A 144,179-nucleotide genomic window follows, 5' to 3' on the forward strand; every position below is an offset into this window, starting at 1 on the left:
AGGGGGCAGCCACAGCTTCTCTGGGCAACCTGGTCCAGTGCCTCACCACCCTCACACTCAAGAATTTCTTCCTAACATCTAATCTAAATCTACTCTCCTTCAGCTTAAGGTCATTACCCTTTGTCCTATCACTCTGTGCCCTTGTAAACAGTCCCTCTGCAGCTTTCCTGTAGGCCCCTTCAGGTACTAGAAGGCTGCTAGAAGGTCTCCCCAGAGCCTTCTCTTCTCCAGGCTGAACAACCCCAACTCTCTTAGCCTGTCTTCACAGGAGAGGTGCCCTAGCCCTCTGATCAGCTTTGTGGCCCTTCATGGGTACAGACACAGGAAAGATCTGTCAGTGATAATCTGATGTAGTAGATGCAATCACAGCTGTACTGATACGCTATTCATACCTTACTGTCCTGTGAATACTTTTCTTATGATATAGTAGCTTCATTCTGTGGGATGCAGGCAGACGACCCATTCAAAAATCATCTGAATTTCAGCCAAGGCAGTGAAATTGAATTACTCATGAATGCCTGTCACTAGACTTGCTTTTTTCTCACTTTTTTGGAAGAAAAGTGGCAAAAGTCTCTTTGCCTTCTTTGTTGTTCTAACTTTGGGCAGCTGAATATCTTCCAGAGTAAATAAATAATGATCAATGCAAAGTGAATTAATGCAAGTCACAGACTAGTTAATAGTGAGGAATATATCAGGTACATATTGATGTCTATTGTTAGGTCCCTCTGTGCTTGTATAGGAATTTCCAGACTGTCCTGATATGGAAACAATAAATTGTTAGAAAAATTAGTCTGAAAAGGAGGCTAGGAAGCTTTTTAATAAAAGAAAAATATTTAACTGCATATATTGCATGCAAGTCACAGGAATCAGATGTAGCAATTCACTTTCAGTGCATCTCTCCTGAAATGCACTGGACATATAATTCTATATTTCAACTTAAAGATGAATGATAAAGGAATTTATCATCAACAATATGGATTTGCTATAACCCTTATTTCCGTTACCCACAAAAGGGTATTTAATATTTTTTACTATAATTCATGGGTTTTATTAGTGTATTTGCTAGGTGTGCTGTAGCTCAGAGTGGTAAGCTGCTGAATATGGGTTTGGTCATGGACTGCAGTTTAACAAAAACCGCTTCAGAATATGTATATTGGTAAGTTTAAGCATAAGGTGTCCCTATTCACCATGGCCTCTGCTGAATCAGGGTCTGCAGTTCCTACAACTTTAGTATCTTTGGCACACTGCAAGATTGTTACTATTCCTCAGCAGTTACATATCACTGTGCAATAAAATAGGGAATTTATTTCATCTTTTTCATAATTACAACTTCATAGAGTGTCTTATGGCTCCTTCCTTTTAAAACACGTTGGCATTTTACGTGGCAGATTCATGCCTGTCTCAGAGTTATGCCGTGACAATTTACCTGCAATTATTTCTTTTTTATTTGTTCATGATTACAATTGTTATTCTAGTCTAGTTTACTCATTGCTTTAATTTCATGCTCATCATTTAGGTATTGTTGAAAGCTAATAGCATGATCATTGCTCTGTTGTAAATAGGACAAGACATATTAGATGTCTTAAGGAGTTTATAATTGAAAACAGATTGACGACCATAGATAATGCATTGCATTCCAAAGTAATCCTTCCTGGTTTTGTTTCCTCTGCTGGCTTCCAAATGTTTGACAAACTGATTTCAGTTTAGAGCAGTGACTCTGTGATTCGTAACTACTCACCATATAACTTCTGTAACTTTTGTTGCCGCCTTCTGTTTATTGGTTGTTGATTAGAATATTTTTACCTGGAATTTACGTTGCTACTTTCACAGGGATGAAAGAGATGTGATACCTGGGCCACGTAATTTCCATTCCCTCCTTGGATATCCAGGGATGTGACTTCACATCATAACCCCTCTGATTTAAGATGTGGTGATGGAAGGGCAGCCCTGTCCCCATCAGCTTCTCTGTGTTGAATATGGTGGTCCGCAGTCTCGTTGGCAGGAGAGCACCTCACAAATCTCAGAGAGAAGTTCCTTTTCCTTTTTCTGCACACCCATCTGATTCAACTCATAGCTGCAAAATCTGTATTTGATGCAATGAAAATAGTGGGAGGGTACAGCCAAGAGAGCAGACCAGCACCTGCAGTTAGACAAGGTTAGGAATAATAAGCTATACCACTAAGTCCCACTGATATTATTAACATTATTTGTAGGTTTAAAGGCAATTGCTCTGAGTTTGTCCTAAATCCTTGAATAGGAGACTAAGAAATGGAAAAAGAGTTAATAACAGGTGACTAATGTAATTTGTTATTTACTTGTAACGATGGCTTCCAGAATGCAAAGCTGCAAGTAGACAAAAAAAAGGAAAGGTTGTGTAAAGTGTGTGTCCTTTCTTTTTTGAGACCTCATTGTATGAAATATATTTTATATAGAATTTCACCCCCAACAGGGAACAGAATACTTTCTTCATTTTGTAAAAAGCAAACCTTTCCTTTGCAATTCTTGACAGTTTTGTATCAGCAAGTGTTTTTGTTGCTGTTATAATCTTGACTTGTATCTAGATTTCATTTATCTCATAAACTTGCCCCTCTGCAGCTAAGTACGTATGCCCTCAGGTCATCTAAGTATTCTCGAGGGATGAACAGTGCAACCTTGCAAGCAGATCAAAGTCAGCGTTTCCATTCATGATCATATTTCTTCTTTGCTTTTTTTGGTTTGTTTGTTGCCTAATCTAATGACAAACAGCTCAGATGAAGAATGCAATTGACTTAAGAGAGTTTGGAGGAGCCCTGCATGAAGTGATGTGGGTCTCCTAAAAATATATCATGTTCCTTCCAACTGCAAATCTTTCTAAAAGAGGCATGTTGGAAAGAGCAGCCTCTGAGAATTCCTGTGAATACAGGAAAAAGGAAAAAGCTGGCACATGTAGAGAACTAGTAAGTGTAGCAGAGATTTAGGAATGTCACTTGCCATATGTGCATGCTGAGTAAAGAAACGCAGTGAAGTGTTTCCGCCTTGTTAGCTATGGGGGTTTTCAGGACACATACCTTTACCGGCTTCTCTTCTGATGCATTTGTTTTCAACCATGTAGATTTTTTAGAAAATGATTTATGAAGCCCATTGCCCCCACTCATTACTCGTCTCCTTCCTTAGCAGAAACAAACGCAGGTAGCTATGGAGCAAACAATGATTATTTCACTGGAATGGCATTAGAATTTCCACTCTGGCTGCAGATGGCTTCAGGTGTTGTGGCCAAGCAAAATAGCCTAAGTTTTTGCGGCAAGAGAATGGATCAAAAGGCCTCACTTTTTTTAAGTTCACATCTACTATTTAGAAAATCTACAGCCGCTTCTATGTAACATTTTTCAGTTTGTGAAAAGCATGCTGTCCTCAGACTAGCAGAAGGGAAAAAAACCATAGCAAATCTATCTTGTACATTCAATGCAATTCTCTGAGGCCAGAAAGATATAAAGATTAGGCATGCGTTATGAATCCCAGGCAGGAATCTGTCTTCATCCTGTGCCCAAAATTCTTTGAAGAGCTAAAAATGTGGCTTCTTGGTAATGTTAGGCTCTCGTTTGCCCTAAGAATATTTCTGAATGAGCCTGATCCTTCTTGTACTGTTCAACTAGGCAAGGCTCCCGGCCTGCCCTGGTCACCCCCTTCCCTTCCAGTTCTTCCCATTCATTTTTCTGACATGCTTTCTGTGTTTTCTCCTTCCCCCCTGCCACTATTGTTCTATTTTTGCGTGTGTGTGTGTGTGTGTGGTGCCTATGTAGGTTTCTTCCTCTGTAAGCCTAATTAAATCTAACTAGAATGCCTGGGTAGCCTTCTACAGAGCTTTGCAACATCCCATTTGGTTTAACTCAAATGTTAAGTAAACGTGCACATGTCTTTCTGAAAGCATGTCAAATGAGAGCCAGCCTAGGCTATATAAAGCCAGTGTGGTTCTAGCATGTTCAGCTTAATAGTGGATAACGAGAAATAAAATGGAACACCATAGCTGCTCTCTATTCAACTTCTCCTTTGTCTGGAATTGTAAATCCAAGCAAATATTTTGCAATTTTGGTATTTTTGTTGGGTTTTTTAATGTGTAGGGACTCACGTAGGTTCCTGAAGGGAGGAGGGTATGATGAGGTGAGAGAAAAAGCCCTTCAGAGTTTGAGGTGACTGTTAAGGGACTGCAAGCGTTGGAGCAAGGTGAGAGCTCAGTGAATGCTACAGGACATGGAGCAAGCTCCGGGAGAGCTGCACCCCCTCAGGGCATCATTTTACTCCCCAAAAGGGGAAAGGCTCATGCTTATCAAGTGAACAGTTCACCATCCATTTGGGGCCTGGATAAAGCCCTGCTGGACTTAGGAACTTATCAGTATCTCTAGTAGTTACATTAATCTTTGAACTAAGCTTATATTTTTCATGTTAAGGTATAGTGAATAGTTTAAACTGGTATGATGATGTGGCTCGTATGCTTTACAGAGACAAGGTGCAAAGTTTGCAGTATGTATTATGATAATGTTAATCCAAATGATCTAGCTGACAGGAGCAAGGTGTGGAATGTATAGAGATTTATGTTCAGATTGCTACAATGCCCACCCCTAGAAAGAAGAAAAGTTCTTAAGTGTTTGCATTCCTTTTTTTTTTCTCCTGAAATTAATGGTCAGAAGTTTGTGTTAATAGGTGATAAATTGAATGAAATAAAAATTTGCTGAGTTGAGACTTTAGCCTGTGACCTTGCTGAAGGACCAGGAATACTTGAGTGAAATGGAAGAACAATGAAAGGGTCACAAGAAAAGATTTGGGTAGGAAGCCCTGGTTATCCAGGGGTACTGGGTCCAAACTAAAGAACAGGCGAGAGAGCAAGGAAGTTGAGACAAGGATGTTTACTGGGCTCGTGACTTCGCCTGGACCATGTTTCTTGTATTCCTCGGCTAGAGTCAAGAAAAGCAATAGTCTTGTGAAATTCACGTGATACTTCTGTGTATGTGCCTGTGTGACCGCATGCACATGTTTACACCTATAACACATCCAAAAAGTTAATTTTAAGCCAAACAAATTGCATCTCAATCACGCGTTTGGGGTTGGAGTGTGTTTAAGTCACTACAGAGCAGGGACCTGGGAGGTGATGTCAGTGCAGTAGCTCCCTCATTGGTCACCATTGTAATGGTGTGATAACTAAAAAAAAAATAATGTCTCTTGTCTGGCTCGGAACTCTTTTAACTTCCAATCAATGCATCTTGTCGTACTATTTGCTTCTAGTTTAATTATCCCTCTAGTATCACAAGTCTTTTCTGTATAGAGCTTGTTAAGAGATCGTTATCAGGCCTCCTCGAGTGTTTATCTTGCATGAAGGGATGAAGGCAGGCTTTGCAGTCCTCAAGTCATCCATCTTATCCTTATGCCTACTTTTTTGAAATATGGATGCCAGCAGATAATCTGCTGCCGTATGATTGGGAAAGGGAAAAGTCAAGAAACAATGATCTTTGAATCTTTTCATTTTTGCCATTGAGTTTGTCGTTTCCTTTCAAAAAGGAGTCTGGGTATTTGGATAATACCAGACTTAGGCTAGAAATATCCACTGTTCTTAGATTTACTTGTGTCTCTGTGTGATACAATGCAGATATGTTTTCTAATAACATTTTTTTAAAGTGGGTAGGTTCTTCCTCTGAGAGCAAGGAGCTGCCTGTCTATTTAATGTCTTAAAAGATCCCAGTCCTTCACAGATGTTTAGTTGAACTTTTTTTGAGGACAGGCTAATAAAATCAGCTGCTTTTGGCATTAAACTTCAGTGCTTTGACTCAGTCTCAGCCCCCCACCAGGAAACGTAGCCTCTGTTATTCACTAACTACCTAGGCAGCATAAGCATTACTCCAAACATCACACAAGCTTAAGTTAAATGCCTGAAGAAGCTGGTGTGATTATTTCCCCCCCCCCCCCCCCCCCCATTTCTGGGTACATCTGCATGGCATGGTGCAGTGCTGTATAAAGATATTCTTATTTATGTGCAGAGTCTTACTGAAGTCAGTGGGTCTGTATTTACAGACTGTTTGAAGCATCAGGTCCTCAGCTTTGGTTGTTAAAACATATAGATAATTCACTGTAGCCTAGGCTGAAGCAAGATTGGTATTTTTGATATGTGCATAATGATGCAGCTAGATGTCATTTTTCTGAATTCCACATTTACACATTTCTCTGTCAGGATGACCTGCAAGAGAAATGTACTGAAGTGACTGCAGAGCATGAAAATATTACAGAAATATGTCAAATAATACATTTCTATCATAAAGCTTTAACACAGTGGTGTGTATTTAGGGGAAAAAGTATTGTGACTTAAGGCCTATCCCATTTACATTAAACTGCTGGAGGAAAAAAAAGAAAGGAGTTAAGAATGCAGAATTAAAATTGGCTTTTCTGGAGCTCTTCTGAGCTATCAGCAATCTGATACCTGGAGCACAGAATTGCTATCTTCCTTGTTAAAGGAGAGGAGCTTCATCCAAAATATCTCTCATGAATGTCACAGAAGTTGCATTTACTATTCTGGTATATTGTCATGAATGTGTCTTAAATGCAAAAAATTACATTTGATCTCTCCACTTTCTCTGCAAATTCACTGTAGTAGGAGTAGGATCAGGCTTTTGTTAGCTATTTTGTTCTGCACTCTTGTCTATCCGTCTGCACCTCCCTCTTGTGCTCTCTTTAATCTTTCTGAGCAATTTCCTCTCTTCCTGCAGGGGTGATTGAAATGGTCCTTTGAAGCAACCAGCTTTGACATTTGGAAAAAAAAAAATAAAAAATGAAAGAATGCTCTAATTAAGCAAAACATCAGTTAAAGCTCAAGCAAAAATCTCAGATTCTGATCAGGTCTTTCATGTATGCTTGAAAACTGCACTGCGTTAGCAGAGGGGCTCATTAGAGGTTGCTTATAGAAAGTCCAGATTACTGAGCAGAGACACTTGTGAATGATATCCAAGATTGTATGCAGGAAAATTAAATATTCACCACCCTTCACGTAACACACGCTGTGACCTACTGCCCAAGTGGTTCAGGAAAAGAGAAAACTTTTCTTTACGCTGGGGCTATAAACCAGTGTTCCAGAAGTGAAAAGGGGTTCAAAAGGCTGTGTGTGTTCACTGCTGGTTTCGCTGAGAGCCGAGCCCTCTGGGTCCGGGCACTTGCACATGTGTGTACTTAATCGTACATGTGTGATGTATCAAATATATGGCAAGATCTTTTAAGAAAAAAAAAATCTTTTCGAGACCATGGTCTTCTGTTCTCTCATGGTGTTGTCCTCATCTTAAGTGTTCAGCAGGTTGAGGAATTTCTGAATCCCCTTCTGTCCCCATGCCTTATGGCCACCTGATATCAAAAGCTGAATTTGGGTGTTGTGACAGCTGAGGCTGGCACTTCTGCACACAAAATGCCCACAGCCCATTGTTTCAGCTGTACTGCCACTGTTAAGATAGCAATTATTTATGCTGTGAAAATGACAGGCATGATACAATGAAGAGATGTTTGGAGTTTAACCTCAGAGAGGCTCTCTGCGAGGCAGGGCTGGGGAGGATGTCGCAGGCCACCGGGTTCAGCCCTGCGGTGCCTCAGCCAGCCGGTTCGCAGAATCTACTTCATAACAGTAGTGAGATACAGCTTAAAAATGAATAATTGTGGTGTGCCCACACACTGCCTTTCGAAAAGCTGTTTAAGTGGAGTGACATAAATCGTTCGCATTGTTTTACTCACTTTCCTTTTCTTTTTTGCTGAGTGAGGAATAATTTTCTGCAGTGAGGTTGTGCACTGCTAAGGGTTTTTTTCATGAAGCTTTCTCAATTCATTTAGCATTGTTGGGTGAAAATGCTAGAGGAGCAAGATGGGCGGAACTCACAAAAGCCCCCGGTTACAGCCTCCCTGAGTTTCAGGTGTGCCCAATTCCTGGCATGGATAGCTTTCATTTAGTCACAGGGGGTTTTGCTCTGGACCTGCGGACAGTTACACTTATCCTTAAAAGTATACAACAACGCCTTCCGTTGGAAAGCTGCACAAGGCAGAATGGATCAAACAGGCAGAGGCAGGAGGAGGGACGCAGCACTTTGGCAGGACTGGGAGTTGGTTGCCTGTGTTAATAATGTGCTCGTGTAGGAGAAATGAATTTTGAGAACCGACTGCATGTGCATGTGGTACCGTGGTGTGAAGACTTTTCCCTGCAAGAATCCACAGCCTTTATCTCACAGTGGCCATTTGTCACCAAACACTGTCCTAGGGGACTGGGCACCTTTAGTTTGGCTGCTTCAGGTGATTCTCTCCAGATTTTACTGGCCTTGCCTGGCTTACAGCATGGGTATAGCGTTCTCTCCCCACAGACTGCAGAAGGGGCCTACTCGGTTAGTGTGGAAGGGCACCCAAGCGTTAGGGGGGCAGTCCATGCATGCTAACAGGTTCTCATGTCTTGTCGCTCTTTCAAGGCCACCTTGCAGAAGTGTCACTGCTGGGGCTGAGCAAGAACCTCTTTCCTCGGGCAACAAGAACTGTTTATGAACAGGGTATGCTGATGGACAGGGGTGCTTTTCTGGAGACAGCAGATTGGAGAATTCCTGACCACTCTTGTCAGTCTCAGTTTCAACATGAGACAACATAGCACATGTGTATGTGGAACAGCTTCTACTCACTTTGCATTTGTCATGGTGGTGCTCCAGAGATCTTCATAGTGCAGTTAAGAGTTCGGAAAGATGTGGCTGCTTGGGTGGGAATTATTTCCTCATGCACGAGTACAGCATAGGTTAGAAGAAGAAAGTGCTTTTTGGGAAAAATGGGCTCTGAAGTTCTAAAATCTTGAACTGTTGGCAGAATAAGGAAGAGCCTGTTCTTCACTCCTTCAGTCATCAGGCTTTTGTTGACAATTATTTTGGCATGCATAACTCACTCTATGATTGACCATACATTTATGCAACCTCCTGAAAAAAATGAGGATTGCGCTGGTGTTTGATTCTGCAGCCTTCTCTGCCCAATGTGACAGAAAATAAAATCTAATAGAGTAAGTCTTGTGTTCCTTTACTTTTAAATACATATATTTTAGTTTTGTATCACTCTCCTAGAACACTTACTGGCAGCAGATACGGCAATACCATTTTAAAGTTGACTCCTTTGATAGCTTCAATCAGATCTGACAAGGAGTCTGTTCGCGACAGATATTTGTTGGGGCTTCTTGGCTAAAGCATCTTCCCAATCTTTTGACAAATTCAGTGTCTCAACACTGTGAATCTTACACCCACCACCCCCAAAATACTGTCAGAGCAAGTGGCTTTCTTTAGAAATGTCCTCTTTCCAAGTTTTGCATGCTGAAAGTTCCTCTTCAGATTTACAAAAGTCTAGCTTGTGGGAGGATCTGATGACGTCTTCTCTTTTTATCTTTATCTGCAGCATATCAGTTGTTCCTGCCCTGCAGACTTGATGGCTGATCCCTCACCACACACAACCCTCTAGCCTACCTGTGTGTACTAACGAGGCTGGAAAGTGAGTTTCTCTGCCGGTCCTGTGAACAAGACCTTGCGCCAGGGTGCCTGTGCCACTACCACAAGCAAAGGCTGGGAAGTCAAGTCGCGTCACAGTTCAGAAAGTAACAAATATTAATTGCCATCTGCTGACTAACAGTGATGGCTGCCTCTGACAGACAGCTCTCACTTTGCAGATTATCTCCCTGTAAGAACTAAAGTACCTGGGTGAAGAGGTCTCTGGAAGGAGAAGGGATGCTCCTTCCCTTAGGGAGCAATTGAATCTGCCCAGGGAAGAGAGACATCTGGATTACGGGGTGGATCAGAGGAAGCAGCAGCAAGGCTTCAGCAAGGCAGCGATTTGCAGCACAGCGAGGAAGCGAGAGACTGCTGAGAGAAGCAGCGAGCATGCTTTCAGCTCTGTGCTGATGTAACAGAAAACTTTTTAAAGAGCTGAGGGGACTCTGCAGATAGTTGCAACCCACTAAAAAACTCCAAAATACAGCTTAAGAGCAATGGCCTGCCTTTCTAGGATACAATGGACAGGGGGAGATTTGTTTATAAGCCTTCTCAACTAGTCTTTTTTCTAACCTACTGTCTTACCTAGTCACTTGGCTTCTTCTGATCTAAAAAGTCAACAAATCAGGTTTTTGGTCTAAGATTGTTTTTTTTCTAAATTTGAACACCTGGGTTGTCTTTGGGGAGCTGCATGTGAAAGAAAAGGTTTTGACAGACTCATATCAAAGCTTGGGCTAGTCTGGGATCCCAATGCACAATCTGGCGGTTTTCATAAGATGAGTTAGCAATCTGACCTCATTTGAATTGAATCATTATAGTAGTAAATGACACTTTGTTCTCATGTTACCAGACTTAACAGAAAATCCTGAGACTGAATCATCAGATCACCATGACGATAAGGTACTTTTCCATCCTCTGGTGCCTGGTCGCTGCAGATATGCTCCGAGGTGTGTGGTTGGGCTGGGTGGAGGGACTTCATCTTTGCAGAGCAGCGGGCAGTTCAGTTATCTTCATCATTAGGCTATTGTACATCTCTGACACTGAGAAACAGCTTCCCCTAAATACGTTTTCAAGTTTTACAATGTTTTGGAGTAGGCTATGCTTTCCTCTGTCCTGGGGACGAGAGGGCACTGGCAGGGGGCTGCACTGGTGGTCAGATGAAGTGTGTGATGGAAACAATAACACATCCTTGTGTGGCTCTTTTCCTGCCCGTCTCTGTTCAGCTGGCACCCCTTGGGGCAGGAACTGTCTTGCACTATGGTTGTATGATGCACATTGTTGGTCTTGCTCTAGGTTGAGGCTGCTGGAAGATGCTCTGAAGAGGAGCATTTATTTTATTTGACCCTGGCAGATCAGGCGTACTGCTGTTGTGCTGCCGCAGGGAGGCCAGGCAGATGCATTAGCCCTGTTTCCTCTCACAGGTTCTTACCAGTAAATCAAATCCCATGAGGCAGGAGTGTGTGTTGAACCTCTCCAAAGGCTGGTTCGGTAGCTCTGTTCTCATTTTCCTTCTCCACAGCTCCACATGGACTGAACCTGCCCTGAGCCCAGGCCAGAGGCACATCCTCCACTGCTTCTTCAGGAGCCAGCAGAGCTGCAAGACTTGGTTCTGGTGCTCCAGACCCTCCATCCCCCTCTCTGGGTTTAGACTTATCACTGGCCTTAAGCTTTGGCAAAGGCAGAGGAAAACTTCTTGGGGAGGAGGAGGAAGCAGCTCTTTTTTGCCGAGTATTCACAAACATGCTGGTGTATATTAAGTCCATACTGTCCATGTGAGAAAGAAGCACAGTAAAAGGAAAATAGGTATGTCCCACAGAAAAAAACCCAAAACATCAGTGTGCAGCTGAACTTGAAAAAGTTACACAATATCACTCTGACAGACTGTGGTGGGTTTGTAGCTGTTCTCACCAGTCTTTTACATCATGGAATCTTCCCCTACATATTGTTCATTAAACAAAGGTATTTATTAAAGCAGAAACTGTAGCACATGGCATAGATAACATCTCTAGTGCGGGGGGGGAAAAAGCTCTAACCGCGCTTTGGAACACACTTTCTTTTGTGTGGATGGCAGGTAATGTTCCTTCAGTGGCAGGGATGATATATTCCTGAGGAGTAAACAGAGGTTTTCCACTGTCAGAGCAGTTAGGAGCCAGCAAACACCCTAGTGCTGCTTTCTCCCTCCTCATTCATCCATGACTGTTGCTCTTGGTATGCTTTTCTACTTTGTTTTTCTGCATCTTCCATGCAGTGGGCTTCCAGCTGCTGCTGAGAGGCAGCCTTTTAAATCAGTGCCTCTCACTCTTTTTTTTTGGTGGGTTCCTGAGTGTTTCTGATTTTAAGGGGTCCACCCAAAGGTACAAACAAAAAAAAGCCATCCTGCTGGCAAGTGGGCTTGCATTTGGCACGTAGGAGGCTGTAGAGTCACTTGGAAGGCTTTACAGTTGCACAGCTAAAAAGAGATTGAAACCCCCAGTTTAGATAAAAGCAGAAAGGATTATTATACTTGTACCCATATATGTTTTGGCTGCCTGATAACGGCCGTGTCAGAGCAAAGGCATTCTCCAAAGGATTTGAATTACATAAGCAGTGTTTACCATTCTGGTGGCACGCAAGCCTTTCTTCCAGCTATTTGCATAGGTTGTTCATCTTTCCATATTGGTAATTTTTTTTTCTTTTAAATTGCCTTGAACTGTCTCTCTTCAAGGTATCAACAAGAAAAGCTGCTTAATTATTGTACCTTGCTCCACGATCAAGGATATTTCTCTTCCACATAGCTGGTCTTTGGAAATATAACAATGTTTTGATCAGGGAGCTGAGTTGCTCGTGATAGAAAAGCTGTTCTTTAAGCAGGAATGCTACATACCTATGTATGTACCTATCTACATGGATATGCCACTTGACCTTTTGAAAACATAAAACTTGCAGACTTTGGATCTTGACTGAGTAGTAAACTACCTACTGACATTGTTTTGTACACCTCCCAAAGCCTTCAGCCATTCCCAAGAAGAGATAATGCTCACAAATAGTTGGCATTTTCTCAGCCGACCTCTATTTCTCCTCTCCCCCAAAGCGAGCTGTATAAAGGTGTCTGTAATGATGTCCCGCTACCTTATGTAGCCAGTAGAGGCCAGCAGTTTAAACTCAAGATCTTAACTCCTAACCCACAAATACATAAGATTTGGGTTAATTTGTATTTGCTGTTGGAGAAACATCAGCTATGGGTGCTGCTGCAAACAAGTGTTAGCCAAAGTATAAATGAAATGGAGTGGATCTAAACAGTCCTGGGCAGCCAGTCATTATGCAAGCAATGTATCTAGATACGTCAAGAGAGATCTAATATTTTTTTTATTTGGCAGCAGCAGTGGCTGTGCACGGACAAATAGGATATGTTGTTGGAATCTGACAGAAAATTCAGATCTTTTTATGGTAGTGGTAACATTTTTGAAAGAACAGTTGCAACAGTGGGTATAAGGGAACAAATATGTATGAATTATAATTTTATTGCTTTTAATAGAATCATAGAATGGTTTGGGTTGGAAGGGACCTCAAAGATCATCTAGTTCCAACCCCCCTGCCATGGGCAGGGACACCCTCCACTAGACCAGGTTGCCCATCTAGCATCAGATTTGTAATGTTGTTTATTAAGTCATTTTGGTATATGGATTTTAAAGAAGATATTATTACTCCCTACAGCATTGCCAGTGTGCTGCTATTAATATTGAAAATCTGTTACATAGGACTACTGTGAGTTTGATCTTCAGGGTAGTTTAAAAACAGTACTTAAAAAAGAAAACAGACTCTTTTAAGAGCCTCAGCAGTGTAATAAGCAAATTGTTTAAAAAACATATCAGAAAATACAAAGTGAAAATATTAAAATGAAAATATTTTTGTAAGAACTTGAAATCATTGTAAATATATGTGGGTTCGTTAGCCAAATATTTTTCCTTAAAGTCTCTGTCTCATTTTACACTTGCTTCTGAGTGTCTCATTGTTCTGGGAAATTTAACCACGACAGTTATGTACCATCTCTTCTTTGCTAAGTGCCGAGGGTCTTTGTCGAACTTTTAATGATATTATATAGTGTGAGAATCACTTTTGCAATTGGGGAAAGGCAGCCAGCAGTGGTACAGAGTGTGGCAACCACTTACTAGCAAGGGAGATGCGCTGCATGGCATCACAGCCATGGAAGGAATAGTTGAATCAGATCCAGTGGTGAAATAAACAGTGATCCAAATTTATTTGCCACCTAAAATCTTAGAAAGGATGGTCAGAGAACTCCTATAACCTTGTTCCCTAGACCAAAGTGAGTTATTGATTCAGAAGGGCAAGAGCATGACATCAAGAAATCACCTGCATCATTCCCTGCAGTATCTACAGCAGAGCGGTGCAGAAACAGTTTTTACTTCCTGCACCAGTTTTCAAGATTCAAAATATTAGCGCTTTTTTTTTTTCTTTCTGGTTAGAGCTGCCTGCTTTGAGGAAGTCATCAGGTACTCCACGTGGGTGGGAGAGTCCCCATACCTGCTGACCGGTGAGAGGCAGGGGCAGTCTAGACCTACGTGGAGAGCGAGGGAGGCTTGAGACATGGAGGGACAGAGGGGACAGCAGTGTCTGCAGCCCTGTTACACAGTAAGAGGGAGTCAGCATCTCCACAGCCCTTGCCAACAGGGCTGCAAATAGGGTGAGAGGGCAGCAACAGCTTTTTTTTTGGATAGATTCCTTTTGCTGGGAGATGTCATGTGCTAGGGGTGGAGGCACTCCCACGATCACGTCATGGCTCTCTGGTTCCCCGATGTCCAACAGGAAGGTCCCTGGGCAAGAGCCTGTTTCTTTGCCCAGTTTACACCACATTGAAGAGTTCCAAAGAGACGACAGAGACACATCCTCCCTAGAGCAGCCACAGCCACAGTTGTAGTTTTGTTCCCACAGGAGCTGTGGGAGACCCGCAGGCAAATTCAGTGCTTGAATCAAAGCAGGAACCTGGGTCCCTGGCATTCTGGACAAGTGTTTTCAGTCCTCAGGTGCATCATGTCTTCTCAGGGCAGCCTCACTGATTCGGATCAAAAGTTTGAATTTGATACTCTCTTCCTAATGAAAGCTTCACTTGAAAATTACCCCATCCTGGTTAGTTTGAGATGAAATGAAAACAGGAGGAAGAGTCTGTCTGTCTCTCCTGGGTGGTTGATAACTCTCTCATCTCTGAGATGGTGGGTTCAGGACTGTGGGCTCCTGCCAGACTTCACCTGAGTGTGTTTAAGCAATACTAAGTGCAAAAAGAGCAGAGATCCCAGCTGGCATCTCTGCAGAGTACTGCAGTATTGCTACCAGTAATTGCGCTCGGGGCTAACGTTGCACTGAATTGCATCATCAAAGATGCTGGTTTTTGAAATGTCAACTGTGAAGTTCCTTTTCTTTCTCTGCTGTCAAGTTGAAACCTTTGGTTTATTTCATATATCCTCGAGTGTTGGCCAAAACAACTCCAAACTAAAAAATGCTTCTGTTTGTGTATGCCGAATGCTTGGTGCCAGCCATCTTCATGTAAAGAGTCACTGCTGTACTTACATTTAACTTACCAGAACACTTGGGGATACCTTGAGGTTGGAAAGTTCCTGGATCACCAAAAAGTGATATGAGATGGGATACAGGATGCCACATATCAGTGGTATATCTCTGATTGCTACACACCTTCAGCAACTCATACCTGCTTTTACATCTATTTCAGTGTTTTACTTACTGCAGCTATTTTGTAAAATAGCTATCAGTGTCTCAACTGGATGCTTTGAGAGAGCTAATTAATGTTAGTGAAGCATTTGGTGTTCTTGGATAAAAGACTACAGAAAAATTATTATTCCTTATGTTGTAAATCAGATTCTACTTCATTCCTAAATACTTGCTTTATCTAAGGCTGATAGCAAAAACCAACAAGCTCATAAAAAAAAAAAAGTAAGATACAGTTGCCTGGGGGTAAACTGAGATCTTTCCTTTTCAGATGAAAAAGACATCTACAGCAAACAATTTCACTAGCCAAGAAGCAATAAAGAAAAGGTTTCCCATGCTAAGTTAAATAAGTGGTAATTACTTTGCAGCTAGAGAAGGGGTGTGGGAAGAAGGCTGAGCCAAGCATCCTACTTCTGAGCCACTTAAGCTATGAAGGAAGCCAAAGTTCTATGGTGCCATTAAGAATCAGAAGTTAGAGGTCTTTATCGCAGCTGTCTCATAGCTGAGAAAGTTATTTAATCATCTGCTTGTGCCTTGGTTGCCTAGGTAGGTTTCCTTTTCCACTGTCTGCAACTGTACCTTTTTACCACAAGCCCTATTTAAAATTTTGTGATCATGGTTCATCTTCGCTTCCCCAGAGCTTCCCATCCTCAGCTCCTCTGGCAGCAATCCCTTGTGTAATTTGAGGAGATGCAACAGCAGTGACATGTAAAACAAGTGCACACACAAAACCCGTAACTGGGTGCAATAAAGTAAATCCAGCCTTATATTAATTTTAACCAGCTGGTGAAAACTGAGCTTTCTTTGTGCTCTTCATTGTTTAGAAAAATGACTGGTTGGCGAGGTATTCTTGCAGATGGAGGGAAATTTCTGCTTTCAGTAACATCTGTGGAATGAAGTTGCTTGGAGTGGGCATGCTATGTCTTAACTGAGGACACTCTCTGGCAGACATACTCTTTGACAGCGTGAGCTGGTAGTTTTCCATAGCCTTTACTCAGTATCAGGACATCAACCTTTTTCCATTAACTCATCCTTTCTGCAGCTCTGTGGTTTCCTGTGCTTGTTCTAGTGCAAATTTCCTTCCATCCACAACTTTGTTCTGCAGCTTTTACTTCAGGAGGCAAGAGCTTTGCCCTTGTTGTGATAATTGTGAACTGCTGAGGGCACAAAAAAAAAAAGTGCTAACAGCCAACACCCTACATTTCTAAAAGCCGTACATATTCTTTCTGCTGCCGTAGCTGAGACATCTAAAAACCGTGCCGCATCAGCGTACTAGGCACCGGGAAATGCTGGCTTAAAATTAACTTTACCAATCTCCTGTTTCTTTGGCAGCCTGAAAATATGAGCGCAAGAGTCTCCAACAACATGTGGATGACTGTTTCTTGCAGAGTTGTCTCGGAGTTTGTCAGCTCGGCTCAGCATAGCTTTTGCAGATGCTTTCAGTACTCATTTCAGCCTTTGCTGCTGCTGCTGCTGCTCCAGCTGCCCTGGTAATTAATGTTGCTGGTGGTGGCCTTGCTCCTTGCAAATATTCCAGGTGATTTTTGCCATCTAATCAAGTCTCTTTGGTGACATCATCCGTGGGAATGAGAGGAGCTCATAAACGTGGTGATCTAACTTAAGCATTGCTGCTGTCTCTATCCACACCTCAGGCTATTTGTGTGTGATGCTGCTGCTCCCTTTGGTCACCTAGTGCAGGAAAGTGAAGCGAGACGGAAGTTAGGTGAGGTCCTGTCAGTAGGATAGCGCCCCAAGACCTGGCCTCTCCTGTGAGGCATAATTACCTTGCCGCTTAGCACAGCACCTCTGCTAGGAAGGCTCCCTCAGGTGGAGAAACCTCCTTCTCCAGCCATACAAACTTCTGCTTCCTTGGACAGCCGACCAAGAGTGTACTTGCATGCGCAAGGCAGCAGTTTGGGCTTTTGCGGTATGAGGGTGCCCTGCCAGCTCTCGCACGCGGCCTGCTAGTAAAGCCATCTTTGTGAGGAGGTGAAGAGCAGTGAGGGGAACCTCCTGCATCACCACCCCAGCTGGATGGCTCCATGCACCTCCTTTTTTGCTGGAAGCACGTTTTTGGATGGGAATCTAAAACTGGCTCTGGGAAGGGAGGAACTGAATGGGGCAGGGCGCCTGTTGATTTGGCTTCTGCTGCCTTCCTGGGCGTGCTTTGGTTGATCGTTTCCAGTTTTGTGCAGGTACTGAAGGCGGCTTGCTTCTTCTCTGGCTGTGTCCTTTAAGAGAGGGAAAAAAATATCAATTGGTTCCTATGTCCAGATAATTTTACACCAGGCTGTTTTGCTGCCCTGGGCACTTGGGCTGACTACAGTTACAATACTCCTACTCTGCTTTTCGATGCACTCATATCGGTATTGAACTGACGGGGAGCAATAAAATCAGTTGATGCTTTCTCTGAACTGTTGCTGTCTCCATGGTAGAGCTGTTACCAGCGTACCTATCCTGTACTAAACTCTGCCCATCATTTCTTGTACTTACACTAGTAAAAAGTGTAAGTATACAGATTAAACCTTAGCAGGAAGATGTTGCTAGTGATGTGTTTTGGTTTTTTGGGTTTGTTTTTTTCTGAGTCAACTGGATGTATTTGGCTGTTAGCAAAGGATTTGAGTGTATTCTGACTGATACTATTCTATTTGGCACTGAGATTAATTGGAGACCTTTGGTATTTTTTTCCTGTTGTGAAAACTAAGCATAACTAAGTATTTCTCACACCAAGATACGATATCGGGGTGGTATTTCACCTACCCCGACTAATCACAAATTAATACTGCAAAATGGGGCTCTGATCCCATAAGACGTTCCTAACAGAAGGGGTTTTGTGGCCATGCTAGTTTTGATGGAAGTCAGCTGGGCTGTGGAGGGGTGCAGAGAGGTTCCTCATTTCGCTGTAGCTGTAATCCTGGTAGTCGTCATTAAAATCAATTCTAAGTATCAATTGTCTCATTTTTATGGTTGCTGTGGAGTATGTGGTTTTTAAAGCAAAGCTTTAGGAAAACTTCCAGAGAGAATGTAACATGAATGATTTTTCTTTGTTAAATAAACAAATGAATGTATTTGAGGCTTCTGATGACATTCAGATACCTGCTCCTACCGAAAAAAGCATCATTTAATAGTGATTCTGTAACACTTACGGATCAAAGACCCAGCTCAGGTTCCTTTGCATGTTAATTAATTGTGTTTTAATAAATCAGTTTAGATTTTCTAAAATGGATACAACTTAAAAGAAAACAGACAGTGATGAAAACGCCTCTTCCAAGGGCTTTAAGTTGTCCTTGAGACCTACTGTTTGAAAAAATGCCAGATCTGGAGAAGAAACTGCTCCCTGATCCTCAGATTAACTCTTCTTTGCATTTGAGGACAAGGGCAATCAGAGACATTCCTTTCATTCCTCCACCGCAGGTTTAGAAGGGCAAAGTCATCTTCCCCAGATTTCTGGGTCAGTTAAGCTGATGAGAAATCATGGCTTGCTTCTATGGAGGAGTATAGTTTTATAGGTTACATGACTCTCAGACTGCTTAGTCATGAACTTGATTGTTTCCCCATTTAATCGCGAAAGCCACCGTGAATTCTGCAGGTATAAATACCCAATGATACCTCATGCACTGCTGCTGCTGTTTTTGCAGTCAGAAAATAGGCAACGGTGTACTTTAAAAGCAATTAATAAAGTGTAACGATTTGCCCTGAACACTGCAAAGGAGGACTCCTTGGTATGATCCTTACTTCTCCTCTGTTGGATTCCTTCATCTGGCATTACCATTCAAAGTAATTAATTACAGTCTGAGCACAAACTGGATCAAATCAATATAGCAAGTCAGTGATGTCCAGCTTCCATTGAAATGGGAAGAAAGTGAAGCATGAGCAGCCCCTTCTGAGATCAGAAGACCACGTATTTTGAAGCCTACGGTACTGTCGTGGCATTTACACCCAAACACAGCCAACATCTGAGTCTGCTTCTTGGCACTGCCATTCCCTCAGGCGGGACAGCTGAAGCAGATAGGAAACCAAAGCAATGCACCTGCCAGATACTCCAAATGAGCTACAATTTGATGTGGCTGAAACTCGTGGTGGAATTGATTTGTATAAAACTTACTTTGGTTTAAATCCCTGCAGGGTATACTTTAAATCCCATAACTCAGATCAAAACTACCAACTACAGACCAGGCGAAACCACAAGTTTTGATTAATACACAGCCATAAAGCAAACTTCAGCCAGCCAGCGTTACGCTGTCCCTGCACAGGATTTCATGCTCCAGTGAAACCCCGGCCCAGGACCTCTGCGCACGCGAGTCCTTGTGCTGATGGACGCCTGGCACCAGGCTTGATGCTTCCCGGTGGGCTTCTGGCTCCTCCGGCACCGAAGCGCCTGCAGCAGCATCGGCTCTCCACCAGAAATGACACCTTTGCTCGACACCTGTGGTCAAGCTCATTTGTCCTCCTGCCTCCATCAAACTCCTGCCTCAATCTCCACCCTTCTCGTAGGAATTAAATGTTTGATTTGCTGCCTGTGTACTATTCCCTTTCCTTCCCCCTCAGCAGCCGCAATCCAGCGGCTCGCTGGAGCAGAGAGGGGGCTCAGCAGCCAGGCTTCGCCCCGGCGGTTGTTCCCCAAAACAACTCGGGAGGCTGCAGGAACGAGCGCGGCGCTGAGCTGCCCCAAACCGGCCGCCGCTCAGCTATCACCCGCTAAGCCCCGCTCCCCGGCGGCGGGGACCGGAGGGACCCTGCCCAGCAGCGGGCGGGGAGGGAAGGGGCTGCCGATAAATGCACTGGACCCCCGCCGGGGTGCGGCTTGGCGAGAGTCTGGGGGGGGCCGAGCCCGCCCCGGCGCCCAGGGACACCCCCGCCCCCCGCGGAAAGAGCCCGGTCCAGCCACCCACCCCCGGGCGGTGCCGGGGACAGGGACGGAGGGGCGGAGCCGCACGGGGAGGAAGGCTCGGGGCTGGGGTGGGGCTTGGTGCATGTGGGGATTTTGAGGGTTTGCTTTCGCCTCGGCTCCCTCCCGGCGGCGAGGCGAGCGCCGCCCTCCCCCCGGCTCCCTCCGCCGCGCTCCGCCCCCGCCCTGCCGGCGCGGCTCCCGCGGCCGCGCATTGTGCATCGCGCCGCTGCCCCGGGCGGCAGCACCGGCCCCTCTCTGCTGCGGAGCCGCCGGACCCACCTCCGCCCTCCCGGGCTGGGCCTACGGCTCCTCTCCCCGGTGGTGCCGGCCGGGGTCGGGCACGGTGAGTGGGAGGCGGCGGGGCCGGCACCTGCGGGCGGCGGGGACGCGCACCCTTGGCGGCGCGGTTTGGGGGGGACCGGGCGCTGCCGGGTCTGTGCCCAGCCCCGGACAATTGGGGAGGGGAAAGCGGGTCTGTCCGGGTCTTTCCCAGCGGACACGGCGCCTGCGGGGGGACGGGGGGCGCGTCGTGTCCCCTGGCAGCTGGGGGCTTGGGGAGCGGCTCCGGGCACCCCGGTTGGCCCCCAGGAGCCGTGCGGCCGCGGGCAGGCGGGGTCTCTGGTGAGACAGGTCAGCCTGCAGCGGAACGGTCTCCGTGGTCTGAGGGGGACTCCCGGCTTTGTTTATTCCTGTGAAGTGCGATAAAATAGAGCCCTGCTAGCCCTTTAGATGATTTTTGCTAATTCCAGACCTGGGGCTCGCAGTTTTTGCACACTACGTGAATGTTAAATTAGTGTTTGTGGAGACACTCATTTTTTTTATTATTTTTTTCTTACAGTCTGAAATAGCTCAGGTAACCGGAGTTGCCTCTAAATGTGATTCCTGTGGGTTGACTGCTGTAAGCGTTATTCACGCAAGTAAGATCTATATGCATGAGTAAGATTATTTAATTTTTTTTTTTTTAGAATGATTTTGCATGTTTCCACCCTGAAGTGTATAATCTCTGATAGCTTTTGCAGAAGATGGGCTTATGTGTTTCAATTTGTGTGTGTGCGCACGCAGTTGCTGTTAATTTTGGCAGCTCCTAAGTGATCCTTGGTAAAGGTCCGGTGTCTTCATTTTCTTCAGGAATACATTAAGTTGGATGTATGCCAGTGGTTTGGTACTGTAGAAGCAACAAGAGAGACAGCCTTAGAAAAAGGATCGAGGAAATGATTTAGCTTTTCTAATGTTCGTTGTTTCCAGCCAGTGTACTTTCAAGCATTTCATTTTAAATTACAGGAAACAATCAGTTTTTTGCATTTACCAGCATATTGATGAGTAATGGAAAGATTGGTCTTAAACTAAATTTTGATGCTTCATTTAAAAGAAATGCTTTTTGTTTCTTCTGTCTCACACACGTATTCACCTTTAGGAAAGAGAGGAATAGCAGGTGATAACTATGTAGCTTTCTTACAATTTAAATAAAACAAATAGTTCATTATAGGCTGGCTATAGGAATAGTGGACACACCTGGCATCTAGCATGCAGTTGGATGTGGAGCTGTGGTGCTGCCTAGCAAAACTCTTCTTTGTTCCTAACTTTTCCTGTAGCCAAAGAATAGTTTATCTCAAACTTAGTTCTGGGAGTCAGATGAATACTGCATGTAACTCTAGTTTCTCTACGGTAGTCTATTAATATGTGACTTACTGCGAAACATGTATTGACAGGGATTTTGTATTTATAATATACACCATTGACTGAATGACTTAATGCTCCATCTTTCTTTTTCTCATTAATAATCTAATTAGGGGAAGACTCTGGAAGGAATATGGAATTAAGACACATTCCCAGTGGATATGCAGTAAAAAAGACACTGCGAGGCAGATGGCATAAGAGCAATTTCCAAAAGTAGTCATCACCCAAGCTAGAGCCAGATTTTGAACACTCCTAGGCTTGCATTTAGGCTCCAGAGTAAACTTCTAGATTCTCAGTTTGTTCTCGTTAGTTCTCAAACTTCTGTATCCAAAGTTCTTTGGGGAAAATGTATCAGTGTAAGCCCCAAGTCTTTCAGCACTTAAAAAAATCTGATCTTTGGGTAACAGTCATACCTCCCTCCATTTCCATTCTAGAGGTGTTTCCATTTAATTTTTATGGCAGATAGAATTATAGTTGTAAAATGTAGCCACAATAAAGCAAGCCAGTAAAATTAGTTCAATTTTTTTTCTTATGTAGAAGCTAGCAGGATTAATGAGCAGCTCCATAAATACACATGATAAAATGCAAGATTGGTACTAGAACTGTACGTGGTACTTAATCTTTGAACAAAAATAATAGGTAATGGCTAAAAATAGTATTTCCCGTCTCAACAATAGAGTTAAATATTGTAATGGATATTAACTGCAACAAGGTAGATTGGAGCTGGAGGCTCTGACCATTCGTACCAGCTGACTTTCTGGCCTACTTCTTTGTTTTCCTTTGAAGTATCACTCTTGCATGTGTGTGTGATAATAAACCACAAATGCAAACTAAAAAGCAGTTCTTTAAAGAGAAAGTTTGAGCTTTTTTTATTTTTTTTTTGCTGCACTGTAACTTCTGGAACGTATTCTGATCCCGCGTAGCTCAGTGCAAACTGCTGAGCTTCATTCAGGTTGCGTCTAGATTTACACAAGTGGTTGGTCCCACGCATGGGCGAGAGCATCCTTGCGCCAGAAAGAAAGCGCTTAGGTCTGGTTCTGATCGTTTAACAGTGTTTGAAGTGGTTCAACATCACCGCTAGAAAAATGTCTTCGTATTAAGGTCAGTGAAAAATTTGCCTCTGCAAAAGCACCGGCTGCAGCCTCTCAAGGAACTGTTGAATTATGAGAGCTGGTAATTATCTGCCTACATCTGTGGCCCGGGACTCACTGACACTGAGCACAAAGAAGAGAGGAAAATGACGAATTCTCGTCCAGAAGCATGTCCTCTCGGTGGCATTTGCATTTCACCTGCTTGCTTAGGATAAGGCTGGTGAGTTTGGTGTGTGGAGAAAACAGCGATTAATTAGCTACTGCATATCTAGCCCTTGGAAAATGAGAAATACTGTGTGGAGATGATTCAAATTAAGTACTGTTATTCCCTGCTATTAAAGAAATTACTTACTTGCTCTATGTCTCGAGTTGGAGTCGTAGGCGATTTTAAAGCATCGTTTAAACTGTGGGTTAGGTCTGTTGATGCAGAAAGGCCAGGGAAAGTCTTTCAATAGGAAAAATAATAGGTAAAGATTTTCTCGTTTAAGCCTTTTTCTTAGTAGCTGCAAAATCTGTGTATGGCAGGGAGGAAAAGGGAGTCGAATGGAGCCGACCTAGGAGCTGTGGTGTGAGGTAAAATTCCGATATTGTTCTCTCATACCACCCCGCAAATACATTTGCATTTAAAATTTCCAGGCAAGCCAAACTGTAGGACCGGTGCAGAATGCTAAACAAAACCTGACAGTTAACTTGGAAAATGCCACGTGACAATGCTGGGCATTCCCTCGCTCGGACAATTGAGTTGAAGATTGTTTCTTGTAACGATTATGGATCCGAAACAAAGACAAGTACAGGAAAAAAAATGGGACATCAGTTTTATTCCGAGCTATTTTCACTTGAATGATGTTTACTTTCTGTCACATTAGCCTGTGACTGCTGGAAGATTCAGAGGATCTGTAAACCCCAAATCCCTTCCTGGGCATCAGTTAGCAACAATATACGCCTTTGTGTCGCTCAGGCTGAAATTCATTCTGCTTGGGATGCTGAAGAGCGTTCAGGGTGCAGTTGTGATCTGAAAGGTACTGGGTATCACCGGGGAGGTACCCTTTATGCCGTTTCTGCGAGCAGACAAAGCAGCAGCTCTTTTGGGGAACTTGGTGATGCATCTCCTGTACAAGAATAAAATGTATTTATGCTCAGCGGTGGTGTGATGTAGAAGCCAGGAGGATGACAACCAAGGAAGGAACATGAAAGGCGTCAGAAGAGCTCAGTGCGTTTTATCTTTTCATGTGTAAAACCTGGGTGTCTACAGTTACTGGCAATGAACTCTCCCTCTGCAGACAGACTGACAGTGCAGAACAATCTGAGGAGACTTGAGGGATGGAAACGGGAAAATAAAATGAATGATAGGTTAACGTGTGTATTGGGTGTGAAAGAGCACACGCAAAGTCACGGGGCTGGAACCAATCAAGGGCCTGTGGTCAGGCATGGCTGCCGCAGTGAAGCGGTGATACAAGGCAGCTCAGTTTTCCGTGATATCCCGGTTATGAATGGAAGAATAGCAGGCTTTACGTGTGCAGTGTGGATGCATCTGGCTCCCTGGCTTAAAAATAGGACACCTGCCCTTTGAAAGTTTGAGAGGAAAGGGAAGGAGCTGATTAGCAGAGCAAAAGGACTGATTTCGGAGGAATGATTAAAAATGCTTAATATAGATTATCTAAGAAGCAAAGATACCAACAGTTTTAGGTGTGAGTACTCAAGAGATAATCACTTAGCCTTTGCAAGAGGGTGCAACTAAATGTGTTGCAAAAGAGAAGGTAACTTGAACATCGAGAAGAGCTTCTTGATGGAATGAAGCTAAATAATCTTCCATGTCAAATGCTGGTAGTGTTGTTGGTTGGGGTTTTGTAAAGCTCAGAGAGCCCTGGAAAACGTTCTGCAGGGCTGGCAGCTCACAGGGTCGCATCTCCCCTGGCTGAACTGTGCCTGGGGATTAGGGTGGAGGTTTTAGAAACAAGGCTCTTCAGTTAGCAGGCCAACTCCTCTGCTGGGAGTTGACTTCTGAACTCCCCTGTGTGGTCTGCTGGAAGGGACGGAGTCATTCTTTGCTAGCTTGGATTAGATGCTGATAGGGAGGGAGATGGACTGGGTGAATTAATAGATCTTATTCCATCTTTAGCTCATAGGAGCCTGTGATCCAGGAAATATATGAATCCTTATCTTGCTGGCAGCTGAAATGCATGCCGTTATTGTGTAGAACAAGTGCTATAGTGTCTCATACACCTTTCTGGTCATGCAGTGAGGGAGGATGGGAGGAGAGATGTGATGAAAGACACTTTCCTGTGGTGAGCACGGCAGGCCAGGCTAGGTACATTGCTCGGTTTACATTGACTCTGCTATTTTGTGTCCTTGGACCCATGTTGAATCCTCCTCTTGAGGAAAAGCTAGAAAGCAACAGGCTTGAGGTGTTTCCCTGCTTTAAGTTGCAGCTGTTACTGGGCTGGGGCCGGGGGGGGAGGAAGATATTTTTGGACAGTAGTTACATCTTCCTTTGCTGAATCCTATCATAGATACATTTTGTACTTGCCAAAATGTGAAGAGCAACTTGAAAGGGGTGTGCAGCTCTGCTGAAGTTGTAGGTGATGCACAAGCGCGGATTAGAAGGGCCGAGGTACTTGATTCAAAACACACGGCAGTCAGGGGAGAGACTGCTGCTTTGGGTCAGCTCCAGCAGTTCTTCCGTCCAAGATCTTACATTTGCTTATGTTTGGATTTAATCAATTTCTTTCGGCTCAAGGTATTTTTTAGAATGTGGTTCCAAGAATATAAAGAGGTTGCAATTTTGAACTTAATTAGTTTTATGGTGTTGCTGTACTAACGATATTGCCCTGTTCCTCTCTGCAGATATGAGATGGGTCAGCTCATTAAGTGTCTGATTTAAAAGACCACTGAATAGTATGTTGTATGATAGTACGATAATGCACCTCTCCTGGGTGATTTGATGTTTTAACGTATAATCTTTCCTCCATTGGATTTCTTGCTGTATCCACAATAAACCAGAGTTTATATAAATTAGACATGTTCTTCCTGCAGAACAGGTGGAGTTATAAGTGCTCCAAGATGGTATGTTGTTGCTAGCTAGGGAGGAATATTTTTGTTCTAATTCATAGTAACTGCTTTAAAAATTTGAGAGTTTGGCTGTCTTCTGCATGAATGGTTTATTGGAGAGCAGGCAGGGAAAACATTGTCAAACATTTACAGCACTGGCTGAAGGACAACTCTCCTTTAATTAAGTGTAACTTGAGTCCCAAAATGTCTTCATCTGGTGACTTGGTACCAGGTTTTTACTTCCTGCGTTGTCCATTTGAGGCTGAAAGTCAGAAGACGAAACTATGACATTTAGTAGTCTTGATTGCAAAGGAAACTGGAAAGCTGAGAGAGGTTAAGCAGTCTTCCAGAAAGTGCATTAACCCAGCTTGGATGTGCTCATCCACCCCTCCATAAGCCAGTACTGCTGGTTTTCTTTTCATCACTATATTAATTTTTCTTTCTGTGAAATACTCTTTCAGGGCTCTCTCCAGGAAGAATGGAGGGCCACTTCTCTTCCTTTGATTAACTATTTATATCTCGATCTAGAGAAATACCTGCAAACTGGTTGAATTGGTGATTTTCATTGATTCCACTGAATAAATTAATTTCACATCCAATTGTCCCTGTAAGAGTAACACCTACTGCTGTCTGCATTAGTTTATAGGTGTGACTTGGATGTATAGTATCAGTTACGTCTTCACGTATGGGCACTAATGATTACATACAGAGAGTCTTGATTCAGTGCTGTCTGCTCCACTGGTGGTTACTATGACTTTCTAGTCATGGTTTTGCTTCTTTGTTTTGCCATGTTTTGTGGTGGGTTTTTTTTGTTTTGGTGGGTTTTGTGGGGCTTGCTTTTTTTTAAATTTTTAAAATTTTTTGCTCTGGAGGACTAGGCGAGGACCACTGTCAGCAGGTTGTTAGACTAAACTGATGATTGGGTTGGCATAACAAAATGTCTACTCCTAAATAAAGCATTGTTTCTGGTATAAATTATCTTGTAGTGTATCCTATCAGTGAGGTCTGAATCAGTCCAATTCAAAGTGCCAGGAAAAAGACATTCCTGTGGTAATTCTGGCATCCCTGAAGATAAAGTATTGGAAATTTTGAGAGAGAGCTTGTTCTCATAAAATATCCAAGCCAGTTTTATAACTGAGAAGCAGCTTGGAAAGTTCAGATAAGAAGTCAGATGTTGTCCAAAACTTGAGATTCGTTTGCATGGATCAAATTTGACATTACAACATGCTTACCAAATTAATTCTGTAGTGTATAATTCCAGCATGAGTTGATTCTCCATTTTATTCTGCATGACTTTTATTCATTTATCATTATTAAACAATTTCCTGGGAATACTTGGGCTTAAGTATGTGTTTGTATGACTACCAGAATTGTCTGTGATTATACAGACAGGACAGAAAACACTAATGGACATTAGAAGAGAAATTTTTCCCATCTACAGCACTGTATATACCTTGTTACAGTCATCAAGGGTTTCTCAAAGTTTGCTAGAAGATTTAATTTGAAGAATGGTCCCACCCAGGAACAAGATGCAAGATTTATCCTTAGCATACTCATGTACAGTAAATTCCTCTTTCTTTTGCTGTTTTGAAGGTCAAGTTTTTAGCAATGATAATACACTACTGGCATCCATCCCTTTTTACTCTTTTGCTGGGAAAAGAGTAACCAAAAAGAATATTTATTAGCTGATTTAAATAAACTTCATTTCCCTTTCATGCGGTTTTTACCAATGTTTAATGAGAGGTGCAACTGAATTGCAGAGCTATTATCTCCCCCTGAATACATCGAGGTCTTTCTTGAATTCCCATGAGGGTTTCTTGATCACTCACGCTGTAATCCTGGCCCTCATAATTATTTTGTAGCATACAGAAAGTCCTGTAGATGCTAATTCTGGTGGCCTTAATCACGCTTATTTAACAAATAGTTCCAGTCCCCCATTTATCTGCCTTAGTATCTATTGTTTGTTGGCGATTTCATGGTGGGTTTTTTCCTGCCTTTAAACCCTTGGGTTGAGGAACTAAGACCACCCTGTGCTAGGCAGAATGCAAGCACAAAACAAAGTGCAGTCCTTGCCCTGTGCATTAACACTTTCTTTTTATGACTAAATGAGGGAGATTCCTCTTCACTGATCTGTACTCAGATCTCTCCAGACTCTCAGTTGCCACTTTAGCAGCATTTAGATATCCTAGAAGTAAATCTCCAGCTTAGGGAAAACAATTCAAAACTGAGCACCACTCTGGCAAAAACAAACCTTGTACTTCTTGGAACCTATAAAGAATTTAAGTTTATAAAACCTACCTTTCATCCATGTGCTTAGCCAAAAACGTGATGCTTTTCCCTCTCTGCCTTGCTTTTCCTCTCATTCAAGCAAATGGGCTGATGAATGCTTAGGCAAAATGTGCCCCTTCTATTGTCTGTCTTGTTTGCTTGCCTTCTTTCAACGGCTTCTCTATTCAGTGTTAAACAACAGGAGAAGAAAACCACTACTAAAAATGAAGGTATTCTGTTACCACATTATCCTGTGAAGAAGGATGTTCTGCCTCTCCCACAAACTCCAGCTAGAGGGGTTCCTTGCAGGTCCTAAAATCTGTGATGGCAAGAAGAAGCTTAAAAGCACATTGAAATTACAAATCATTGCATTGCTGAGTGCAAACTACTGTATGTGGAGCACTCTGTACTCTTTGAAGACTACAGCCTGGAGTGTGATTTTTTTTTTTTTTTTTTTTTTTTTTTTTTTTGTGGGCAGCAGAACTTCAGAGGCAGAGCCTGGGGATGTCAGAGGGCAGTTAACGGAACTAGGCTCTTTTCCAAGCATTCCTTTGTTTTCCTTTGGTTTTCCATACAGTACAGCTTATACGTACACAGACATACATAGATACACATACAGACGCACGATGTTTAACAGACTGAGTGTGAAGGCTGACCTGCTGTTCTTAACACAGAAGCCACTGCTCTGCACATTTTGCAATGTGTCGTCCCTAGTGCCCTGTGTAACCTTGTAGAGGCGTTACGTGGAATGTGACTCCTGGAAAGGTTCGCCGGGTGGCTAGATGTGGTGGAAAAGCGTATGGGGTTTGCCGTTCTTCTGATCCAGGAGAAGGTATGTCCAGATGGACTCCGGATGGCTTCTGTGCAGTGATCCATCACCAGCAGGTGTTTAGAAGGATGGATGCGGCTTTACACTGCTAGGATATGCCCTTTAAGGCTCCTTGCTTCATGCTCTTGTAGGGAACGTGATGAATGCAGCTGACACATCTGTTGGGATTCCTGCTCTTTCAACCTGAGCTTTCCAAAGCCTGGTGAGATAGATCTGGCAGAGTCCTGCAGAGCTCTGAATGGCTTTTTATCCACAAGTCCTACTGAGCAATATTTACATAACATGGGGCAGGATCCCCTGTGGTTTGATCTTTGGGTATGACCCAACTCTTTACCACTGTAATGATCCCATATAAAGTCTAGAGGCGTGTTGTGGTTTGGGATGGCCACAGTGATTAGGAGAACTCCTCCTGGAAGGGCATGGGGAGCTTAGGCAACCGTTGCTACTGGTTTGGCTGGCCCCAGCACTTCTGTGCATACATTCAGAGAACCCAGATATAAGCAAATAAAAGCCATTTGCTTAGATTCCACACACACACACTGCCTTTTTTTTTTTTTTTTTTTTTAAACTCCTGCATCTGCTGCGTTGTAGTCTCCTGCCTGCCCCTACAAATGAGACAGTAATTGAACAGATTTATTAAACTGCTGGGTTAAAGAACAGGAAATAACAGTGGACTTAGTGGCATTTGAAGACAGTTCTGACCTCGGAGGAACACAGCATGGTGTGCTGGAATAAAGCTGAAAGACAGTGGTGCCCTTGGTCAGGGTGTCCAAAGTCATGGGGAATTGAAGAAAGATTCACTTTGCTTATGTTTCAAAAACACCCTGTTGTTTTGCTGACTCCACAGCAAAGCCCCTATCTTGAAAACAAAGTACAAAACCTTCAGCATGCTAGTAATGCAGGTCCCTCTTAGACCAGCACTCAGTTTAGTTCTTAATTTATTACATTTTTGCTTACTGAGAGGAAGTCAAATGGATTGTGGCGCTTTGGGTGGTGGCAGGAGGTGTCTGGGAACGGATAATCCGATGCTGTTGTAAACAAATCTCGGTGCTCATGGCTTTCTTTGTAGCTGCTGAACGGGGTGTGATGGGCCAGGGCTTATGCTGTCATGATATGGAGTTGCGCAAATTCTGGGAGAGCACTCGAGTATAAAAATCTAAGTGCAGGGTTTATATGAACAAGCGCAGAGAAGTCAAGTAGTGCCCATGCATTTGAAGTAGCTAATTGTAGTAGGTATTGATTCATTTTGCATAGAGGTTTTAGGTATGACTCTGGTCCATAAGCAGCACCACGTGCTTTTCTCCTTGGGGCTTTTCCATGTAAACAGGACTATGTCATGCTGTAGCTGATGCCTGCAGCACTGACAGCCAAGTCTTGTGTACTGTCCTATTTCCCATCCCTCCTTCTTCCCCACCCTGTCTGATTACTTTTCAGTTTCCTCTATTTAAGAACTGTAAATTACTACAGTAAACCTGTTACTCTCTGGGGTTATGTTTATCTCTTGCTGATTTTACTGAATGGAGCTGTGCAACAATCTAAAAGATAAGACATGTGAATTAGGATACTAGGTGTTATTGAGGGCTTTCAGTTTCTATTAAGTGGAGGAGCAGATATTGCAAACTTGAAGAAATAGAAGGGAAAGATTTACCATAGCCTCTATGCATGGAGTAACTTCAGGGGAGGATGCAGATTTGCCAGCCCTGCTGTACCTCAGTAAACACAAGTGAAATGCAGTGCAGGTCCCTGGTACTAAGTGGAAGATGGACGTGTGGCACAGCACTTCTTGATGCAGCTACGACCTTGTGCCTTATCCCAGCAAGGTTGTGCGGTGGGGGACAGTGGCAGCAGGGAATGAGGACAGAAGTGAAATGACCTTCCAGTTTTCTCTCCTCCCTCCCAGGAAAACCTGGGCCACATGAAGTCACCCTGAAGCTAAAGCAGTTTAAAAACTCACCGAGTCAAGCCACCACCCATGCCGGAGAGTAGTAATCTGGTCTTCATTTCAGTTAATTCTGGTTCAGCCACCAAAACCCCTTTGTATTTGGCCCTTGGGGCAATATTCCAGGTGTTTATTTTAAAGAGCCAGTCTAGCTGACTCCTTCTTGGGGGAAGAGCCTTCCTTTTACCGGGGATACCAAGCCTGGAGAGTCCTTTGGTTCCACAGAGGACATTTATATTCAAATAGAAACAAGCAGAGCTTTTTCCTGAATTGAAAATCCCCATCTTCGGTGCGTTCGCAGGCTGGCTGCTGCAGTGTTCTATTTGCTCTGCTCTCTGCTGTCGTGTTTCATTGTATGTTTTCTGTTAACACAAAGGCATCTGTGTTAATCTCTCATTTTCCAGGCGATTCAGCATTCTCTTCGAGCCTCTGGCCACCTCCTTTTTCTTAGCTTTTTCCCAAGGTGGAAGTCAAATTTGGTAAAAATATGTATAAGGGGGGATTGACCCAAGTTTTCAAGACATTAAAATTACTGCAAAAGGAAACCAAATGGGCTTGTGCCTTTCTTCATTGTTGTTTGTTTTTTTTTTTTTTTTTTTTTTTTTAAATAATAGTCAGATCCAGTGCAGCCTGTAAGTCTCCGGGACCATTGTAAATCTGGCAAGGCAAAACAGGCTCTTGCTTTTCTTTCTTTAGCAAGACCCGTTGCCTTCTGGCCAAATCCCACAACCTTAGCAAGGCAACAGAGTATTTCAGCTCTTGAAGGCCTGCCTGCAGACTGCTCCATCATGGAAGAAATGTACTTGGGGAGCTGTGGCAAAGGGAGCGTTCCCTTGTCTTTGATTTTGGTTTTCACTTTTTAGGGTTATTTTTGTTCATGTATTTTTTTTTTTTCACTTCCTTGAGCATCACTATCAGATCAGAAACTAACTTTTTAGAGTATTTTTCTTCTCCTGCCTTTTAATTAACAGATGAGAGCTACTAAACATCATCCCTCAAATATTTCGGCAAAACCAAGACATTCCTGGTGTAAATAAGGTAAACGGAAGGAAAAAACCTAGGATTTTATAGCAGTCATATAATATTGATAATAGGCTTTCAACTCCTTCTGAGGCTTCAGAACTAATTTTGGGAAAGGAAAATAATTTTTTTAAGTACCTTTAAATAGAGCACTGAGGAGTAAAAAAAAGCTGTGTTGACTCTGAGTGGGGAATGGAGCAGCAATGACCCAGACCATCTTTCCTTGGGGACCGCTCCGGTGAGGTCTTCGGTATTCAGAGTCATATACCAACTCTGTGTGAAACAAATGGAGTCCGACAGTCTTTTGTGGCGTCTTGTAAAAGCCTTTTTCCCCCTCATCATTTGAAAATGAGTGAGAAATCGGGAGGAATTTTTTGAGTCGTCTGGCTTGCTGCTATGAGATTATGTGGAAACGCTTTTGCTACTCTTTAGTTACCCATGAATGATTGTGCCTAGAACATATCCTGAGAGAACATATGCTTCTGGTTTTGCTTATGCTTAATTATGTTTTTTGTGCTGTCTTCCCACAGCATCTACTTCAGTCAGATTTTGGTCTGTAAGCCTATGACTGAGGCTTGTTTGGTTTGAGAATAATGCAAAAACCCCCAACAAATAATAATTCAAAATCCTTAAATAAAACTATTTTTATGCTATTTTGTAGATGGATCCTGCTTGATAAAGCTTGGAGGAAAAATTGTCTGACTTCTAGCTAATTTTTAGTGAGGTGTGATTGCTCTTGAAGCTCAGAGAGAGTATTCCCTGAATAAGAAGTCTTAGAAACGGTGCTTAGGCTTGTGCAGTCTCCCAAGCAGCTTTTGAGTTTGGTTCTTGGGGGTTTCCCCCTCTTGGTTCTCTTTGTGTCTGAACCCTTGGCAGCTTTCCAGCATTGTTCTCCGACCTGCTGTGAAGAAGTGGAGGAGCGGTGCTCTCTCACTGCTAATTCAGCAGAGATCGAGCGATAGCATTTGGTAAAGGTTAAAGATGCCGGCTGAGGATAGGTTCAGAGTCACCCACCCGGCCACGTGCCTCAGCTTGCGGTTCCTCCCCGTTGTACGTGCCTGTTTCTTGCTCGGTGAAGGTAAGAGCTAGCAAAGCTGGCCATTGCTCTTCAGGATCTCTCTTCTGATTTGCCTTTTTTTTTTTTTTTTCCACATATTTTTTTCTCTTTTGTTTCATAAATGGAATAACTGATGCTCCTGTGTAAATACTGTGGCCCTGGCAAAAAGCCTCTCCACTCTTTCTTCCTTATAAGTGCTATGCACATGCTTGTATCTCTGTATAATGCAGAACAGTGGCAAACAAGACTTAAGGTAAATTCACCATCAAAGCAATGACCAGCCAGTATTGTCCACCAGCTCAGATTTGACAAGCTCCACACCATGCCTTGATACCTGCATTCTTTCTTCTCTTTGGTTATCACCTAACTTTCGCTATTAGAATGCAGAGTTTTCATAAGATTTCTCGAAGTTTGTTTTCACATGTGGCAAGATTTTCTGTTTTGGTTGTGCTGTTGGATCTGAAATCTAAATCATGTTGCCCTTTGAGTACTTGTGATACTGGATCTCCAGTGTCTCCCTTGTTTTCCTGTGTAAGCTTAAATTCTCCAACTATATCATCTTTTGTTGAAGCAGTTTTGGTCAAGTTTTAAGTGACGACTCCTGCTTACATGGGGTTGTTACCTACTTACAAAAGGGTCGTGGAAATAGCATCAAAAAAGTTTGTAGGTTTGCGTTCTCCTTGCACCAGCAGAAGACTGCATTGTGGGTTTTGCTGAATGACTCGGTAAGGCACAGCAAAGATGCTGCACTGCCACCTACTTTGCAAACTGCTGTTTCCAGTTAAAATGTGGAGAGGTCCCCTTCTCCCCAGTTGCTTGATACTGCCCCTGCCCCTCTGCCAGCAGTTAGTCTTACATGTGCCTGCTTAGCAGAATAGACTGTGTGAGCACTCCCTAACCCGCTTTAGGCAAAATCAGGAGGCTCAGGTTAAACTTCAAATGGGAGATGTTGAAATGAGCATGGCTGTCTTAGTGCTGGTGTGGCTGCTCCTCCTTCTGCCCCAGGAGGGGTGGCCGGACCTGGGGACTGCTTTAACCCTGCTCTTTGCATCCGTAAAGGGATCTGTTTGCACAGTGTGACAGTATCTAAGCCGAAGCTTAGACTGGTTTAAATAAATCCATTTAAGACTAGTGCAGCAGTTGTGACTTTGCAGAACTGGAGCATTCCTCTGAGCCTGGTTAACATGCTAGTTTGCAAAATGTTCATCTTTAAATTGCCCAGTATTGTTTTTCTAGCAGCTGTTTTCCTCTCCTCTACCTGGTGGGAGGCTAGCATTTGGGGCTTTCGTTTATGAGTGGGTTTTTTGTCCATGTGTTTTGATAAATGCTCCCAAAGCTTACAGAGTGCCGTGCAGGTAGCAGGCTGCATGTGATCTCTCAGCTGGCGATAGCTCATCCGTTCACTTCTAAAAAATCTCAACAGTCATGGAAATTTTGGTAGGAACGAAGACATGACAAAGAAAGTTTCTCAGGACAACCTGGCAAATTAAAATGGGGAAGAGAAAGACACCACCACCCAGACTGAAAAGGATCTTATTTTAAAAGGCTTAAAGTTGTGTAGAACTTAACCCAAGGTGGGAACCAGTTAGGTAGTCCAGGATAACTCATTGCTTATACCAAGTGGAGGAGGAAGGCAAAGAAGTTTTAGGTTTTTCTTTTAATTGATGAATCAGGGTTCCTTTTTTTCTTCTTCTTTTTGTAGTAAGGATGTTTCTTTTCAGTTCAGATGGTACCAGTTTAGCCCTCAAGATGGTCTTGAGGCTTTCATGTTTGTACACTTACAGCAGTGGCAGGTTGGGACAAAGCAGTGCCATGATGATTGGCTATGTGACATTGTATTCTGGCTGTAGAATGACCGAAGGGAGACTCTTAGTGACATTGCTGCAGCTGCAGTTATTTGATCGTGATTGTACTTAAGCAACTTATTAGCAGAACCATTGTATTAGACTTTACATAATTACATGGTAACAGGCACTTAAAACACATATATATACACATGTATATATGTATACACATTCTAAGTTAATAACAAATAAAAGAATTGCTTGGAGTGAGAAGATACCTAAAGCCAGCACCAGTGAGGAGGCTACAGCCTCCTTCAGTCCTCTGATAAATCTCCAGTGCCAACTGGCAAGGTCTTAAGTCTTAATGGACAAGTACGTATTAGATTTTTTCTCTGATTAAGCCACCAGCCCTCCTGCAGGAATGCTTCCAAACCACGCTCTCCTCAGCTGATCGGCTGGGCTTTCTTCCTTAATTTCCTTGCAGCTGGTGAGCCAAACCAGCTTCGCACCTGCCTGCCATTCATCCGCAGGCTTTGCCCCATGCCAGACCAGCTGTGCAGCAGCAGTTGCCATCTGTCTGGGGTGAGGACAGATTGCTAGTACAGAGACTCAGGAAATAATTAAAAGGCGAATTTAATCTTGCTCTTCAAGCACGTTTAGGTCCAAGTAGCTCTTCCTCCCCCTGCTGAAAGAATTGGGGTGAGGGGAGAGGAAAGAAAATTGTAGGAGGGAAATACAGGGAGGAAAGAATTGAGATGCGTCCTCGCCATCTGTCCACTGCGACTTGCGCAGCTGCTCTGCCATTGACAGGTTGCCGTCTCTCCACCCAGCGCAGACAGCCAAATGGCGTGCATCATGAGCACAAACCACTGAAGATTAATACTAGTAAATAGCCTGGTCAGAATAGACTGTACCTGGAGACAGAGCCTCTAGCTGCTCAAAAACCTTCAGTATCCTCCTTCCTTCTTCTCTTGTTTCTCCCTTCTCTCCACCCAAGATTTTCCCAGAATTTGGGAGCCAAATACAATTTCAGTACGCATGCTTTTTCTGGATCAAATCTCATACCTCTGAACGCAGCATGATCAATTTTGGTACATTAAAGGTTTATTTAGAAGCAAAGGGCAATAGCTAGTTAGAGCTACAGTGGGACTAACTACTTCTGTGCTTAAAATTAGTGAAGGATGTGCTTAAATACTTCATTAGCTCTGGGTCTTCATCTGCTACCTGGGGCTGCACAGTTTCTAGCAGTCCCAGCTCCAGGGGCATGCCGAAGATGCCTTCCTTTCATTTGTGAGGAATATGTATTTTGCATCTATTGCTGTGGAAACATGGCAAACAGGCGAACATGGACTTGAAAGTAACAAACACTAGAAATTAAACAAAAATACCAAGGGTGTAGTGTGCTTTTGTGCATGGCTTTAGATACCTTTCTTGAAATCTTAGTTGGGCACTCAGGAGGTGTCTGAGGGGTTCCCCCAGCGCAAGGTATGTGTGGAAGTCCATCTCCCCTCTTTGGGAGGGGGTCTCATAACAACTTGGGTCCTGTTCCAGTATCTGTTGACATCAATAGAAAAATAGAAAGTACTCAATATATAAAATTCCAAGTAGAACACTATTTTTGATTTTCCTCTCCTGGTATTACTAATGATCATTGAGATTTTCCAGAGATTAGTTGCTGGCAAGTGTCCCTTCCTGAGCCTGAAGGACTGTTCAGGCAGTTGTTAATCCCTAAGAATAGCTCTGCACTTCAGTCATTACTGAAAAATTGGGTCTTGTTTAGAGACTCAATGTGTCTCTCCTAACTGTTCAGAGAGGTGATGATGGGGTGACATTAAAGCCTCCCTAATGTTGGCGCTGTAGGACTTCAAATTATTGATGGCAGAAGCACAAAATGATAGCTGAGTTGAATCCAGGTGCTTTTTGTGATAGTCCTGCAATTGCTGCTACTTCTGTTTACCTCTTCTTTTTTGAGGTCTGTTTATTTCCCACAAAACCCTTCCCTACGTACTGCCTCCAGTACATGGAGCCCTGACATTGCTGCACAGTTTATCTAGCCTCTGGCTGGTTTCAGTGATCGAGGATTGATGGAGCTGTGAAATTGCCAATTTCTGTCTAAGTCCAAGACCAACATTCACATCTCCCCAAACTTTGGCAACTGAGAGATTAGAGACCCTGTCTGTCTTCTCCCAACAGTATTTAATCCTCTGCTATCCAGTCATATCATCCTTACTAGAGATGAGTCAAAAACTTGATTTATATCTTTTTCTCCTTTTATTCTCAAGGGGTTCAGGCAGCTGTACCTGCTTTGAGAATAGCAGCAGATGCAGGCTGTGGAACTGTATTCTTGTGTTACTGGGTTTCCTCGGGAAGCTTTTGACTAAGCAGCTGCCATCTCGTGTAGTCAGAAGCTGAGTCTGAGAGTGTAGTAGAAATGTGAGATGAAATATAAGAAGTCGCTGCCTCCAGCTATTTGCTACCTTTCTTCGAAATCTGCAAGGCTGGTAGAGCAGAAAGCATCTCGGTATTGCATCTGGCAGCTTCACCAGGACCTCACCTTCCTTGGCAGTGGAGCTGGCACCACTGGATTTTGCACAGAGTATATCACATCTCTGCCAACTTTGTATCGGTAGAGCAGGGGAAGAGGCAGAAGCAGTGGTAGTGTCGTCATTTCTTAAATTTCTCTTTACCGACTTGGAAAACTTCTATAATGAGTTTAGGATGAACTGCCTATTTATTCTTTTCTTTCTTTCTTTTTTTTTTTCTTTCCCCTTCCCTCACATTATTAAATGCAACTGGCAATTACTTCTGCTTTCAGGATGCATGACTGTAGAGTACTACCCATACAAGGACAGGGCTCTCTTTTTTTGTCTTCTTCCACCCTGCAGTCATGTAGTGATCCTGGAAATGGAGAATTACAATGTTTCACATTCCTTTACCCCAATCCATGCCACCCAACCAAAGCTTTCTTTTGCAGTCAGGGACTTATGAGCATCTGCTGTAAAACTCTGCTACAGGTCCTGCACACGTCTCTAATCTGGTGCCAATGCTGGCATCGTTAGGCTTGGTTATCGCTGCTGTGGCCATCAGCAACACCAGCTCTGCTCTAAATATAGAGAAATGTGAGTTTGAGTGGAGATCTCAGTGTTGATGTTGAGCCTTAGAGCACGTCCAGCAAAGTCTACAGATTGGTGAAAAGAGACAAAGTTGTCAAGGGGGTTTGTGGGTTGTGACCTTGTAATTCCGTTTAGCCATGCAGACTTTAAATTCTTGCTGCATTGGAAGTCACGTCTGGCCGCGCTCTGCTGGCAGATGCTTCTCCCTTCCCTGTTGCTTCTTCTAAAGCTCGATTATCGCTGGCCGTGCCAGGAGCGATGGATCTGCTGAGAAGGGTGTGATTTGTTTCTCTAAGCTGGTTATGAGTCTCAGTTGCCCAGGATCCATCAGTCTCTTAATCCTTCCATAGAGGGTTGCTGTTGTTCTTAATAGGACGCTGCTGTTCATGGCGGATGTTTTTCACATAAGTTTCAGAAGCAGCTGCCTTAAATGTGGTCTGGCACCTCTGCAGACAGAGGCTGAGCACTGGGCTCGGTGAGGGGCTGGGGTGAGGATGGCTGTGGGCAGCACCTCCCTGCTGTGCAGGAATTGCTTATAAATAGGAAGACAAATTGAAATGTTCCCTTTTTGGTTTTCCACCTCCCGCAGTTCTTGGGAATGAGGAAGAAGGCCAATAAGAAATGTTGGTGTTTTAGTCAAAAGCAAAGGCAGCTGAAGGGGAATGCTCTTTTTTTTTGCCTCTTTTTTTTTTTTTCTTTTTTTTTTTTTTTTCTGGTAGATGTTGCTGCAGAGATAGTGCCAGGATGCTGTGCAAAAAATCCTGCCTAGATTTGCTCAGTTTTCAAATACGGGGGTAAGGCAGTTGACAGTCCCTGTCCGTGAGATTGCCAAAAGTGATAGTCAGCAAAGGAGACCCAGCCGGTGCTCAAGTGAAATTCTTCCAAAATGCCTTCATTTACACTCACTGCATCCTTTCCCAGTAAAACCCTTCAAATGCTGCTTCAAAAATTAATGTGTTTGAGTGCTTTAATGAAAGCAAAGGAGAGACCTTTCCCTTTCGTCCTGATAAAGCCCATAGAAAGTTCAAAGGGAACTTTTAGTGTTTAGTTATGCTGCGTTCACCCTGAGTTACCTGAAGCTTTAATGTTTTATTGAAATTGCTGGGGAATGTTGACTTTCATGTGAGACCTGTAAATGGGCAGCCTGTAAAACCAAGGCACTAATATATCAAATATGAATTTAGCTTAAAATGATGCACATTATGAATAGGATTTTCCAGTCTTTTTCTCCTGAGATTGTTGAAGATTTTTTCTATAATTTTCATTGAAGCAGAGCCAGAGCAACACAGGAAGATTTAAAAATCTCACTCTGTAAAGACATCTATGAATTCGAATCACTGCCATCAGGAATTTTTTTTACTTTTGTTAAGTGGTAGTCACCCCTTGAAAAATGTGTTACTGTTTTACCTCCACAATTAAATTCACAGCCTGCTTGCAGCGTGAAAACTCTGGCAGTGATGCAGTTGCATTTGCAAGCTTTGCTTGTGAGCTGTTTTCACTTACCTGAATACGAATTAAACTTGAGGTGCTGCGAAATGCAGTTCATGAGGTGCCCTCTATGAACTGGAGCGTCACCACCTACATCCGTGCAAGCACACTTGCAATAATCTGTGTGCCACTTGTCCGTGATATCAATCAGTCCTTACATTTAAGACTTGGTCTGTGGGAAATGAATGAGACAGGTTTTAAATATGAATTATTGGAGTTTCGAGTGTTGAGCAAGTCATAATCTAAGATAAGAGGGATCTTTTGGTGCTTTTAGACTCAGTTAATCCTGCTATTAGTCCTTTAAAGTTTCATTCTTGGTTTCGGTATGTGTGCTAGCTTTGTCTTTGTCTCCATGGAGTAAAATTTGACACATTTTAATTCAGAGCTTTCTATGACTTTTCCATCCTACTTCTAAGGGTAACATCAAGGATTTTCAGTAGAAATTATTGCCTTTAGGTTTCCATCTTCATAAGTTTATGTCCTCAGAGAGATAAAAGCAGATTAAGTGTCGCTGTTGCAGCAGAAAAGAAACTCCAGCAATACACACAACAGAAACAGACTGTCAGCAAAAAAAATTCAGCTAGGAGAAGTCAGCATTAAAAATAATATTATTTGTCTGAGGTACAATGTTGCCCCAAGGAAAGTCAGCGGGGGGGTTTCCTATCCGTTTCTGTAGCCAAAATTAATCAGAATTCATCCTTTAGTAATAATTTGAATTTATAGTATGGGTTTTAATTCCATTGAAGTGAAATATGTTTTAAAGGAGAAAGATCAGGGAAATAAAGCCCAGAAGACTGTCTCTTTTGGGGGGGGGGGGGAATATTTTATACCTGCAAATCTTTCACAAGTCTGAAAGAAGAGTGAACCAAGGTGCTTGGGAAGCGAGGTATAGCATAAGCTGAACCCCATGGTTTTGCTTGTTGGGACCAGTTGCAGGCTAGCTTGTTAAATGGCCAGAGAGGGGAAGGCCAATAGCATAAAAGGCCACTTGCTTCATAGACTGAAATAAGGCTTAGCCAGCCCATAGGAAAATCTACACACATCTAACTCGAGGAATAAAGCCAGGAGTACAGATGGTAGATTTTATATCAATGTCTTTTCACTTCATTCTTCCCATGCACTTTTTTCCACACTTCTAGTTGATTTAGCTGAGCTTGCAAAACTCTGAAAGTAGTGACCAAGCCTTTGCAATTTCCAGCCATCAATATGCTTCCTGGTCTTTGCAGCCCCAAATTAAAATCTTCCAGTAGAAAAAGGTCCATAATGTTGCTGCTGTGGGTATTCACCCGACAGCCTTTGATGTCAGCCTGCCAGGCTGATTGTAGTTTAATTGCAATCACCATTTCCAGCCAATGTGTTGATTCTTGGCTTGCACCTTCGTAGACTGCAGTCACTGAAATGATAGAGCTTATTTGTCGGCCACTCACGGCTGAATTGAAAGATATACGCAGTAATACCCGAAATTAGAGTCCGTGTGACTGATTTCTCTGGCCATAGCTGGCTGAGCAGTAGGTGTAAGTGGGCAACTGTGTTGGCTCTACTGAAATACTGATTTACAGCAGCTCTCTTTGTCTGTCCTGAGGAAGAACTGACAGTCCCTTCACTGAGCGAGTTCATGCTGTGTGAAAAATTAATTTCAGCCACACTCACAAATAAGTTGATTTTAAAGCACTGTCATTTAGAAAAGGAGGGGCAGTTCTAATTATGTTTTATAATGTACCTGTGATGCATGATTGTGAGTTTTACCCTATATTTTTGAATACTCACTAGTATTTGGACAGCTAGCGTCTCTGCCAGAAGTAGCATTTTGAATTTGAGCAAATTCCAAAATATCTGTTCCTTCAAGCAGCATCACCAGCCATGCTATATACCTTTTCCTCCTCTGCCTCGAGCACAGAATATACCTGGAAAATTACACTGCTCTGTGGCTCAGAGCAGTTTGAGCTGAATCTGGATTTGGGATCCAAAAACTGCTGGAGTCGTGCTTCTTTCCATGCTGGTCAGGAGGTCTCTAAAGCTACAACATGATGGTTATGTCTGCAAAAGTATTTTGGGCTGTTCACTGTGGTTCCCCTCGGCGACTTGTATTGCTGCTTTCCCTATAGTGAGGTGGAGGGATGGGTAAGTCTTGTTTCTGAGAAAACTGTAAAGCAGTTCTGAAATTCTGCCTCTGGGAAATGCCTGGTTTAAGGCATGGTATCAATATTTGGTATCAAAAGGCTATATGAATTCTTGATTTGCTTTACCTGCCAAAATAACATACTGATTGCTCAGCTGGTATGGGGAACATGCTTAATTAGTTGCTCGCAACTTCTGTACAACAGCATCATGGCTTGGTGTTTTTCAGGCATTCTCTTTTTTTCTTTCCCCGAAACTATAAATAGTTTAAGATATACAGGGTATTAGATGAAAGCAAGATAAATGTAATTCACAAGTTTTAAAAAAAAATAATTTATACTTCAGGCATGCATTGATGGAATAGCTGAGCTTTGATCATCAAAGTTAGGTCAATTTAAATAAAAAAGACAGTGGAGTTTTATTCTGAAATAACCCCCTCAAATCTTGAAGAATAGCACTGTGATGTTGGTTTATTATCCTGGCTAATCAAATTATCACAGGTTATAGGCAAAATGGAGGATTTTTTTAATCTGCTATCACGGGGATGTCAGGCAGCATCTCCAAGGAAAATGCTATCTTCGTACCATAACCATCTAATCTTTCGAGAACCCAATAGCTGCTATTACACTTTCTGCTATCCCACTTTCTAAAATCAGTGGGATTTCTCATATACTTCAAATTAGAAGATTAAGAATCTTCTTCGATTTGCCTTTTAAGCAGGGAGGGAGAAAAAAAGCCAAAATTCATGACAAGGCCTGTTATTTTAGATACGTACTTTGATAGTATCCACTTCCAGCTGAGATCAGTTGGTCATAGCTTTTGGAAGACCTTAACGGCCTGACCACTCTAGCAGTTTTGGCAGATGCTCCTAGTATAAACCCAGCTGTATCAAGAAAGCTCTACTCTGATAGAGTTTGTTTTGCTTAGAGCGGTTTTTCATATACTACTACAATGTCTAGCTGCATGCACAGGAGTTTTTGTTGGTATAGCATGTTCATATCCAGTGTACTATGCTCATATCTTGGTTTTTTTGCTATACATCCCTCACTTCAAATTTGTTTATCTGTCATCTCCCAGATGCACGTGTGTCGTTGAAAAGGTTACTTTCCCTACCTTGCCCCCAGGTACTCAAAATGTCAGTTCCTGGCTCTGTAGCCTTCAAGCTGCAGATAATTTCTCCCAATGCATTGCAGTCAAAATGCACCAACTTCGCGCAACACTGTTATTTAAACTAACACCTCTGATTTTGACTAAAATAAGTGGTAACAGAATGCAGCTCGCACCAGTAGAGCAGACAAAAGGTGGGAGTGTAAGGGGATTACTTAGTTCTCTCAAATGCAGGAAAGATTAACCTTAACATATGTATTTTTAAACACATGCAGTTATTTACATCCTTGCAAAGTGGGTATGAAATGCCACAAAACAAAAGCAAGAGCGGTTTGTACTCGGGATAAACCAAGCCAGAAAGGACAGCTATATATTCCTAGTTAAATTTAGCAGTGTGTTAGAGCTGGTACTAATGACTATGCAAAGCGCAAGGCATGAAGAACCGTACTTGGAATATGGATGCAGATGTGCGTGAATACCTCTGTGTGTATGTATGTATGTATGTCTGTGTATATAAGTATTTAAAAAAAAAAAATCCTAATAGTGTTTTATATTTATTACCAGTGATTTTTAAAAAAAAATCTTTAAATTATGAAGATGTTCTTATTTTAAATGACTTAATTATAAATTCTGTGTTGCACAAAGATAGCCACTCTGGGGTTGTTTATTGTGTTAATAGTCATCTTGGAGAGGCACTTCAAGACCAGCTCAGGACAGGTGGTGATATTATGACCGTCATTTGAAGCCCTAAAGAAAGCATTTCCAGTATTTCTAAATTACGCATTTAAGACTTTTCTGGGCCTTATAGGACAGCGGCTCTCCAAAAGTGATCACTGCAGCTCATGCAGTGTATTTGAAACCTTTTTCTGTCACCTCTTTAGTGCTAGAACACAGAACTATTTGTGTTCTGTGTGCTCGTGGAAACTCTTATCCTCTTTAGTGATAGGTGTAGCTCTTGGCGTTGGTATCAATGAATCACTGTACCTGAAGAAAACAAAACAGAAAAGGGAAAAATGCAAGAAGAAATGTTTATTTCTATCAGTGATGAGACAGAACAGCACTTGTTTCACTTCTCTGTGTGTCATATATGAGCTTAGTAGTGGGCTCTTGAGAAACAATTCCTAGAATAGCAATATGTGCAATACTACTTTTTGTTCATCTTTTGTTGCAGAGCTGCCTTTTTTGCAAGGGGCTGACTTTTTTTCAACCAAATTGTATCGCCTGCCAAGAATTTTCATGTGACTCTCGGAAACCTGCTGCAGAGTCTTCCCTATTTGCTATTCAGTCCTGTTTTCTTCTCCCTTTAGCAGGTAAGCGCATGTTTCTGCAATACTATTTGCAAGTGGAAAATGTTTCCAATTTCAGACACCTGGAGAGTTCGTTTTGTTGGACTTACTAGGGTTAATATCTCTGTTCCAAAATTTCCCACAGAACCGATTGTATTTTCTGCCATAGAAAAATATCGGACTAGCAATGCAACACTTTGGGATTTTTAACATCAGCTTGTGTCAGTCTTCATCCCTCTAACTTTAGTGCAGCTTAAAAAATGGTATCCATGGTCTTTCAACTGTGAATCTATTTACAGCTGAATCAGGGTTGTGAGCAAGCAATATAGAAAATTGCTTGAATTTTTGCTGAGAGAAGCCTCTAAATAACTTTGTCCTTGGCGGGGGGGGGGAAGCCCTGGAAGTAGAGAGCCAGAATGGGTGATGCAAAAGCTCAGGTGTTATCCACCACGGTGACCTCGAGCTGAATGAGAGGGTTCAGATACTGTTCGCCAAGATCATAGTCAGACAACCATTGCAGAAACAGATTAAGCCGCCCCGGCTGACTGTGCACTGAAGCGTATGAGGAATTCTCAAATGACCTGTATATGATTGATGTATATATGGGTGTGGCAAGAAGCAGCACCGAACAGCTGAGTGGTAGTAATATCTTACACAGCTGCAGCTATTTTTGCAGAGGTGCTTGGCACAACCCGCTAAAGTTGCTTAATATTCTTTGCTAGAATTGGGATCCGCGTTTGAGATTCAAGGGTTTTAGGAAGGAGGAAATTTTACAGATTTCTTGAAATCGCTTTCAGTAAATGCTAGTCGTTAATGGAGAGTGTGTATGGGTGTGTGTGTGCATTTATGTGAAAGGAAAGTAAATGTGCTTAATCTGTCTTTGTTGTTGTTCTGTTTTTCTTTTAACATTATTGTCGCATGTAGTAGCTCATTTTTTCAGAGCAATTTGGAAATTCTCTCAGAAAACAATTACCAGTTTCCTCCTCCAAAAGAATTTTCTTTCTGAACGTATTAAGAGACTCATTTTCTCTTAAAGATTCATTTACTTTATCACTAAGCTGCAGAATCTAACCTCTGCCATGGCTTCAGCTTCTTTTTCTGTGTTTTTTAAGCAAAGTGGCCTTTTCCAAAGGATTTGCTCTTGAAAACTTCTGTTTTGATTTACTTGGCAGTAATGCATGCTTTCTTTCCGATTTGTATCAGGCAGTAAATGATGGGTATGCCTGTTCCATGCTACTTCATTGCAGTAGTAGCTGGATTTTGCTACAGTGGTTACTCGGTCTCATCTCAAGCTGCAGAGGTGAATGGCCCCCTATAATCTGCAGCTCCTGCCGGGCCATGCGCCATAATTCAGTGCAAGGCTGTGATCTACAGTAGCATTTAGCTTGGTCTTCAAACTGGGCACAGATGTTTAAAAGCGAGAGAAATGATTTTCGTTTGCGCTGCACTTTTTTCTGCCCAAGGATTTTCAGGGTGCTGTTACCTACTGCCAGTCTGGATTCTCTGAGAAGCAAGTTAGCAGCACCGGTAGCAGAGAGGGGATATTTGACAGCTACGCATTGTACAACAGGAACTTGATAGTCTTAGGTCATGAAAAGTATGGGTATGAGCATCGCTCTGCTCCTTACAAGTAATTCCTCTGGAAAAGTTGAGGGAAGAATCTAAGTATAATTCAGTCAGGAAATCCTTGCTACCTCTGCCCACATTATTTCAAGCATACCCAGAAAAGTTCTGCTCCTGAACTTCCCAACCTTCTTTAAAATAAATACCCGCACCTGCTGTTACCTAAGTTAGCAGTCTACCAACGGATCTGTTACCAAACATGAGTTCTGTCAGCAGCAACTCCAGATACTGCTGTTCAGAGGATTCAGCCATTGCCAGCAGGACTAAAAGCTGCTCTAATGCTTCACTGAAATATTTTGAAAAGTTCACTGTGAACACTTCATCTTTGTTTTGTTCATTGTTAAACTTTTTATTCTTGGTATTATAAATAACTGCCCCTCAGAGTAAACAGGGAGACATGTGCTTGCCTTCTGGTTTTAGTGGAGCATTTGCAAACTATCCCACTGTAAACTCTTACAGAGTCATCTGTAACCTTACTGTGATGGACAGTCAGATCAGAGTTCCCACCATGTCAGGAGGCGTTATTAGACATTATGCCTTGAGCAACTTACCACCACACTGACAGAGTGTTTGCTGACTGGAAATACGAATGCCTTATGAAAAAAACCACTGCCTGCCTGCTGAAACCCAGCATTTTATAACCATTTGGGGTTTTTTCATTGCAAAAGCCATAACTTCTCACTTGCTGGCGATACAATAAACTTTAAGTGATGCTTATGGTTTTAAGTGCAGCATTGTATTCAAATTTTATATTCCAACAGTGTGCGTATTTTCACAATTACATTTATTATGTGGTCTTTGTTGTGGTGTGATATAATTTAAAGGTCTTAGGAGTCTGGTCGTACTGTAGCAGGGACGGTAGAAAACGTGTGGAAGGTTTCAGGCCCCCATTAGTTTACATCTGTGGGCCATGGCCTTTGCAAATGGTTGTACATAGGTTTTACTTTCTGGATGTGTAGAGTCCCATGTTATTCTGTGGAAGTGTCAAAGGTTTCAAATCCAGCACATACAGAAGCCTTGGCATGGCAGGGGCCTGATCAGAAACAGCAAAGTAACATTTGCTGTGCTCACAAGGAGACAGAAGTCAGTAGGAGAGTGTTGAGATAATAAAGGAGGTTAGCAATGTTTACTGTGTCACAGCTGAAAAGCACTCAATCTTTTCCTAATCAGGGTTATGAGAAGTTCCTGGCAAAGTTCTCTCTTTGTTCACTCCCTTTTTTCTCCTCCTTCAATACAAAGAGGAGAACCTGACGGTGTCTTTATTTATTGTTTAATTCTCCTTGTCTGCTGCTGGAGTGCGTGTTACTCTCAGCCCAACTCTTCCCTAAAATCTCAGCCGATTCCCTAGCCAGAAGGTGCTATAACCAGCAGATCCCATTTGCCTTTCTGTTGAAGCTGTCCCACGAAGGCTGCAAACTTTGCCCTTTCCTCTCAAACCCGCAATGCCTTTGGTCAGCAGCAGACTCTCCTAGAAATACTCCTAATTTACTGTCTCCCTACCTGAAATACCAACTGAGCTTGTAAACTAAAGACATTTCCCAAAGGTCTCTTCATCTGGGGTCAGAGCATGTACGTGAGGAAGTGAAACATTCATTAGTTGGATGCCAGATTATTTACATTTGTGTCATGATCAACCAGGCAATAAAAGACTAGGGATGACATTCATCTCATCTAATTTTAGGTATTTACAGCTTGGAATACCATATCCATGTCTGAACTACTCATGTTGTGTTCTCTTTATAGTTGGTGGAGAGAATAAACATATCCCGAGCATCACTTACCTGACCAGATCTAAATATCCTTTTTTAGAATGCAATGATGTGCCTGGTTTTCTCCAGCAACTATAGAATAAGGCCTGGATTTTCCTGTACATTTCTATTTGTACACATCTCACACATCCCACTCCCTATGTTCATTACCCCATTTCCTAGGAGCTAGTGCTGAATGAGCTTAAAAAATGGAGAGGTCAAGCTACAGAGTGACTGAACGTCTGAGAGTATCTTAATTTCACCTTCCAGTTCTGACCTCCCAGGTCGCTATGCTGCTGTCACTACCATCACGAGTGTCTCCTCTCTCTTCACAGCAATTACAGAGAATTTAATCAAAAGGAAGGAATTATTTACGTGTTATTGCCAGTTTTCTTACTGTTACTTATTTCCCATCTCAGTAAAATACAGGCAATAGTAAAGTGTATATAAAAGCATAAATATTTTATCTATTGAGCTGCTTATCTAAGTGTGTAAAATAACTGTCAGTTATATAACAGCTGAACTCTTACATTTGTTACATTTAATTTTGCTATAAGTAAAGGAAGGTGAAAAAAGTATCTTTCATTCCTCTTTTTTCCCCAACTCCGCACAGATGTAACCCAAACAGCTTTCATAGAGCTCAGCAAAGGAGGACAGGTCACCTCACTGAGGCTTGTGTAATCTTCCAAAGGTTAAATCATGAGGGTTACCAAAATATAGGCCTTAAAAATCATTACCAGGCACAAAAAATCATGATGTAGGCTTGAAAATTGATTATTTTGTATTTCTTTAGAACTTATGTTCTGCTTTTGAACTGAAATGGGACTATTTCAGCACCTGATGTGGATGACTAGGTAGCATTACTTGATAAAGTAGTAAGAAAAGTATGTAGATAAATGAAAGTGGGTCCTGGTCACATTTTCATTACATGTCTTAACTAGGACTTAACAAATTATCTAATAATTTTGGGTGCCTTTGATTTTGGTCCTCTCATAAGGAAAAATTGTTACACAGTATTAAGGATTCAGTTTTTAAAAATTTTAAGGCTCATATTTTTTAACACTACTGGGTACCAACAGTGGAGTGGGAAAACCTTTTGCCTTTAAAAAAAAAATACTTCAAAACATTTGAACCAAGATTTTCTGTTGAAAGCATAGGTAGGAAGCAATGCACTACAGTAAATGAACAGCAAAAATTTCTATTTTGTTCCAACAGAATAAGTTTAGATGTGTTTGTTTCAGATGACATGCTAAATTCTTGTACTAAACCCAAGGAAACCCAAATGGAATCAATGAACCAAAAACCTGGATTTAAAAAGCTGTTTATGCCAGTCTGAGTCAAAAGTTCAATTCTGGCTACTCTCCTTCCTTGGAGCATTCAAATCTGGATCCAAAAGTTTGTTGGAGCCAATCTCTAAACCAAATGACTAATAAAACTAACATCATGACACGCACGTATATATACGCACATATCTCCTCTTTAACATGCGGAGTATTAGCTGTGGGCCAGGATTGTTTTAGGTTTTTTTAATGTACAAAGTGATTCAACTCTGTCTTCCCTGACCTCCTCCCAGTCTGGCCAAATCCTTGTGCTGGCTCCTACTGCTGCATCGCCAAATATTGCACAAAGGAAGATGGCATTATTGTTATTATTAACCAAAAAGGTAAAAACCTTTTACTTTTTCTCCCTGTGTTCATCAATCAAATTAAAAAGACAGTTTAAAAATTGATGCAAGCAAATGGCCTACAGAGTGCCCTTATGCGTTTTATAATTGCATCCAGCTGTGATTACAGTCCCACAGAATATATTTTTGCATTTTCTTTTCTTTTGGTACACTTCACTGGTGATTCACTCCCTAGAAGGGATTCACCCCTTTTAGGGGAGAGAGAGTTTACTGGTTTCATGACCTTTTATTTCTGCAGTAGAAATGGGTGAACTCACTTGGAATAAATACGAACCAAGCCAAAACATTACACAGAAAAAAATTAATTCCAAATCTGACCTTTCTTGAGTTTTGGGGGGGGGGGGGGGGGGGGGGGGAAGGTTGCTTTTCTCTCTGTCTTTTGACCGGTGTCCTACAGTTTGGAAGCACCAAAATACCACAGCAGGAACAGAATCACAGCGGCACGGTCTCGTTGGGTGACCCTGTCTGCCGTTTTGTACCACCTACCCTGAGGGCCACCTGAGGCTGGCATGGTAGTGGCCGGTGCTCTCTGCCCTGCCAGTGCCCAGTGTCGGGGCGAGGAGCAGGGCAGGGCCCGTGGGGGGTGATGATCAATTGATCGATTGCTTCTGGCAAGCGGTAATGAAACCGCTTCCTTGGCAGCGTCTCCTCAGGTCGGACAGCAGTAAGGTACATCCTGGCCAAAGGAAGCCATAACAAGTCATGCAGGGTTCTGTCATAAAGTTAAATTCTGCTTAAAAGCAACATGCCTGGGAGCACACCTTCACAGACATTATGATGCCTTTTAATTTTTTGTGAGTGTGTTTTATATGGCTGTTTTCAGGGTTTTCTCCCCATGCACCCCATGGGTATGGGTGCTCGGCGCTGCCACAGCAGCCCCTGTGCTGCTGAGGGGGACACACAGGCCCAGCCTGGCCTGGCCACCCTCCAGGCATCCTCATCACCTCAGGTCTTCAGCCCTTCAGGTATCATCAAGCTGAAACCTGGCATGTGGCTCAGGTGGGCTTGGGAAAAAAAAAAAGTAGGCCGATACAAACTGGTTTGTCAGATTTTGTGAGCCAGGGTGAGCAGCGGCTGTAGTTTCTCCATGAGACTGAGCTTTGTCCTGTGATCTTCCCTTCAGCAATCACTCTGTCTCACTGTGAACATGTCAACTTGGTGAAGTTTGGTACCAACCTATTTATAAAGCCCAAAGTATCTTAAAAGGACTTGAGATAAGAGATTTCAGCATGGAGCTCACTACTGTCCGGGCTTCCCTGCTCATGAGAGGTTTTAAATTTATTTGTTTTTTCCAATGATGTTCCCAAAGTAGAGTATGCTCCACAGGAAGCGATTCAAGCAAGTGCTGGCTGTAAGCCGGGAACTACCTGCCTACGGCTTTCTGTATGAAGGAACTGTGCATCCTAGAAACATGGCCCAGGGCCTTCAGTGGCAGATCCCAGTGGTTCAGCAGAGCATCTGGAAGCCTTGCTCCAGATAAGTCCTTCAACTTTTCTGCTTCAGAGTGGGGGAGCTCCGTCTGCGTGGGCTTTCAAACTGCTGGCCCTAGAGCAGCAAGCTCTGAAGACTCTGGATGGCTTGTAGTTCCCGATGCTATGAAGCCTAAAACCTTTGTGGTCCCAGCAATTTTCTGAGAAAAAAAAAAAGAAAAAATGTTAGTTTTCCATATGCTTAGAGAACTTGAACTGTTTTGCAATGAAGAGTTAACATAGCCTGAATTTGGAGAACAGATCATTTGAAATGACTGAAGAAAGCCTGGTGAACAAGAAAGCAAGCTGGTGCAGCAGGACTCTTCAGGAAAGATACCACAAAGCTGCTAAAGATGCACAAACTTGAATGATACCTCTGTTCTTCCACTGCATCCCTCAGTAGCTTGAGGTGGCTGGTGTTTATGCTGACTTTAGGGAGTGAGGAGTACCTCAACTAGTTGTTACTACCTGGTGGGGAAAAAAAAAATAAATATTTGCCTTACTTCCTCAATAACAAGGTGTTTCTTCCAGTTGATAACTCAGTTATGTCATGTTGATGTCTGATTGAAGATTGAGACTGGCTAATGAGCTGGAGTGAGAATGACAGGAGTTTTTCCAAACCTTGCTGTGGAGTCTAAAAAATTCCAGTACTCTGCCCTTTGAGATAAGTTATTTCCCAGAGCATCCTGAGAAAACACAGATATGACACATACTGGGAGATCATAGCACTGGGCCTGCTGACCTGGTGAAATGAAGATTTAAAGGTACAAGTGTAAAATAATCTGTGTAATGAAGGCCTTTTTTACCCTTGCTGTTTCCACTGCCCAGTATCTCAGTCTGCAGGGACTGTCTCGGCACATGTCTATGAAAAGATAGCACAAGGTACCCATTTTTAAGTTCCTAATGAAAGCTCCACCATACTGAATGCTACAGAGTCCAACTACACAGCTAGGTGTTGCAAGTTTGGATTATCTTTATAATCTCTGGGTTTTTTTCCGTTCAGAAAAATATCCTTGTGATGCCAAGGGAGAACAATAAATTTTCTGAAAGAATCCGTTTGTATTGAAGGCTGGGCTTTTGTGACTTTTACAGGGCTACAAGATTTGTTCCAGAGAGCTATAGTACCATTTGAGTAACAGCAGCATAGTACCACCAGAGTCAAAGATCTCCCAAATTTGCAGTGTTGTCTCTTGCATTCCACAGTACTGAAGTGACCTCCCTGACTTATGCACAGGAGGTGGCAGTAATCTCAAGGTATGGTTCATGTTTCCAGCCGTGCTCACATTCTCATAGAGAGAGAATATCACACAAGCGATATCCTGGCTTTGAGAGCCAAACCAGGATATCACTCGTAACTAACAGCTGGCCACCAGTGGAGTTTATTAGAAACTCAGCTAGTTACTGAAGTGGATTCTTTATCTTGGTGACCTTCCAAGGCAATCAGAGCCTTCTTGGAAGACCTTGAATCAGAAATGTTTGCCTATAAGAAAAATAGCACTGCACAGCACACAATTCTGATCTCCCAGGGTTCACAGATTTGGAAGGCGCTGTACCATATATAACTGGAGAAGACAGCACAGAGATACTGTAGCTGCTACATCAAGGTCATGGTGTTCTGGGATCCAATTAAAATTATGCAAGATAGGCAATTTAGGAAAGAATTCACAGAGAGCTCAGGAAGGAAAAAAGTTGTATGCGTTAGGAGCTCAGTTACTTTGTAAGATTAATTTTCCACTATCTCATGATCTTGTAATAAAAGCACAAAGTATTTTAAACGTTTGATTTGCTTATTGATCAGAACTCTTGAGACCTTACTTTCTAAATCACTGTTAGAGGTTTGACTTCCATTTAACAGCAAAGTTGCAGGCTTGCCTTGGAGTATATGCTGGTTGCAGTGGGTTGTGAATTCAGTGCATGGGCAACAGTGAAACCTGGAATGCGCATGTCTGAAACCCACCTCTTTCCCTGGAGGTGATGTGAAAAGAAAAGGTGGTAATGCCACAGGTCCTGTGATCCAGACCATTGATCTCACCTCCTCCAACATAACCGTCACGCTCATTCAGATCACTGCGCTATCTTTAATTCCCAGAACCTGTGAAGAGATACTGAGGAATTATACTGCCAGCTTGGGGAATTGCCATTTGATGGAAAGGTTGATATTTTGGATAGGGGTGTAACAGGCCTGTTGCTATCCTAATTCTCTCCCAATTCCTATGTCCTGAAGGACAAGGATAAAAGATTTAGCTGTCTACTGTATTTTAAGAACTGTTTATATTGTTATGCTCTGTAAACCAAAAACTGCTGTTGGCAAAGGGGATGGAATTTCATAGATGCTTTGAGCAAAGGTTTCCTAACAGGTATTGCTAGATTCATGACCTGTGTTAGATTAGGTTGGTGACTGGGGACTTTATTCTGAGCTCAGGGCCTTGTTTTACTAGTTTGAGCACAAGCACCAAGTGAAAAGGGTAAAGAGCAGCTCACAGTCCAAACAGGCAAGATGAAGACTTGATTCCCTTAAAACCAGCCAAAGAGTAGTTGGCAAACACTGTGTTAGCACCAGCGTTTTGGTCTCCTTTTTCTTGTCCTTTCCCTTTCCTTTATATTTAAAAACTTTGCCTGAGGAAGAATTAGCTAACCAAGAAAGGAAGAGGGAGCACAAGAGCAAAGGGTGATGGAGAAGCAGGAAGGGAGCGAGGTGGGGAGACTGAGAGGCTCGGCTGGTGAACAGATAAGAAATGTCGTCCAGCAGAAAAATGTGGAAAGAAAGTCGACATGGATGGCTGCTTGAGTCCAGATGGCCCTTTGCTCAGATGCAGGTTGGTCTCTGCTGAGGAAGTTTCCTAGGCACATTCATGCTGCTCTGTTTCACACAGAGCAAAACTGGGAAGGGAAGATCCCGCAAATTGGTATTGATCCTCTGCAGGTTGCAGTGACTACGGGTGTCCTTGTTCGATGCAAGCCAGTGTATCTTCGGGGCAGGCAGTGGAACTGCAGCAGCCATGGCTGCCTGCGGATCAGGCCTGAAGCTTTGTAGGAATGACTGCGCTTGCAGGTGTTGCTGCAGAAATGGTGAGGGGGGGCACAGCATCCCTTTCTAACGGTAGTCAAAGGACTCATTTTTGGGATCGCCTTCTGCTTGCTTAGCAAGGAGATACTGTCTTGAGCATTTATTCTTTTTCACAGTGTAAAAGATAAAGAAACCCCGTGAGTCCTACATGCAGTTGAAGGAGAGAAACCTCAGCTCTGTCTGAAGGGAGGCAACTGTGGTCATGCAGGCATTATTGGCCACAGGATGCATAAGTACAGGAGTACACAGGAGGTGTTTCAGAGGTTGAGGAGATGGCTCAGTAAGCCCAGCTGCCCTCCTATAAATCAGAGCTTGGCTGTGGTGAGAGCAGAAACAAAGGACTTAGCAAAACCAAGCCTGTCCTGTGACCAGCCCCAATAAACAACAGGCAGAAACTGCCCTTGAGAGTGCCTTTATCTCCACAAGTTGCAGAGAGTCAGTGGGATGGAGGAAGGGTGTTTGGTTTCATAATTTCTTTATTCTCTTCATTCTTTGTTTTCTGATGATAAAGGAGCTTTATGTGAATATTGTAGCAAAGGAATTGATGAGTCATTAAGGTTTGCAACTTCATTTCCCCTCCGCTCCTTTTTTTTTTTTTTTTTGTGATACTTGCATCTCCTTCTTCCTGCCCGCCTTGCCCCTCCTCTGCTGGTGCAGCAGGACGTGCTGTGCCTTTAAGAAGTGTGGGTTTTTTCAGAAGACTAATTCCTGAGCTTTGGCATGTGTTGAGGCATGTCCTAAGTTTTGTGGTGTGGTTTATGAAAAACTAAAGTGCATTTGTATAGGGAGGTTTTTAACTCCTTTCTGCCATAGATACGCTTTACCTCTTTGTTCTTCACTTGCAGAGCGTACACCATTCAGCATTTCCATAAGGATTTCTGCTCTCTTCTCCAAAAAAGGAGGGGAGATTAAGTGAAGTAGCAGGCTTTTTTAATTATTTTTTTTTCAATTAAAATGTATATTTATTGAGTTGTTTTTTGTATAGCAAAGCTCTGGTGAATAAAGCTGAGATAGCAAATTCTCCTGCTTATTGTATCCTCCCACTGGCACCAATATTGCTGCAGTGTTAACCTGTCATTGCAGTAGCAGAACAGTGTAGCTGAAGACATGTTGACCTGCAGCAGTCACAGTGTTGGCAGCTTTATTATGAATTTCATATATTGTGAATTTCTTAGTGTTCCTGTTCATCAACGTTACTTTTTGCTTCCTTTCCCCTCTCATCACTGTCAAAAAGAAAAAACTTGTACGTACAATTGTACTGTAAAAATTAGTATAGCCTTATGTAAATAAAATGTAGGGTTTTTTCTCCTTTTTTTTTTTTTTGTTTTAGCAAATCTCATTCTTTTGTAAGCAAGTGTATGCTTGGGGAGGCCTGCCTGGGTTTTTTAAAACATTTTCTAGGGCCAGCAGTGTGATCTTTGAACCACAGCTCCCAGTGAGAATGTTGCAGGCGTTACAGGCATACCAGTAGGTTAACTACAGAGTTACCCTTGGTGATTATTGTATAAGTCCTGAATCTGCATGCTAACGTTGTCTTGTAATAACAGCATAAAACCTCTTGGGCTGTCAGCCTATATTCGTGTAAGTGGTGTACGTTGTTTTAAGCCTCAAGATAGCAAGCAAGTCCAGGTGAGCAGAATTCCCCTACGTCTCCAGCACCATGGCAGCTGTGGGACTTGCCATGCAGTCACCCGCAGGATGTGGGCCCCACAGATGAAAGAACAGTTTCTAGTAGACACAGGCCTGTTTTTATGAGCAGAGATGTTGGAGGGGAAGGGAAGGAGCAGGAGCTAGGGCTGGATGTGCCTTCTACACTGAGGTGGTTGTGTGGCTTTGATTAAATCACTTAACCTTTGAGCTGCAGGTTTCTTGTGAGTGAAATAGTGGTATTAGCACCGTGGACGGCATGCTGGGATTAAATGAATTAAGTAACAGTACTTTACAGTCTCGGCTCTGTAAATGTGCTGAGTGCAGTTATTCTATTTAAGAAGCTTGTAGTGCTGGTTATTGAGCCTACGGGAGGGCCCCCGCCAATCCCCTGTCCTGCCCTCCCTCCCAATTAGTCTGGTCAGTGCCCTTAACCCTCTCCATGACCAACAGCGAGCAATCTCTGCTGCTTAATCTCTCAATCTTGAAGCCGTGCTGTATTGTGACAACTCTTTTCAGAAGTGGCTATAGAGGAACGGCCGCATTGCAAGCCCTGGCAAAGAGCTCTGTCTTATACATCACCCTCTGGCCTCCTGGGCTCAGGGAGTCCTTGTCTGCTCAGTCCCTGCAGCATCCCCTCAGTAGTGTGCTGGAATGGGAGGTGGAGGTCCTGGGATCTCTTGACATCTCTGCCACCTGCTCATGGGTGGCCTGGGCAAGTCACATCACCTTTCTCTTCTCCACTGTTCATCCTGAAGCGCGGATCGTTATCTTTTACCTTCATACCAAGAGCTGCTCAGGGCTGAATTAATGAATGCCGTGAAGTCAAGGATGTCTGTGGATGCACAGCACAATCTAAATGTGAAGTATTACTCGGTAATTATGGGTGGAGGTAACCCTTGTTGAAAAGAATTAATTTTATCATAAATCAACATTTGATCAGGTGGAATTGTAGGAAGAAGTGTAGAGAAAGCCTGCCCTCTCTTACCTCAATCTGAAATTTTTCAGGAGACTGGAATGCTGCTTCTCCCATGTGCTTTGTGCAAGCATCGACTCTGAATCTAGTACTGGTTACTGAGATTGATGGGGTGGCATAAAAATAGTCTGACTTCTATAGGCGTAATATTTCAACATATGGAGGGACAGAGGTCTTTTTTTTTTCCTTCTCTTGGGATTCAGCATTTTATGAGGAAGCCAAGTACTGCTTTTTGCAGTGTTGTCTGGCGTATCCCAAGGTTGACACAGCAGCTCCTTGGGTTCAGTTTAGCAAGTTGAGGATTTTAGGAAAAAAGCAGATGAAATGTTACTGTGTAACTGCTGACATACTAGCATCATCAGGGTACCGTTTATAAAGTCTCTGGTGCTGCCGAGGGATCAAAGAGTTAAAAATTCCAAAGGTTTAATCCAGTATAATAACATTTTGCAAGGCCTATCAAATTCACAGCAAGTGAGAGGCAGAAAAGCAGCTGAGCTAGATGGAAAATGAAATTAGATGGAATTATATTGCCACAGGTTTATCTAACTAGTTGTTTCACTTAACAGGGTAGACGCATGTTTAGCTGAGCCCTCAGCAGAAGCTCAGACTGAGTTGTGCTCCCTTGCTCTCCTGGGCTGTATTATCCACAGAAATGGAGTGCCCTTCATCCGATTTGAACAAAGCAGTGTTCTGGTGTATCTATTTTTGGTCACTGATTTGTATGCTGTAGAAGCCATCTCATTCCCTAGAATACAGCCATATATTGTTGTGTTTGTTTTCCTTTCGCTGCTGTGTACATAGTGGATTGTTGTTCGTTTGTTTGGAGGATTTAAACGTCTGGAAGAGACCGGGGATAGCCGTGTCTTTGTACGGAGGTTAGATGTGGAGCTGCAGGTCCCTCCCGAAGTGAAATGTTACGTGCCATCTACTGTGATGCTCATTTTGTATACCTGAGGGCTTTGGTGTGGGAAGGACAATCAATATAACGCTAATCCACGGAGCTGGCTAAAACTACTGCTGCTAAAACTAGCACAAGGTAAAAATGGATTTATTTCCCTAGGTAGTTCTGCAACTGGTTCTCATGGAGGTAATACCAAATATAAATTTTGGAAGTAAGTATTTATATGCAGTGAGCTTAGCTGAGTTTGGGTGAGTAGTGAGAGGAATCAGTTTTTACTAAGATATGTCAGTAAATGATGCACATAGGGCAGATCTCACTGTGAGAAATTCAGTTTTCCTGTAATGGAAGCTCTGCCATATTATTTGGACAAAACAAATCCAATTATAGCCCAAATCTAGACAATAGGTTATCACAGCTGAAGAGAGTAAGTAGAAAGTGGGGAAGAAAAGGTAAGTTCTTCTGTATTGCAGCCCCCTTCCAGTGAGTGGAAGGTTACTCTGCAAGGAGCCCTTCTGGCTTTTACCAGACTATTTGCAGCCCAATGCTGTAGCAACAGAAGAGTAGCTTTTATGCTCTGGCGGAGTCCACCGCAAACGATTTATTTTCTGAGAAAGCTAATCGCTATTTTGTTGCATTACTTCTCAGCAGATGAGCTGGGCACTCCTGAATTTAAAACAGAAGTGTGAGTGAGTGACAGCGAGCTAAGCGCGGCGGGCTGGAGTCTTGTAGCAGCATATCCTTCAGCTCCAGTGCTGCAGTCAGAGAGAGAAAGAAGATTTTTCCTTTGAAGATAAGACACCTGGGGCTTTTGTAGAAACTGAGTATGCCCCGAGTTGCGCAGCTGTTATCTCAATATAAAAAAAAAAGCAGAGAAAGACAAAGCGTCTGGCTTTTCTGTGTACCACCAAAAATTCCTCAAAATGCTAAAACCCAAACTAGCACTTTTCATTCTGCAGTCATGTTGCTTGCGAGTATATTCCGTCTTGTGGCTTATGTGACACTTTCAGCTGAAGCAGCCTCCGAGGCGAGCCGTGAGGCTGTGCTGTGTGTGTACGGGAGTGCGTGTATGTATATGTATGAGCGAGGGAGCAAGAGCGCGTGTGTGCAGTGTCGTAACGTGGCAGGGCACAGGCAGTTATGAAACTTTCCAATAAAGTCTCAGTGCGTCAGTATTGGTTGCTTGGGTGGTTTGGTTTTTTTTTTTCCTGTCCGTTGCCCTCCAGTTTCATTTCCATTTGTGAGTGCAGAGAGAGAGAGGGTGAGGTTGAGAAATGCTAACAGACCCCCCCAAGCCGCTGGAGGAGCCGAGCAGTTCCCACGACAGGTGGAGCACGCCGCCGCGGCGCTGAGCAAGATTCCCGGGTCGTGGTGCCCGGGGACAGGGGGAGGGGAAGCCCTCGCAAAGAGCCCCTTCAAAGTGCTGCAGCAGCAGCCAGAAGTTCGACTTTCATTTTTTGAAAGGACTGGTGAAATTATTAACCACAGTTGATGACGTCAGAGTTGATCTGATTAAAGGTTTGTTTTCTTGCTGGCAGAGGTGTGCTCCGTAGAGACTGGTTCTCTCTTCTTTTTTTTTTTTAAGTTTCTTTTTTGAACAGCAAACGGAGGGAACTGCTCGCATTGCTGCTGCTGCTGCTGCCGCTGCTCCAGCTGCGTGTGTGTGTGTGTAAACAGGATGGTGTATCTGTAGCTGCCACGCGCAAACACACATTTGACCATGAGGACTCTTCGCAGGTTGAAGTTCATGAGTTCGCCCAGCCTCAGTGATCTGGGCAAGAGAGAGCAGGCAGCCTTGGATGAGCGGGGGACCCAGCAGCGACGGGCCTGCTCCAACGCTACCTGGAACAGGTAAGGTCTCGCTCAATGTGCCGACTCCCCGGCAGCCTCCCCGGGCTTCCGCGGCCGTGATTAACGTGTGGGTAGCCGCTCTGTCGGCTTGAAGGCTAGGCTGCCTTGCGCCCAGCTCGGCAAGGTTACAGTACGTCAGGCTTCTGCGTTAGTGTGTTGCGCGTACCGGAGTTCGCGTTCAAGTAAAAGACGGGAGCGGCTTTTTTCCCTGTTGCTGTTAACCTTTCTCTGAAGGCTGATAGGAAAGAGCCTTTCCTGCAGATGGCTCAGCCTGCTCTTCCTTGTCACGGACAAGGACTTATTTCACAAGGTCCAGCTACAAATATGTCTTTGTGTCTATCTAGATATTCAAGGTTGATTTGGTTTATTTTGGTTTAAAGAAATTTACATATACACAACTATTAAAATACATTATTTTTATCTGCATAGCTATATATATTGCTGGTTATTGATACAGATATGACAAAGTCTACTCAATATACTCACATTAATACAAATATCTCTGTGTGTGTGTGGGCGCATGCAAGCACACGTACTTTGCACGGGGAAAAATAAGCCCTGATTGTTTTCTTTGTTGTGTTTATACATCTGAATTTTATTACCATTTGACAAAAAAAAAAAACCCCACAGGCAAACATTTTGTTGAGAATGTGTCACTTAGCACAGATATTCAGAAAGCATTTTCATGACCATTTTGGTGACGCTTTTAAAGATGAGTCTAAGTCTCTTAAGTTGTTAGGAATTATATTATGTCCTTTTTGAAAATGAAATGTCATCTCCTGGGTCAGAGCTCGGAAGGTGTAATTTGTAATGTTTTATAATTGTATAGTGATACAGCTGTAGGAAGAAAAATACCAGTGAACTATACACACATTTGTTAAAGGTATTTGAGTTCTAAGCCAAAAAAATAATTATGAAATTTCACATCATCTGTCCCTCTCACCACTTGATTTGTGGTTTCATGCTGGCATTATGAATTAGTTGTTTAATGCCAACAGCACACCAAGCACTGAAACTATACCGGTCACAAAAGAGACCAAGTTTCTGCTCAAAATCCGTGCTATTTGTAGGACCTGGAGTTGCCCCCGAGGTCTGGATGGTGGTGGTAATTAAAGCCTAGATTTGAGCCATCTTGGCTTATGCCAGTTGGGGTTTCACTAGGCCAGTTGCCCAATGGGAAGCAGCAGAGAGTAACATACTCCTTGGTGTGAACCAAGGTGACAGAATACGGTCCCCAAAGCCTTTTTGTGATGGTGTGCTGACAGCTTTTGTTGGCAGGGATTAGCGTTCCCGGGTCTTGCTTGCAGGGAGAGAGCCGTGGAGGCGGATGCAAATAGAGAGCAGGTCAGGCACCAGGCTTTCTGGAAGGGGGAGAGCTCCAGGCTTAGGGGCTGTTGATACTCACACCAGAGAGTTTTCCTAAGTGAGCTGGAGCAAGAGTTTGTTATCTGTAATTCAGACAAGACAGGTATAGCTCAGGCCAGAAGGGGTTGCCTATCAGCAAGCTAGACTTCTGCATGTTTCATCAAACGATTAGACAACTGTCCCATCACCTGTTCCTGGAATAAGTCTCCACAAGTCATCCTGTTGCCGCTTTGCGTGAACTCAGGCCCAAGTTCCTTTCCTGCCGCGGGTTGCCTTTTCCCTGTGCAGGGATCCCTGCTGTTCGGTGGCACGTGCCTCCGAAACGCCTTGGGAGTGTTGGCAGAGCTGCTGTCGTGCAGCGGCAGGCTGTTGTTACCTGCAGTGGCGAGTCAAGTGGGCACCATGTGCCTGCGCTAACAGCTGCCTAAAGCTATGGCAAGTAATGCAGATTACTAGCCAGCTGCACTGCATGGGCAAAGGGAAGGCCCTTTATTTCTCGTTTAATAGTGCAAGGCTTTCTCTGGAGTGGAAGAGAGAGTGAGGGTAATTCTTCTTTCAGGTGCAGTAAGACTTGTATCCTCTCTAGAGTTTATCCTCAGGAAAGCCAGGGCTTAAGTGATGTTGGATTAGTTGTATTAGTAAGTTAGCCACTGTAGCTTCCGCCTATCACCACTGCATGCCCACGTTGGCATGTGTAACAGGGTCTGGTCTTGAGGCAGTTGGTGTTCAGCTCTCCTGGGAAGACTGTAACATCGATGTGGCAAACTGGGCATCTAAAGTTTGCCTCACCAGAAATCTTGTGTGGGTTTTGAAAATCTTGGGCTGTGGAAGGTTTTTTTATTTTTCCCCTGCAAAATTAAAACACCCCAACAGAGGACTAGCATACCATACTTTGGTTTATGGGAATATTTGTTCTTCCAAACGAAAGGATTGCCTTTGCTGTTTCATTCTGTGCAACATTGAACGTAAGAGCTTGCTGATCAAGGAAGTCGGGGTGCACCAGCAAAGCTCTTCCCTCTCACCAAGCCTGGCACTTCTATATTTAAATGTCTGCTGGTTTCTTGCCTAATGTTAGCAGCTGTGCCTGGGTGTGGCATGTGCGTATCTGCTTCTGAAAGAGGCTTTGAACCAAGTTCATCAAAACTCATGTGAGGAGAGGCGAAGCACAACCCCGCAGCAGGCCCTGCCCCCCATGTGACTGCTGAAGATGCTGCCTCGGCCCTGCCGGAGACCACGCTGAAATGCTGCGAAGCCAGAGTTTTGCTGGTAGGGTCTTCTGCTAGGTAGCAGCTCCGTCACTGTGGGCTTTTTCTGAGGAGGATGTGTGGCTCCCCTTCTGCAATCAGCTTGCATGTGTGGCTAGTTTGGCTGCCCAGCAACGTTCCCTCCACCGCCTCAGCTCTGTTCACACAGGTCTCAGCCCTCAGACTGTTTATACCAGAGGATGCTTGCTGCTCTCTGACACCAAGGGAGGGCAAACTGCAGAAGCTTAATCGCAGGGTTCAGTGTGCAGGGGCCACATACCACTCACTCGGTGCTAGCAAGGAAGGTCTCTTCCTCCCTGATGACTTTCCTTCACCTTCAGACTAAAATACTGTAAAACTTCTCGACGCTGTTAGATCAAAGGGAAATTGGTGCTGAGCTGCCCTCTGCTACTATGCAAATTAGACTTTATTTCATGGCTTTTTTGAGCTCGCTTTCCCATGAACCCCAAAAGATCTGTACAGCAACACACCGGCAGTGCACGTTAACTAGCAACCAACAGCAACATAGTGGAACAATATAGTTTCATTACAGCTCACAGAATTTGCATGGGATTAAAATAGCTTAGATTTTTTCACTAACATTGTCTTCAATTTCTCTTCTCCCCCCTTTTTCTGCTTCAGGCAAAAAATGAGGGCTGAATGCTGACTAAACCAATTGGACTGAGAAACCCAGGGATTTTAGTCTTGAGCTTGCAAGACAGGGGGGGGCCCTCTCAGGGCAAATAAAATCCATCGCGAGGTCTTCATTCTGACTGAGCTAGCACAGACTGCCTAATCTGGATCTGATATTGTCCAAGTTGTGCTGTGGGAAAGCCTCTAGTCAAAGCCACTTAGATCCTCTTTGGTGTAAGAAAATGGGGAAAATTCATGGAAATGTGCAGGCGTAGGAGACAGCAAAAAAGCGAAGAGAAAACAGATGAGATGCCTGTGACATCAGTGAGATCAGCAGTAAATCCAAGCAGACATACAGAATCAGAAAGAGTTTTATGGTTTGGGCTAATTTTTACAGGCTTGTAATAAGCACAATAACTTGCTGTAATTTTTACAGTGGTGGGAACCATATTTCATCTTCTAATTAAAAATGAATGTTTTTTCAGATCACAGAGAGGCTTTTTCAGTGGAGAAAACAATGTTTTCAGTGGAGAAAACATTCCAGACCAGCATATTTATCTACTACTTCTACTCGGAAATTTTCTTTCTTCCAATATTTAATGTTTATTTAGAAATATTTAGAAATATTTCTGCCTGTTTGAGGATCACCTTCTTTTTCCTGACCCTTTATTTGGAGCCTTCTTTGGAGCAGTGGGCCGTGTGTGTGCATGGGGTGCAGACAGAGCCGAACTACAGGGTGGGGAGGAGGGATGGGGGGGTGAAGGGAACTTCCCAGCTGGCCAATAATGCATGTGCCAGCCTTGACTACAGTACTAGTAAGTGGTGGTGGTGGAGAATTGCTGTTCCCCATAGCCCTCCAAACATACTTGCTTGAATGCAGGTACAATTGGAAGCCAAAATCTCCCTAGTCCTACACTCTGTAGAGGTATTGACTCTTAGTAACACTTCAGGGAAGTCCCTGTCTCAACTTCTTCGTGTGTAAGACTAGTGTTTGTAGTTGGTGAAGCTAGTGAACTAATGCCTCGAAAACTCTTTGAAGATGGAGTTTTGCAGACCAGCTTATTTTCACTTGTACGATCCAGTGCGTAATTGCAGTCTATCCCTCTTTGCAGCTTGCTTTACCTTGGGTAGAAATTTCAGAAACGTAAGTGGACTAGCAGCTGCAGGCTTATTTTGAAAGGGTCAAGGCCTCATGGAAAGCCTGTGGAGTTAGAGATGGACTGAAGCTGTGCTGAAAATGGGCTCTTCCTGATTGTATTAAGCTACTTCAGGAAAATGAGGTTTTATTCTGGAGCGAGGTGGTCTTCAAGGAGGTTTTGATGCCAGTGTATCAGGTTAATTATTGTTAATTATCTGTTCCCTTAACTGCCCAGAGAAGTTGTGGATCTCCCCATCCCTGGAAGTGTTCAAAGCCAGGTTGGATGGGGCTTTGGGCAACCTGGTCTAGTGGAGGGTGTCCCTGCCCATGGTGGGGGGATTGTAACTAAATTATCTTGGAGGTCCCTTCCAACCCCAAACCATTCTGCGATTCTCTGAAATGAGCCCTAAGTCTTTTAGTCACTTTTGAAAATGAAAATGTTGCCCATAACTACCCGGTACTTGCAGGGTGTGATTATTCACACAGCATTGTTTTCACTCATGGACTTCACCTGGAGCATTTCAAACCCTCAATAAAAACCATGGTGATATTTTCGCTCATGCTGTTTGCATGTGAAGGTAGTGACTGCTTTAGAGAACCAAAATTACCTGTGTGCTGTGCACAAATGAAAACGTGGGCCACTCCACCTGCTTTGCTGAGAAACGCCGAGCTGGGAGGGCCATGGCGACAGTCGGAGGAAACGGGACGTCAGGATTCAGACAGACTTGTGAGCCCAGCTTTGCACTTGTTCCTCAACTCCATGGTCAAACTGATTCTGACCTGGCAGAAACCAGTGGTTTAATCACAATAGTTTTTCCTTCTTGGAAAAGGAAAGAACGGGGTGGGGGGCGGGGAGCCAGCCTCCCACCCACCAAAGGCAGTGGTGTCTGGGTGGACAACTAGCGACTCAAGGGAAATGTATGTTTTGGTGGTATTGAGCTACTTAGGCAGTGGCTTTCTATTATGCAAAAATCAGAATAATAAACCCCACCCTCCTTGTCGTGACACTCAGGCTGTTAGGCTGTTGGGAGTGCCATCAGCAAGCATCCAACTTTGTACTCTGGGGATTTACACCTTCCAGATCCCTTCATTTTAAAGCCAATGGTGGGGAAGGTCTGTGCTGGGTGTGCTGGAGTTGTCGTTCCCTATGTTTTGGGCAGCCAAATAGTCCTGGAGCTACTGCCTCCTCGGGAGGATCAGACAAATCTAGAATGAGTACAGGTGAAGTTTAAAAAGAGGTGTCCTGTCCAAAGAGGTGAAGTTTCTTAGGCTGCTGTGTTCATTTTTGTTGCTGTGAGTGCCACCTTGGTTGTAGGTAGTTTTCTTCTGGCAATCTGTGGCCGCTGTGGGATAGGTAAGTACGATACATTGCTGGAGCCATCTGAGATTTTGTCTTAATTCTAAAGGCACCCCCCCCCCAAAAAAAAACCCCAAACCAACCACAAACAAACTGGTCTCTGCAGTTTTCTGATCCTGATTTCTGCTCCTACAGCCATCCTGCTCTAGCCATGCTTCTGTCTTCCCTGCCCACCACTGACCTGTGGGAAGCCTACTCCTGGGCTTCTTTCTGCCTTCCTGCTGGTCTCTCAAAATGTCTTCTAGCCACAGTCTTCAGACCAAGAGTGACCCATGGTGTATGTTTTTATGGTAAGGTGCCAGCAAAACGTATCATAGTGTTCGGGCTCAGGTAAAATAATATTGCCACAGCAATTTACCCCAATTCATACTGTTTGAGGAGCTGGCTAATGGATTGTTGTTGTGCTTTCAAGAAATGCCATAATCCCGTAACTCAGAGATTTGCCTTTTCTCACAGTGTGAGAGTGGCCGTAGTTTGTTTCAAAGGTGCACTGCTGAGGCGCACAGAGCTTCCAGGTCCCCCTTGCTCCAGCAGAAGATACTGGTGGGGGAGTGTTAGAAATTACTCATTTCCTTAAGCAGGAGAAAGTGCAGTGCTGCAGGAGTAGGAGGTTACATCTGAACTTCTGTGGAAAATGGATCTGTTGGTACCATACAGCAAACTAGAAGCATTTATAACCTTGGATGTACAGTATGTGGTCTGGTCTTGATTGGAGACTGGAAGCTTTTTCAGTACTGAGCATGGGCAATTCAGGAGCTGACCTTTTTTTGGTCTCTTTTGGGCTCTTTTTTTGTCTCCTCTGCGGCGCTGTGTTCTTATGCACACATTTACACACACAGCAACTACAGGGAAGGTGTTTAGAGTAATATCAGTGCATGAGTGCACCCATTATTAACTTTCACGTTGTAAAAGAGTTATGGAAGGGAGTTTACAAGGGATTTCCAGTTCAGGTTAACTATTAAAATGTAAGTTTAATTACATACATTATTCACTTAAGCTTCAGTGTAGGCTGGTCGCAGGCACAAGGAAAGGTGATCCACCCTCCTCAAGCATCTTGCAGGACTTCTGTGTGTAAGCAGCAGCTCAGATTTTCTTTACACCAGAAGTTTGTACTGACTAAACCCTTTTAAACAATCACTCATTATAGAAACCATAGCATTACTTTGATTTAAGCAAGGGTTGGGTTTGTTTTTTTCATTAGCTTAAGATAACTAAGAAGATTCAAGCTAGCTCTTTATGATCCTGACACTGACTTATACCACTGATAGTATCCTGGTTATTCCAACTCCTCTTTATTGCCTCTTGAGCAAGTGTGGAGGGTCAGATCACAGTGGCATTCCCACGTCGCCTGCAGACTGGGACTGCCTGCCTGCACCCTCTAGGCAGGCACTGCTGTCTGCGATAGCAAGGAAAGGCAGCTGGTCAACGCAGCAGGGCCAAAACTTGTTTTCTGGAGAAGGCAGTTGTCCCTCACTACAAGGAAGATCCCAAGCAGGTTAAAAGATCACCACTAGGATGTTTTACGTAGGTGCAGTTCTACTACATGGGCAATAGCTTAAATCCTCACAACCTGTCCCCCTAAGCTTTTGTTAAAAAAGCTTGCTCTCATTTCTTTGAGGAATAATCATGGACCTGTTAAGCTGGAAAGAGAAAACCTCCCCCTCGTTTAGAAAGGAGTGCCAGAGAGAAGGAGAGAGAGCGCGCTGGCTTCTAGGAGAGATATTTAGTCATTCTTCTCTGAGAAGGCTGGCAGGGAACATTGCAAAGTTCATTTCCGAATCAGAAGAGCGTGTAAAGACTGCTTGTTTTATTCACTACATTAATCGTACTTCACATATTACTCATAATATTAAAATACCCAAGTCGCTTCACTGTATACCAGCGACATTTAGCTGCCAATTTTCAAATAATCATAAATTGAGTGTATCTGTTTGAGCCAGCCAAAATAAGCTGGGTTAGATCATGAGTGTATGTCTGTGCACGTGGGTGTAGGGGGGAAAGAGGGACCAATGTGATGGGGGGGGGGAGTGCTTCATGCTTTGGAAGCGTCCTCAAAGGAGCAAAAGAGAGAAGAGGATAATGATTCCTATTTTGATCTGCTTATATCTTTCTCCACAGCGGGTCACGTCCTTCAGCTGCCACTTTTAATTTCCTCTTCCCACAGATGAACGTGGCTGAGCTTTTCTAGCAGCGCATATCTTTGCTGTTCAGCGTTGTCGTGTCTCTGCGTTTCAGTGACTGGTGGCAGGTTTACCTTCCAGCCCAGTCCTCTGCTCCCAGCAAGCATTGAAAGGGCTTGTCTTAGCAGGGACCTGGGGAGGTTTAACGTGAGCACGTGAGGTCCCTGCACACGCTCCACTGCCGCCTGGCATAGTGCCTGCAGTGACATCCCCTTGCAGTGGGAGCAGCCCTTTGTGGCTGGATCCGGCCCCGAGCCAACCGAGCTTGCCCACTAGTAGGAATCAGGCTTTTTCCTGCTGGAGACCTTACGAACAGATACCCCTTTAGCTCTTCTTCACAATACAGGGCAAACCCAAATCCTGGTATATCTAGGTTTGGCAAATCTGGTCCTGGTTTTGCTTTCCAGAGCTCTGAAGCTGGTTGCTGCTCCATTGCACCAGACTCCAGCGCAGTGCAAGCAGGGGGAGGTCAGCTGCAAAGCTCTGAAAAATGATGTTGCAGAGTCACTGTAAAACCAGATCCCCAGGAGGGATCTGCACGCTGCAGCTTCTGATCCTCAGAACATCTTTTCTGTACTTGTTCTAGGGGTGTGATTTAAGTCAGTGACCCCCAAATACAACTCCTGAGCACCTCCATGGCTCGCTGTTCCTATTCCTTGCTCCTGCTGAATACAGGCTGGGAGGCGGTATGCAGAATGAGAGCCAGCCAGGGAGACAGTGCAGAGCAGGACGACTTCTGCCTTAAGATGTCATCTCCCCTTCTCAGGTGCAACATTGAATGGCAAGAGGCAAACACCAAAGTCTGTATTTTCCCTTTGTGATCAGGAGGATTGTGAGGGATGAAAAAAAAAGCAGTGACAATGATGGCATGTTATACTGCTATTGATAATTACACTCATTGCTTTTGTTATGATTTTCATAAATGTATCTTAAAACACCATTTAGTGGTCATGTCATCATCTTTATTTTACACATGGGGCAACTGAAGCAGACAGAAGTGAAATAACTTGCAGTCTCTGCCAGTGGTGGGAAAGGTAATTTCAGTAAAAGCAGTTGTAGTCGAAACTGAGTAGCAGTAGTATGAGCAGTGGAGCCGATAAAGGTTGCTTTCTTGTGTGTGTCAGGAAGCTAAAGCATCTGCGTGCATGTTGAATAAAGGCTGAGCTCACCCTGCAGTATGTTCTTGATCACTAAAATATGCTCCTTCTATCCCAACTGAATCCTAAAAGACCTTAATGTTTTGGGGACTTCCATTCCATAGTTAAAGGTAGTAGAAATTGCGAAGCGGTTCCAAGAGTGGAGAAGTGGGGATGAGCTGGCAGACGGAGGGAGCGTATGAGTCTTCCTTCCTTTTGAAGTCAAAGCCATGAGGCTATAAAAGGTGGCACTGGGTTAGGGAAGGGGAAGGAGACTTCTACTAATACTGGAACAGGTTTGGTCTCACCTCTCACTGGCATTTCTTTACCTTTGTCCTCAGAACTAAGCTCAGTGATTTAGGCTGATGTGTCATCATGCTAATTGTGTCAGGTGTATTTCAGGACTTCATCTTGAAGCACATACTCATTTCAGTAACCCTTTCAGGTGCAGTCTTGTTAAGTTTGTGGGACTAGTAAGCATCCCTGCTAAGCATGTGGATTGCCATGTGTCTGCAGTACCTGGCAAGTTTTTGCCATTCAGTGTCCTAGAATTTCTGGGGGTGGTGGCCATGCACCCCAGGGACAGATAGCATTAGGTATGTGACTTTCTGTTGAGCTAGAGAATTTTGTGGTCTCAATCCTGTCTTTGTTTGTGTCTGTTTGCAGCAGAAAGTCACCGCCTCTAAGCAACATCTGTTTGCAGAACAGTTACAAATGGCATTGAAAATGAAAAGGGAGCATTTTTGTAGGACGCACGGTCTGCCAATGCCTAATGCATTGCTACCTCTCTCACTGTTTGCCTTAGAAACTCTAGACTTTCTGTTCTTTCAGCGCAGCTTTGGTTTTCCTGTAGCTGGAGCAAAAGTGTAAATCTTTGAGAAATGAGTACGTGGTAATAGGAAGCAGTCTTTGTAACCAATTGCCCCTTTTGTTTCATTTTTGAAAATGAATGAGAGATTGGTGAAATTGACCTAAAATTCATAATTGTCCAGTGTTTCTTTTTTTCTTTTTTTTTTTTTTTTAAGAACTAACCATTCTTGACATTCCATTCAATAAAGGAATGCAATATTTGTAGGTTAAACTTCAGGTTAAATGCTGACTTGTTGATAAAGAAATCAAGTAACCATAGCTCAGACAAACATACTCCAACAATGCCGGGAATATAATAATTTATCTCATAGTAACGCTGTTAATTGTGGTGAGCCATAGAGACAAAAATATACTTTAAAATACTTCAAATATACTTAATATATAAATATATTGAAAGTTATACTTAATATACTTAAAAGATATAAGCCTAAGTTTTCTGAAATTACTGATTTGAGATGTGCAACTGTTGAAGTTACTGAGTTGGAACAAAGCAAAAAGAACTGATTTTCAAAGATGTCATCTATTTTCTAGGCAATAATTCCCTTTAAGGCATCTGGGATGGGATACCAGATGTCATCTATGACTTTTAAAAAGGTCCTTCAGTGTCTAGACAGAGATGTTTGGCGTATTGTGGAAGCGATACCCTTTTAAAATGTGATCGGATGCTAATGACTCCTAATGTGCTCTTTCAGTATCCACAATGGAGTAATAGCGGTGTTCCAGCGTAAGGGTCTCCCGGACCATGAACTTTACAACCTCAATGAAGGAGTCAGGTAAGAGACTCAACGCAAGGTGTTATTAGCCAGCGTGCACAGTACTGTTTGCTAGCACTCGCGCTTGAAACTTCTACAGCGGTATTGCAGGTGGTTTTTTTCCCAGTGGTAGTTTCAACCAGTACCCTCAATTTGGCCTCAGTGAATAACTGTTGCTGATGTGTGTCAACACCTTGCTGTGTAGCGAAAGCTGGGTTCCTCTTTCTGCAGAGGAGATATTTAGCTGTGAGAAGGGTGGATTATTTCAGAGTCTGTCTTGACGTACTGGATTGAAACTAAGGAAGGGAATACCTGGAGCCCTCTAGTAATGCAGCCCTATAACACTGCAATGATGCTGCCCTTTCTGTAGGTGCCAGGCCTAGCTCTGAGGTGCTTCCCCTGCATCCACGGAGGATGCAAAGCCTCCAAGCCCTCAGTGTGACACGGCAAGGCAAGATGTCCTGGCTGCTCCTTCCGGACAGGCTGAATATGCCGTAGTTGTTACAAAGCTGTCTTGTCAGCACAATGACCTGAGTAACGCAGTTTACGGTTCCTATTTCTTTCTCTTACTGTGATGATACTGTTCACAACAGACTAAATATAGACCAGTGAGATGTATAATGGGAACTTTTTTCCTAAAAAAAAAAAAAAAAGAGAAAGTGAAAATCCTACCATTAGAGTTATTCAAGTTACAGTTGCAAAGACAAATTTACCAAGAGATAAGCTGATATGTGGATGTACTTTTTCTAGCACTTACTATTAGTTACTAAACCCCTCTCTCACTGACAAGGGCAAGGTAGCAGATTTCCTTTTAGAAATTTGTCCCAACGCTTTGAAGAAGAAACGGTGGAAAAGAAGCTGCACTTACAAATGACAGACAGCTTATTACATTCCCTGGCTGTCTTCAGATAAGAGCCTCAGTAATTCCTTTCCCTTACTGCTTATTCCCACTCTATCCGGTCACTGGAGTCTGAAAAAATCCACAGAATATCTACATATTCTGGGATTATCTGTCCCTATCTGGTTCCCAGTCTGGGATAGCTGGCCCAGTCTGGTTCCTTTAATTGTGGAAATATCTTCAGAGAAGTCCAGGTGAATGACATTTGGCCTGTGATCTCTCTTTTTCCCTCTCTCTGTCTCTCTGTGTCTTTTTGAAATGAAAAGAATTCTCCAGTTATTTCTTACTTCTCTGGGGACAAAATGACATATAAAGAATAGCTTTTCTAGGATGGTTGTCAGTTAGGATGATCCATCAATCATTTTGAGTTAGTTATTGCAATAATAGTTGATCATTGTTACTGTAAGTGCAGTTAGGATTCTTCAGCTTTATCTGAATGACAAAAAATGGTATTTCTGGGCTGAGATTTCCTGGCCCAATGCATTTGCCTCAGGATGCTCATCTGTTGGTGATGGACAGAAGAGGAAAAATTATCTGCTGATGTGACAAACAGAATCTTGTATGAACCAACAAATAGAAGATGGATGGATGGATGTTATTTGATGAATTGTGCCCAGATTTTACTTTGATTTACCTGGGTATAAACCCTACACCATGATGATGCTTGCTAATATAGTTGTGTTGAATTTATTGCAACGTCCCAGGCAGCTGAACAGGCAAGCTGACTACAAATATATTGATTTTTTTTTTTTTTTCCATTTTATGATGGGCTTTACTGCCCATTTCTTTTTGTTAGGGTAAGCATAATGCTGCTTTGTTGTTATCTCAGCTGATCGCTCAGTTTTCCTCTGCTTCAGGGAGGCCAACGCTTGGTGACTCATACCTGAGCTGATGGACAAATATTGTGAAATCTAGACTGAGCTAGAAAGTTGCTGTCGTAAGTGAGGCATCAGCAGCGTAACTCTCGTGGGATGAGTGAGCATTTGGTGAGATGCAGCGTGGCTTTTGAGTCTGGTTCTTGTCTACTTCTGCTTTGAGGTTGTTCCCTCTTGCCTCTGACTTGGCCTGAACAGCCTTCTAATTTATTGCCAAAAGCTGTCCATCCTCTTGGTAATCACTCTGAGTTTTTGTGAAGCTTCTCGTGTGCGACCTGCTTGCTTTGCTCGTAGAAAAAGCCAAGAAGAGAAAAATGCGAGGGAGCGAGGAGGATACAACAGCTGAAAGATCTGTCTCCAGAGGAGAGCATGGTAGTGGTAGTTTTTTAACATGCCTATTCACACGTCCAGCCACAGCCTTTTTCCAGAAGCAACTGCAGTCCTGCTGTGCACTTCATTTTACTGCTGCCCACAGTCAATAATGGTTTAGGGCTGCCTGACTATTTGCAGCCAAAGCCCTTTTGCCTTAAATTGAGCTCAAAACCTAACTAAGAAATTACTGATTTGACACATACCAAAAATATCTGGCTTACTACGATTGTTATTTTATTCAAAATAACTTTCTTTGGGTTAATGTTATTACTGAATGCAAAAATATCTGATTCATAAACATGACCTCAGAAGTGGAACGGGTGTATATTTCTCGTATGATTATTTTCACCGCAAGTACATAAATACAAAGAAACAAATAGCCATTTTTTCCACTGGGCAGAATTTGAGTGTGGAAGTGTTCAGGTAAATGGCTAGTATCAGTAACTTTTTTTTCAGCAGTTATAGGACAGTAAAAGAAGTTATTTTATGACTTTAATTAGAGCAGATTCCAGGATACTTTTTGTAATTAAACATTGAATATCCAAGTTGACTCACAGACCAAGTGTACATATTTGAACAGTTACATTACACCCACAATATTTGCGCACCATCATTTTGTCTCAGGAATATCACATATTTTCAACTACTGTATGTCACATATGTGCAAATAAATACGTATAACTTCCTTTTCTGAAGACACATCTCAAGGCTTTGAACCCTGATTATGTATGCACTGATTATTTAAGAAAATATCAGTGAGTACAAATTTGCACAGTACCATTTACTTTTCTTCTAAGCTTTGACTCATAAAAGCTGCCACTCATTTACACCAATGCCATTTGACACCATTCTTGCAATCCTCTGGCACTAGAGAATGGCCTTAAATATGGAGTACGTAGCACTCAGAAGCCCTACTACTACTAAAATCAGTGTGTGACTTCAGTCTCTTTCATATTGCTTTAACTCGTGAATAACTCAGCAGAAGCTAATGAAGCAAGGTGGTAAGAGGATACCCTAGTAACTGGGAGTATCACACGTGTATGTGCTGTACATTACTTCTTCTGAGCCCTTACTAGGTGATTTAATAGGGGATTGACTCAAAAGTCAGGTAATAAAAATCTGTATGCATATACTTACTGTTTAGTATTTCTCTTGATGTATGTGTGTGATACTAGTGATCATATGGTGCTTTTTTTCCTTTTTCATTTCATGCACCGTATGTCATTTCAAAGCGTTTATTTACACCACTTGTAAATCAAGGAAGAAAAAGAAGGAAAGGGAAACACAGTGGAAGCAGGATGTCCTGTATTAAAGCTAATACATATTTATAGCTGCCTCTTTTCTGAGTTTCAGGATACTGATTTGATGCAAACAAAGCACATTTTAGTGGTACTTCCTCTTTTGTAGCAAGAGTTCAAATCCAGTAAAGTCACTTGTTTCCATTTGCTTCATTTAACTTTATTTAACAGATATTAGACAGTGTTAGACTTTCCATTCTCTGTAATGTTGCAAGAGTTAATTTCAAAATGAACCAAAGAAGTGGCAGCAGGAGGATACAAAAAAACTCAGGAGCTATTTTAGCATATTTTATGTGAATTTATATAATCATCCTTATTTATCAAGTCATTAAACAGGCAATGGTATCAGTGATGTACAAGCTTCATAAGAGTGCAAAATGACTGGCTTCAAAATCAGATGCACTTGAAATGAGGTCTGCTATCTGATCAGGAGTATCTTTTAGATTTAATCAGATTTTTACCCAGATTCCACCATGATGTGCACGTATCTAGATAAGGTTATTCAGTAATCTGAATTATCCAGGATCTGACAGGTGACAACCTAACTGATTTTTGTTAAAGGAAATTAAGCAAGGATGAAAAAAAAAATTGCAAGCGATGTCTTGGATCCAGTTTTGTTGTAGATCCCTCTTAAATGAAAATGGGTACAGAGAACATCAAACACCAGTGTTCTGATGTGGCCTGAGGGCCTCACTGTTTCACAAGAAATTAATTAAGCAGTGTGAAGTATCTGTATTATTAGGGATTCAAAGAGCAAGATGCAATTGTGCTGTCAGTTCTTCTTCCACCCTGTAAACAGGGATGCTAATGTAGCCGTAGTGCTGCTTGGTGTGATGCAGTTCAGTGCATATAATTAACTACAGGCTGGTTGTCTAGTTCATTCACAGCTGAAAAAATGGAAATATGGTGGGATTTTGTTTTGTCAGAGGGTTAGTTATTGCATAAGTAGAGCATCGTTTTGTGTTTCCTGCCCTAAATGCCAGGAATTATCAGTAAAACCTAAAATATGAAAAAAGAAGGTATTTGCAAATCACCTGTTCAAGACTATGAGGAACCCAGGATAGACGTCAAAGGGCTGCTACCTTGAGGAGAGGGTAGAAAATTAAGCATAACCTGTCAGCATAAAGTATCGGTATTTTTTTGAAACAGTGGCACAAAGAGATATCTGGGAATAAATTGTCTCTATCACAGGAGAATTCAAATCTGCAACTTTCTTGTAATTTTAACCTAAAAATGGTTTATCTACCCATGGTCAAAGTAAGAAAAACCTTGAGAGCCATCACTTGCGATCCAGAAAAAATCACACCACTTGGATAGTAAATTCCTACTTTGAGAGAGCATGGCATGATTTGGCTATAGCATCCTCGTACTCGTTGACGTACTCTTAAGGCTTCAAACCCACCTCCTCCAAAGACTGTTAAATCCCTGCTAAGGGCTTGGTATTCAGTGGGTACCATTGAGGATGGAGTCTCAGGGCACTGCAAGGGTTTTCCTCTCCCATATGTTGCAACAGCATGCCAAGGGGGCTAGCCATACAATGGCCATTCATGGCAGTGAAACACCTATGGCTAAAGCCCGAGCTGGCTTTGAAAATTTTTGTCCATAGATAGTTTGTCTGAGTTAATCAGGTTTCTAGCAGAAAAGGATTCTGATGCTTAGGAGCATCTGAAAAAACCCTTCCTTTTGTTTATTTTCTACTTCATTTATGGCTAGAGTGTTTCCGCAGGGTGCTATGAAGTCAGTGTGGACATGTGCTTAAGGATAAATAAATAAGAGACTGTATTTCGGCCTCCTAAAGGTTGACCTCCTCCCCCTCCTCTCCCTGAACTTTCCGAAGATCTCAAGAGGTTGTGCTGAAGCATGTGGTGTTAAAAACATGAGATCCAAATCCTGCAGAGTTTTTCATGGAGCATAGGGATATGCTGGACTTCTTAAACCAGACGTGTATTTGTTTACTAGTTAAATAATTTGATTAATTAGTTATTTGTTAGTTAAAAACATAACCCAAATGGAGAGATGATAACATGCTACTGAATATATAATTTACCTAATGCCCTAGTTGAGGTGGATGTTTAGATTTTAAGTCAAATTTGACCTTATTTCTTCATGGGACCTGAGGTGGTCACACAGAGACAGGTTTTCGAAAGAGTTCCAGGCCAGATTTGCATGTGTTCAGAAAGCCCAGCTGGGCCTACATTTTTATAAGGTCTGAGCTCTCATTTATGCATCTAAACAGCAAACTACGTGCAGAGAATTATACCTAGCATCCAATGTGTGACACTGCAATGACTTACAGCTTTTTAGCAATGTATGGTGAGTTTTACCTGGATACAAATGTTGGGCTTGCGGATCAGGTTCAATTCTGTTTCTGAATTTGAGGGTTGTTCCTGGGAATTTTTTTGCAGTGAGTTTGGTTTGCTCTCTGAGATTACTTTGTAGGTTTTAGTGTAGAGGAATCATGAAAGGCAGAGCTAAACTATTAAATTCCTACCTCCTCTTTTACTGAAACCGTATGAAACTTCAGCTGTCGTGAGTCTCCTGAGTGGAAGATCCTTTTAATGAAAACTGGCCAAGTTTCATACCTGCAATGAAACCCCACAGAATATCATCCTGCTTCAGGTTTCTCTCTGAACATTTTGTCACAGCTCTTTTTTTCAACCTTATGCAGGACAGGGATGCTTTGGCTCTGAACACGTCAGCCAAGTCACATGCTTGTTTTTTGGCTCAGACCCATGGATGGGCAGAGGGTGCTGGGAGTTCTCCCACGTCTGCAATGCCAGGCCCCAGTGAAGCCCTGCCACAGCAGGAGAACAACTCGAGCATTTTTAAAAGGGTTAGATGTAGGATGGAAAGCATCCTCTTTTTATCTTTTTTCCTTTCATATGTATTCATGCAACTGAGCCATCTGAAAGCACAGCAGATATTTTTCAACACACAGAAATGCTGGTTGGGAGTCTTAATATTGTTGACCTTCTTTGTTCTATTTGTAGTTAGGCATTATTGACAGGCTGTGTTCTCATATGAAAATAAATTGCTATTAGTGACTTCCTCTTTTCCATGCAGTGCACAGCTAATACGATTTGCTGATTACACAGATCCTTTTCTTATTCTTTTTAATACAGGCAATTATTGAAAACAGAACTGGGATCCTTTTTCACTGAATATCTACAGGTAGGCATGTATTTTCTTTCATTTAAATCAGATTTTGTTATATGCTACTGAGCAAAATCACTTCACCCACTCTAAATGCTGATCTGGAGTCCCCGGAAACCAGAGATGTCCACTGACTTCTCTGTGTTCTGTCATTTATGGACTAATGAGATTTGGATTTTATATCTAGTTAGTTAGTTAGTTAGTGAAAGCCCAAGCCACGGAATAGATTTGTGCAATCCCTGTGTTTCTGTATGACATTGCTATCTTTCAGTAGACTTCAGACATTCTCTTTTAACTTAAAATTTGAGTTCCTGAGTAAACCAGTTAAGTTCATTGTAGTATAGTTAATAGGAACGACATTTAGCAGTAAGTGCACACCGTCTATTGAAGCAGTATTCCTTCTGCTTCTCTGAGAGAGAGTACATACTTTTGGGTCAGACTTTGGAAGTTTGAGAAGCACTTTGTATCGCACAGAATATGTGCTGTATCCTGAAAGCACAGGATACAGGTGCTTATATCATCATTTGACAAATGGCCCAAGGGATATAAGAAAGATGGACACAGGAGGAGTCCTTTGATGATTGATCATTAAAATAAATGACCCCCTTTGTTGTCAAATGTTAAGAATGAACAAAATGTGAAATACGATGGCTGTAGGGAAGTACAGAATTGAATAAAGTTAGTCTATATTTTATTTACAGAATCAGCTGCTCACAAAAGGCATGGTGATCCTAAGGGACAAGATCCGGTTTTATGAAGGTAACTTGGATTTTAGCATGGTTATCTATGTCTGTCACAGGAGTTTTGGCAAATGCAGTCTGGAGGCGGTGTGATGCTTTCCACTCTCTTCCTGGGACTATTGATTAGCTTGTATCAATTCATTCCTGCAGTCTGCTGTGTCCTGCCTTGCTGTTCCCATTGGCTTTCATCAAGCAGAGGTGATTGGCAAGAGCAGCAGTGAGGGAGTAAAGGAAAGATTACCTCCAGCATGGATGCTTCCTTCTCCTTCCATTATAGCCTGCTCAGTGTTAAGGAAAAGTGGAAAAATAGAGTGAGATATATTAATAAACAAAAACCTAAGCACTAAGATCCCAGTTAGTTGAAGTGGCTGGCTAAGTCCAAAATAATGTTGTAGGTTGTTTTAAGCATTATTTTGGATTCATGCTTACATAAACGAGATCAGACACTGTCTCTTTTTTTACAGTCAAGACTCCATTTGTCTGTCTTCACCTTCTGGAGGTGTCACCTTCTGGAAGTAAAAATCAAGGATAACCTCCACCTGATATGTCATTTTACAGTCACCTTCATTTTGTGTCCTATGCTACTGTGTGGCATTTCAATGTGCTGTTAAATATGCTGCTTTGTCCTAGATGTAGGCGTATGCCATCAGAGGATGAAATGGTTTCAGAATATCTTCCAAAATTATTGCCCATGTAAACAGTCTGAAGATCTTTGGGGAATCTTGGGGCAATTTTAAAGAAATGCATCTCTCCTTTTCCAAAGCTGCAGTCATAATACCACTTAGTCAAAATATATTGTTTAAGCAGTAGCCTGGAGACAACCATTTCCATTAGTTTCAGCTATCTAGAAATCCTAAATGTGACCTTTGATTACTGACAGTACAGCTGATCAGATTAGTTGGTGCTATGGGACCCAGCTTTTCTGATCCAAAGATAGTAGCCCTGAACAGCTCAAAAAGAACAAATTTCACGTTAAAGAAATACCCCCCAAAAGTACCCAAACTCTTCTAAACTGAACACAGAATTCCTCACTTACGTAAAATAACAGCTTGGAGAGCACAAGGAGAACTGTAAGGATCTTGAGGCCTTCATAGCTGTTTGTAAATCACAAAGGAAGTTGGCTTTTTAAGTATTAAATGGGCAAATTGGATGCAGAGACCTACCAAAGTCCAACCCCTTTTTCTTCTGCTTTTACTAGCTTGAAAATCAAAAATACTATCTCTGATGTTTGAGATCAAAGCTGAGAAGAAGAATTGAAATGTGAGACCATTAAGTGGCTTTCAAATGTAGGATCATGTTTAGCAAATACAAAATTTCAGCAAGCAGTTAAGTTTATTTTGGTTTTGAATTTGGTGTATCATTTTGTGGTTGCCCCTTAAAATATGGTCAGAAATGCTGGTAAGGTGAGGATTAAATCAGTCATGTTTTTTCCAAGTCTGTCCTTGGAAATGTCAGCTCACTAAAACTGGCAAGTTATGGGAGGGTAGCTGTAATTTAGGAATCTCATTCAGATGCAGAGGTCTTTCTGATAGACAGCTTTCTGTTAGCTTGCCTGGGAAGCTGCTGATGGATGTGAGTTTCCAAGGCTGGAATTTGGGTTTCCTGGCAGCAGCCCCCCAGAGTCCATCCTGTAGTCAGTGACCCCGTGGCTCCCAAAACACCTGAGGCAAAGTTGGGAGCACAGAAATCTTGGGAGCTCCTATTCTGAGCAGGGCTTCCTTCCTGGGTCTGCAATGGCAGCGGTCCTGCCCCTCAAATCTCAGGTTGTCCCTCATCCCATGCTTTGAGTTTCCCGATCCAGTTGGTGTTGAAGTTGTCAAGAGAGGAAAAAGATCACTTCAGAACACACTTTGGAGGGATTTTGTCCTGCAGGGGGTTTTGAAAATTTTAGCTTTTGTTTTGAAATGATGATATTCTTGTATTTATTTCAGGAGTTTCAATTTTAGAAGCTTTTAGAAGCACTGTGAAAAGTACTACATGCATTTTTATGTCATACAAAATTGACTATATTGTGCTTCATTAAAATGAGCACTTAGAGTAACCCAGCTTCCTGGAATCTGGCAAATGCTTATGGTAAACGTAGAGATCTTTGCCTGATAGTAAACCAAACATATTCTTGAAAGGACACGGAAGTCATGTTCTTCCGTGTGAAAGATCCTTGTGATCAACACACCGTAGGAGCTCTTCCACAGCCCCCAGTAAAAGGCCTCCCTGGCAAAAGGCAGTTAAGTCTGCAGCTTTTCTGAGCTGCTGTACAGAAATTCATCACTTCACTAAACAAGCTGCCCACAAGATGAAAGGAGTGTGCGACGGTAAAGGCATGTTTATCTCAACAGGGCAATTTGACTTCATGCAATTCTAGCAGCAAGTTTTCAAAAGGACCAATGTTCAGCACCCACATTTGGAGCCAAATTTGCAAGGGCTTGGTTTCTACTTAACCTCAACTTGTGGGCAGCTAATGTATTTAACTCTTTAAAACTCTGCCCTCAAGGCCAAGAGTGGTTACGCTTCTCCTTCATGATCAGATTTATATCTTTGAAACACTAGTGTTTCAGACACTAGTATATGGAGGTTATAATACAATGGTATTTATTATTATTATTATTATTACTGCTATAGCTGCTAGGAAATTTTGGACCTGGTTCTCTGCTGTATTTCACTAGAACTAATGCAAGACAAATTTTTGAAAAATTGAAACCGAGAACACCCTTTTAAGTCTTGTACATGAGTGTGTAGGACAGAGAGAACTCCTGCCTGGTGCTGCAGAAACAAAGACCTTGGCGTGGTTCACAAGGCAGCAGCTGCAGTATAGCACCATGATCTACATTTGTCACTGAAAGCACTTAAAGTCATGAACCCAGGAATAATGCAGGAGTTGCAGATGGGCCAGACCTGGTGCTATTTGTCATGTGCTTAAAAATGCGGGGAGATCAAGTATCCTATGATAAAGATTGGCACTTGGCTGACTCAGGGTGTAGATGCTTTCATACAGAGTTTCTTTGCGATGTGTGTGCAATTCTGGGCAAAATGTTCCCTGGCTGAGGCCCTAAGTAATGCTGTATTACAAAAATTAAGAATAGTATCTGATTCTGACACCAGTAGTAATATTGATTGATTGCTATTGAATTTACTTCTTGATAAATCCTATTGTCTTGTCTGAATGCCTCATAATCATTGATGTATTTATCTCCATAATACTTGCTGGTGGACGTGCAGTGGCATTGCTCTCCTTTCACAATTGGCTTAGGGGTACAGGGATGCTTGAAGGCTTGCCCAAGGTCACCCAGGCTGCTGTGGGGAACAGGGACTTGAAGCCAGCATCCAGCTATCGAGCCAGACTTCCTCTCCTGTAGATCTCAGCTCCTGCATTTGCCTGTGTTTTACAAAATGTTCTGTGGGGAACTCCATGTCCAACTTGGTTGTAGGACCTGGCCAGAACTTCTCTGATCTCCACTGTGGAGGCTTTCAGGTGGCTGCAGCTGGGGAGGGAATAGGGAGGTGGCCGCACTGTGAGGACCACGGGGAACTCACATCATAGCAGATTTTGACTGCATCCTTTGAAAGTTTCAGGAAAAAGTAGAACCGCAACACCATTCTCTTTTTCCATAGATCTTGCGTGAGATTTTCTATGTAAGTGGAGATGCAGGGAAGCTAAGGGATCAATCTGAGCAGATGCTTTGTGAAGGATATCCACAGAGCACAGTTTGCTGGCTTATGGCTTAGAGGGAAGAGGGGAGCATGGGGCAGGGGATTCCTCTGCAGGAATGTTTCCACGTTTAACCTTCTGCGTCCTCCTCCTACTGTTCTCTGCAGTCTTGTCTAGTAGGTATTACTGCGAGAAGAGGAGGAGGTAACCTGAGCTATTATTCTTTATTCTTTGAGGGGTTTTTCTGAGTAAGCTTTAACCTCAAAGTCTCTGAGTTTACTAAGAACCTTAGATGTCTCATCTGAAAAGACACAAATACTGAATGATCCAATACAGTGAAAGGAATACTAATTCCATACTGCTAATAGTAGCTGTTACATGATTCATCTTTGTGTATAATAGCAGATCCACATTGTTTCCTGCATGTTTTAGTCTTTGCAGTTACCTAATTACAACCTAAACGGTTCACTGGTTTGTTGTGTGTTTTTTGCAGGGCAGAAACTACTGGATACCTTAGCTGAAACCTGGGATTTTTTCTTCAGTGATGTCCTGCCCATGCTTCAGGCTATTTTCTATCCTGTGCAGGTGAAAAATTACTCTGTTACTATAGAATCTTGAAAAACCGGAAAAAGCAACTTTACTGGTTCATCAACAGATTGATGCAATCCTTAACTCTCTCTCCTTGGGCCAACCTCCCAGTGCAGCTATTCTGTATAGTCATGTCATGCAAATAAGTTACTTATGCAAACAGGGGTTTGAAGTGCTTTGGTGGAAAAGATGAAGGGGAACTGTGAAAAAAGGAGTGGAGTGCAGGGAGGATAGTTAGTCCTTATGACAACTCACACTAAAAGTCAAAAAAAGGTTATGAACAATAAACTGAAGTATGCACACAGTGAAATAAGTGGAGTCGCGTTGACTTCAATATGTACATTTCCTTCTCTGTGATGTGAATTCCTCTCTGAAGTATCTCCACTTTTGAAAAGGAATTCTATTTCCGAGGTCAAATTCTATGCTACTATAAATGAACAGCAATAGTCAGTGGAGTTAGACCAGTTTACATGAGCACAGAATTTGACTCCAGTAATTTTAAATCCACAATAGGTACTTGATCTGATTTGGATGAGGCTCACGCTTCTTAGTGGTGGCCACAGAGAGTTGTTTATCACTTAAGTCCCAAGGAAATCTGTACCAGAGAGGTGTAAGTGACCTTGGAGTTGCTCTTAGATGCCTACAGATTTCATTGGGAGTTTGGTGCCTAAACATATTTGGGGATACTTTGGAAACTTTCTACCATTTTTCCAAGTGGACTTCATGCTTAAAATGATTGTCCAAATGTTACAGATACTTCCATTTGCATCTGCAGCTAATTGCAGGCATGAAATCTGAATTCAGCTGAAAAGCTGCAACTTTACACAGAATTTGATTCTGAAAGAGAAGAGCTCTAAAAACATCCAGGGCTACTTCACCCATTGACTTGTGTCTTACCAGTAGAAACTTTAAAATGATAGACATAATATGGTATTAAAACCCTATTAGAACACGATGGGAGATTTTTCTAAGTGCCACATAATTTAAATCCAAGGCATTTGGGAACCTAGAGATATAGGTAGGCTCTGAACCTGGTTTCCCATGCTGACTTTACTAAATTAGAACTCATTCAGCTGTTTTTGAAAGTTGCATGCAATGCCCCTTTTCACTGTTATGTTCCTGAGGCCTTGGAAAATAATTCAGCAGCACAAGTCTCCTCACCTTTCAGATGGAAATGATTGCTTGAATTTTCAAAGGAACCTAGAGGGGGTAAGAACCCCAGGTCCCATGTAATTTCAAATAGATCTAGGTGCCTGATGTTTTGAGGTTACTTCCAAAAGCCCAGCTGGTCCTTATGTGCTCTTGTAAATTCTATTTATTAGCAGTTGAAGCAGATTTGGGGCCTTCTTTACTTCAGTATGAATAATTAACAAAGTGAAAAGGAATGGGTGGGGTGGGGTTGGGTCAGGCTTCTTTATTCTGAACTAAGATAAGTCAATACCAGCTCGATACCAGACCTTCCAGAAATGTTAATTTTTGGCTGTCAGCACTCATAACTGCAGGCAAGATTATTATGTACAGCTATATATACCCAAGGAAAAAGCCCTGATGCTAGAAATGGGAACAGTTTTACAACTCCTCATAAGGCAAGCAGTGTTAAACTCTGCAGGCAGAGCTAGCATTGTATTCATAGAATCATAGAATGGTTTGGGTTGGAAGGGACCTTAAAGATCATCTAGTTCCAACACCCCTGCTACAGGCAGGGACGCCCTCCACTAGACCACGTTGCCCAAAGCCTCACCCAACCTGGCCTTAAACACTTCCAGGGATGGGACAGCCACACCTTCTCTGGGCAACCTGGTCCAGTGCCTCACCACTCTCACAGTGAAGAATTTCTTTCTAACATCTAATCCAAATCGACCCTCCTTCAGCTTAAACCCATTACCCCTTGTCCTGTCACTACACTCCCTGATAAACAGTCCCTCTCCAGCTTTCCCGTAGGCCCCCTTCAAGTACTGATAAGCTGCAATTAGATCTCCCTTTTCTCCAGGCTGAACAATCCCAACTCTCTCAGCCTGTCCTCACAGGAGAGGTGCTCCAGCCCTCTGATCAGCTTTGTGGCCCTCCTCTGGACTCTTTCCAACAGCTCCATGTCTCTCCTGTACTGGGGCCCCCAGAGCTGGACGCAGTACTCCAGGTGGGGTCTCACAAGAGCAGAGTAGAGGGGCAGGATCACCTCCCTCAACCTGCTGGTCACACCTCTTTTGATGCAGCCCAGGACACGGTTGGCTTTCTGGGCTGCAAGCGCACACTGCCAGCTCATGTTGAGCTTCCCATCAATCAATACCCCCAAGTCCTTCTCCTCAGGGCTGCTTTCAATCCATTCCTCGCCCAGCCTATAGTTGTGCTTGGGATTGCGCCGACCCACATGCAGGACCTTGCACTTGGCCTTGTTGCACTTCATGCGGTTTGCACAGGCCCACCTCTCCAGCCTGTCAAGGTCCCTCTGGATGGCATCCCTTCCCTCCAGCGTGTCGACCACACCACACAGCTTGGTGTCGTTGGCAAACTTGCTGAGGGTGCACTCAATCCCATTGTCCATGTCGCTGACAAAGATGTTGAACAGTGCCAGTCCCAGTACCGACCCCTGAGGAACACCACTCATCACCATTCTCCACTTGGACATTCAGCTGTTGACCACAACTCTTTGAGTGCCACCGTCCAGCCAATTCCTTCTCCACCATCGGCGGTCCATCCATCGAATCCATGTCTCTCCAATTTAGAGACAAGGATGTCGTGTGGGACAGTGTCAAATGCTTTGCACAAGTCCAGGTAGATGATGTCAGCTGCCCTTTCCTTATCCACCAATGCTGTAACTCCATCATAGAAGGCCACCAAGTTTGTCAGGCATGATTTGCCCTTAGTGAAGCTGTGTTGGGTGTCACCAGTCACCTCCTTATTTTCCATGTGCCTGAGCATAGCCTCCAGGAGGGTCAGCTCCATAATCTTGCTAGGCACGGAGGTGAGACTGACCTGCCTGTAGTTCCCTGGGTCTTCCTTTTTACCCTTCTTAAAAATGGGGGTTATGTTCCCCCTCCTCCAGTCGGCAGGAACTTCGCTGGACTGCCAGAACTTCTCAAATGTGATGGAGAGTGGCCTGGCCACTTCATCCGCCAGTTCCCTCAAGACCCGCAGATGCAACTCCTCAGGTCCCATGGACTTGTGCACTTTCAGGTTCCTTAGATATTCTCGAACCTGATCTTCTCTTACAGTGGGCGGTTCTGCATTCTCCCAGTCCCTGCCTTCTGCGACCTGGGCAGTGTGGCTCAAGCATTTGCCAGTGAAGACTGAGGCAAAGAAGTTATTGAGTACCTCAGCCTTCTCCATATCCTGGGTAATCAGGTCACCTGTTTCATTCCGGAGGGGACCCACATTTTCCCTTGTCCTCCTTTTATCACTAACATACCTATAGAAGCTTTTCTTGTTGTCCTTAACATCCCTAGCCAGACTAATTTCTGTCAGGACTTTGGCTTTCCTAACCTGATCCCTGGTTGCTCGGACAGTTTCTCTGTATTCTTCCCAGGCTACCTGCCCTTGCTTCCACCATCTGTAGGCTTCCTTTTATTGTTGGACTTTGCCCAGGAGCTCCTTATTCATCCATGGAGGCCTCTTGGTGTTTTTACTTGACTTCCTCTTTGTCGGGATGCCTCGCTCCTGAGCTTGGAGGAGATGATGCTTGAATATTAGCGATCTGTCTTGGGCCCCTCTTCCTTCCAGGACTTTGTCCCATGGTATTCTACCAAGCAGATCCCTGAAGAGGCTAAAGTCTGCTCTCCTGAAGTCCAGGGTAGTGAGCTTGCTGTGTGCCCTCCTCGCTGCCCTGAGGATCTTGAATTCCACCATTTCATGGTCACTGCAGCCAAGGCTGCCCTTGAGCTTGACATCCCCTACCAGGCCCTCCTTATTGGTGAGAATAAGGTCCAGCATGGCACCTCTCCTCATGGGCTCCTCTGACACTTGGAGGAAAAAGTTGTCATCAACACATTCCAGGAACTTCCTGGATTGCATGTGCTCTGCTGCATTGTCCCTCCAACAGATGTCGGGGTGGTTGAAGTCCCCCATAAGGGCCAGGGCTTGTGAATGTGAGGCTGCTCCTATCTGCCTATAGAGGGCTTCATCTGCTCAGTCCCCCTGGTCAGGTGGCCTGTAGCAGACCCCCACTATGATGTCCCCTGTCCCCTTTAATCCTGACCCATAGGCTCTCAGTCGGCTCCTCATCCATCCCCAGGTGGAACTCCATGCATTCCAGCATGAGGGCAACGCCCCCTCCTCGCCTGCCCTGCCTGTCCTTCCTAAAGAGCCTGTACCCTTCCATCCCAACACTCCAGTCATAGGAGCTATCCCACCATGTCTCTGTAATGCCAATAAGGTCATAGCCTTGCAGGCGCACACACGTCTCCAGCTCCTCTTCAGATGAGATGTTCTTCAATGAGAAGGTATTCTTGAACTGCAAAAAGATGTCTTTGAAAATGCAATATGAAACTTCAGCTTTGCTCCTGCCTTATAGTGAAGTCTCCCAAACTGTAGAGAAAAGGAGGATCCACAGGTGCGCTGAGTCAGGATTCCCACCATAATTTAAAGACAGTACCCAGACAGTACTTGAAATCTTGAGAAATAATGGAAACCTTTTCTGAACCCTGTTTTTTTTTTTTAAACATATGATACATTTCATTACTGTTAAAGTATAAAATATTCTTATATATCCTGAACTCAGGTTTGATTCCTCACACCCCACCCCAAACCCTCATCATCTTCATACACAGTCAAACTATCATTGTCTGCAGCATTCATTACTGCCAAATCACATTCACTGGGCAGACTTGTAGGCTGCTCTGTGCCCTTTGTTACGTTTCCTTTGCTTTTCATTCAGGTTTACCATTCTTGTAATCTCTCAGAAGTAGAGGAAGGAATTTTGACAGAGGATTTTGAAACTCATTTCACACTGCTTATAATCCATCTTGCTTTGTTTCTGTTTCTAAGGGGAAGGAGCCCTCGGTTCGGCAGCTGGCTCTTCTGCACTTTAGGAATATAATTACCCTCAACATTAAACTGGAAGATGCATTATCACGTTCCAGAGCCAGAGTTCCACCTTCTATTATTCAGATGCTGTTAATACTCCAGGTAAATTGGTTATTTTTCTCAGACTGTTTTCTTTATCTGTCTTCTTGTACTGTATTGTTGAAGTTTTCCTAAGCCGTCTCTGATTTTGCTCATTCAATGAAAATTGCTTACCCAGAATGCCAGAGCTTCTGTGCAACTAACTGTGGTCCTAATATCTAAAAGTAGAGACTGTAGAGGTTCAGATTGCATGCCTTAAGATCCAGAAGGTCTGAAAGTAAAGACTCATTTTGAAACTGCGGGCCTTGAAATACGAAGTTTTGCAAGCAGACCAGTGTATGTCATAATAACATGACTTCCATTACATGCTGTGTGTTGCTGCATTAGCAGTTCTGGATATGAAGCTTCACATCTGGAATAGGCAACAAAGTGAATATGCAATTTATGGTTGAATCATGGTCATATTTGGTCACTGGAACCAAATTCTGTCAAAGCTGTTGATACAAAAACATTAAGATCGGATACTGGTATTTGCCTTCAGTGTTAGATTTATTTTTTTTTTAGTAGTAGTAGTGAGGGGAAACAAAAAGAGGAACTCCAGGCAAAAGGCAAGTTCAAGATTTTTTTTTGGTTAATTAAAGAAAAGCATGAGTTTGTGTTGATGAGAAGGGGGATGAGGCAGAAGAGAGGGAGAGAGCTGGGAGTGGATTCTTCGGGGATGGGGAAGTTGGGTTTTTCCTGGCTGGTAATTTTTTTAATAAACAAATAGATTTAAAGCAAATGAAAGGATATCATTTCTTGCACTTAAAATGTTTTCTTTGCTCTTCATCACTGTATGAATTAGTTCTGTGTCTGAAAGTGTTTTAAAGAGCAGGATAATCTAAAGGCCAGTGATGAAAAAGGAACAAGGACTAAGATTCTTTCTGCTGGGTCAAGATACGGTATTTCACCCCTGCTATTGCCACGTGCATTTGTTGAGTGTATGATAGTGTGTTTAACCTAGTTGCCTCAGAAGAAGACACTTATGTGATTGGACTGCCTGCTTGCCCCTTGTCTCCCTTCTCTCCAGCCTCCATCTTGCCAAATGTTCCTTGAAACTGCTGGCTGATTGTGGCACAATGACAGCAAGATCAGAGATATTAAGATTCCTAGGAGTTTCATGGAAATTGGTGTCTGGAGAGAGGAGAGGAGCCTTAGGGAAAAACCAGAGCATGGGCTTAACTGCATAATGAGACATCAAAGAATTCACGTAATTGAACTGTGAACCCAGCTGCATTAATAGACACCAGAGACTCCACATGAGAGTGTACCTTTGCAAAAACCTTAATCACAGGGAAGTTGTCTATCAGGCCTCATCCCTTCTTAGACATGAGGTAAACTGTGCATTGTAAACCAGGCTTCGGCAGTGTTGTTGCTAACAGACCTGCTAGATTTTTTGTGGGTTCTTCTTTAGAGAGTCTGTGTTGGCTGTGGGCCGGATCTGGCTTCAAATGAATTCAGTGGTGAGCTGGGAACTGAATAACATCCTGATTTAGAAAGTTCATAGGAGGTGATGTGGAGTCATTTGCCAGGATCAGTGCTACAAGAAACAGTTTCTTTGCAAGTCCTTCTTCAACAACCAGAGGTGTTAACAAGATGGATGCTTGCTTAGGGTAAAAGGCCAAATCCATTCTCATTGCAAAGCTGTTGATGGAAGTCAATAATAAAGTGAGAGGGAGTTTGCCCCTGGCTGTTTATTTCTGCATATGTTACCTACGGTAATGTGGTGGGGATGGTGAAAGTCCTTTCCTGGCTCTGCCAAACTTGTGGATTCAAATCTAATGGAAATTACAGGGAAAGGTCAGAAGAGGATCTGGGAATGAGCTGTTTACATGTTTAGCAGTGTTAGTCAATAATTAGTTTTCAGAGCAAAGGCTTTTTTCCCAAACTCAAATGTCATGTTAAACAAAATCAAATTTTACATTTATGGCATAATAATAGAATTTCCTTGACTTGGATTTACGCAACATGTGGCTAGGGCTGGAACACAGGTAGCAACTCAGCCATCCAAAGAGCACATGATGGTCAGGTGTGAATGGATTTCCTAGACTGAGAAACAATGTCTTGGTGTCGACATTGTCTGATCCCTATTTCTGTCTACCATGGATATCTCTCTGTAAACTCAGTGACACTGCAGCAGACTCCCATGGCTAGAAGATTAGTGTAGTCACGTTGACCCTGGACCAAGTGTTGAACCTGGAACTAAGTTTCCCCATTTCTGTCCTTGACAGCCTTGTGCAGCTGTGATACACAATTAAAGAGTAGGTCATGTTCTTCAAGACATTAGCTGTAATGTCACCTGAAGGTCACACGTTGACAAAGACCCATGCTGACATGCACCAGTCTGTCCTGTTAGACTGGATTAAAGCAGGAGAGATTTGGTAACTAATGCAGAATGCATCTGGTATTGCTCATGTATTGGCTTGTCACAGTGTAGGGGAAGAGCTCTGTCAGTTTGTGAGCAGAAGACACTTTCCATGTGGAGGGGAAGGGAAGTTTTTTAAAGAGGAAATGAAAGCTGCAGCAATCCTTGGACTTTATTAAGGAGGTAGATGCTGATTCAGCAAAGGTCAGTAAGCACACATTTTGCCTGAGCATGAGTTGGCTTCGTTGGCTTCAGCATGTGAGCGATTTCATTGACCTCTGTGAAGTTACTGACCTATTGCAAGTTGCACACATTCCTTGCTTGCTCAGCTGGCCATGCTCCTGGCAAGGAGAATAAAACAGTCCCTGCCAAAGACCTCCTGATTAAAAGGGGTTGAAGTGGAGCCCCTTACTTCGCTGTTTGGGTGACTGATTTTCCTTCTTTGCATCAAATCTTTCATCCTGTTCACAGTAAAACTATTTGCTGGAAGTATGCCTACCAGCCATGCATTTAATATCGTAGCATGTGATACTGCACCCTCTGGCATACAGTGACATGATAAGAGGGTATGGATGGGGACAGAAGGGATCACCAACTTGACACATACCTCAGAATTTGCCCAGAGAGCCAGATACCTCCATTTCTTTGCATCTAAGACATCAAAGATTTTAAAATAAAAGGGGGGAGAGGGGCAGGAAAATCTCATACCTTGTCTGTGCAGTCCCTCTTTGAAGGAAAGAAGAACCTCCATTTTTGGGATAAAGCTGTTACAAGTATTTTAATAACACATTGTATATCTGAAGCTTTGTTTTAAGATACCCCCCATTTTAAGGGTCAGAAATTATTCCTCAGGTTAAGTATTAGACTTGGGTTCTCCAATCCAGTGGAGCCACTTCTACATCTCACCAGAGCTATAACCTGGACTAATTACAAGCAAGTAATTTATTGGGAAAGAAGCAGTCCCCCAGGACTGGGGAAGGAATGCTATTCCCACGCTGTTGAAGTCAGTGGGAGTTTTACCATGACATGGAAGAAGGACATAGCCTGACCCAGTTTCAAAGCACGAACTGAAGTGTTCCTTTCTTGTGGCTTATAGGCAACATAAGCTGAAGTGCCTCCAGGATGCTCTTGTTTAACTTTTAGGGCCTTCAAGAGTAGAGTCATGACTGAGGGAAGTAAAAGAACAACAAAACCTGCTTTTGAGCAGAGAGATGCACAGGAGCTCAGGTAACCAAACTGAGTTGTCAGTCTTGCCTCAATGACCTTTCTCTTTGGGTGGAATTAGGAAGCTGGAGGGAGAGGGATAAAATAAAGCAGAGATTAGAAAAGAATTTTCTCCCTTACGCTCTGTGAACCAAAGAGAGCAAAACTACCACTAGAGGATAAACAATCTGATTTATTTCCCAAAACCTGTTCTTAAAGATGACCTTTGCCACTGAAACTGGAACGTCTTATCTCCGGGTATCTCTTGTGAGGTCTGAGAAAGTTGGAAGAGAAGAATTAAAGAGTGTTTATCTGCATCTTGCAGTTAACATTAGGATTATTTGAGTTCACAGAATCTCTTTGGATGACCCGAGGTATTTAAAAACCCTAGAAAAGCACAGCACAATATCTTTCATGCTGAGGGATGAGGCCTCACTAAACATAAGCTCTGAAGAGAAAAATAAAACCTGCGGTTTCCTTTTTGGCTTCTCTGAGCTTCATTTGAACTCCCTTGCCTGTTGTCTTTCTGTGTAAAAGAAGACAAAATAAATACATAAAATTGCCCAGTGGGACCTATTTGTTATCTCTGGAAAGTTCCTAAATGTGGGTTCAGCCCCTTGCACTTCACTGGGGTGGAGAAGCATGTTGCAAGAGCTGAAAGCAAGTGCAAAGAGTTCTGTTTTTCCATCTCAGCAGCCGCACAGCAAACCAAAGACAGTGTAGTGGTTAAAACCAAAATACCCTTTGTTATCGGAAAATTGCAGGGTCCTGCCTGTGGAACAACAGATTTGCTGTAACACTGCAATATGTGTGAATTGGGGTCAATTCTTTCTGTCTACAGGATTTCAAATTTGGTGGTTGCTTTTGAGAGGTTGTCTTACTAAGTCACTTAGATCTTAAACACAGGTTGAACAAAGTGGTGTGAGTGTGAGATTTCAACATGCTTTTCATTTCTCTTTACCTTTTTCCGAATTCCTGTTTTTTAAAACACAAAAAATAACAAATAAATGTATTGTAGACCCTATTTAAATATAAATCACAGTATCAAAAACCTGTGCTTCATCTGGGTTGTGCATAAATGTGTTTTGTTCCTTCCTGGCGAAAGGGTGGTATGTCTGTGCCATTTGCATCAGTCCCATAGGCGCGTAAGGAGTCAGGTAAGAAATCTTACACCCAGGACACTGCCTGACACAAACAGAAGAGTCCTCCATTGCTTTGTATTGACATACGTAAAACTGAGAATCTGGTCCTCAAGATTTACACCTCAGAGTATCCTGTAGAAACAACACTTGCTTCTAAGCAATATCCTCCGTCTTATTCTGTCTTACTGTTTCTATCAGCAAGTGCAGTTTGCAATGGTTAAATTGACACAGGTTTGTTATCCTGGAATAAATTTGTATTGCCGTGATTTTTAACAAGACGTGGCATTCATTTGTTGTAGGAAAGAGATCCTTTTGAAAGAAAATCTTGACCTTTTTGTTAGTGAGGAGTACTTGTCATATTTGATTTTTAATTTCTTCATATGATTTTTATTATCATGCTAGTTTTCTGGTGCTGGGAATCATTTCTGCATGGAAGCAGCAAAAATGCTAGAATTATTTCATCTACATCTTGGGGTATCACCTTAAACAGGTTGGGATGTGCTGTGCTAGTGAGACAAGAAGTTGGGAGCTGACCGGAGAGTTCAAAAAAGTAACAGCATCGGTAGCCTGAGTGCAACACAGGGGAACCAGAAAGGTCTAAATGTATGTTCCAACAGTGCTGACACTTTGGTCGGCCCAAGGGTGCCAGGCAGGAGTGCTAAATACACTATTTGGACTAACCAAAGTACCACCTTCGCTTGCTTGCATATCAGTCAAGAGCAGTTCCTCTGACATAGCTGGGACATTGCTGTATGTGGTAAGGACGTGAGTCAGTGACAGACGGCAGCTATCAGTTTTCCATTTACAAGCTGTGGGCTTATAGTTAAGGAGGGAAACCACATCAGAGGCATTTACCCTCTATAATGTTTTTAGCTCTGTTTCCACCTGGCACTTATTTCACAGCTCACCACAAGTATGTTTTCTCTAGGGGCAGAGTTAGGGGGAGCGAGCCTGGTTGCTATTAACCATTCTGTAAGCCTGACTGACAGGGGGCTTTTACAATCGATAGTAACTCCAGTGCAGCCTGTGTTTCTGCACCACAGACCTTGAAAGATCTGTGCTTATGTGGACCCTCTTTGTAACTAACGCCAATGGAAGTCTGTTGCCATATGAAAAGAACAGATTTCATTTTGAAATGGAGTACTTTCCAAAACTAACTCTCAGCATATTTGACAACACTACATGTCACTTCTGTAACCTTAAGCAGCGGAAAAACAGGAAAGCAACATAAAATGTTGTAGTTGTTTTGCTTTGTTATATATGAACCTCTGTCAGGAACACCATGGTGTCGTAATTCAAATGTGCATCACGTCCCTCCTAACAGACAAGGGAACATGACCACAACCTTTTCCATACCAATCAAACACAATTGTTTTAGAAGGCAATTTCCATTTGCAGACTCCCTTTGGGCGTACACTCATAGTGTGTTTTAAAAGTACCTCGCATTAAGTAAAATGTCACTTCTGTGAAGTCTACCAGTTAGTTAACCAAAGTTACAGCTTCAGGTGGAGTTGGTCAAATGCCGCAGCAGTTGTCTAGACTGCCCTGAGTTAAGCTGTTTCGTGCATCAGGTCCTCTGCAGTTACTGCCCACTTGCTGTCTTGCACTGTGGTAGGTGAGAAGTGCTTACTTGTCCTCCTTCAAATTACCCAACGCTTCCCTTGGGGCTAGAGTGGGCGTGCGTGGAGTTACTGTGTAGCTGCTCCATGTGGCACCTGAGACTGTCTTAGCCACAATAATTTACTTGTGCAACCTAAGCGTGAGTTGTTTCAGCTCAAGTCAATGAGGTACGTGTTCAACCTCAACTAAACCAGGTTGTCTATACTAAAATATGTGTCTGTCTCCTGGAGTTTGCCACCATTAATGAAACTGGCCTATTAAAGCCAGTACAAGTTCATTGGTAGGCAAATCCTTAATTCTTAACAAAATAGAGTTAAATCGGTAAAATCATTCTTAACTTGAATTAGAATGTCCCTGCAGACCCTATAATTTTATCAAGTGAGAGGGAGTAGGTTTTAACTAATTGCATTAGTTTGTACAAATGTCTTTTGTGGACCCATTTGGGCCAGTAGACTAGAACTGGCATAAAAGATACTATAGAAATTTTGACTGTTGAAAAACTCTGATCGTGAAACGTTCCCATGCTGCAAGAATCCTTTGAGGCAAGGTGCTTTAATACTGTAATTCATGGGTTGTCTACAGGGGGAACATAAGAAAGTTAATCTAACCTACCTTTTATAGAAGATTAATTAAACCTCATTAAAGTTCTGTATGGACACTCATTCTGAGAATTAAAGCACTAAAGCGCTAGGAAGGGAGGTGAGTTAAATTAATGACACTTCAATTCTACATCAGAGGCCTAAGCACAATTTTTCTAAACAGCTTTCTGTTCTTGATTTAGTGACAATTACTTCATTTTCCTGGATGTCCCCAGGTAGACAAAGCCACTGGGGCGTTGCGGCTGTTGAATTGCCCAGGGCTTTACAGGGCAGGGGGGGTGGTCCCCAAGAGGTGGCAATCACTTCTCGGCTGCTATGGCCAACCACAGACGTGGGAGCCATCTCAGGTGCCACCGGCACCGTGGGTGGTATCTGCCAGCGATGGCAGTGGTGGCACCTAGCACAAAGGGGGAGGACCATTTGCTCGCTGTGACTGAGCTGTTTCCATGTAGGTAGCAGGGTCAGCCGATGCTGTGGTTGGGGTCGCTGGTCCCACTCACGAGAAGAATGGCAAAAGTCACATTTCCAGCAGAAAGACTGTGCAGGGTTGTTTTGTAGCATTGCGTATGTGGGCTTCCGTCTGGCTTTTGGAGAGGAGTCCCCATCAGTTTCCAGTCAGATCTGTCCTGAGCTGCAGCTGGGTGCGGAGCGGCTTAGGCTAGTCCCCTGTGCAGGTAGCACTGTGCCCCTGCCTTCTCGCTGCCTAAAGCTTTCCGGCTGGGCACAGGGCTAGCAGAGTAGCTTTCTGCCAGGAGATTTCAGAGGTAGCCCATGTGCCCCTTCACCTGTTCCTTGAGCCATTCCTGCCGCAGACACGGGGCTGCATGATGCTGCAGCGTGCTGGATTTTGACCACAGGTGCTTGCTAGTAGCACAGCTTCTACTCCCATCGTCTTGCTAGCTGCTTCATCACCTTTTACCTTCCCATATGTTGCCTCCTAACTCTTTTCCTCCCCCAACCCCATCTTACTTTCCCACAGGGCAAAAGGGAGGAAAGCAGAGAAGGAAGTAGCTGGCAGCATGGTGGTCAGATGGAGGACAGCTGAAAGCTCGTCCTTGCAGGCAGCTCTTTCTCTGATCTCAGTTTCCCCCTCCTGTCTTCAATTATGCCTATAAACCGGGTCGACACCCAGCAGCAGCTAGTTGCAGAGCACCTGTACCACGGGCATGGCTGCTGAGCATCTCTCAGCAATGCCCAAACTCCTGAGTCCTCCCGGAGGCAGCAGCAACGTGAGTGAGTTACAGGGAGCCGTGCTGCAGCTGGTGGCAATGCAGATGCTGTGAAGCTCTGCTCTCTGTGTTGGCAGTGGGACCTGGAGCTGGCTGCGGTCGCTGGCAGGCAGCCAGCTGCCCATTTGGTTTGGGGCCAGACGGGGGCCCAGCCAGCACTCCTTGCCCTAGAAAGGGGATGTCCCCCAACAGCAGGCATGGAGCGGTTTACTTACGCTGATGTGAATGGCAAGTTTGTGGAAAAGTCCCCTATAATTAGAGAGGAGCGAAACGAATAATTTCCTGTATGAATTGTTTGGAAGCAACTCTGGCAACTCTTTGCCATCAGGAGTGTTTTGGTGATTGCCTGTTTCTCTATCTATGCTCTAGAATTTTATTATTATGGGAAGACGTGTTTCCACTGAAGCCAACAGGGTGACTAAAACAAACTATATAAAATGTCCCAGCCTCTGCCCTCTCCCCAGAAGGTGCACTGAGAAGGGAGGGAGTTGTGAAAGGTATGGAAGCTCCTGCTTTGCGATGCCACCTGACCCTTGTCCTGAAGCCTCTCCTCTCCTGGTCTGTAGTTGCTTGCGCCAGAGCCAGCAGCCTGTGGAGACAGCGTGTACCAGGCTGGTGGCACTGGGACTTGTGCAGAGGATAAATGCTTTGTGGTGTATTTCTTTAAAAAAAAAAGGGGGGGGGGGAAGGCTGTGCATTGCAATCTGCAAAAGATGGGGAGGGATTGACTGAATCTCTTTGAGTCGTCCTATCTCCCATGGTGAGTGGACAGGGTTAATTGTCTTCTATCAGTAATTTCACAGTCTTACCCTTAGCTCTGCTGCAGCTGCAGAATAAACAACTACATGGCATGGTGATATGCGACACGTTTGAGAAATTCATTAACTTGCCACTACCCAATTATTACAGGCAATTAAAAGGTAAATAGTTAATCATGTGACAGAGCAGGATTCAGATTACATGCTTTGATTTAAACCATTATCTGTTGGGAGGCTCTGGTTGTTTCCAGTTTGCTACGAGGTGGTTGCAGCAAAACTTCTGCAGTGCAAAGTGACGACGATGTGACAGGCTGTGTCTGCGAGTCAGGCGTGTGGGCAGTTGCACCGAGCATCCCCAGCATGTTATGGCTTTGCTGCGTGCAAACCGGCTGGCCGTGGTGGCACGGTTTTGGTGAGAAGCAACCATCCATCAGAGAGTGGGAGCTGCGGTGCAGCAAGCCAGGGGTGTGAGGAGGGGAGGGAGCTCCCCACTCCTGACTCGTGTGCTCTTCAAAACAGATCCAGAGGCCTCAGGTTTGAAGTGATTAGGCAGGGGGTTGCTCTTTAGTGCTCTTTGATCCAAATGCAAAGCAAAAAGCACACATGCGGCAATCAAGCAGATGCTGGCAAGAGGAAAAACCACCGTTTAGCCTGGCTGAAATCTGTTGGAAAGACATTTTGCAAAATACAGCTGTTGCACTCAGAGTGGCTCTCACATAAACCCAGTTAAATTTCTTCTCCTTGAGCAGCTAAGACCTGTCAGCTGCTTGTATTACCAGCCGTTGTGTATCTCCAAGTCTCCTCCTTTGCTTGCGTGGATAGACAAGAGCCTTCATGCACTGGGCACTGTACCAACACAATGAAAATATGGTCTCTGCACTAAAGATCACGCAGCCTAATGCAAGAGATGTTAGATGTATCTGGACAGACAAATGGAAAATACAAGGAGGCAAACATACTAGAAGTGATTTTATGACAAATAATGTTGGCCTTAATGGTCCAAATGTCCTCCAGAGACTGTGGTGAATGTGGTCCTTTCTCCTCTGGTTGTAGGTTGCCTGTTGGACTCCAAGAAAAAAAAAAAAAATAAATCCCTCATTCCTCCTGTATTACTCACAAGCCTTTCTTGCGGTTTCCTTGTTTAGTTGAAGAGAACAAAACCTTGGAAGAAGCAGTAGGGTATTTCCACTGTTTCTCAAAATGTCTGAATCGCATGAGGACAGATGTTTAGGCAGTATGAAGCTAATGCAGCTCTGCTAAAGCCTGTGAATAGTTGAGGAGGAATATGGCAGTAGTTTTGTCTGAAGAGCTCTAGAATCTGTTTATATATGTAGCAGTGTTGTTAACTTTTAAAACAGAAGCGAGGAGAAGGCTTGCTCCATGGAGGCGGCTGTGTGATATTATGCAAATGAAGTTAAAGCATCAGCCAGCTGTGAGGGGGGGGAAAAAAATAACAACTTTCATTTCAAGAGGTAGGTCAGGTCATCTGTTGGTTTCAACCACACAAGTTTCCATTACACGTAGATCTACCACGGTTGTTGGAAGAATTGCTGAATACTGCTGAATTTTGCCAGAGCGTGGAGTTGCCAGTGTGCGTCTCCCTGATGGGTGATGGGGATGAAGGAGGGAAAGGTCAGCCCTTTAGAGCCACTCCTGCGATCACATCCCTAATCTGCCTACTGTTCGCATTTGGGGACTATACTGCTCAGTGCTCTCTGGCTGTAAACTCAGATTTTGAATGCTTGTATTTCTTTGTTTCCTTTTACCCTCTACACACTGGGTTGCTGAAAGAGGGTTTCCACTCTAGATCCAGTCAGTTACTTCCTAAGTATTTTGAATTGGCAAAGACTTTTTTCTTGAAATGGAATTGTTCTGTAGAAATGTGTTGCTTTCAGCAAAGCTTTTGCTGCAGCCAGGAGGGCTCCTGCAGGCTGGGCATCTGGGCTCCCAAAACTTCTGTGTTCTGGAAGCTCGATCTCCTTGTGCAAGAGACTAACCACGAAGCGCTCGGTCAGGAGCGCTCACTCGGTTCCCAGTTGTCCTGGTGGGTTGCTCCCTGCCTGCACAGGCAGCAGGCTGAGGGCAAGCAGCTGTCCTGAGTGGCTGGTTGCCTGAGCAGACAGCTGCCTGCGGGTGGTGTTTGAACCACGCACTTTCTTAAGCCATGATGGATGGGTGATCTGCTGCTTTCTGGCTCACAGGGACGTGGTGGTGGTGGTGAAAATTGTGTCACTACCAGAAATAGCAAAAATTTTAAAAATCCAGAAGGCACAGCTGACATGTCTGCTCAGTCTATTCAAGAGTATTTCAGAAAAGAAGAAAATTCATGGAGTAGATTCAGTCACCGGCAAAGGATGAAGCAGCATGGAGGATGCTGAGGGATGAACGTTCATTTATGATTTAAAAGGGGAGCATGGCTCTGAAAAGACAGTATCAGAAATCCTCACAAGTAGGTAACAGCAGTCAAGTTAATGTTTACAGCTCTTCAAAAGCGTTTCTTGAATGTTTCTTCAAAAGAGCCTGGATGCGCTGAGGGAGGGCTCTGCCATCCTGTTTTCTGTAATAAATGAGAAAACACTCAGAGCCAAGACCAGGTAAAAGACTTGAACGCTCAGAGTTAAAAGTCATCAATTGCCCGGCAAGGTTAGATGAGCATAATGTGTATAGATCAGCAAGAACTTCCGGAGGGAGCCTAAAAAGAAATGAGAAGCTTTATTCTCTTGGACATTAAACATCACATCTAATTACTTGGTAACTGGCAGGGTGATCTCTGCATGGGGCTGCACATGCGCTTCCATGCACGTGTGTGTTTGTAATGTGTAACGTGGCAGTGCCAAAGCATTTCTAAATGCAGATAAACTAACTCCAGCTCAAATTTATTCCATAAACAGCTCTTCAGAGACGCTCACCTCTGCATAGGTTCATTTGGTGGGTTGTTTCCAAGTCACATTAGCTTATTTGACTGAGATGATTGCAGCTCTTGTCTGTGCCCAGGGGAGTCACTTAACCAGGCATCAGACAACCTCTAGCCCCAAAACTATGAAAGGCAGAAATGCATACTATTATTTTTGGTGGATCTTTATTAGCAAACTGGCTGTTCAGCTTCTGACAGGATCCTAAGCACTGTATTTAAAGCCTCAAAGTAACTTCCTTGCTTCTAATCATTTCATATCTTTTACTTATCTTCAGTCTTTATCTTCTGCTTTGTCTTTTGCAGTCTCACATAAAATGTTTGATAACAGTTTAAAGAAAAAGAATACATTGAATTTCTGTGGGTCAGGGAAGACTAGCCTGTTCTTAATGTTCGACCCTTTCTGGAAAGAAAAATCCTATTGCTGTCTTTCTGCAGCTGAGCTATTTGAAAAACTCTCATCAGCTGAAGACAAACCGTGTCTGGGTGTTTTGTCTTCCTTATCTTTTGTCTGTGTTTCAGTGCCACCAACGAAAGGAAGAGAGAGGCAGAGCAGCTTCTCATGCTGACATTGACATAACTTGGCACTTGCTGGAGATTAAAGTGAATATGACAAGATCTTTACTTCTGAGGCAGTCACAGGGATCTGAAGTGCTGACTTCTGTCAATATGGCAGTGGCAAGCCTCTCTGCCTCTCCCTCCCATGAACGCTGTTGCTATGAGAAAAGCAAGAGGCAGAGATGAGACAAGGCATGATTTAACCCTTCAAGTATTCTAGGCTTTACCAGTATGCCAGTGGCTTAGCATATAGTGAAGTGAGGGAAAAATAACATCAGGGAACACTGCTGGGGGCTCATAGTGATGCAAACGTGAATTGTGTGGCTGCATCTGTCCGACACATGCAGAAGGGGTACCAGTGCCTAGGAATGGGCATGTAATGCATAGGGCATGGCCTCCCATGGCTGCAAATCAGTATAAAATTATTAACCTAACAGGTTATTCTGACTTAAAGCAATTGAGAATTTGATGTACAAGTTCTCCTTTTTGCATTTCCTCCCACCATGAGATACACCTGTTTGCAAACACTTATAGTATAGTCTTAGAGGTGTACTGAAAATGAGTCAGCTGTGAATTCTTAGCCTCCTCCACTGAGCTGAGATAGCCCTCCCAGAGGGGAAACTGCTTTCTTCCAGCTTGTTGCAGTCTGCAAAGGTGTGGCCTCCATTTGCCCCCAGCCCAGGCACATTTTCTCGTTCTGCCTTCGGACTGCTGCAGAGAAACCCCCCAGGTAAGAGGGCACACATAGTTTAAGTGGATCAGGTTCAGCTTTGTCAACACAGGCTTGGACAACCCAAAATTTAGTCCCTACTTGAGGCAGTTTTGATCCTGTTTTGAGTCTGTTTCCTAAAGACTAAAAAATGTCTGAGTTGTCTGGTTGGGATGAAAGTGGCATGAATCATCAGGGAAGCCCTGATGAAGTACCAGGGAAGTACCTGAAATTTTCTATCCTGGCAAACATAGACAAGTGGGCTAAAAGCAGGAAGATTAAACTTCCAGTCCTTGACCCCTTTCTGCTCCCAGTTAGTTTGATGAAGGGCTTTTTTCTTTTAACCCACATGTCTCTTCAAAATGGATCAATTGATCTTGTAGTCCCTCTCAGTGAGGTCCCAGAGTTTACTCAACGTTTTTATGGGACTTGAAGCTCTCAGATGGAGAGTCCTCCAGAAATGCTGATCCCCATTGAAGCTAGTAGAAGAACACAAGCCAGCAATGTGCCCTTGCTGCAAAGAAGGCTAATGGTGTCCTGGGCTCCATTGCACAAAATATTGTCAGCAGGTCGAGGGAGATGATCTTTCCCCTCTACTCGGCACTGGTGACGCCACACCTGGAGTGCTGTGTCCAGTTCTGGGCTTCTTGGCACAAGAGAGACATGGACGTATGGGAGAGAGTCCAGCAAAGGGCTATGGAGATGATAAAGGGGTAGGAGCATCTCTCATGTGAGGAAAGGCTGAGAGAGCTGGGACTGTTCAGCCTGGAGAAGAGAAGGCTCAGGGGGATCTTACCAATTATTATAAATACCTGAAAAGGGATTGTAAAGAAGATGAAGCCAAACTCTTCTCAGTGGTCTTTATTGGCCGGACCAAAGACAGTGGGCACAAACTGAAACACAGGAGGGTCTGTCCAAACTTCAGGAAATGCTGTCTTAATATGAGGGTGACTGAGCACTGGCACAAGTTGCCCAGAAAGGTGGTGGAGACATTCAAAAGCTGTCTGGACATGGTCCTGGGCAACTGGCTGTAGGTGGCTCTGCTTCAGCACGGGGTTGGACCAGATGACTCCAGAGGTCCCTTCCAACATCAGCCATTCTGTGACTCTGTGAACATCAGGATTTCATCAACATAAGTGGAAAATTTCATCACTCTCACCATGTCTTATCTGGTTTTACCCTGTTTCCACCCTTGCTGGTTTGGGCTGGACCACCAGCTGATGTCAGTCAGCATAGTGCCATTTAACTGCAATTAACATTCAGAGTTTAGCTGAATAATTATTGCTAACAGTCCGGTCCTTCTCTGTCAGACAGCAGAAGGGTTCAGCGTTGCACTTGCTCGCCTCCTAAATAGGAAAGCAGCAACTACACAAGAAAAGCACTTAGCGAAAGTACCAAAAAGAGATCCATGTTCTTCCCTGTTGAGAGGACTTGGTAGTTAGGCCGGCTCGCTATTTCTGGAAACTCATTATTCTATCAATTATTGACCATCTTCATCTTGTTGGTTAAATAATTTCTAGCACAGATTGTTTATGCTTAAGGGCTACTGCAGAGTCCCATGCAGCAAGTTTCTACATCGCTATTTGCTAGAGGCACCAACGTGTTCTACAAGAAAGCCCGCACTGAACATGCCCTATTTCCTTTTTTTTTGCCTGTACACTTCTCCTGCTATTGCTGTTAGCAAGAAAATGTTGAATTTAGTTAACTTCTGGTCTGACACCGCATGATTGATTCTACACATTGTGTTACCCTTGGTGTCAAGATTGCAAAGACTGAGAAGAATCTGTTATCACATCTGATACCTCCATGAGTTTACTCATGAGTTTGCATTTACTCTATGTGTAAATGGAGGCGAGATGCTGCTCCACAAATGTAATTCTATTTGCATAATACCAGGGGATTCACTCTGCAGGGCTGACTCTTCCAGAACAAGTTGGAGATGAGGGACCCCAGTATCTCCACCTACTGGGCTTCCTGATTTTGTGTGGGAGCCCGGGAAGTTCCTGCAGGGAGTATGAGAGTGAGAACTTTGAGTTTTTCCATAGAGTGTTGTGCACATCAGCTGGAGTAAATGTGAGTGAGAGACTCCCACGATGATGCTCTGCGGCACAGTAAGAGCAGCAGCTCTGAACAGCTGTGCACAGGACAACTTCAGCTGTTTGGGCAACAGTTGCTGCTCTGAGAGCCGCTGTGGTCTCCTCCAAAGCATGAGGCTGGGTGGACTTGGTCAATGAAAGTGCCACAGTGCTGTAGATAATACAAAAATTCTGCACACCTGGGGACCACTCCTGAAGCCTCTTCTTAACCAAGTAAACTGCAATGTAACTTTGCTGCCATAGGTTTGCCAAGATCAGTAAAAATTAGATGATTAGCTATTAGATTATATTAAGTATGTGCATGTGTCTATTTAAAAGAAGGTAGAGGGATGCAGACCTCAATCCAGAATGTGACCCATAGCATAACTGGGAGCACATGCTGTACCACCAGTGGTGCACACGGCAGGGACTGGTGGCCCGTTTGTCCCCAGTTCCTCCTGACAGTGATTTCATGTCTGCCCTGAGACCGGGTTGCTCTGTGTTGCTCAAGTTTTAGAAGGCTAGATATGATGCAATGAAAACATGCGCCAAAGTGGGTAACAAGTAGTCATGACCTGTAAGGGCAGTGGTTTCCAAATCTCTTACAAGCAAAGCTTCTGCCAGCTCTTTGACTAAAATAAGAAGCAGATCTTGCCGTTTATGTGGTCACCAGGGCGTGCACTGCAGTCTGCACACCCTTATCAATTCTCCACCCGCAGTGTTGGCTGAGTAATGTGTGTTTTCACTATAGATATTATTCTGTGTCTGCCTTGTGGTATGTCTTGTGACTTTTAATTTGAGTTTTCCCAGGGAGTAGTTGGGCAACTGTTATCCAGTATTTGTCAGATTATCACCGCTGCGTGTGTGTTTCTTTCAGTCATATTGATCTGATCTATTGCCAGTTAAAGAAAGAAATGTGATTCTTAATGCGTTTTTCTTTCCTCCAAGGAATCTGCTGCTTTTAAGCAGAAAATAGTTACATTTCTTAGCCGTTTTCCTGTGCGGTTAAGACAGGGCAGTACACGAGGCCAGGATCTCACTTTGAGTTTGGGCCTGACCCTGTAAACGCTTCCGGCAGCATGTTTGCTTTCATGTAGCACCAGGTCAGGACTGCTTCAGCAGGTGGTAGGTCACAGCTTTTTGTTGGCAGACCAGGGTGGAGGCCAGCCATCAAGGATGCCCCAGCGGACAGAGGTGCAGGGTGTGTTATTTGGCCGTGAGCTGAGCCGTACACAGCCACTTCCTGCCCTATGGGCAGGGGACTTTGCTCTACTGGGCCATTAAGTCACCAAGAGTAATGACTGCTGAAATGACTTCATTAAATAATCCAGAAGTCTGTCTTTTACACCTTTCTTTCCCAAGTCCAGAAGTCAGTAACCCAGAATCTAGCTCACAGCTGTTCCTGCTTGATGTCCCCCGTAGTAGAGCTGCTCCCACATCAAGCACCAAGACATGCTGTGCCTCCCTCGATGCCATGTCCACTCCTGGCAGGGTTGGGCTTGGGTCCAGAAGGCCTGCTTGCTTTGCCACCTTGACCTGGGGGAAGACAGATTTTATTTATGTTTTATTTTATTCTATTTTATTTTTCATTTAAAAGCTATCCAGCAGTTTGTCAGTTGAAACAGAAGGCAGTCTTCTGCACCAGTACTTACTCATGTAAACATGCTGATCAGCTGAAGCATTAAAGCTAAAGTTTGAGTGCTACATCATTTAATCAATGACCAGTGTATACTCAGCACATCTGCAGTTGCAGGTGGGCATATAGTTCCCACCATTACATGCAGTTGTTAGGGTACACTTAGACATTGGAGATACATTTAATGTATAATTTATAAGGTAAATAATACCTAATACCTATATGGTTCTATAATACTCTGTGCTAAAGAGGGAAGTGAAAAGCAGCAGCTGAGTGATACCAGCATGTCTAGATGTTACTAGTGGTGGGTGCTATTAGTCAGAACTGCAAACTGCAGAGGACCTATGACCTTTTGTAAGTGCTCAGCAAAACACTAAGTTACTGTTGGATAGTTAAAGGCAGTTTGGTGTTTAATAGTGGGTTTTGATTATTTTCAGACACGGATGAGTGAGGAGTTACCTGGGGCAACTTGCAGTTGTCCAGCCAGAACTGAAGCAGCCTGCAGTAAAGATGAATACAGGGAGGCTCATATAGCAGAGGAGCTCAGCAGATGACAAGAGGCTTGCCCAGGGCCTGAAGGAGGAGCTCAGGATGGATGTGGGTGTCTCAAGGGGACCAACCAAAAGGTTAAAATGAAAGAAGTCAGGCATGAGAGAGTGATGGCCACATGGAGATCCAGCTAAGACACTGACATGGAGGAATGTGAGCCAAACATCAAGGAAAAGGAGCCAGGTAGCAAAAAGAATAGCCAGCAGCTAGGTTCATTTCTAGCCTCTTGGCTTGCATGAGACATCCCCTTGAGGTGTGCCTGATAGCCAGAGGACATGACAGCTTTAGCTGTAGCTCTTTTGTTCCCAACTGTTGTGATTTATGTGCTCAGTTCTCTGGACTGGTGCCTCTCCTGCCATTAAGAGGGCAATGCATTGCAGGTTTTTTAGGGTAAATCATTTTTTCAGTCACTGTAACCCATCAATTCCCAAGATTTCAAGACGACTGGATGAAGTGGTGAATATACCTTTCTTCTGCTGGTGGCTTCTCTGCCCACCAGGAGTGCTTGAGAAGAAAATTTCATCTTTGTTCTACTTAGTGCTGTGCTAACAAGCACTCGTGAGTGGGCTGTAATTCACAGAGCAGTCTCTGCTCTGAAGGTGTATTTCAGTTTTGGTCTCCTTGGGCAGGCTATTAACAGTGGGGATTTGCTACCAGTTTTTGCCACCAAAACAGTGAGGTTTTGCCACCTCTTTGCTCCCCAATACAGGTAAAAAGGAGATGTGCAGCTTTGCATCCAGTTTTTGGGGTGAGAAGCAAGAGGCATAAGCACCAAACGATACGCAAAACCAACTCCCTTTCTGCCAAATGCCAGGGTTTCACGAGCCAGGTCTTTTCCATAACATTTCCTACATCTGCTCGCAGGAGCATGGGAAGCCTAAAACTCGGCATCCTAATTTAGCTGGGCTGTCTAATGAGACATACCGGACCATCAGCAGCCTAAATAGTTTTTCAGGGCTGTGACTGTCTTTGGGGATTACTTCATGTCTGGGTTTTTTACCAGAGCCTGAGGAAGTGAAGCAGCCAACACCAGGTGAAAAGCGGTAGAAGGCAGATGATTAATTTCTGGGCTCCTTTGCAACTCACGCTTGAATGCGTCCCCCATGGGCTGGGCTTCATGCAGCCGGGTTTGTGGCCCTTTCAGAGCATTTGTTTGGAAGTGCTGATATTATCTGGTTAAATTTTAAGTGTCTTTTTTTCCCAAAGATTAAAGGATTTCAGTTATGGCGATGAATAAAAAGATGGAGCTGGAACCTCAGGGAGCATGCAGCAGTGACCACCTAGTTGCAGAGGGGCAAAGGCTGCAGGCAAGGCTTGCATCTTACACCGAGCTGGATCGATGGCAGGTCTGCGTGCTACTATCACTGTTCACTGCCTATGAAGAGAAGAGCAGGGGGTTAAAAATTAGTATAATAGAATATAGAAACAGGGAGTTGTGATTATGGTTATTTCATTGCTGTGGTAAAATAAAGCAAGGATACCGCATACTTTTATTGGTAAGAAAAATTGTGGCAAATGTTACTGAAGTAGAGATTAGGTTTCTGGCAACTTTGCAAGTCACATAGCCTACACTTAGATACAAAGTTTATAATGGCTGAATAGTATTTTTTGATAAAATACATGTTCATTAAAAAAAATCTTCAAAGCAATCCATCTTTGTTGTACGGCATGCAAAAGGTTAAATCTATAAACCTTAGCCTTAGGCAGGTTTTAAGGCTGTGTTTGAGGAGGACTCTTCAAGTCCTTAAATGCCTGCCTGCAGTGGCGTCCACTTTAGGACCGCTTTGAGGCTTCAAGTAGTCCTATATATTGCAAAAGGAGGCTGTGGCCTTATGTGGGGTTACTAAACTCCCCGCTATTCTTCCGAACGTATCTGTTTATTAGCAGTGCCAAATGTTTATTCTTTCCCCCTATGCTTTCATGTAAAGCCCTTGTGTCCTTTAAAAATTCTGTGGGAGTTTGTGGTTAACTTACTAAATTAACAGGAATAGAAACCTGAGCAGTTCAGTGCGTCTGTTCTCACTGGAATGACTTCTGGTTTTGACTCACCGGGTTTTATTCCCAAACACAAGAAATGTTTTGTTCCAGTAACACACTTGAGTGCAGCAACAGGGGGCACGCAGGCGGCCAGCGCCACGGTTCAGCAGATGGGACAGTAGCTTCATAAAGTAGCTACCACAATAACCTGTAGTCTTTAGGGTGTATGGCCCTTCTGGGAGCGCTTACAGGTTTACATATCAAAAATAGTAGTGCATAGGGTCCTTGAAATACTTTTGAACTGGTATATACAATTCTCGGTTTCTAAATGATATAATTACTGTTTAATGAAGTCAGGCATTTGTGTCCTGTGTTACATGCAGAAATACCTGTCTCTCTTCTTGATGCTGAGTATAGACCTTTTCCATTTGCAATGGTATTCACATATTCAGGACTCATATCCACATTATTCATACCTTGAGAGTAGGGCAGATTCTTGTCATAATATTACATTATAATCCTTCCAAAGATAATGAGATGGCTCTTGTTGCATTTCAAAACAGTGTGACCAAGATGAGGATTTGATCCAGCAGCTACACTGTTCTAGAAGTACTAAGGTACTTGCAACTATTTGATATTGAGCTATTTTGGCCCTCAATTGAGAAATAAATAGGTCAGGCAAGGCCTTTGAAAGGAATTTAATAGATACATCTCACACTTGCAGAGAAGCATGAAACTCTCCTGCTGAAATGATACTGGGTTCATGAAAGGTCACGGTTATCTTTTAAAGTAAGTTTTTGCATGTCTGCAGAGCAAATATTGCATTAAAGATAAGGGTAGAGTCTCTGTTTTACTGATAATGCTGCAAGTTTTCTTTTTTCCTCCAAATTACAATACAGCTTCCTGCAAGCTAAGCAGCCAGCCTGCTAGATATGACTTTTGCTTTATTCCTATATAGCATCATACCAAACTAGTAAGGCATCAAGCAGTAAGTTCAAGAAGAACCCCGAGTTGCCAAAATAACGGGAAAATATTTTTTTTATTATTATTATTACTTTATTAGTATCTTTTAATTCGTGCTGTCAGTTTTTCAGAAACTATTGTGACACAGATAACAATCCCAAGTTGGCTTTACTCTAAAGCTAATTTTGCCATTATAAGTGCAATCACAAATTTGGGAAAGGGTCTAAAAAGGACTTCATACATCTTTAAGTATATATAGGTATCCATGTAGATAGGTGTATAGATGTCTATACAGGTCTGTCTATCTATCTACATTTACATATAGGTATAGAAAGCCTTTATAATCATACTTTGCTCCATCCTAAACTTCCACCAGAAGTGCCTTCACACTCAATGAGAAGGTGTCACACAAACAAGTGATTTCGCATGTAGCACAACGGATGTGGTGGACACCTCCGGCAGAGAGAAGAGTTTAAATGCAGCCTTGGGGCTGGCAGCTAAAGCAAACAGAAGCTTCCCCTGGCCTGCTAAAGCTGATTGCTTTAGGAGGTGTCCATCCTTCCCCTCGAAGGTCCTTGCCCCCCTCAGCCCCATATGGTGCCAAATTACAGTACCCTCGGAAGTGAGGTTTGCACGCCACTGTGGTAACAAGAATTGGCAGGTCAGTCACCATTTCAGACCCCTTCTCTAACCCAGCTGTGCTGGGTACCAGTAGCAGCAAGGCAGTAACAGCTGGGACTCTGCAAGTCCCCCCAGGGCCGTGGGACCTGCTGCAGCCCAGTTACTGTTCCCTGCTCCCGGCTGGCTCAGAGGCGGCGGTGCCACAGCAAACCCCCTTCTGGCTGCCCTGCAGCTGCACCAGTGCAGCAGCATCCGCGCCTGGGGTTCACTGCAGAAGCGAAATTGGAAGAATCACAGAATTGGAAAGCCCCACTTTCTCAGATAGGGTTGTGGGGCACCCCTGCCCCTCTTACTACCTTTGGCATATCTCAGCTGTTGAGCTGTTTAACCTGCAACTACCTCCTTCCTGGGCCATGATCTTAAAAGCTCATGAAGAGGAGCAGAGGCTGTCTTACACCCCATGACCCAACCTTTGACAGCCTACAGCGCGGATCCTGGGGTCAGGACACTTCCCAGCCGTGTCATGTTGACACAGCTGCAGCAGGGACCACCTGGCTCTGGGTCAGGGGACATTTGGCTTCGTGAGCAGCACGCCCCTGGGCAGGGACTGCGGCCAGGTGGAGGTGGCCCCAGCTTTCTCTGAGCTGGCAGACACTCCTCTGGGCCATTTGGGCTGGGGTGATTCATAAATAAGTGATGGTGTCATTCAGGTCATATGGAAACTTTAGATTTGGAAATCTGAGATAGTCCTTGCTGAATATTGGGATGTAATTGTATTTGGCTAAACAGAGGCCTGGAGGATGTTTGTCATTGAATAACGCAGGAAAAACACTCTTTTACAAGTTCAGGACATGGTCTGCAGCCTGTTACGCTCCTGCTCTCACAGAAGCTCCACACCGAGAAAATGGTTTAAGGGAACTGCCCCATCAGGCGCCTGCAGGAAGGCCTGGAACAATGGCCAGCGCAGGAAGGATGTTGCAGGTGGATACGGCACGTTTGTGCCAAGCTGCAGAGCAGAAGAGAAGTCACCATGGCTCCAGCGGACGCCAGAAGTTTTATGACTTTCCAGTATGTTTTGAAAAACATCCCGTGGATGGTCGCAGAGCTGAGGAATAAGACCAATGGCAGGTTGTGCTAATACTGGGTAGTTTTACACTGTAAAGGTGGTATTTTGTGACCGCTTCAAAGGTGGGAACTAAAAGAGGCTGAAGTGAAAATGGGGGTGGAGATTAGCACTGCTCTTGGGAGAGCAGGAGTGAAGGTTGAGGGCAAGACTGAAGAAGAAGCTGATGCAAGAGGTTAGGGGGTTGGGATTTGGAGAGAAGAGGGTGTTTCTCGGCAGCAGTGAGCTGATGGGCTCTCCAGGCCAGGGCAGCAGTGGTGGGGATGAGGTGAATCGGTGCCCCAGCACAGCTGCCCTGTGATGGAGAGATGTCGCAGCAGCTGGAGCTTGGGGTTCGAGTCTCCATCCACTCAGCTCACCCCAGGAGCATACCCGACCCAACAGACCTGCTGGAAGCCTCCTTGTATCCCTGCCGGAGCAGCAGTCGATGCAGAATACAGCTCGGGCTTTTGAGATGTTCATCAGGGAAGGAGTGTATAGCAGAACAGATAATTCACAACCAGGAGGGAAACCAAAAGAGCTTTTCAGGCATGTAAGGCTGAGAGGAAATCAGAGAGTGTTAAGATGCCACTGGGAAAGGACACTTTTATCACTTGTACAGTGTCACAGTTCTGCTAGCGGTAAGAGTTATTTTGTGGGCAGCATGGTACTAGTGAATCCCTGGGTTTCATTCTCCACAGCTGATACTTAGCTACCCTTTTCCACAAGTATCAAAAATACTTAAATGGCAGAAAAGTAAATAAAACCTTACCACAAAGTCTGGGCGTGAGCAGTGCTAAATATCACTGGCTTTTGCCATTTGTATTATATATCATGTTTAGGAGACCCGTTCCAGAGGTAATTGGTGTGGGAGCCTGGAGAGCATGGCCCAACGCACAGACCTTTGCCAGTGGGTTACGAGCTTGATGCGATCATGAATATGTAGTAAGGTAGCAGGCATGTTGCCCTTCTGAGGGCTGAAAAGATCTTGGCTAAAACCCAGCAAGACACGAGGGGAAACCCCGGAGCTGTTACTTGGGTATTTGCAAGCTTTCAGATTGACTGCATATGCCCTCTTGTTCATATTTGTATTTGTGACTCTCCCAAAGTTTTACAGGACATTAGCACATCTCCAAAGATTGTTATTCATCATTTAAACCCCGCTGAATTGGAATCCAAGTTCTATCCATTCTCTGTTGCCATTATTTATTTTTCATTCATAAACTTTTATCAAGTAACGCCAGGTGGCATTCAGGCAGCGCAGCAGCCAAGAGGTGAAGTAAGCCATTCACAAAGACGTCGCAGGCTGAGAGTCACCCGTACACGCTGGCTGGTGAATCATACTGAGCAGTGAATACATCCTGAACATCGGGATCCTTTCACATGCTGAAGGAAGTGTTGCAGTTTTACTCATTTGATCTGCATATTGCTCTCTGGAGGGTTTTCATCCCAACATCTTTCTTTTTTACAATAATTCAGGGATGTATTATGAAATCTGGAATTCTGCTAAATCCAAGCAAACTTCTTGCTGAGTATTACAGTTAGGATCTTAATTCTGCAACAAGATACATCAAACATATGGCCACATAGCAGCACACTAAAATGTGAATTTACTTCGGGTTGCAAGAGGAATCCTACACATGAGTTATGCAGGGCTCTGCTTAGACAGTGCAGGAGTACGCACCCTGCAGCTGTAAGTGGAAGGGAAACTACAGCTCCACAGGGTTTTCCTGTCACCTCTGCAGCCTTGTAAGCCCATTCGTGGGTGGAAATGCAGACTTAACAGCAAAGGGCAAAAGATTTTGCCTATGGGTGAATTTTACCATGGTAGTTATAATGTGACTTTTGCCTGGCTAATGGTGAGTGGAGGGAGTGAGGAAAGAGATACAAACCTCTTCACTATAAATATTTCTTGTTGAAATTATCCTGGAAGAAATATTTCCAAGAGTCTCAGTCCCACCTTTTTCTTAACGCGGTTGTTATTGCTTAGATGGCAGTGACACCCTATGGTACCAGCCGCTGGTGCAGCGCTCGGCTGTAGTTCGTTCAGGAGGTCAGGATAAAATTGCAATAACAAAAAAGTCCAGGGATGTTTTTAATTCATCTCCGCATCCTCCACATCCTCCATCCTCTCTGAGTGCCTTTGCACTAAGCAGGATGTACCTTTCTGGATTTAAATGTCCTGGAAGTAGCTACTGCCTCTTTCTGAGTGTTTGTGCAGTGCCTGCATGGTGAGTCTCTCTGGTTCGACTCGTATCTCTTGGCTTTACAGTAAGAGGAATCAGCCGTATTAACAAACTGGTATCGCATCACGGTGCGCCTTTGTTATAAAACTTAGTGAAAGTACTTGCTGCCTCTCTGCTTGGCCTGCTGAGCAAGGAAAGCTTGTGGTTGGAGGGGACAGTGCTCATCTTCGGTGTTTTCTCTCTTTCAGGGGGTTCACGAGTCGAAAGGTGTGACTGAAGATTATTTGAAACTGGAATCCCTGATCCAGAAAGTCGTTTCTCCTTACTTGGGCACATATGGTCTGTATTCCAGTGACGGACCCTTCACGCACTCTTCCTGTATCTTGGGTAAGAATAACAGAGGCTCGATTTGACACAGCACAGAGGGCTTCACCAAAACCTTGGTCCACACAGGGCCAGGGCCCACACGAGAGCAAATTGCCAGTGCAGTCAGGCTCCTTTTCTAAGGCCATGCTCTTTGCAACGTGCGAAGTCACAGTGAAACTTGTCAGAGGCAGAAGATGAAAACAGACCATCGTACCAGTGCTCATTAATAAATCTGTGAATCTAGAGTGTCTTTAGCATTTCCATTCTACCTTTTAATGAGAGTGCTTTAACACAGGATGCTTTATGGACAGTGAGAGGAAGAAGCAAGAAGCTATTTCTGGAGTGCTGAGTATTTTCTGTTCATTAGTGCACAAAGATCATACAAGGCTGTTTAAAGCAGGGAAGAGAGCAGGAATTTGTCTTAGAGAAGACGAATCGATAAGTCTTCAAACATGTAAAAGTTTTCTGCAGAGTGAAAGGTAGTAAGCTGTTCTCCATCCCACTGGAGGTAAGAAATGTAGCAGGGGAAATGTCCACGTAGCAGGAGAAATTCAGATTACGTGGAAGGAAAAAATCTCTAATGTCACATAAACCGCCTCTGGAGGCTGTTGAATCTTCACTTCTAGAGGCGCTATATATGTGGCATTTACATAGGCATCTAAAAGGAGCAAGATGGATAAATGTGGTCCCGCCTGGTGACAGAGGCTGAGTGACCAACCTTCTTGAGTCCCTTCCAGCTTATTTTCTATGATTGTTTGAGCTCTGAAGCATTCAGTGACTTCTGTAAAGGCAAGATTTGGCCAAGATGAAGGTCTTTTGAATATCCCACATAGTAATTCAATCTGTTGAAAATGCAAGGGGGATACTACCAGCGTAAATCAACAACCAAATGTGGTAGTACCGGAGTATTTTAATGTAAATACTGATGGCCTGCTTGAATAGAGAAAACAGAGGGGAAAATAAGTTCAATTGGGTGGGTTTTATGCAGTCAATTTAATCTGTTTGCTTGTCAGAAATGGTCAGTAAGATAGTCGATTTTCCCTTGAAGCTGAATGGAAAAATGGTTGTATTGCAGTAGGCATTTAAGAAACAAATCAGTTTTACATGAATAAATAGAGGCCAGTTGTTTATGGAAAATGGTTCGGGATTACTGCTTTGTATTCATTGCTTGCCATTAAAAGGCCACAAGCATTTAAAAGGAGCCCCATATGGATGTTTTCTGAATACAAGCTTTTGTATGTCAGGACAGAAAAAATGCACCCAAAGAGAATAAAACTCCAGTGAAACGGATTGTTAGAAAATAAATGTTGTATTACATGATTGCAGAAGATAGGAAGGTTTTGGTGGAGCAGGCACTTCCCCTTGCTGTGATCTGGGGTGTAGATCTATAGCAGTACACCTGAATAGGTCTTACTATAGTCAATGAAGTCTCTCTTGCTTTTAAACTAACACATTTAGTTCTGTCCAACTATTTTGGTAGCATGATTTAAAGCTGTGACATACTGTCCTTGGGACTGGTTAGGCAATGAGCTCTTTTCTACCCTGTCTGGCCAGTACAGCCAGCTTTCCCTTCCAGCCAAGCCTTGGTGTGACCAAAAAGCCAGAGTTCCTGTGGCAAGGCAGCCCCAGGGAACCTTTTCTGTTTGCCATGTCAAACTCCTAACAAAGAAAAACTCCAAAAGTGAACTTGGCTCAGTTGATTTCACTGCTGAGGCAGACACAATTGCAAAATACAATCTTTAGTACAGGAACTGGTTATTTTAGTAGTACAGCATATGATTGGAAATTGTGTCCAGGTAAGTATGTAATTATAGATAAATATAATTTTAGAAGAGACTGGCATTTGTAAAGGAAATTGCATGGTTTGCAGGGGAACATACACCAGCATCCTGATTTAAAGCAGACAATTCACATGCAGTGGCTGTGGTTGACTTCCAGAGTGCAACTTGATTCCCTTCTCCAGCCGTGCCTCTTTCATGGGGATGGCAAAGTGAGAGCAGCAGGAAGAAAGCTTCATCAGACCTACTATTCACACCACTTTTTTTCTTTAGCACAAGTGAGTCTGAGCACTGAGGTCTGCAAAAAGTTTGCACGATGATCATTTTGATCTAGCTGCCGGAGAGCACTCCAGCTGTAAACCACTGGTGGAAGATCTCTGTGCTGACTTGCTGCCACCTGCTGCTCATTCTCTGGAAAGAGCCCACTTGCTTAACAGAGCATTCGTACCGTCACTGCTGGATGGAGTGCAGGTTTGTTCCCCGAAAAGGTCGCTGTGGGAACTGCCCTCCAGTTAACGTTTCCAAACACTCTTGGTGCTCTCTCCATATGTAGTCTCTGAATGATGCTTTGAATCTAAGTTTTTCCAGAATTATTAGTAAAACTGCCTGTCTTAATCCTTGTGTCCCGAATTTGAAGAGACCTGATTTTTCCAGGGTGGGTGGAAAAGTTAAATTTCAAGTACTAGAAATTAGTGATGACCTTTATAGCCTGAACAAGAAATGAATTACACTTTCTTTCTTGTCTAAAGAGAGTATTTGCTGTTGTGTATGAGGTCTTCCACAATATTTACTGTTTTACTGCAGCTGCTGAAGTTGTATGAATATTAGGTAATCTCAGCTGTTATTTGTAAAGATAGGTTTGAAGTCTTCAATATGCTGGAGAAATCTAGGAAATCTGAAGCCTATGGATCTACAAAACCAACAAAATGTATTCTTTTATAAAAAAAAATTTTGTCATTCAAGAAAAGCTTGTGAATATTCAGGCCTTTTTTTTTTTGAACACTCATAATTATTAGTACCAGCTTTGTAGATATTACTCTGGATCTTTCTCTATTTACAGAGAAGCGGTTCTTCAGGCGTTCAAAATCGGGTGACATCCTCGCCAAGAACCCCGTGGTGCGATCCAAAAGCTACAACAATCCCCTGCTGACGCCAGTGGCCGAGTATGAAACCGAGGGCATGGCTGCCAATGGAACAGGCATCCGAAGGCACTCTGTTTCGGAAATGACCTCCTGCCTGGAGCTCCAGGGGTACTCCAACCTCACCACCATCATGGACAACGGTTCAAAGAGCTCCGTGACGACCACGAAAAGCTCGCTGTCAGGAGACCAGGAGAGGCCCAGCACTGGGTCAGTGCAATGTTCTAGCAAACTCAGCACAGTTGAGCAACAGAAAGGACTCTTCCACTCGATGGACGACCCACATAGGTCTTTTGAGCTGGACAGGGACCCTTCCTTGATTCCAGTTCCCTCTTCCAGCCCTGAGAACATAGTGGATCAGATTTTGGAGTCGATCGACTCTGATTCTGAAGGCATTTTTATTGATTTTGGCCGAGGCTGTTCCAATTCATCAGCATACAATGTGGACGTGAACAGACAGAGCATCATGTGAAGGACATTGGAAGACAAACCTTGGGTTTTAATATTATATATGAAAGTTACTAACGCATTGAGTCGGACTGTGGGCAAGCTATATATGTCTAGGGCAGAACCTCTGTTGTAGGTCATCACAGCTGTACTGAAGTACACAAACACAAGTTTACAGCAGGTGGGAATTTGATGCAAGGGGGAAGAAATCCCAACTACTTCTCCCTGTCCCCGTCACTCTACAGTCGGATTCCCTATTGTCTTTATAAACTTAGGGGTTCACAAGCTGACGTGTGTCTGGTAAAATGCTATTAGTGCAGCTGGCAGTGTTCGTTCAGTAAAACAGCCTAGCAAATAGCTGTGTTCACTTTTAATTTTCTCAAGAGATTTCCTGTAGACAGCAGGTTGTTCTCTGAACTGTTAACACCTCAGCCAGAGTAAAAACATATCCTTTTAAAAAAACCAAAACAACCCAGAGGCTCTGGGCCTTCATGCCACAGAATACAGTGATAAAGAAATCTCTTTTAATCTTTTTCTTGTACATCTCGTATGCACTCCTTTGCCTAATGGCGAGTTAGAATTCTTGAAGAAAGGCAAATAAACAGAAATGTGCTATCTGATGTCACGCGATGCCTCGTGTCTCATGTTCTGTTTCACAGCCAATACCTTGTGTCTGTGAGAGAGTTGTCTTCAAACTGGCTTTTAAGGCCATGTTAATTTGCTCTGAACCTGGCACTTCCAAGAAACTGTGCACTGTTGACTCCTGGAGCATCCGTTGTATGTTGAGAGATTCCAGCAGAATTCAACTTACTTGTTTCCTAAATAAATAAAAATATGGGCTCTTGGTGGAAATCCTCATTATATATTTATATTCTTAAAGAAATACAGTAATGCATATACTGTCAATTATGTATTGATATTTGGGGAGTGTGAACCTTGCAGCTCTTCTCATCCTGAGCACTCCCAGCTCTGATTCTCCCTCACAGTAACGTGGTGTTGTAAGAGCTATGTCAGTGGTTTTACAGGGGATTGATGCATATGATACTGGGGTGAAGTAAAAATCCTGATGCATGATAGATTTTTGATCAGATGGTTTTACAGCGAAGAAAGAGCTACTTCAGGTCACTCCATTCTAGGCATGTCCTCTGGAGGAGAGAGTCACCCAGTAACTCCTGAGCTGCTCAGCAGAGACGGGTTGTCATTTCGGTCTGACAGCTCCTGGCTCTTAGCTCAGATGCTCAAGGACTCTCCAGCTTCGCTCTGCACTTGCACTGCTGACCCCAACATTCGCCAAACTCTTCCCCAGGTTTTGATTGCGTTTCTAGGCTCGAGGCCCCGCTTCTGATGCTTAATTTCCTTTGGCCTCACTACTTGATCTTTTGGAAAGTGTTAACCCAATCTTTTGCTACCGCCCTGCCTCACTGCTGGAGATGTCAGCTTCTGGATAGATGCGCAGGCTCCCCAGAACCTCAGAAGCCAGCTGAGGAAGGAGCCCTATAAATGAGGCAAGGCATTGGTGTCTATTTTGCTTGTGTCTGGCGTGTTCAGCTGTGCAGCCTCCCCTACAGGTAGGCACTTGAGTTAGGTCGTACTTAAAAGTTTTGTTTACACAGAGATGAATAATGGCTTCTGTGTCCCAACAGTCTCAAACCTAACAGCCAGGGAAGACGTGGCGTAGGATGCAGGCATTTAACCAGCCCTCTGGATGTGCAACTGAACGTTGCAGATTATCAGGTCACCCATTTGGCCGCTTCCTGGCCACGGCGACCCCTCTGTAATCCCGCAGTGGTGCACCGGGCACAGCCAGCTGTACTTCACTCCTGGCGGGGCTGCGTATGTTGGCAGCTCGCTCACATCTGAGGTTTGTCGGGTTCCTACCAGCTGGTTGGTGCTACCAACGGGTGTTTGCCCACCCTCTCCTGTTTGGGGGGGGCGCATGATGAGCCCGCAGTCTCAAGGCACATTTGTTTCCACATTTGGCCCTGTGCAAACCAGAGGAGAGAGAGGAGGTCTCGCTGAACTTGGATCCAATATATGACAGGATTGGTGGTACAAGCCTGCATGCGTGCTGGTATCCTCAGCCTCCACCCTCGTTCCTTCTGACAAATGCTGTTCTGTTTCCCGAATTATTATTTAGGTTGGAGAAAAAGAGTATCTACAGGCTTGTTCTAAGGACACAGTGCAGGGGAAGAGAAGATAGATTCAAATCCCTACAAGAAATTTTAAAAAATACAGCTAGCTTAATTACTGGGGAATATTTAAGCACAATTTCAGCTGAGGGAAGAAAGACTGCTAGGACCCTTCCCACTTGAGCTTTTGCACGTTTGGTGCCCTCCCCTACGACAGGAGACCTTGAGTCCCCTGGTGTGCTGGCAGTGAGCTAACCTCTCCCACCTTGCATGCCTTGAGCTAGAAAAGTAAAATCCTCCTCCGGCTGTTTTAAAAGGTTATTTAAAGATAGGGTTCAAGACACTGACTGCGTAAGAGGAGTATTCCTAACAGCCACCCTGGTAAACCTCAAAGAGGAGCAGGATTTAGGGAACAGTCTTGTCTTCAGCGTTTCCTGTTGGCCAAGGCAGGCAGCCTGGTGCCTGTTGTAAAAGCCTGTTCTCGGAGACTTCACCTTCCCACAGGCACTGCGGGGGGAACCAGCTGTCCCAGAGCATTGTACCATCACAGCCCAGCGCTTTAAATCTGGCCTTTACATTTGTCTTACACTTAAAGTGGACTCTTTAGGCTCAAAACTCCAGCAGCCGAAACAACTTCTGTAGGCTTTCATTAGCAGCATGTAGACTCTTCAACAGTTACGGACCAAGGCCCATTCACCAGGACCACACTGGAGAAGGGCAGAAAAGCAAAGCAAAGCAAAACCCAACCCAGCCCAGCCCAGCCCAGCCCAGCCCAGCCCAGCCAGCTAGCTGTGATTACCAGCTGTAATGGAATTGAATATTTAAGGAAGTTGGGTTCAGGCTTGCTGGAATTCATTACTTCCTGTTAGGATCCTTTGTGGGTGCTGCTGGGCTGAAGTAAAAGGCTACTTCTTTAGGATGCCAAGGGTCTTGGTTGGCTTCAGTTAAATTAAGTTAATGTGGTAGTTCTGTAATGGAATGGGCTGAGCTCTGCTGTTGCTGTAGTTCAGAGCTTGCTGAACTAAACTTGCCTCTGCTAGCAAATGTGGTATTAAGAAAGTGTTTTGCCTGTTGTGCTAAAGCTTTACTACTGGGGTAATGACTAAAGAAAGGAGCAAGTGGATTCTGACTCTAAGGGTTCAAGCTGCAGTTTCAGGGCTATTTTTTCATTAAAGAAAACATTATAAGCTCAGCAGGCTTTCTGTGAAGAACCTGAAAATCTGAAGTCAGAGTTAAGTTCCCTACTGCAGTGGTGATAGGGTGGTATTTTTGTTTGTCCTTCAAGTTTAATATAAACTTATAATATAGGCAGATATGACTGTAAATTGAAAACCTGGCTGTGGTGGTCTGGCTAATTCCTGTGAAAGCCACCATCTCTGTCACCCTTAGAGATGAGGCTTCTCATCAGCTCATTCCCCAGGAAGTGGCATGACTGGTGGTACTATATACTCTGTAGGAAGATGTAGGCAGAGCTCTGCCCTAGCTCTGTGCTCTGAACAGGTCTGGTTTGTACCTGCAAGATCAGGTGTGTGGATCTGCTTTGTTTGTGAATGCACAAGGCGCGGAGGGGTGTGGAGTCAGACGCAGCCCTGGGAGGATGGGTTGTGCAAATGATGCTGAGCCAGGCAATCAAAGCCCAGTGTTCAGTGATTTTTTGAATGCTGCACAGATGTGAGACTGTTGTCCCACAAGCAGGGTTCAGTACCTGGTGTGCAATAAGCCAGTCTTACATGCAGAAAAGAGATATCTCTTTATTTACTTCATGTCTATGCAGAGGTGGGTGCTAGGTGGAAATTCCACAAAACTACACTACACAAAGGAACTACAATGTATTTATCTTGTTACACAATTAGAAAAACCTGCCTAAATTTGTGCTTATTGTTTACTAATTACTATATCATCTGCTGCTGGTTAAACATATTTAAATTAGCACACATGCTCCTGGAGGATGTAGGGGGTAATTTGTGTAGTCCTTTAACCGAGTCAGTGGTCATGATCTCCCCCTGCCGCCTTTACCTTTCCCCCAGTTACTGCAGACTTTTGTTGACTTCATGTTTCCTTGACAATCATTCAGGTTTTGGCACCTTCTGGGGCCGGATGTTCCCCTTTTATCTTTTAGTTTCTCTTCAAGGATAGTTGTTAGCAAGGCATGCATTGTTGATACAAAGTAATAGAGCTTACAATAAAGCTAATGATTAATGGTCCTCCTTAGAAGACCAATGCAGTATATTGAACCCTAAATTAAACAGTGTTGCTATAACCTAAGCATTAACCTAAACATATGGTTTTACTTAGTCTACAAGACTACCCTAATTTGTGATCCTCCTACCAGTAACCCCAATGCAGGTGAGTCAGGGACGTGGTGGTCTTAGAGACAAATCATGGAGTCATCACCAAAAAAAAATGTGTATCAAAGAATAGTGCAGGTTTTTGCCAAAATATATTTATGAAATGATGGCTTTCAGCTTTCAAATGCTGCTACATGGCAATGTCCCAGCGCATCAGTGGTACTCCAGCTTTGCTCCTAAGGGGGCATTCTCGTTATGCCAGTTATTCCTCTCCACCCTTCCTTTGTCAGGATAAACTGTGGCATTTTATATCCTAATCCAAAACTCACAAGCTTTTTCCCTGGCTGGGACAGGCTCCAAAACCCTATGAGGGAGCTAGATGCAGCAACAGATAGCACTTAAAGCTCCTGTCATCTGGTGCTGCAGGGTGAATGTTATGCAGGCACAAGGAACTGGGACATGAACCTAATGGAGAGCTGCTGAGCTCTGTGGGGAAGTAATACAGCTCCCTGGACCACAGCTGGAAATAGCAGAATAATTGCCTGCAAATAATGCTGCCCAAATAGAAGTTTTGTTTTTGTTTGGTTTTTTGTTTGGTTTTTTTTTGTAGAAAGGGGGAAAATGACTTCCCGTTACTCAATTAGCTCCTGACAAGCTGGTTTTGATAGTGCTTTTGACTAAAACAAATGTGCCTGCTGATACCATCTGAACCGCTAAGCTGTGGTGACAGAAGATCTATGGGCCACCTTCCTTCTTCTGGGGCCACCACACAGACGTGTGAGTATATCTCTAGAGTTCTCGTTAGAGATGTATGGATTGCCCCTTTATTAGGATAATATGCTGTAAGAGCATCTTGGAAATAAAGATGTCTGAAAGCCCTTAGTGTTATTTTTCAGCTCTGGTCTGCAGAGGTGTGACTGTCATTCCAGAACTTCTCTAAAAGTACCAAAATTTGGAGGGGGGGGGAGCAGAAGCAGATACCAATTGAGCTGGCAGTGCCACAAATAACATATGCATCCATTTTTAATAATACATAAATCTTTGCCACCATTGTTCTCCAAGAGAATAAAAAGCTTGGTTTACAATTGAAGTCTTGTTTGCACCTTTCCTCGAAGGAACAAATACACTGCTAGAAGGGGAATAAATATTTTTGCCTCAAAGAGCCTTCTAACATCTCTTTCTCTTCATGTGGTGTTAGCTTAGAGCTGCTTCAGGCAGTTCATTTTTCTTAACTGGCAGCAGGCTTCAGAAAACCACAGACCACCTGATGCTTGTTGGGCTGCTATGGATCCACCACCAGCCCACCCTGCCCAGGAAGGTGATGTGGAGAATAGCTGCTGGAGGCATCTGAGGCGGCTCCTGGTCAGTCCATATAGCCTGAAGGTCTTGGGGTCCTGCCTGCTTTCTGATCTTACCGATGGATTAGGGATCTCTGAGGGATGGAGATCGTACCAAATGATTGAACTCCCCAAGCTATTGAGAGATATGCCAGAAAGTGGTTTTAGTATTTTGTGTGGTCCCAGGATACTGCGAACGAGTGGACACCAGCTCTCCCAGGTGCTCTGTGTTGGCCTCATTGCTCCATCAAAACTGATGGTTAAACTTGACTGGTTTCATCAGACTCGGAACTAGGGTAATATGTTGTCTCCAAAATCACCCGCCTGGCTTAAAGCTGCTGCTTACTCCTCTGCATTGCCCTCAGAAGCCACGTTTTTAGGGAGATCTACAGAAAGGATTTAGCTTTGCCCTGCTATCTCAATGTCATAATTATGTTGGTATTTTAATATTCTTCAGGCAGGTAACTTGACTAGTAATTAAATAATGAAAATAGCCTCTTCTTTCACAAACAGTGCACCCCTCAGCTCTTGTAGCACGTAATTGGATTAGTAAGTTGGCTGCTGGCCTGCCTGCAGCAGGATTGCCTACTTGAGGGGTGAACTGCCAGGATGCTCTGCCAAAGCCAGAGGAGAGGGAAGGGAAAATGGGGGGGTGTGAGCAGCTGTGGAACCACTGGACTAAGAAACCTGCCAGAAGTTTATTGTTAGTTGCCTTTGTAAAATGAGGTAGCAGGTCCTAAGTTGATATTTCTATTACTGAGGGTCTGCATCAGCATTTTCACCTTAAGATTCGCTCTTCCAGAACATACCTATTTCCTAATTATTTTAGGATGAAATCCTCCCACTGCTCCTTGAGAAAGTAAATAGTCTTAGGCAGAGTTTTAGCTAGATTTTGAAATATGTTCCCTTTATAAACCCTAGCCCTCTGAACTCTGGGTTTGGAAATCAGGATTTAAAGGGAATTCTTAGGGCACTGTTGTTGTCTTGACTATAAAGATTGTCTTGGGATCAGATTGCTGAGCTGGAACTCTGAGACTGGGATGGCTTAATTCCATGTCCTCCGTGGGGTTTTTGCATAGATTTAAGTTACTTAATAGCTCTATACCTCTTCAGAACACGGTGATAATGTTCTTATCTATCTTTCTTCCATTTTAAATTGTTGAGTGGATTGTCTGTTGCTTAAAGGCTTCATGATAAAGCACGCACAAGAGGAGACCAGGCAGTGCATTGGAGAATGAATGAAAGTAAATTAGCAATGCAACCCTAACTTTTGTGTATTTAACTTTACAGCCATCATATTCTTTTAATGTAGCTGCACCACTGATTTAAGTCTATAGATGCTAATTAATTCTTATTTACGAACCATTCCCCATCTATCTTCATGCCTTGTTTGTCTTGTTTTCTCAACAGCAATCTTCACTGATGTGTTTACGATCACTCTAGGGTATTTCTTTAGCTGATTTTACCTCTTTAATAGTCTGTGATCTTTAAGCATTTCATTGGTGGGGTTTTTTTTCCTTCAATCCACATGACTTTGTTCTTATCAGCGTCAAGCTTCTTACTGCCTATTACTCTAAATAGTTTAGGTCCCTCTGAAATTCCTCATGTTCTGTTCTGAATATACTCAGAAACCCCCAAGAGCAAGTATCTCTGCTTCATGCTTCATCCATCTCTTCCAATCAAAAAACTGGAAGGTATTAGGCTTGATTTCCAAAGAGGAAAATTTATCTTCCCACTTGCAGTAGTTTCGTGGAAAATTGCGATCACAATGTTCTGTTCTTCATGATCACTTGAACTGTTTTTCCCAGATACAGATGTAAAGGTTGCTAGTTTATAAGTGTTTGGATCGTACCCTCAGGCTTATGTTAAAACACAGGTATGGTACTTGTGCTCTCCTGTTCTCCACAATGTCTGTCTCTCACAGCAAATGGAATCTTTTATGAATTATTAAGCCACTTCGTTCTTAAACCTCATCTGGGATGGTAACGCACTACAGGAGGCTGGAGAAGTTGGTAACCCCTTGGGGTATCCACAGGCAATCTCTTTACATGGTGAGATAAAGTAGTAAAAATAGAAATGGAAACATTGCACCCAAATAATCAGAAGCAGAGCAGCATGTGGGTGCTGGAGCAGACAAAAATGCAGACTGTTTAATGGCAAAACTTAACTCACTTCAAATGTAGCTAAGGTCTCACCCCAAATCTGCATAAGCAGCTGTGTAATGTCCCTATTCTTAAACCTTGTTCAAGCCTCCCTGGGGGAAGAGGGTGTACAGAAATTATTCTGAAGAAAAAAATTATACAGAGCTCTGAAGAAATTTGTAAGGCTTATGAGGGGAGGAATTTGACAGGGTAAGGGTGGAAAACATTTTCAGTTTCACTGGTTAAATTTAAATCCTGATTTGTCATACAAATGGTCCCAATCTTTGGCAAAATAGGCTTTTAAAATTATTTTTAACTGCTTTTTGTGTCATCCACTCCAGGAGTGAGGAGTGGCAGCAGTTGAGTACATTGTACCGCTAGCAAACCGGGCGGTACTCGAGTGGATAAAAGCTTTCTGCAGAAAACTCCAGATTTTCAGGGCATGTTGACTGAGAGGAGGAAGAAAGGGCTTTGTTGCAAAAACATTCCTGCAACTCCCCAGCTGCTGCTGTGCACAGCGAGGGGGAAGGCGATCGGCTGCGCTCTCTGGGATATGGTGAATGTTGAGAAAAATGGGTTTCAAATGTTAGTTACTTTCTAAATTCACTTCTCCCTTCGTTGGGTCAAACACCAAGGACTCTGTTCATGCACAAAATGACATTTGGATAGCAAGACCCAAGGTGGCATTTGAAGTTTACTCTGTCAGATGCAGACACAGTCACACAGCTGTGGCAGCGCTGGTCCCTCTGCCGCCTCTTTCTTCTACCTCCTATAAACAAGTAACTGCTGATTATTGACAAACAGCTCTAATATTTTGAAATTGGTCTTCATGGGTCAGGCCCTGGAAGGTACTATAGATGCATCCACAGTGAATGGATCCATCCAGATACTTCCACTAAGCTCATCTGTGGAGCATCAGGGAGCCTTCTGCAGTCGGGGACTGCAAGCATCTGGCACAGCCTGGAATTAGCAAACGATAAAGAAACGGAGTAAAACCGATGCCACATTTAGCAGGGAGAGAAACTGCACATTGATGGCTCCAGTTGGCATGTGCAGTCTGGAAGGACCAGGCACATAGTTACTGTGCGGATTCAAGTGAATCCAACTTTCTGTCAGCAAGAGTTGCTTAATGATTTGCTCACACCGCAGAACTAATTTGATATTCTACCTTGTGCATCTCGCAAAAGTTATTCCTTAAATGTTATGTGTGGGCGGGGCTTGCTGGCTGGTGATGCTGCAGTTTAAATCTTTCATTTTAAAAGCTCACAGCGGATGTATCAGTCTTGGTTCAGGTTGCAGGAGTATTCAGATCTAGCACCACGTCACTGCTAAACAGTCTCATACATATGAAGAGATTATTTTTTTCTTTATTCTTGAAACTGTTGTATATTTTCCACTTACTAGTTGAGTTCAGTGATTTGTGAGTGGTGGGTGGGGTTTTTTACTTGTTTGTCTCTTCCCAGAGGGTGCTTTAAATCAAACCTGAAGTCCTGCTTTTCTGCTCTTGGCACATGCTGGGACTACCTCTCTGTCTTTTCTAATACAGATGACAATACTGTTCTTATTATCCTGCCAGCTAGCTCATTGGGACAGTCTGTGATGAAAGCTGACCGCTGGCTTCATGCTCCCTCAGTGGTGTGCCAGCGGCCATGCTGCATGTTTAAGAAGGGACATATAACTGTAAACAAGACTGACTCAAAACGCTTGCTCTTTCCTCTGAAATATCTCTTTTCCCTCGTTAATCAAGCTGCTGTTGCCTTTCTGACCAATCTTGTTGACTCTACAAGCTACAAAGGCACCACAACAATCTTGTTGGGGTTCAGGATCTATTTCTTGGGGTCTTTTTTGCATGGCCGAGAAGCCAGTTGATAAGGGAAGTGGGTGAAGATGGCAAGGAGATGCACCCAGAGCTGAGCATCTCCTTGGAGGTACTCCTGTTGCAGCCTGGCTCGCAGAAGGCAATTTCTCCTCTTATATGGTCAAAAGTGGTGAACAGCTTCCTTCAGTAACACCTCCTCCTGGCTGGAGTATGTAAAAACTACACAGAGTGAGGAGTCTGTTCTGCATACATGCTTCCCCTTCCAGCAGAGGCTTTTCAGGAGGGCTACGCTGTGCAAGGTTTACTCAAGTCGCTGCCACAAGCCGATGTTTTCCCAGTGCAGGGAGTCCGAAGGCAGCTCTCAGAGGGCAGATCTTTCCTCACAACTGGCTGGGTGGCAGTCAGTCTTTAGACTAAGATTTTTCTACAGTCTCTTTCTGCAGGATTTCTACGGCCTCACGCCTGTGATTCCTTAGGTGAGCAGTGATATCAAGCCTACACCATCTCCTATTGGGATGAAAGGGTCCTGCAAGTCCATTTCTTTGCCTTTCTCCATGTGCTCTCCAGGCTAAAATACCTAGTGTATAGCAACAGATCATATAAATCCACATTCCTGCCTCCAGATGCTGGCCTGAGCCGCCCCACTTATGATTCCAACAGCTCAGTCCTGAGCCTCTCTTATCAAGAAACATGGATACTTTTGTGCATTTCTTCAGATCACTCATCGATAGCTACCACTGCTTCTCTGCATGCTCAGTGGTATTGCAGCTCCGTTTAGGTGCTTCCTGGTTTTGCAGTGCATTAGTGCTTATACAATATTACTGTGTTACTATCCAAACTGGCCACTGGATTGCACCATTGCTCCAAATAAATGCATCTGAAAGCAATGCGGCATCTGAGAGCGGAGGAGCCAGTTCTGTATATAAACAGCCTTTTGTGTTCTCACTTTCCAAAGTCCCTCTGAGAGAACAGCAGCAACATGCTGAGCTTGCTACAAGGAAATGAGTCCCTGATCAAACTTGTGTTTTCATTTGTGGGCTGACAGGGACTGAGAAACACGACAACCTTAGCACCCTTTGATTTCCTCAGGCCCTGGTTCCTGTGGCATGCTCAGCCACACACGCTCTGGTGATGAGCTGGGCAAGAGCTGCTGTGTGGTGTTTCAGAAGAATGCCCCTTCTGTGGTCTCTCTTCTCGTGGTGAAAGTGAGAAGATAGAGCAACTTGGAGAACTAATTGCTCTTTTGAAAGATGCTGATGAGAGGAAGAAACTTCAGAGGGGCAGCACAGAAAGGTAGAGTGCGGGCTGCTGAGCACAGCTGTCACAGCAGGGCCATCTCCTGGGATGTGGGAAGGTCCTTTTAATGAACTGGAGCAAATAGCTCTTGCAATAGCTGTCTCGCTTCTGCCCTGCATGTCACTTCTCTAACCTCGTGCATGGCTGGAGATGCTGATGACTTCCCTATGCTCCAGCCCAAGAGCCAGCAGCCTGAGAGACGGGCACTGCTGCAGGGCTGCTGAAGCTCAGTAACTAAAAGATCTCTTTCTGCAAAGAGATCAGATGACTCCACTACAGATTTGGACCAGGGTCCCCACATGTAGCTCCTTTGCCTCAGGCACTCCACAAGACACAGGCTCTTCTCTACCATTGGTGTTCAGATCCACCAATGGGTCTGCTCTGGGGTCTTTGGAGGAGCTTCTGCAAACCTGACCTACCACAGCTTGTGCTTATATTGGTGGTCTCTGGCCATCCAGTCAGTTAAATCCTTCTTTGTCTTGCCTTGGTGCTATTTGGTTGCCATAAGTCTCCAGTGGAGCATGAGTCTGTGACTTTCAGTTGGCTGATTTGCAGCTATAGTTCATGTCATATCCTGCCCATGACCTAAAAGCCACAGTTTAGGCATTTCTCTGGCACGTGCAAGGTGTCCAGGGAAGGCCCTGCAAGCTCCTGCAAGCAGGTACCAAGCTGAGCAAATGGGCAGGTTAGGCACAGAGGGGCTGGCATGGGGTGAAGCGCTGAGGGCCAGGGTGTCCCCAGCAAGGCAGTCTCGTTCCTTCTTATGCATGAGGTTTTCATGATGCAAAATACTGCTAATGTTTGCTCACAGGCACCTTCTCTCCGAGAGGCAGCCTCCCCTGGGTTCAAATGGCATGTTTTTCCTCTAAGTGGTGAAGGAAAAAGGTAGGTTTGGCTTTCAGCCATGAGGCAGTGGACTTCTCTGCTTCACAGCATCTTTACTCGAAACACATAGTTCTGAATCTGCTAATTGTGTATGTGAGACTAGTGGTCTTTATTGTGCTTTCTGCCCGGCACAGTGTTTCAGCCAAGGGCTTAGTCCTCTTTCTGTGTAGCTGTGCCCTCTGTGCTTCTGGCTGTCTAGGCTTGGCTTTTTCTATCTTTCAATCTTGTCTGTGACCTGCTTATAACCCACAGCTCAGCACAGAACATTATCTATTCTCCTCCGGTGACACTGCTCCTCTCATGAATATTAACTTGATTGCTTGTGTCTGAAATCTGTAATATTAACTCTGTGAACCTTTTTGACAGTGAGATCACCATCAAAGATGTTTTTATGCTGAGCAAAACCTTAATGATGAGGAAAACATTAGCCTGGAGGAGGAAGATGTAATGCTGCTTGCCCAGAATTAGTACAGCTGTGGGAGAAGAAGTGGCACTGAAACCATGAGAAGATTTTTGCTTTGCTTCAGGTGGTGCAATGGGCCAACACTGCTAAGGCACACCCATTCCCAGAGCACATAAGAAAGGCAGTGATTCCCATTGGAGCTGGTTGGTCAGCTCATGTATAGCTGGTCTTAAGGCAAGGCAAATTTCAAAACAAGTTCAGATCGAGGTGCTTAACTCATGTCTAGCAAGACATATTCATTGCTCTATCACTGTGCTCCAAGACCTTGACTAAATTAAAAAAAACTTCACTCCAATGAAAATCAGCAGGATACTTGTATGTACAGAGAATCCAAGAACAGTTATCTGTACAATATACTCCAGCACTGTTATTTTAAGAAATAAGGGTAGAATGTGTATTTATTTCACTGAAAACCAGATAGATTGCTCAAATGTGAAAGTTAAGCTTTGCAAGTCATTGTTGAGTTGTAATTTAAGATGCCCTTAGGAAATGCTGAGTTCAAAAAGAATCTGTATTTTAAAAATATATCCTCAGCTTACGTAGGAACTAACCTAGCTTTACAAGTTGCCAAGTATCTGTGACTGTTGGAGACTATTTGATATAAATGTTCAGTCATTTTCAGGGATGCTTTGGATGATTCAATTAGGCTTGCAAGAAGGTTTAACAGTTTGTTGATAAAAGCTCTATGCTGTAATTCCTGGCTACGATACAAAGAAAGGTCTACAATTTTTGTCTGATGAATGACTGAATTTAATATGTGTCTTAGAGCATGAGATAATAGGTTTTGTGATTTTATTTATATACCATTTGTGTGGTAATGTAGTAAAGTGTGTAGTAGCTGTTTTGTTTTGCACGCCTAGCTAAAGCAAAACTACAGTTAACTTGCTGATGTTGTTGGATCAACGTATTTTATATACTATGAAGGTGAACATTGTGCTCAGTTTTTTAAATCTTTAGGCATGAAGGGAAGGAAGGTATAGGTAAAGACAAGGGCAGGTGTAGATCTCTGCCATGTTACAATATCTAGAGGTAACCCGGGACAGCATTCTTGTAGCCCAGACACACTGTAATATTAATCATGTCCTTTGGGAGTTTCTATTATTCCTCTTAAGTAACCAGCAGAAATGATCCAGAAGTTCAAGGGCTTGTCCAAGGCTATAAAAAGAACCTATCTAAATTCATGATTGAACAGATCATTTCATAGTCCAGTGAACACACAGTCCTCCAGGCTCCGGCATGAAACAGAGCTGGGAGACACAAATGAGACCCTGCAAAGTGAAAGCCTGAGGACACTTGTAAGGGAACTGCAAGGAGCTCCCATCAGTGGAGCGAGCCTAATTCCTAGAAAACCAGATCTTCATCCTCTACCCTTTCAGAAGTCCTTCCTTTTTCTAGCTGTGCTGGAGGCTCACATCAAGGTAGCACAAGGCAGCTGCATCAGACAGTGCCAGAAAATGCTTCTGCCACCTCTACGTGTTTGCAGTGCCTGGGCACCTTGGCCAAGAGAGCCTACATTAAGCATTGCTTGCACAGTTTCTGCTCTTAGTGCCAAGCAAAATTATTCAAACCTGAAGTGGCACATTCACTTTGCAGACAGCCTTTTCAGGCTCTTTTCTGTGCTATGCCATGTGAGGACAACTAGGAAGAGCACAAGATGAAGCCTTTCACAAATGGCTTTCACCAGGCTGGAGTAACAGTGTTGAACATGGTTCTGAGTTCAAATGGTGACATCATACTTCTTCCCAATGAAGGCCTCCTTCTTTCGGCAGGGCAGATAAATCTCCCACAACCAGAAGCAAGAATGCCCCAAGATATCTCAGGGCAAGGTTTCCTCTCTCTTTGGAGGAGACAGAGGTGGCTCTGAGTCCTCCTGGGGCACAGGACTGCAGGTATTTGCTTGTCTGGGAGACTGAACACAGCACTTTTTGAAAAGGATGGAGCCCAGTCATCCTTGAGGACTCCCAAAGGAGATGATACAGTGATATCACCACTTGGAAAGATGCCTGGTGAAGAGGTGAGCAAGGCCAAGGCTGAGGAATCCTGCTGGGGGTCTGGGAGAAGATGGGAAGCAGGATCTTGAGCCCTGTAACAAAGTGCCTCCCCAGCTCTAGCTATTGGCCAAGGCCTATGGCAAGGACTACTGCTGTCAAAGAGCTTTTCAGGCATTGCTTTTCCTTGAAAGGGCAAAAGGAGTCTGGTTCAACCCATGTCTGCCATCCAGCTGGGGCTTTTGGCTCAGCGCAGCTCAGGAGCCCTCTGCAATGTGGCCTTGAAGGTGGTGTAACGGCATCTATCATTGCTTCTTTGAAGGACAAAGTCAGGCCTAGTTCGGCTCGACCCAAATGTCTCTTGTTGACTCAAATCTCTCTTGTGTGGGTGCACCCAAGCGGCAAAAAAGGGAATTGGCCCTTGCCAAGCACATAGCTTCAAATCACAGCTTCCCTTTGATTCCTGCCTGCTACTTCCTTCATGGTCCTAACCAAGCCGCAGAGAAGACGCTCCAATTGAGGCCCTAAATCATCTGTTGCCCAGCTCCTTTCAAAGCTCCAGTGGTCATCCTTCTCCTGTGCCAGGCTACCCAGAACACTTTGCTCAGTGTGGTCCCAGGCTGAATGGGTTCAAAGGCAGTGCTGGGCACAGAAGGGTGGCAACAGGGTCAGTGTCCTGGCAGGAAGACAGGGCTTTGCGAACACCAAACCAAAAAAAGTGGCAAGGAGGTTCCTGCAGGGGTGCTGGAACAAGTCAAGACTTAAGAACTGATTGATTCTCCAGTATATCATCAGTTTGGGGCTTGTATTTATAAGGAAGAGCTCTTCAGCACTTCTTAGGCATAAATGGGAGTGTCTGGCCAATAGGTTTCTGTTTGGGAAACTATTGGGTTTGTGTGGCAAGGTTTGGTAGTGGGGGGGCTACAGGGGTGGCTTCTGTGAGAAGCTGCTAGAAGCTTCCCCCATATCCGGCAGAGTCAATGCCAGCTGGCTACAAGACAGACCTGCCGCTGGCCAAGGCCAAGCCTATCAGCGACCTTCCACATCATAACTTTCCACTCGTCTATCTGTCTTGTCTCAAGCCCAGCACTGCAACCAAGTTGGGCAGGAGGAATCCACCAGAAGAGGAAGTTCACTGTGCCTGCGCAGTCACACCGAGTCAGTTACTGACAAAGTCAGAGATAGGCATGGGGCAGCCTCCTGTGTGAGCAAAAATAATTGTACATGATAAAGCTGTAAGGTCCTTTCTAAGGTAATGGCCATTTCTTGTTGCCCAATAACTTACACTCTTCTTGTTTTGCATGAATTTGGTCTTTACATTTTTTCCATGTTTGCACACACACATATGCTAGAACATTTTCTGTTGGGTTCTCCACCCCTAGATTTGCCACTGTATGGCAGTTTAATGCATTGCCATGTCCTGCTCTCCTCCTTACCTCTCTGCTGGTCTCAGAACACTCCAAGGTATCCAGCAAAGCCAATACTGGTCTCTCCTGTTCTTTTTGGGGCTGCAGTCAATGCTATAAAGGAACATACGCTTTTGCTGTAGTCAGTTCAGAACTTGTTTTAAATTAAATAAGCTCAAGCAACTGAGATGTGAATATATTTCCTGCTAAAACTGCATGGGCATGAGGAGAATGAGGTGGAAGGGGAGAAACAGACAGCTCTTCTAAAAACTTACTGAAATGATTGTAGCAGTATTTATCAGGCTTGCTTGATCAGTTTTCAACCCTCTGTGGTTCAGCCATGCAGCATATCCAGCTGTGAGGTTTGTAGGGCCAGATTAAAACTACCACAGCCACAGGGTGCAAAGTGCTGAACTAACATAAGCTCACTCTACTTGGTCCCTCTACTTTGTTTTAAAAGTAATTATAAACTAACTGGACAATAGCAAGGTGGAGTAGGGGTCATTGGTCCTTTTACACCCAGCAAAAGCTCTGCATCGTGTGCTGGTAAACTTGATAGAAATGTGATCAGTGCTTGCCAGAGACTGTATTTTTGTGGTTAGGTGATGTGGTCGTATGAAGGTCTGGCATTAGGCTGCGTCGAATCGTGCCATCCCACAAAAGCCACTTTGCTTTGTACTTCCAAGGGAATTTACAACTGGGTTTTTCTAGAAAGCGCTTAGAAATACTTCTAATCACAAGCACTTGCTGTAGGCTGGACTAATTAACAGCATGAGTGATGTGATGGAACTTCTTTAACCTTGTGAACTAGAGAAAAGGGCTTGTAACAAACAAGGACAGTGGTGTTTAATCCATGGCCTTACAAGGAAAGCATAGCAGGAGCATCAAATTGCTCTCCCTTTGATAGACTGTGTGCAGCCAAACATCAGAAATGCAAAAAGGGGCAGAATATCAAGTTGCAAGTAAGGTGCCCCGAAGCCTTGGAAGCTTCCCACTGTGAACTCAAAGCTATGCACATAAGATCAGACTTTAAGTTGAGATTTTCAAAGAGACCGGAAAAGAGCAGAATGGCAGTATTGCTTGTTTTTCAGCTGGAGCAGAGCAAGTAACTCTCAGGAGGGATTCTTCTAAGGTTTCTAATCCGCAGGGGATTGGTCTCATCTCTCTACTTCCATTGAGCGTTAATAGAGAGGAGACACGCGCGGGTACAGCCAGCAGAATGTCTTGTTTTCTCTTTACAAGTGTGAAGACTGTTTTGAAGCAGGAACTGGTCAGAGTCTGATGGATAAATACGGGGAAGGAAGGAGATGTGGAACTTGAGTTCTCATTTTGTTTGTCGTCAGAGCCTTCTGAAATGTTGTGTGCTCCAATGAGGATCTTGGCTCTGTTTCCCTCTCTAGGAATCTGACTAAAAATCATTTGGGTTCTCAGCAGTACTGAGTCAAAGTTCTTCAAACTCATTATCCGGTCCTTAAGTCAGAGAAGGAAATGCTTTTGTATTGTAGTCTCAGTGTGTGTCATATCTGGCAGGGGCTGGGTAGTACCATGAAAAGCTTTGTAAAAACCAAACCAGCTGTTAATTGGGAGAAGCATTTATGACTGTCTGCATTTTGTTCAAGGCAGGAACACCAGCTGCAGACAGATGTGGATTCTGGGAAGCATTTCTCTAACGACGTTTCCCCAAAGCATCCTCCTTTCATCCTGCCTAGAAACACCCTCTGAGGAAAAGCTTTCTCTGGACTAGAGAGTATTCTCCTTCAGTAGCACCCAGCTTACTATTTTATAGGTGGAGTGTGGAGCCCTACAAAGCTACTGCCAAAAGCGTGACCGAGGGTTCTCTGCAGAGAACCTTTGGTATTTGCCACTGCTTTTCTTTCTTCAGATGCTTGGAGGTCTGTTGGATACAAAATAGGAAATCCTTTCACTAAAACGCACTTGTAACACTTGCGAAGGGGTGCTGCAGTGTGATGATGTGCAAAGGGATGTAGAGATGGTGAAAAAATGGAGCAAGTCACTGAGTTCTCCACCCTTCCATGGGGACTAGCAGCAACAAGTGATGCAGAAATGAGTGCTGTGGGTCGCAAACATTCTCCTGGTTAAACAGAAGATTTGAAATGAAGCTTCTTTAAAGAAAAAGAGTTCCTCCTCATCCCATGAATCTAAGAGCTAATGAGCAAAGATGTCAGTACCTTGCTAATTAGTAACACCAAATAAAATTCTATGGGCTGGACATGTTCCTAACCCAACTCAAAAAAGTAAGTGGATTAATTCTACTTCCCCCCCCCCCCCCTTTAAGTCATATTTTAAGGTGTAAAACTTTAGAAGAGGGAAAGGAAGAGATACATTTTTAGTTGTGTGGTTAGTTGTATGCAAACAAATGAGGTAAAATCATGGTGAAAGGTCACTAGCTAACACCAGTTAATAAATGAAGATCAAGGCCATGGAGACCATGATACTTAGGAACTACTTATTTGAGGTATGAATCTAGTCTTCTACTCATATTGGTTACACTCTACTTACACATAGTAAAGCCCCTTTATTATTTTTAATATTTTTAAAGCAAACCTATGGTGGGGCAGAAGCTCATACAGTATCTCAAAAGCATGGAAGTTAGGTGCTTATTCTCCACAGATGGTTTGGATGCTCAGTGGAAAAGAAGGAGCAATTCAGAGCCACAGCCTAACTTAGGTGGATCCCAGTCAGACCACCACAGTCTTGTGGGGTGTCTGTTGCCCTCCTTCCCCTTGCTGTTCCACCACAGAAAGCTTATCCTTCAAGAACGACCTTGAAAAACCTTAGACTGTTTCTGGCAACATCCCTGTCATGTGAAAGTGCAGACTCAGCCTGAGACTTTCCCAGCGGTTCCACACCAACAAGTCAGATAAGGCTGAAAATGAGAATCTACTGGCGCATTTGTCTAGTAGGATTGCCCTCAAGTCTGCAAGCTATTTCTCACCCCTGCCATATGTGCGCTTTCTCTCACAAAGCTATCGTGCTCAGATCACTTGCTTTTTAAGCGCATTGGTCAAGCTGTCTGCATTACTCCAGCTTGGTGCTGACTCTGCTCTCTAGAGTTAATCCACCCTTAACTGGAAACTTTGCATCAAGTACTTTGCACATGGCATAAAAAAAATGATACCACTAAGATAATTTGAAGGAAGCCAGGAAAGACTTTAAAAACAAAAACCTAACCTAAACCAGTAGTAGTTGTACACAGTCTCATTTCTGCTGTGTATGGGAAATAAATCAAGCAAAAGAATTTATTGGAAAGAGAGGGGCAAATTCAGGGCCATTTTTGGACTAGCTGTCCACAAAGACCTGATGTAGTTAGGCCCTTCTGAAGTGAATGGGATGTCTTCAGTTGTTCAAATGCAGCCCTACGCATCTAAAGGACAGAAGACACAAAGCCCACCCCCACTTTCTGTGTGGCCTTGTAAATGGCAATCAGAAAGTACACGCTACCTGTAAGTACTTGGCTGCCCTGGTCCAGACACCTCCTAGAAAGCAATGTCACCTGCTAGCATGGACAAGGGAGCATTGGGTTGCTGGCAATGAGATGGAGTTATATTTTATTTTAACTTTGCAATCCTTGAGATCATTATGCTGGAAGAGATTTGGTGGCCTAAGAAGTTTGGGGACAGCTGAGGCAAGTATTGCCATGGTGTCAAAATGCTGCGCTGTGCTTCAGGTGGTTGATATGTAGTAGTAAATGCCACAGCCTCATCCCAAATGCTGCTTCCACTTTAAGCCTCTTTGCAGTCACCTGTGCGTGGTGTCCTTGAGCAATAGCAGGATGACCTTGAGAACCATGATTTCTTCTTGGCGTCCCTCCATAGAGTGACACATCGCTCCTCCAAATCTTTCTACATGACCCACTTTTTATTGCAAAAATATCTCTAAGAAATCAGCAAGCCAAAATGAGGTATAATTACTGAGAGCAGATGTTTCCTAAAAAGCCACGTGAAGACCAAAACTGAAATCACCTTTGGGACAAGCAAGTTATACAGCAGCTACCCTCCAAGATCATTTTATTTTACTCCCTTCCGTGTTGTTCTTTTTGTCATTTCTTCCTTTTACCCTCTTGTTCGCAACCTAATTTGAGATGTTTTAGGGCAGAGTATGCCTGTGTGTGATGGCTACTGCATGTAGCGCGTTTCTGCTCAGAGCCTCTCCCATACCATCCTCGTCTTCCCTTCTCTTGCAAGGACTCTTTTTCCCCTCTTCCAAGCTTTCTAGCGGATTGTAATTGCCCTTCACTCTCCTTTTAACTCTTTGGGTTTGGGGTTTTTCCCCCCCACACTACTAAAATCATTAGGGTTTCACCAGAAGGTTAGGTGCTAGAAGCATCACCTGATGCTTCAGAGTGGAGAGGATACGGCACTCGATAGCGGCCACGTTAAGCAAAGAAGCGTTACTCATTTGAGTGTTATGCCTCATACTATACTTGTCGAGCAATCTTAAGCGTGCGACCACACATACCACGCTCTCGGGAGAGCTTCCCCCCTTATTCTCGGGCTGTGGCTGCGTCGGTCAGGGGTGACAAAGAGCTGCGGCGTGTCACAGCGCAGGCACGGCTTTGAGGTGCGCGCTGCCACGCAGCTCGGAGCTGACTCGCCAACTTTGAGGCCCAGAGCAGTGCCGCAGCATTTCTAACTGTTAAATGGTGGTGCCTCGTGCCCTGAACTCACCGGTGCTTGTTTCTGGGGGTTCATCTATACAAAATAAAAAGCGCTCTATAAAGATAAAAATAACACTGTCAAGAAGGGACAGTGTTGCAGACAGACTGCAAGGAGAGAGAGATATTATCAAAGTTTGATTCCCTTTTGGATTCTCTCCTCTTATGTGCTACACAGCCCTTCGTCCTGCCCTTTACAATATTTGGCAGCAAAGCATCATGTGTTGGGATTAGACTTCTGTAAGGCCATCTCTTGTGTACAGACTTTTTTGAATTGGTAGAAGACCCATAAAAATGGTTTAGTGGCTTTTGACAATGACTGGGAAGGGGGAATTATTTTCTGTCAGTATTACATTATACATCAAGTAACAACCACAAAGAACTTGCTGACAATTCATCACTTGGAGGATTCGGTGGGGTTTGGGGTTGGGGTTTTTTTTTCCTCTGTGTGAATTCTGTCCTTTGAGAGGAAGAAGCAAGCTAAAATTTCTATCCAAAGAGCAGCAGCAGAGTGGCCATCTCACTTCCATTGCCCCAGCTGTATCAGTCTAACCTGGAGCAAGTGGCCCGTTCTTCCTTTGGTCCCCCTGCTGAGGTGGCTCCAGGACCTGTTGATTGTGGTTCTTCTGGTATGGACCACAGCCTTCTAGAACTGGATTGGTACCAAAACAGATTATATGGAACGTGTTTTAATTTTCCAGTTGATATCATGGTACTGATTATTTACATAGCATGTGAGAACTTTGGCTCATGGACTATGGCTGACTTGACTTTCGGAGGTAAGGCAAGTGACTATTGCGTGTGGAAACAATAAATTGATTTATGGGCCAATAAAGCTTTCTATGCAGAGCTGCTACGCTCCTCCAGATGGTCAGATGAATTATTAGAAATACAGAAAACGTGGCATTCATGGGCTAAGGTTAGCCTTTGGGAAAGCATAAGCAGAAACAGAAATGGGGTCAAACCATAAATTTCATTGGTGTTGGGCTATGTTGCTCTGTTAAGAATAAAAAGTAAATTGACATGCTAAGCTGGGAGGAATTTTCACAAAAATTTCTGACAAACTACGGAATTAAGTCCTTGACATGACTTTAAATGGACAGTACATTCCCTGTGAGAACAAAGAATACTTTATGCATTTCCTCAGTCATGAACCAGGGCATATAATGGTGGAAGTTTCAAAAAGATTTGGTTTTCATCCTTTGCTGATTCTCTTGAAACCAGTAAGATTTAAGTGGCCACTATGCAGAACAAGAAAATCCCATTCTTTGATGTCTGTGCAAAGAAACATGCAAGAAGCCCAGGCCAGGGATGAAATTTGGAAAACTTTGTCCCTTACTCCATTAAGTAATTCCGCAAAAGTAGCAATAACACCACACTAGTGCTAACATGAGCATACAAGAACCTGCTCAAAGGACGAGGCTCCAGTGCTCCCTGCCTGCATAGACCCATTCCTGTTATTTTCTAAATGGCAGGCCTGGTTTTGATCTCTACATCGAAGCACAGCAATATTTTGGGTTGTGGGTTTTTTATAAAGAAATATTTATCTCTTCTAATATGCTTCTTCCTCTCTAAAAACTTCTTAAGCCGTATCTCCCTTTCATCACCAAAGCAGGAAAGATGCTTTCATCTTCCATCTCTAGTTATACTTTTCTCACTTCATCTTTAAAAAAGAAAAAAAAAAAAAAAAAATCCCCTTTTAGTAGCAATGCTGTTCAGAACTTTGTTGGGCAATTCTTTGCCGTTGGTAATCTCTCCATCTCCTGAAGGGAAATGGGTAAACCCTCTAATTTGAAATGGATGTGATAAAATATCTGTGCTCAGCTTGTGGGAAGCACAAAGATAAATACATACTCTGCAATACTGGCCTACACCACCTAACCACTGCAGAATAGAGGATGCAAACCGCAAAGCAAGGAATCTCTCAAGATATAAAAGTAGCAAAGATTCTCTTTACAACTTTGATATTTATTTTGTTTTACCCCCGAGAGAGAAAGAAAGAAAGAAACAAACAAACCAACCAACCCCACAAAACTGTTGGGGAACCTGAAAGCACCTTCGCAGCACCGAGGCAAAAGAATAATTTAAAAAATTTTAAAGCACATGCAGGTGTTCAGCTTCTCTGACCTAAAGGATGTATTTCAGTAAGGTCACAAACTATTTCTGTGTTTGCGTTATTGTGGAGCTTCTCCTCCAGGGTACCGAAGGCTTTGCCAGAGGTAAGCAAAGAACGTGCCCCGGTTCCCTAATCGCTGTGAAGCACTGAGGGCACCTCAAAGAGGCTGTGGCACTGAAAATGTTAGCAAAAGGAATCCCTTCTTGTTGTTAGTGCAGCTTTCTTTACCTTCAAGAGAGACACCATGTTTCTGATTGCTTATCCGCCTCTAAACAACCTTTCCACAGGTTGTCTTTTTCTGTTTGGTGTTGTTTATCCTATATCCCGTATGAAAGGATTAGCTATACAAATAACACAGATCCAGCTATTTTCTTAATATCTTTTAATCAAGGTCTTATAGACCAGAAGAAAATTTTACTGGTTCAAAGCGTGTACTCTTTTCCGACACTTAGAATTCTAATTTTGGTTGTATGTTATTATTTTAGTTTTTGCCAGACCGGGGCAAACTGTGCAAAACTGTCGCTTACTCCTATCAGCTGAACCAAAACAAACTCGATTTCAACCAAAAGAGGCAGCCTTTTGCACGGGTTTGACTGAATCTGTTTAAAATCATACATCTTGGTAGACCTCATTTAAATGAGATACTTAAGGGTGAAAGGCCTGAGCCTAAGGTGGACTCTGGATTTCATCGCAGGATCAGGGCCTGAGTACAGACAGAAAAGCTAAAAATGCAACAGCAATAAATGGGAAGAAAATTAAGGCAGAAGGATCTGGTTTATATATTTATAAACTAGGTAGTTATTAATAGTTTAATTTAAATGAATTTTTTTTCCTACTAGTGAGTGTTTTCTATATATTCTTGTCCTGCAACTAAACAGTGCTTCCTTCCCACTCCTGCAACTTTTTTTCCTCCTCCGAAGCTACAGTGCCTGTGACCTTGTAGTCAGGAAATACCAGCTGAGCCTTTTTTAGCCTCTGTGTAAATAGCCGCATTCAGTGCTGTTGATTTTTTTTTCAGCTTTGTTTTACAAGTTTTATAGACATCGAAACGTTACGGGGCATTTAAACACTGAGATCAGTTCAATTCTCCTTATCTTTTTGATTAATAAATACACAGTGTTAATTCTGCTTTGTCAGGTTAGGGTATGCGAATGCACGGGCGTGAGAGGAAATTCAATGAGCTGCAGCGCTGAGAGCAGCAGATTATTTTTTGCTCTTCTCCAAGCAAATAGCTGTGATTACAGTTCATACACATACAGACCTCTCAAAAAAAGTACAGGCTCTTAATGTGTGTCAGACTCTGGATTTCCAGCTTGCTGCTTTGACACCTGACACGGACAGAACCGTGTGGTATTTTTAAATTCGTATGTTGGACTTTGAGCGACATTCACAGCCACAGCGATGCTCTCCTCTGCGCAGGCTGCTGGGTAGCAGCTCCGTATAATAACGTTGCATTCCCCTAGTGCATCTTGCACAATCAGAGGCAGATTCACTGAAGATAAAAATCTGTCTCAAAATGCTGAAGCTAAATTTTATGCATTGAAATAATCCCAGACCCGACATAATTTGATAGTTATATGAATTGACAGAAAGAATCTTCAATTAATGTGCAAGTTTTGATTCTGAAATAGATAATAATGACATGAAACAAACTGCATTTTTGAGGCATAAAAAAACTATCAGAATTTTAGAATTCTAGATGATGAATTTTAGATCTTGAGATGTAAGGTGCAGTACAGATGTTGTTATTACTTCTTTAGTTTTTATTAATGCTGTATGGTTTTACGGGAAATGCAGTTAGAAAATTGAGATCTGGTTGAATTCCAGGTTTTACCTGGAATTTCAGGACTATTCAGTAAACCCTTTATTCCCATTCCTGGAAATGCATGCATTAGCTTCCTAATTCAGTTTTGAAGATTGCTTCCTCATATATTACCTTAACAGCTGATTGACACTTTTGTTTTTACTGGCCCTATTGCAGTCTGAGCTGCGTGTAGTCTGTTTTATTGGATTACCCCAGAGGCCAAGATCGGCTTGACTTCTACTTTCATCTGGCTTTGTTTGGTATAAAGCAAAATTGAGCTCAGTCCAGCGAGATGCTGAGCCATCCCCCACCAGCAAAGGCTATTTAATTTTGAGCAATGCTTTCTACCTTGCAGTACTGAGGCCACCCGCCATGTGCTAAAATGAGATGCGGTCTGGATGATAGGAGGGTACTCGGGATTTTAGGGCGAGACTTCAGCAGCATTACAGCAGTCCCTCTATTCCTGTCTTCTGCAGCCGCGCTAAAAGAAGTGGGGCGAGCACGGCACCAGGGGCGCCACCTCTCTCCATCCGGCAGTGGGGAAAGGGGGTTCCCTTGCAGCCATCAGCAGCAATTTGGGTTCAGCAGTCTCTCCTTCAGCTGTGTGGTGGTGGTGAAATACTAGAGGGAAGAGCCAGGCAAGCACCAGAAGTCAACAGAGGGAACAGGTCTCACTCAGTTTTCTCTCTTTTTGCATTACCTTGCTGTTGCTCAACTTCTCTCGTATCCTCTTCACCTCAGCTTCTCTCCACACTTATTTCTCCACGTTCCCTTTCTTTTTTTGCTTTGATTTCCATATACCACTTCACCTCCAGAATAAACCCACGAGAGGAAAAAGTAATAATCGTAGAGTTGATGCTTGCCATCACCTTGTCTGTTTAGCCCATGGGGTTGTAAATGTGTTCTGCAGAGTACTTCGCAAGGCAAGGATCTGTCCCTGAGTGCTTGTTAGGTGCTGCTACCCTAGCATTCATTAAAAACTTTATGCCAGCTGAGGATGTTATTATTGGCACTAATTGGTGTAACTCGGCTTACTTCACTTGACATGAGGGCAATCGACAGTCTCCAATGTTTAAGAGTCGCTCTATCTGTAACCACACTTCATGCAGCATCTTTGTACAACCTCTCACACCTGCCAGAGGCATTTGCAACGTCATCGAAAAGCCGCCTCTAATTTTGGATCACGATAATGATGCAGTATGAGTTGCAGCAAAGAACTTTGCTTTGCTTAAAGAGGTTTCAGAATAATGCTACCTTTCATGGTACTCACTTTCCTATTTTTAAAGATTAATTTGCAAAGCTAATATCCCTGGAACAGAGATTAATGTTTTACATCCTGGGACAAGTCATTTCAGCTATGCCTGTGTCTTACCAAAATATTACAAAGCTAAATGAAATTGATAGTATGAAAATGATAGCACTCCTCTTCTCTTGCCAGATTCTCATTTCTAGCCCTGTGTGCCCTCTCATACAAGCTATGGTGTCCTCAGCAAATTGCATTTCGTCTTAAACATGAAAAAAGAGATTCAGAGACATGGGAGTCTTGTCCTTTTAAAGCATTAATGAGAGACCAAGTGTTAACATAAATGAATGGGACAAACCCAGTATTTCACTAGGAACTATGTAACATATGAAGGATGGATGCACTTCAGCGTTGAATAATTACAGACCGCTTTCTGGTCATAGTTACTTACATTACTTGAAAGATGGGTGAACTCACTACAGGGGGTTTTGTCTAAATATAATTGATGATGAGCTCCTTAAATAGGCTTTTGGTCTGTTCTTCAACTTTCAGTGCTTTTCTCAAGGTGACCAATCATAATTTACAGCAATGGATAGCAGCAATTCCTAGAAAGCCGTCAGCACCATTGATTTTGACCTAAGCTTTCAACTGGCGAGCTACCAATTACTTCTGTAAAGGTTTCAGCTGCTCTGCGTGGAAGCACGTACGGCGCTGGCTCTTTGGCAATTTCAGGTGGCAAGATAGCCAATGTATCAATTCTCTTCTATTGATAAAGCTCCTGGGCAGTAGCTGCCGTAGTGCTGCCTCTAGATCTGGAGATTTTTGATCATCTCAGATTTAATGACTTTCCCATGCAGAGGACTTAACGTGCATATATTATTTAGCAGTAATACCCAACTGGCAACAGGCACAATAGATACTGATTGATGGGCTTACAGAGAAATGTACAAAGTATACACTGCGCCCAAAATTCCTTTCTCTTTTTGGCAAGGATGGATCAAATGTGACGTAGGACAAGGAAAAATATCAAGGCATACTAGGCAAATGTTGAATGAAAATCTAACTGAAATTCACCATACAATGCTTGATTATCTGTATAGGCTTAGAGATTTTAGTACAAAGTGAAAGGTTTATTTGCACAAGTCTGGAGTCTTGCTTTTTCTTTTGGCTTTTTTTTTCCTAGGTACCAAGGAATTTATCTAGCTTACAGCTTCTAAAGACACTGTATAAGGTGTTCTAAAACTACCAGTAATCACAGTAAGCAAATTTGCAAAATCCTTTTTCTTCTGTACAAAGATCTTCATCAGATGTACTACTCAACTACCAGGAAAGCTATTTGTTGTTATCTGCTATCACTGGAAACTCCACCTATCTTTACTGCTAGAATCAAGCTTAAAAAAAAAAAAAGAATAAACTGCTATCATACACTAAATTTCAGGTGCACATACAGGATAAGGAATATTAGTATGATACACAGAGAGCCTTCTTTTAGGCTAAAAGGGTGGGGTTTTTTAAGTTATCTGATCATAATTGTATGGGTTTGGAGATTTTTGGTAGGATGAGCTTAAAGATAGTACTTGGCCTGTGCTCTCTGGAAGACCTTCTAGTAAGATAGCCTAACTCATTGCTGCCCCTGCCTTGCTGCTTGATTTCTGCATGTTTCTTAAATTGCAAGTTCTTGGGAGCCTGGTTCCCTTCTGTTCTGCATTTGTGAAGATCCTAGCACAGAGAAGCCCAAGGCTTGAGTTCCTCCAATGCATATAAAGAAATAAAAGGCTATAGCCCAGAGGTTGAGTACTTCCATCTAGAGAATATGCAGAATTTCCCTTGTAGTTTTGGGACTTTCTGAATAAAGTTTCTGTGTAAGTACACAGACTGTCAAAGAATTTCTAAGCACTATACACCTTCCTTTTGATTGTTCCTGCTTTATTTCCAATGCCTTTTTGGCTTTTTCATGTTCAGTGGTTGTTCATAGTAATAACCCCTAAGAGAAAAGGCAGTGTAATGCTTCTGAAAATACAACAGATGCTTGTAATATCATTGCCCTCTCTACGGGGACTTCTGTAAACTGATTCCTTGCTACACTCAGCATGTTAACATCCAGGAGCAGAATATTGTTTGTGGAATTTATAATGGGACCAGGGATTCCAAAAATTGATCCACGGGGTCCTATAACTACAGGAGCTCCAAACTATATGTTATCAAGCTGCCTCGACTTTGCTGATTTTCAAACACAACTCAGTTTGCATTTACAGCCTATCCTGAATAATCTTCTCTTGGTACATCCTTACTCGGAGACTGTCAAGGAGAATGATTATCTGCCAAGTACTGATGTGTTTGGGAATATTCAGCACAAGCTTTGGTGTGTTATTTAAATGAATGACTTCTTTTGTCACCCTTGAAATATGCATCGTCACTCTGGCAACCTCTGTATCCCGGAAGGTGTGCAGCGCAATGAGACGTATAAACGAACAAGAGGCAGGCAGAACGGCATACATGATGAATGAGAAAAATATGTCATTAGGAAAGCCTGGGATAAAAACAGAGTGGGCAAAAAAAACCCCTCTCGCACGGGGGTGAGGTGGGAAAAAGGGGTTGATTTCATTTTCTTCTGTCTTGGCAGATTTCTGGGAGTGCATGCAAGGGCTTAGAGTGAAAATATGCAGGAAAAATGCAAAAGTCCATGAAAAGACATAAACTCCTTGTTTGCAATGTTCAGTTGTTTTATGGCATTATTTTGTCTTCTCTGACCCCCTGCCATTTTCCACTGATTTCTCAAACCTTCCTATGAAGAAAGTGTAACACACACCCCCACCGCTTTGTAGCTGCAATAATTTTTCTGGTCCAGAAGCCCCTTTCTCCCCATGAACTCTTTGGTTATAAAAAATTATTTTCACCCATAGAAAACTTTGCGGGTGCCCACAATCTCTGTCACTGTACTCCTGCCGCCTCCTCGCCCCTCCTGCAGAACCTTAGCCATCAGCAGACTTATTTCCAGCACGTCAGCTCTAACATCCAGCTCAGCCTTAAACTCCAACATTGTCTTTGCATACGGCCTCTACCTGTTTGATGGGGTATATAACAAACATATTTCCCTCAGAAACGTCAAGGGAGGAAGGCTTGCATCTCTTCAGCTAGAACTTCCTATTTTTCCTGAGTTTTTTTTCTCTGGCATTTGGGTTTTCCTTAGTCTTTTTTCCACAGTGATAGCTTTAGATCGTGATTAAATGGATGAAATGAAATGCTTTTCATATTATTTTTCTATTAAAAACTCTGGTATTGGAAAGTGGGATATTTCTGTAATAGTGTGCAACTTGGAATTAATGTTTTCAAGAATAATGCATAATGTTCATTTGGTTTTCAATGATTTATGATTTTAAAATTTACATATTATAAACTTTTACAGTCCTGTAATTTGGGAGATTTCAAATCCTAGTGCAAATCTGGGCAACATTTTTTCTTTCTTTTTTTTTTTTTTTTTTTTAAACTCAGCTTACACCTGAACTTTCTCCTGTTAATACATGTGACTACCAATAGGATTCTTGAATGTGTACAGGGACAATACATGAATAGAACAGACTATTTCAGTTGGAAGGGAGCTACAACAATCATCTAGTCCAACTGCTCGACCACTTCAATGCTAACCAAAAGTTAAAGCATGTTGTTAAGGGCATTGTCCAAATGCTACTTAAACATGGACAGGCTTAGGGCATTGACCACCTCTCTAGGAACCCTGTTCCAGGGTTTGGCCACCCTCTCCATAAAGAAATGGTTCCTAATGTCCAATCTAAACCTCCCCTGGCGCAGCTCTGAACCATTCCCATGCGTCCTATCACTAGATCCCAGGGAGAAGAGCTCAGCACCTCCCTCCCCACGTCCCCTCCTCAGGAAGCTGCAGAGAGCCATCAGGTCACCCCTCAGCCTCCTTCTCTCCAAACCAGACAAGCCCAAAGTCCTCAGCTGTTCCTCATAGGACATTCCTTCCAGCCCTTCACCAGCTTTGTTGCCCTCCTCTGCACACATTCAAGGACCTTCACATCCTTCTGAAATGGTGGGGCCCAGAACTGCACGCAGTGTTCAAGGTGCAGCTGCACCAATGCTGAGTACGGCAGGATGATCCCCTCTTTTGACCGGCTGGTTACGCTGTGTTTGATGCTCCCCAGGATGAGGTTTGCCCTCTTGGCTGCCAGGGCACACTGCTGACTCCTGTTGAGCCGCTGCCGACCAGCACCCCCCAGATCCCTTTCTGCAGGGTGGCTCTCCAGCCACTCCTCTCCCACCTTGCACTTGTGCCCGGCATTACTCCGTCCTTGGTGCAGAATCTGGCATTTCGACTTGTTAAATTTCATCCCATTAATCATAGCCCAATGCTCCAATCTATCCACATCCCCCTGCAAGACCCCGTGTCCCTCAAGAGAGC

The 144,179-nt window shown here is 43.5% G+C and overlaps 1 protein-coding gene across 6 annotated transcripts; it reads left to right on the forward strand.

The window, feature by feature from the left end:
- Positions 1 to 20,201: 20,201 nt before the first annotated feature.
- PRR5 (proline rich 5) lies at positions 20,202 to 114,794 on the forward strand. Of its 6 annotated transcripts, none has more exons than XM_075760137.1 (11): positions 20,283 to 20,449; positions 20,945 to 21,042; positions 43,817 to 43,955; positions 58,781 to 58,894; positions 69,510 to 69,590; positions 76,135 to 76,183; positions 76,867 to 76,924; positions 81,045 to 81,136; positions 86,120 to 86,260; positions 110,688 to 110,826; positions 113,644 to 114,794. In XM_075760137.1, exons 4-11 carry the CDS (start codon positions 58,791 to 58,793, stop codon positions 114,192 to 114,194), a joined length of 1,215 nt encoding a protein of 404 aa, XP_075616252.1. In that variant the 5' UTR covers positions 20,283 to 20,449; positions 20,945 to 21,042; positions 43,817 to 43,955; positions 58,781 to 58,790; the 3' UTR covers positions 114,195 to 114,794. The 6 variants fall into 6 exon arrangements, with proteins under 6 accessions (XP_075616263.1, XP_075616252.1, XP_075616245.1 ...); XM_075760130.1 differs by having other exon boundaries at positions 20,945 to 21,023; XM_075760148.1 differs by lacking the exon at positions 43,817 to 43,955 and having other exon boundaries at positions 20,202 to 20,449; positions 20,945 to 21,023.
- Positions 114,795 to 144,179: the final 29,385 nt, after the last annotated feature.

Source organism: Balearica regulorum, chromosome 1 (genome assembly GCF_011004875.1).
Source record: "Balearica regulorum gibbericeps isolate bBalReg1 chromosome 1, bBalReg1.pri, whole genome shotgun sequence".
NCBI lineage: Eukaryota > Metazoa > Chordata > Aves > Gruiformes > Gruidae > Balearica > Balearica regulorum.

What these genes read in the sequence shown, in the direction of transcription:
- PRR5 (XM_075760120.1), top strand. Translation starts at nt 58,764, where the DNA reads ATGAGGACTCTTCGCAGGTTGAAGTTCATGAGTTCGCCCAGCCTCAGT. An exon ending in TCCAACGCTACCTGGAACAG is followed by an intron (nt 58,895 to 69,509) that starts GTAAGGTCTCGC and finishes GTGCTCTTTCAG; the next exon opens with TATCCACAATGGAGTAATAG. An exon ending in GCACTCTTCCTGTATCTTGG is followed by an intron (nt 110,827 to 113,643) that starts GTAAGAATAACA and finishes CTCTATTTACAG; the next exon opens with AGAAGCGGTTCTTCAGGCGT.